Source organism: Paramisgurnus dabryanus, chromosome 7 (assembly GCF_030506205.2).
Source record: "Paramisgurnus dabryanus chromosome 7, PD_genome_1.1, whole genome shotgun sequence".
Classification (NCBI taxonomy): domain Eukaryota; kingdom Metazoa; phylum Chordata; class Actinopteri; order Cypriniformes; family Cobitidae; genus Paramisgurnus; species Paramisgurnus dabryanus.
In genome coordinates, this window is record NC_133343.1 from 13284902 (window position 1) to 13429080 (window position 144179).

Sequence of the window (144179 nt, forward strand, 5' to 3'; positions counted from 1 at the left end):
TTGGGGCACTTTTGGGCACCTCTTACACCCCAGGGGTACAACTTACACCCCATTGTGATCCATGTTCTTACAGAGCCTACCACCCTCTTCAAATGTTGTAACCCACATGTTTCTACAAAATCCTCGAGCGGAGCTATGACTCGTCAAAGTTGGGCGCAATGTAAAGTCAATGGGACGTTTTCGGGAGGTTTTTCGCGCCCCTTTCGGAAATCATGCACCCGATCGCTTATAAAAGTCATAGCACACCTCTCCTCAATAATCCGGTCGATTTGAGCCCTAATTTATGGGTCTACGACAAAGCGTGCGGGACGAGTTACGCGCCGAAAAAGTGTCCAGAAAAAGAATAGTAATAACTAGATAGGTACATTTCCTGAAGAAAATGTGAGTGGTGCTTGCCGTGGCAAAATTCTGGGGAACATATATGATTATACTCCAAGCCAAAAGTAAAACGATCCAACTCCTGTGTCTCTACCATGTTCTGATGCGAAGATATTAGGCTTTGTTTACTCTGTTGCTAGGGTACTGTATTTGGTTGCTAGGGAAAAAATTGGCATCCCATACTGATTACACTCCGAGTCACGAGTCAAACGGTCCAACCCCCGTGTCTCTACGATGTTCTGATGCTGAGATATAAGGCTTTGTTTACTCTGTTGCTAGGGTACTGTATTTGGTTGCTAGGGAAAAAATTGGCATCCCATAATGATTACACTCCGAGTCACGAGTCACACGGTCCAACCCCCGTGTCTCTACGATGTTCTGATGCCGAGATATAAGGCTTTGTTTACTCTGTTGCTAAGGTACTGTATTTGGTTGCTAGGGAAAAAATTGGCATCCCATAATGATTACACTCTGAGTCATGAGTCAAACGGTCCAACCCCCGTGTCTCTACGATGTTCTGTTGCCGAGATATAAGGCTTTGTTTACTCTGTTGCTAGGGTGCTCAAAAGTGGTTTCTAGGGGCGTGGCTTAATACCTATGTAAGGATCCTGAGAGACTGATTGGGTGCCTGAGTAAAATGAGCCCACCCCCATGTCTCTGTGACAGTGTGATGCAAAGATATCCATCTGGGCATTTTATAATGGCAGTCTATGGGAGATGTTGCTAGGGTGCCCAAAATTGTTGCTAGGGGCGTGGCTTAATAGCTCTGGGATGATCCTGAGAGACTGATTGGATGCCCGAGTGAAATGAGCCCACCCACTTATCTCTATGACACTGTAAAGCAAAGATATCCCATCTGGAACTGTTTTATTCCCTTATATGGGCATGTTTCCTGCCCCATTATAAGTCAATGGGAATTGTTGGGTGCCTCTTACACCCCAGGGGTACAACTTACACCCCATTGTGATCCATGTTCTTACAGAGCCTACCACCCTCTTCAAATGTTGTAACCCACATGTTTCTATAAAATCCTCTAGCGGAGCTATGACCTGTCAAAGTTGGGCGCAATGTTAAGTCAATGGGATTTTTCGGGTGGTTTTTTGCCCCCCTTTCAGAAATCCTGCACCCGATCCCTTATAAAAGTCATAGCACACCTCTCCTCAATAATCCGGTTGATTTGAGCCCTCTTTCATGGGACTACGTTAAACCGTGCGGGACGAGTTACGCGCCGAAAAAGTGTCCAGAAAAAGAAGAATAATAATTATAAACTAGATAGAAAAGTTTGAAGACAAACTTTATGTTGGCTTGACAAAACCTAGCCTGAACGTTTAAAACAGATTGAGAGAAATTTAAAACAAGTTTAGTTTAGGATTATAACTTTCCGTAAACATGATACCAAAAGTTACCATGTTAGCATGTTTAGCACTAAGTTAGCATGATGCTAACATGAATTGGCATGAAGCTAGCATGATGCAAACATGAATTAGCATGAAGCTAGCATGATGCTAACATGAATTAGCATGAAGCTAACATGATGCTAACATGAATTAGCATGAAGCTAGCATGATGCTAACATGAATTAGCATGAAGCTAGCATGAAGCTAACATAAATTAGCATGAAGCTAGCATGATGCTAACATGAATTAGCATGAAGCTAGCATGATGCTAACATGAATTAGCATGAAGCTAGCATGATGCTAACATGAATTAGCATGAAGCTAGCATGATGCTAACATGAATTAGCATGAAGCTAGCATGATGCTAACATGAATTAGCATGAAGCTAGCATGATGCTAACAAGAATTAGCATTAAGCTAGCATTGTGCTAACATGAATTAGCATGAAGCTAGCATGATGCTAACATGAAGCTAGCATGATGCTAGCATGATGCTAACATGAATTAGCATGAAGCTAGCATGATGCTAACATGAATTAGCATGAAGTTAGCATGATGCTAACATGAATTAGCATGAAGCTAGCATGATGCTAACATGAATTAGCATGAAGCTAGCATGATGCTAACATGAATTAGCATGAAGCTAGCATGATGCTAACATGAATAAGCATTGTGCTAACATGAATTAACATGAAGCTAGCATGATGCTAACATGAATTAGCATGATGGTAACATGAATTAGCATGAAGCTAGCATGATGGTAACATGAATTAGCATGAAGCTAGCATGATGTTAACATGAATTAGCATGAAGCTAATATGATGCTAACATGAATTAGCATGAAGCTAGCATGATGCTAACATGAATTAGCATGAAGCTAGCATGATGCTAATATGAATTAGCATGAAGCTAGCACGACGCTAACATGAATTAGCATGAAGCTAGCACGACGTTAACATGAATTAATATGAAGCTAGCACGACGCTAACATGAATTAGCATGAAGCTAGCACGACGCTAACATGAATTAGCATGAAGCTAGCACGACGCTAACATGAATTAGCATGAAGCTAGCACGATGCTAACATGAATTAGCATGAAGCTAGCACGATGCTAACATAAATTAGCATGAAGCTAGCACGATGCTAACATGAATTAGCATGAAGCTAGCACGATGCTAACATGAATTAGCATGAAGCTAGCACGATGCTAACATGAATTAGCATGAAGCTAGCACGATGCTAACATGAATTAGCATGAAGCTAGCACGATGCTAACATGAATTAGCATGAAGCTAGCACGATGCTAACATGAATTAGCATGAAGCTAGCACGATGCTAACATGAATTAGCATGAAGCTAGCACGATGCTAACATGAATTAGCATGAAGCTAGCACGATGCTAACATTAATTAGCATGAAGCTAACATGATGCTAACATTAATTAGCATGAAGCTAGCATGATGTTAACATTAATTAGCATGAAGCTAGCATGATGCTAACATGATTTACCATGAAGTTAGCAAGATTTATTATGAAATTAGCATAAAGCTAGCATGAAACTAGCATGAAGCTAGTATGACTTAGCATGAAGCTAGCATGAAGCTAACATGACCAAACGACCCAACCCCCATGTCTCTATGATGTTCGGATCCAGAGATATAAGGCTTTGTTTATTATGTTGCTAGGGTGCTCATATTTGGTTGCTAGGGGCGTGGCTTAATAGCTCAATAAGAATCCTAAGAGACTGATTGGATGCCTGAGTAAAATAAGCCCACCCCCATGTCTCTATGACAGTGTGATGCAAAGATATCCATCTGGGCATTTTATAATGGCAGTCTATGGGATATGTTGCTAGGGTGCCCAAAAATGGTTGCTAGGGGCGTGGCTAATTAGCTTTGGGATGATCCTGAGAGTCTGATTGGATGCCCGAGTAAAATGAGCCTACCCCCATGTCTCTATGACACTGTAAAGCGAAGATATTCCATCTGGAATGTTTTTATTCCCTTATATGGGCATGTTTCCTGTCCCGTTATAAGTCAATGGGGAATTTTGGGTGCCTCTTGCGCCCCAAGGGTGAAACTTACACCCCAATGTAATGTATGTTCTTACAGAGCCTGCCAGCCTCTTCAAATGTGGTAACCCACAAGTTTCTACAAAATTCTCGCTCGCAGCTAGAAGCCGTCAAAGTTTGTCCAATGTTAAGTCAATGGGACTTTCGGAATTTTAATGTCCCGTTTTAGGAATTCTGTAAGTCGGATCCCTTCAAAAAGATATAGCACACTTCTTCAGACCAGTCAGAAAGTCCGTGGAAAATTTGGTGAATGTAGCTTGAAAGCTGTCAGACGAGTTAGCTGCGGAAATTTTAGTCTCAGAAGAAGAAAAAGAAGAATAATAATAATAACTAGATTAGATATAAGGCTGTGTTTATCCGGTTGCTAGGGTACTGTATTTGGTTGCTAGGGAAAAATTTGGCATCCCATAATAATTACACTCTGAGTCACGAGTCATACGGTCCAACCCCCAAGTCTCAACGATGTTCTGGTGCAGAGATATAAGGCTTTGTTTATTCGGTTGCTAGGGTACTGTATTTGGTTGCTAGGGAAAATTTTGACATCCCATAATGATTACACTCTGAGTCACGAGTCAAACGGTCCTAACCCCGTGTCTCTACGATGTTCTTATGCGGAGATATAAGGCTTTGTTTACTCTGTTGCTAGGGTACTGTATTTGGTTGCTATGGAAAAAATGGCATCCACTAGTGATTACCCTCCGAGTCACGAGTCAAACGGTCCAACCCCCGTGTCTCTACGATGTTCTGATGCGGAGATATAAGGCTTTGTTTACTCTGTTGCTAGGGTACTGTATTTGGTTGCTAGGGAAAAAAATTGCATCCACTAGTGATTACCCTCCGAGTCATGAGTCAAACAGTCCAACCCCCGTGTCTCTACGATGTTCTGATGCGGAGATATAAGGCTTTGTTTACTCTGTTGCTAGGGTACTGTATTTGGTTGCTAGGGGCGTGGCTTGGGAGTGGCCAATGATGTGCCCAGTGATTACACTCCGAGTCACAAGTAAAACGGTCCAACCCCCGTGTCTCTACGATGTTCTGATGCGGAGATATAAGGCTTTGTTTACTCTGTTGCTAGGGTACTGTATTTGGTTGCTAGGGAAAAAAATTGCATCCACTAGTGATTACCCTCCGAGTCATGAGTCAAACGGTCCAACCCCCGTGTCTCTACGATGTTCTGATGCGGAGATATAAGGCTTTGTTTACTCTGTTGCTAGGGTACTGTATTTGGTTGCTAGGGGCGTGGCTTGGGAGTGGCCAATGATGTGCCCAGTGATTACACTCCGAGTCACAAGTAAAACGGTCCAACCCCCGTGTCTCTACGATGTTCTGATGCGGAGATATAAGGCTTTGTTTACTCTGTTGCTAGGGTACTGTATTTGGTTGCTAGGGGCGTGGCTTGGGAGTGGCCAATTATGTGCCCAGTGATTACACTCCGAGTCACAAGTAAAACGGTCCAACCCCCGTGTCTCTACGATGTTCTGATGCGGAGATATAAGGCTTTGTTTACTCTGTTGCTAGGGTACTGTATTTGGTTGCTAGGGGCGTGGCTTGGGAGTGGCCAATGATGTGCCCAGTGATTACACTCCGAGTCACAAGTAAAACGGTCCAACCCCCGTGTCTCTACGATGTTCTGATGCCGAGATATAATTGTTTGTATTTTATGTTGCTAGGGTGCTCAAAAGTGGTTGCTAGGGGCGTGGCTTAGTAAGTCTGTAAGGATCCTGAGAGACTGATTAGATGCCTGAGTAAAATGAGCCCACCCCCATGTCTCTATGACACTGTGGTGCAAAGATATCCATCCGGGCATTTTATAATGGCAGTCTATGGTATAGGTTGCTAGGGTGCCCAAAATGGTTGCTATGGTAACCTTACACCCCATTGTGGGGGACGTCCTGACAGAGTCTAGCACCCTCTTCAAATTTAGTAACCCACATGTTTCTATGAAATCCTGGCTCGGACCTATGACCCGTCAAAATTTTTGCAATGGTAAGTCTATGGGATTTTGCCCCATTGACTTTTCATTGGGGCACTTTTGGGCACCTCTTACACCCCAGGGGTACAACTTACACCCCATTGTGATCCATGTTCTTACAGAGCCTACCACCCTCTTCAAATGTTGTAACCCACATGTTTCTACAAAATCCTCGAGCGGAGCTATGACTCGTCAAAGTTGGGCGCAATGTTAAGTCAATGGGATTTTTTGGGTGGTTTTTCGCCCCCCTTTCGGAAATCCTGCACCCGATCGCTTATAAAAGTCATAGCACACCTCTCCTCAATAAGCCGGTCGATTTGAGCCCTAATTTATGGGTCTACGACAAAGCGTGCGGGACGAGTTACGCGCCGAAAAAGTGTCCAGAAAAAGAATAATAATAATAATAACTAGATAGGTACATTTCCTGAAGAAAATGTGAAGTGGTGCTTGCCGTGGCAAATTTCGGGGGACAATATATGATTATACTCCAAGCCAAAAGTAAAACAATTCAACCCACATGTCTCTACGATATTCTGATGCGAAGATATAAGGCTTTGTTTATTCGGTTGCTAGGGTACTGTATTTGGTTGCTAGGGAGAAAATTGGCATCCACTAGTGATTACACTCCGAGTCACGAGTCAAACGGTCAAACCCCCGTGTCTCTACGATGTTCTGATGCGGAGATATGAGGCTTTGTTTACTCTGTTGCTAGGGTACTGTATTTGGTTGCTAGGGAAAAAATTGGCATCCACTAGTGATTACACTCCGAGATACGAATCAAACGGTCCAACCCCCGTGTCTCTGCGATGTTCTGATGTGGAGATAAAAGGCTTTGTTTACTCTGTTGCTAGGGTAATGTATTTGGTTGCTAGGGAGAAAATTGGCATCCACTAGTGATTACACTCCGAGTCACGAGTCAAACGGTCCAAACCCCGTGTCTCTACGATGTTCTGATGCGGAGATATAAGGGTTTGTTTACTCTGTTGCTAGGGTACTGTATTTGGTTGCTAAGGAAAAAAATGGCATCCACTAGTGATTACCCTCCGAGTCACGAGTCAAACGATCCAACCCCCGTGTCTCTATGATGTTCTGATGCGGAGATATAAGGCTTTGTTTACTCTGTTGCTAGGGTACTGTATTTGGTTGCTAGGGAAAAAAATGGCATCCACTAGTGATTACCCTCCGAGTCATGAGTCAAACGGTCCAACCCCCATGTCTCTACGATGTTCTGATGTGGAGATATAAGGCTTTGTTTACTCTGTTGCTAGGGTACTGTATTTGGTTGCTAGGGGCGTGGCTTGGGAGTGGCCAATGATGTGCCCAGTGATTACACTCCGAGTCACAAGTAAAACGGTCCAACCCCCGTGTCTCTACGATGTTCTGATGCGGAGATATAAGGCTTTGTTTACTCTGTTGCTAGGGTACTGTATTTGGTTGCTAGGGGCGTGGCTTGGGAGTGGCCAATGATGTGCCCAGTGATTACACTCCGAGTCACAAGTAAAACGGTCCAAACCCCGTGTCTCTACGATGTTCTGATGCGGAGATATAAGGCTTTGTTTATTCGGTTGCTAGGGTGCTCAAATTTGGTTGCTAGGGGCGTGGCTTGGGAGTGGCCAATGATGTTTCCAATTGTTACACCCCTAGTCACAAGTAAAACGGTCCAACCCCCGTGTCTCTACGATGTTCTGATGCCGAGATATAACTGTTTGTATTTTATGTTGCTAGGGTGCTCAAAAGTGGTTGCTAGGGGCGTGGCTTAGTAAGTCTGTAAGGATCCTGAGAGACTGATTGGATGCCTGAGTAAAATGAGCCCACCCCCATGTCTCTATGACACTGTGGTGCAAAGATATCCATCTGGGCATTTTATAATGGCAGTCTATGGGAGATGTTGCTAGGGTGCCCAAAATTGTTGCTAGGGGCGTGGCTTAATAGCTCTGGGATGATCCTGAGAGACTGATTGGATGCCCGAGTAAAATGAGCCCACCCACTTATCTCTACGACACTGTAAAGCAAAGATATCCCATCAGGAACGATTTTATTCCCTTATATGGGCGTGTTCCCTGCCCCATTATAAGTCAATGGGGAATTTCGGGTGCCTCTTACACCCCAGGGGTACAACTTACACCCCAATGTGATGTATGTTCTTACAGAGTCTACCACCCTCTTCAAATGTTGTAACCTACATGTTTTTACAAAATCCTCGAACGGAGCTATGACCCGTCAAAGTTGGGCGCAATGTTAAGTCAATGGGATTTTTCGGGTGGTTTTTCGCCCCCCTTTCGAAAATCTTGCACCCGATCCCTTATAAAAGTCATAGCACACCTCTCCTCAATAAACCGGTCAATTTGAGCCCTCTTTCATGGGACTACGGCAAACCGTGCGGGACAAGTTAGGTGCCGAAAAAGTGTCCAGATATAAGAAGAAGAATAATAATAACCGAAAGCAATAATAATAGTGATGCTTTGCATAAATGCAAGCACCACTAATAACTAGATAGGTACATTTCCTGAAGAAAATGTGAAGTGGTGCTTGCCGTGGCAAAATTCTCGGGACAATATATGATTATACTCCAACCCAAAAGTAAAACGTTCCAACCCCCGTGTCTCTATGAGGTTTTGATGCAGAGATATAAGGCTTTGTTTATGCGGTTGCTAGGGTACTGTATTTGGTTGCTATGGAAAAATTTGGCATCCACTAGTGATTACACTCAGAGTCACTAGTTAAACGGTCCAACCCCCGTGTCTCTACGATGTTCTGATGTGGAGATATAAGGCTTTGTTTACTCTGTTGCTAGGGTACTGTATTTGGTTGCTAGGGAAAAAATTGGCATCCCATAATGATTACACTCTGAGTCACTAGTCAAACGGTCCAACCCCGTGTCTCTACGATGTTCTGGTGCGGAGATATAAGGCTTTGTTTACTCTGTTGCTAGGGTACTGTATTTGGTTGCTAGGGAAAAAATTGGCACCCCATAATGATTACACTCCGAGTCACGAGTCAAACGGTCCAACCCCCGTGTCTCTACGATGTTCTGATGCGGAGATATAAGGATTTGTTTACACTGTTGCTAGGGTACTGTATTTGGTTGCTAGGGAAAAAATTGGCATCCACTAGTGATTACATGCCGAGTCACGGGTAAAACGGTCCAACCCCCATGTCTCTACGATGTTCTGATGCGGAGATATAAGGCTTTGTTTACACTGTTGCTAGGGTACTGTATTTGGTTGCTAGGGAAAAAAATGGCATCCACTAGTGATTACACTCTGATTCACGAGTCAAACGGTCCAACCCCCGTGTCTCTACGATGTTCTGATGCGGAGATATAAGGCTTTGTTTACTCTGTTGCTAGGGTACTGTATTTGGTTGCTAGGGAAAAAATTGGCATCCCATAATGATTACACTCTGAGTCACTAGTCAAACGGTCCAACCCCCGTGTCTCTACGATGTTCTGGTGCGGAGATATAAGGCTTTGTTTACTCTGTTGCTAGGGTACTGTATTTGGTTGCTAGGGAAAAAATTGGCATCCCATAATGATTACACTCCGAGTCACGAGTCAAACGGTCCAACCCCCGTGTCTCTACGATGTTCTGATGCGGAGATATAAGGCTTTGTTTACACTGTTGCTAGGGTACTGTATTTGGTTGCTAGGGAAAAAATTGGCATCCACTAGTGATTACATGCCGAGTCACGGGTAAAACGGTCCAACCCCCGTGTCTCTACGATGTTCTGATGCGGAGATATAAGGCTTTGTTTACTCTGTTGCTAGGGTACTGTATTTGGTTGCTAGGGAAAAAAATGGCATCCCATAATGATTACACTCTGAGTCACGAGTCAAACGGTCCAACCCCCATGTCTCTACGATGTTCTGATGCGGAGATATAAGGCTTTGTTTACTCTGTTGCTAGGGTACTGTATTTGGTTGCTAAGGAAAAAATTGGCATCCCATAATGATTACACTCTTGAGTCACTAGTCAAACGGTCCAAGCCCAGTGTCTCTACGATGTTCTGGTGCGGAGATATAAGGCTTTGTTTACTCTGTTGCTAGGGTACTGTATTTGGTTGCTAGGGAAAAAATTGGCATCCCATAATGATTACACTCTGAGTCAGGAGTCAAACGGTCCAACCCCCGTGTCTCTACGATGTTCTGATGCGGAGATATAACTGTTTGAATTTTATGTTGCTAGGGTGCTCAAAAGTGGTTGCTAGGGGCGTGGCTTAAAAGCTTTGGGAATATCCTGATAGACTGATTGGATGTCTGAGTAAAATGAGCCCACCCCCTTGTCTTTACGACATTGTAAAGCAAAGATATCCCATCTGGAACTTTTTTATTCCCTTATATGGGCATGTTTCCTGCCCCATTATAAGTCAATGGGAAAATTCGGGTGCCTTCTACACCCCAGGGGTACAACTTACACCCCATTGTGATCCATGTTCTTACAGAGTCTACCACCGTCTTCAAATAATGTAACCCACATGTTTTTACAAAATCCTCGCTCGTACCTATGACCCGTCAAAGTTTTTGCAATGTTAAGTCTATGGGATTTTCCCCCATTGACTTTTCATTGGGGCACTTTTGGGCGCCTCTTACACCCCAGGGGTACAACTTACACCCCAATGTGATGTATGATCTTACAGAGTCTACCACCCTCTTCAAATGTTGTAACCCACATGTTTCTACAAAATCCTCGAGCGGAGCTATGACTCGTCAAAGTTGGGCGCAATGTTAAGTCAATGGGATTTTTCGGGTGGTTTTTCGCCCCCCTTTCGGAAATCCTGCACCCGATCGCTTATAAAAGTCATAGCACACCTCTCCTCAATAAGCCGGTCGATTTGAGCCCTCTTTCATGGGTCTACGACAAACCGTGCGGGACGAGTTAGGTGCCGAAAAAACGTGCAGATGTAAGAATAAAATATAATAATATCCCTGAGGAATAGTAATAGTGATGCCTTGCATAAATGCAAGCACCACTAATAATAATAAGTATGCAAGATAGTAATAGTGATGCTTTGCATAAATGCAAGCACCACTAATAATAATATCTTTGAGGAATAGTAATAGTGATGCTTTGCATAAATGCAAGCACCACTAATAAGTATGAGCAATAATAATAGTGATGCCTTGCATAAATGCAAGCACCACTAATAATAATAATAAGTATGCAAGATAGTAATAGTGATGCTTTGCATAAATGCAAGCACCACTAATAATATCCCTGAGCAATAGTAATAGTGATGCTTTGCATAAATGCAAGCACCACTAATAATATCCCTGAGCAATAGTAATAGTGATGCTTTGCATAAATGCAAGCACCACTAATAAGTTTAATAGCAATAACAATATATTGGCTTTTTCAAAGCCAACATAATAATATCCCTGAGGAATAGTAATAGTGATGCCTTGCATAAATGCAAGCACCACTAATAATAAGCTTAGATCGAAGAACAGTATGTTGGCTTTGTCAAGCCAACATAATAATAATAAGATTAAGATGAAGAACAGTATGTTGGCTTTTTCAAGCCAACATAATAAGATTAAGATGAAGAACAGTATGTTGGCTTTTTCAAGCCAACATAATAATAATAAGCTTAGATCGAAGAACAGTATGTTGGCTTTGTCAAGCCAACATAATAAGCTGGCTCTTTCTCAATTTTCTGGTAATATTCTATTCACAAAATACAACCAATAGTACCGCGATGTTAAAAAGTACTTGTGAAAATAATCCTCCGGGCTCTATTTGCGATCGTCCGCCGATTAGAACAGGAAAATGCTCCACAGTGCTCTGACATCTTATCTGCTGCCATGCAACGAAACTAGGAGAACGACCGGTTTAAGATGGCCGCCGTATTTCTCAGTCCCCAGCGGCCAATAGGGCATCTAGTCTTCTATATGATATCTATGTGCCAAACCGCCATAAAACACCAGAAGAAGAAGAAGAAGAAGAAGAAGAAGAAGAAGAAGAAGAAGAAGAAGAAGAAGAAGAAGAAGAAGAAGAAGAAGAAGTGACGTAATTGACTGAAGCAGATGGGGATTGTGGGTAGAATGTTTCAGTGGATTAAAGCATTTTTATCAGATAGGAGATTTAGGGTTAAAATTGAGAATGAGGTTAGTACTAGCTATATAGCAGAGAATGGAACCCCTCAGGGAAGCATTGTCAGGCCCTTGTTGTTTGATATAATGATAGATTAGATTTTTAAAAATGTACAGGGAGCTGATGGAGTAGCCCTGTTTGCAGATGATGGAGCCATTTGGAAAAAGGGAAGAAATGTGGGTTTTATTGTATCTAAAATGCAGATTGCAGTGAATAAGGTCCAGAAATGGGCAGTACAGTGGGGATTTAGGATTTCAGTAGAGAAAACAAAGGTAATGTTTTTCTCTAGAGGGAACATTTGACTATGGAAGTGTAGTTTATGGATCTGCATCTAAAACGGTAGTAAAAAATTGGATGTTATGCATAACCAAGCCCTAAGGATTTGTAGTGGGGCAGTGAAAACTTCTCCAATAGTAGCCTTACAGGTGGAGATGGGAGAGATGCCTTTGTACCTAGGAGGGGCCAGCTTGCCCTAGTATACTGGGCTAATATTAAGGGACATATTGCCCAGCCAGTCATTAGGAATTGTCAAAAGCGTCTGCATGAGGGAGGGAGAAGCTTTGGATGGATAATAAACCATAAGGTAGTGAACATGAGATTAAGTTCACTGAATATTAGTCCTACAGTGGTGCTACCTGTAGTCCCCCCTGGACATTTTAAGAACTTAAAGTGGATTTAGAACTGCTTGAGGAAAACCAGGAAGAGGAAATAGACAAATGGAGAGTTAACAGTTATTGCAGAAAAGTATAGCCAGAGTATGATTATATATACAGATGCATCCAAAAGAACTGATAGTAGGGTGGGGGTGGCTCACGTAGCACCAGATTTGGATGTAGCTAAAAGGCTAACAGACGGTTTGGCAGTTTACACAAGAGAACTAATGCTGCCTTCACGTGCTATCGTAATTATGGTAAATACCAAAATCCCACTTGGAAAATGCACATGAACACCCCTCATGTGGTATTTTCCACTGGGCAACTCGTAAAATATTTTGATGCACGAGTTGCTGAGATGAGATTACCTTTGACCTTTTCAAAATGGCGGAGAGCAGCAGCAACGTCGTGAATGGTTGAATGACAACAAAAGCAATGGTAAATACCAGTTCACAAATGGAAAATGCACTTGAACGCAGCAAACTGGTAAATTCTAGTTCACAAATGGAAAATGCACTTGAACACAACACGCTGGTAAATACCAGTTCACAAATGGAAAATATCATCTTTCCCATAGCACGTGAAGGCAGCATAATAGCTATATGGTTGGCCTTGCTATGGGTAGAAAGCTGTGGGTGCAACAGACAGTCAGTTATAGCATCTTAGCTCTGCTCTTTTAAGTTTACAGTATTCCTATTCAGCATCCAGAAAAGATATTTTATTAGAAATTTTACAATTGGCTAGTGGAATGAAAAAGGCAGGTTTTAAGTTTTCTTTCTTGTGGGTTCCAGCGCACAAGTGAGTGGAGGGGAATGAGTTGGCTGACAAATATGCCAAGAAACCTGCAGGAAATGACAATGTGGAGGTGGAGATCAAACTAAGCAAAGCAGAGGTTAAAAGTATAATTAAAGCAAGATCTTATGAGAAATGGCAATATATTTGGGAGAATGAAACTGCTGGGAGATATCTGTATTACCTTCAACCTAGTGTGAGGAAAAATTTAAGTAGGCCTATAAGCTCTAACAGATCCAGACATGAAGAAGTGGTGTTGACTAGGCTTAGGCTTGGTGGCCACACTAAATTAAATAATACCCTGTTTCTTATGAAAAAACATGCAGATGGTAATTGTGAGCAGTGCATAGGGCGTAGTCTGGAAACAGTGGAACATGTACTGTTTCATTGTCCAAAGTACCAAGTAGAGAGGCAAATATTTAAAACTCAGGTAGAGGCTAATGAGGTGGTCTTTGAATTGAGAAACATTTTACAAAGAAATACAGAAAAGAGTTTTCTTTTTTGTTTTCTTTTTTAAGGGATATGGGGCTTTTAAAAAGAATCTAGTGTGTAGCTAAATGCAATTCCTGTTCCATACTCCAGTCCAGCGGTGGCGGTAATACACCCAGTAGTGTCAACCGCCAATAAAAATTAGAAGAAGAAGAAGAAGAAGAAGTGACGTAATTTGCACATGCGCGGTACAAATCGTGTTTCCTGCACGGTTCGATTAGTGGTGACACCGTTTAATCTCGTGGTAGTACAATCACGCCAAGCGTGCTAAAACATGGCGGCGTTGTATGAGGGCTACACGTTGTGTATTAACGCAACGCAGAACAACACTTCGAATGTAGGAATTCAGGGAGTTGAATTGAATGCAGATGTCGATCATGTTCTCGTCACAGATTCGTCCAGAACTGTAACCGTTTACAAGGTAAACTGAGTAAGATTTTTGTAATAAGAATTAATGGCGATCGCTGCTACTTACAATCAGGAGTACAAGATTCATTTGACGATGTTCACACGCGATTATAAATTACTGTAAGCAGTGCTGAATTAGACTATAATCTGCGTGGTAAATGTTTTTCAAAGAAAATGAATTGTTTTAACAGGTGTCTGATCAGAAGCCACTTGGCAGTTGGACAGTGAAGCAAGGACAGACCATCACCTGCCCTGCTGTGTTTAACACACAGACTCAGGAATATGTGGCCATTACCGATTACAAGGTAAAAATGGGCTGTTTTCGAGGGTATTTCACTTTCACGTGCTAATTTATATTAAGGTGACCAGATTTTTAAAATGAAAACCGGGGACATTTCCTAGTTAAATGGTCAAAATATCATTAAAATCTCATTTGTTGTTATCTATGAATTAAAAAACGGGGACAAAATGTTTTTGGAAAGTTTTCTTCTTTTTATTGTTGTGGGTTCACTGAAAAACATGACTTCTTACTTAATTGTATTTTTGTCTTATTTTCAGTACAAATATCTAAAAAAAATCTTTAAAAAATGCATTTTCTTCATAAGCAAAATCCCCTAAGAAAAATCTAGCTTTAAGACAATTTTTTTTTTTTTAAGTGAATTTGTGCTTAAAACATGCAAAAAAAACAATATATATTTTTCTTGAATTAAGTAGTGGTAGATTTTTTTGCTTGTTTTAAGCACATCAAGAAAATGCATCTTGACTTAAGAATTTTTTTATATTTGTACTGAAAACAAGAGAAAATACTAATAAGAAAGTCATTTTTTGCAGTGTTTCTAATTCAATTAATTGAAAAATTTCTGTATCCTAAAAATCTATTTTTTCCCGTTTTTTACAAAAGAGACATACCCCATCAAAATGACTTTTAAGGTACTACTTCATCTGATTTCATAACATTGTGAACGTGACGAACAGAAGGAATAGTGTTAAATGTAAACATATTTAGCCTACACAAAACAAATGCTCCGTAACATACTGTGATCAGTTCGCGTCTTTGGTTTATTATTTTAATTTAACATGAGTAGTTAGTACCTTAAGCCCCCATAACTGTTTTCCTATGTTATGATAACTTGATTGATGATAATGTGTCTCGTAGTAAATTCTTCATCGCTAAATCAATGGGGTGCACAAGTAATGGGTAGCTCGCGGCCCCCTCTGCTGGTGAAAATAATCATTACATGATTGCTCCGGTCTGGTACTACAAACGCTATGTTGACTGGGGTTTTCAGTGTATTTGAGGTTGTTTTGGACATGCCGTAAAACGGGGACATTTCCAGGGACAGCTTCAGTCGGGGACAGAACACAAAAAAACAGGGACTGTCCCCGGAAAACGGGGACGTCTGGTCACCTTAATTTATATGTGACCTCTAAAGCGGGCTTATTTGTGTTTAGGTTGTCAGAGTTTGGAAAGATGGTGATGTCAACATAGATCAAGCTTTCAAAGCAACTGTAAGTTTTTTTTTTTTTCTTTCTAAAGCTTTATCTCTAATACAAACAGTAGGAGCACCATAGGCATACGTAGAGACCTCCCTGATAGCACACATACATCTCGGAGACGTCTATTTTTGTTTAGATTGTTTGCTCACCTGCAATACGTCTCTGAGAAGTTTCCTAAAAGATATCATATTGAAGACGTCTGCAAGACGTTTTTGATATAGAATGTATGTGATGTAGCTCTTTCTAAGACCTTTATAAGATGTTTTTACACACCAAATGTATTCCAGATCTCCAGATCTTTACCAGACATCTTTTAAGTACTATTCGGACGGGATTAGTTTTACATAGGGAGGTGGGGTAAAGCAATTTTTATCAGAGCTTCTTAGTGATTTTAGTCCTGTCCGAATGCTTCATGTCAGTAATCATCACAGACAACGTCAGTAAAGATTACAGCGACTTTTACCTTCTGTAAAGTACTATTCGGACGGGATTAGTTTTACATAGGGAGGTGGGGTAAAGCAAGTTTTTATCAGAGCTTCTCAGTGATTTTAGTCCAGTCCCAATGCTCTATGTCAGTAATCATTACGGACAATGTCAGTAAAGATTACGGCGTCTTTTACCTTCTGTAAAAAGGTCCGTAGAAATTACCTCAGGTAATACTAATCCAGTGCGAATAGACCAGCTGTAAATATCCACGTAAATCGCGTCATTTCCTTTCAATTTGCGGGTTTCTTTTAAATATAGAAGCGCTTAAAGAAGCATTTACTTGCGTTCTAGACGGGAAACAAGTCAGTGACAGGTCAGTTTCTGAATAAAACACGACACAAAGTTTAAAAAAAAAAAGTCAAATTCACTTCTCAGATTCGCGGAACTGTGTACGAAACTGACGTTCTCCCCAAACTGAAATTAATCACAGTGTTTCGCGTTTTCCTTGTCTGTTTCATGTTGTTTGCACATCTGATATCAAGAGGCAAGGTAACGTGCACGTGAAGACGAGAGGTGACAAGCTGCGCAAACGAGTTACCCCTCCCACTTCTGAATGTTTTACTGAGAATTCTAATCCCGTCCGAATTGACCATTAATATTACCGACGTCCTGTGGTAAAATTACATTACGCCATCTACCCCCAGACCTGCCAACCTGTACGCATTTTGCGTAGCAGGTACTCATTTTGACCTCAAAGTACGGTGGTACGATTTGTCACTCTAAACTACGCAAAAACCTGATGACGCCCTTTGCCGCGCGAAGTACTCAAAAGAAGCAACAGAAAAAAGAAAAATATGTCCAATCATAGCACTGGGCTCATCCACCACATAGAAAGTGGGGATGATTGACAAGTGGTATGGCCAATCAGTAACAAGAGTCTGCTATCGATGGAATGACAAAATCCAGCGTGATCTCCTTCCTCCACCCGCAGTTTCTGACCATCTTTTTCAACGGAGAGTCAAGACGTCTGACCCGCTAAGGTAAACTGGTCAGGGTGGATGTGCAAATAATGAAATAATGCATTAGCTTAATCCTTTGATGTCGACGGTCGCGCGGGCTCCGTTTCATAACGTGCACTTGACCGCAAGATGCGCTAACATTACTTTTGATTTGTAAATGAGCATCATTTACGTTATAGTTGAGCGCTTACGAAAAAGTACAATGATTTTATCATGGGGAGAGCATCCAGTTTTAGTCAAATAAAAACGGAAAGTTCCCTCTCAGTGAAGGGAATCCACCTGACATCCGAGTGAAGCGGATTAAATGCGTTCTGAAATAACGCGCTCTTGATAATTGTCAATAAAATAAAACGTCATATACAAACCACATCAAATAAAGTTTTATAAATGGAAAATATCTTGTGTCTCGAGCGCCCACGTGATAGGTGCCTATGCCGTACTGTACTGCACTGTAAACAAAGCTACAATAAATTACAGACAGACAGACATACAGTTAACAGCACTACTGTCACAGTTATGGTTGAATTTAAAGCAGTGTTAACTCTAAAATACTGACTTAAAGGTATAGTTAACTTAAAACATGTAATTCAGTCATAGTTTACATAACAGAACAGACCATCCAAACATTTATGAGTTTCTTTATTGTGTGATACCCAAGTTATTTTAAAGAGTGTTGATAACCACAGTGTCTGGTCCCCACTTCATTGTATTTTTTGCTAGTCAGGGAAAAACAAAAATTCTAAAAAAAAATTTGTGTGTGTTTCACTCAAGAAAGAAATCATGAAGGTTAGACACAATATGAGGTTGAGTAAATGATAACAATGTCATTTGTGGGTTAACCATCTCCCACTATTTAACAGTAATATCACTTTTAACAGTGTTTGTGCAGACTTGCTAAACTTTGGAGAATACAGTATTTAACATTAATAATGTTATGAATCACCATATAAGGCAAATTTAGTAAAACATGATTTTATTCACATTTATAATTATTTTTAAAGCAGATTATGGCAGGATGGGGAAAAAAGTGCAATGTTACCTTGAATTTTACCTTGAAAGTTACCAAGAGGTGTGTGTGCGTGCATGTGCGCGTGCATGTGTTAAATTATATGTTAAAAACCCGTGTTCTGTCCTTTCGGCCGATGCTTCTGTACTCAAAAAATTTTTCCAAGGTTGGCAGGTCTGTACCCCTGTAAAACTAATCCCGTCCGAATAGGGCTTAAGAAGGTCCAGAGAAATTACCTCAGGTAATGCTAATCCAATGTGAATAGACCAGCTGTATCATTTCCTTTTAATTTGCGGGTTTCTTTTAAATATAAAAGTGCTTAAAAAGCATTTAATTGCGTTCTAGGCGGAAAAACAAGTCAGTGGCAAGTCACTTCCTGAATAACAAGACACAAACTTTTTTTTAAAAAAAGTCAAATTTACTTCTCAGAGGCACGGAACAGTTTCTGAACCTGTGTCTCCCCAAACTGAAATTAAACACTGGGTTTCGCCTTTTCCTCGTATGTGTCATGTTGTTTGCACATCTGATATCAGGAAGCAAGGAAATGTGCAAGTGACGACGAGAGGTGACGCACTGCGCAATCGAGTTACCCCTCCCACTTTTGAATGTTTTACTGAGATTTCTAATCCGTCCGAATTGACCATTAATATTACAGATGTCCTGTGGTAAAATTACATTACGCCATCTACCCCTTTAAAACTAATCCCGTCCGAATAAGGCTATCATTGTGCTTTGACCCGTTGCTGCAATGGGTCATGGCTGTTTACACCCACTCGGCGGCTGGTGCTAAAAATATTTGGGGGTGCACAAACAAACAAATTCAAAATAAAAGTTTAATCAAAATTTATCAGGTAATGAATATCATTACTGCTTAGCTAAAATGCTGAAAATGTTACAGTTGAAGTCAAAAGCACAATTGTACTATGAATCTGTAACGAACTCATCAAGGTAATCATTCACACACACACACACACACACACCGCCAGAGGTTGCAATTAGACTTTTTCGATCTTTGTCATTTTTTTGATGAACAGGGTTGTAAAGAGTCCATCACACTCAGTTATTATTATCCATTAGGGCTGTGCAAAAAATCGCCTGTGATTCTCACGCGTGTTTCATCAGTAAAGCCGGTTCGGTGATAAGTATTAAATCGCCATCAGCTGCTTTCAGATGGAGCGGCATTTATTACACAGAGTTCACAGAGAAGCTAGGCAAAATCGCGTAGTCGATTTTCCATGATTTTGAACCCAATTTTGCCATACTTCTCTGTGAACTAAGGCTCTGTATAGTAAATGCCACTCCATCTGAAAGCAGCTGATGGCGATTTACTTCTAATCACGGAACCGGCTTTAGTGATGAAACACGAATGAGAATCGCAGACTATTTTTTACACAGCCCCATTTAGGGCTGGGCGGTATGACGGTATTCCGTTACCGCGGAATAAAATGTCAGACGTAACAGATTTTTCTATTCAGTCTATTCCGCGGAATGCAAATAAGTGGGCGTGGCTAACTCTGCCCTCCAGCATGTTAGACTGAGTGTGACGGAGAAACATGTAAAATAGTTCACTTATAAAAAAATGAACGAGTTATTTGTGTAATTTTTATAATAAGTGCCTGTGAATACACCGCGGGTCACGCAGCGAGACTCTTGTCTTGCTCGCTCTCGCGCGCTCTCTCTCGCACTCTCTCCCCTCTCCTCATGCAGCAGCCGGCCGGTCTCTCGCGTGCAGAGGTCTCTCTAGGCAAGCGCAAGGAGCTGCGGCGACGCCAAATAAAGAGTTCTTCTCGCACATAATGCTAATAGATATAGACACTATGCAGTTATTTTACCTTAATATAACCGCTTCAAAGTCATTTCGATGGTTAACGAAGTCATAGTATGGCGAATCATCCTCCTGTTGAAGCTCGGGGAGGACGCCGCTAGCAAAACCACCAATGCAAGCTTGAGAGAACCGCCCCTGACAAATCTCGCGAGAATCACAACTTGCTTTACGGCAACGACGTCACGCGCGTTAGGCTTGTTCGACTTCGTGCAGTGCTGCAAGAACCGGCAGTCGGATGACGTAAAAGTACCGCGAGAATGATCCGAGACTGCACTTTGACGTCATCCGGCTGTCGGTTCCTGCAGCGCTGCATGAAGTCAAACAAGCCTATAACAACAACTGCACGCGCGCATTTGAGACGTGATGCTCGATGAGGGAAACAGCTAAGAAAACCCGTTCGGAAGATAGTAGAAAGCGAAAAAGAGAATCTGACCGAGTTAGGAACCGGACAAGAGTCCCACTCGGTCAGGTTTTTACTCGTTGGCGTGAGCTAATAGACAGATGCAAAAGGGATGCTGATCTGGCAATCTTGTTGATGGACAAGTAAGTAAATCTCTTATTTGTAAATTTGTTTGCGGTTTATGTTGTATGTGGTTGCGCTTGCTTGTAGTGTGTATTTTTTTACTATGCTGTTCATTCATCCAGTGTTGATAATTAGACCAGTAAAATTACTTCAACATGGGACTAGCTAGCTTACGATCATAAGAGCATTGAGCAGACTTGCTAACAAACACTTGTTTCTCTTACATGTTTTTTTTTTGCCATCTAAACTCAAGTGTTGTGTTGTGATGTGTACGTAGTCATTTGTCTAAATTCGATTTCTTATGGCCAACGAATAACGGCCAATGTTATGAAATAATGCAACGTATACAATTAACGTTGTCAATGCATTTTGTAATGTTTATACATGTAATGTATGCATAAATACAAAATACAATGAAGCCATACTATTGCTTCAATAGTCTATAAAATTAATAACTCAATTAAAAAAAAAATTAAATATAGCTGCAAGCAGCAATTGCCGGGTTTCGAGCTTTAAGGCAACGTCAAAAACCTCACACGTCGTTTATCAGGCTGAGCAGTTACACCCGAACACAGCCACAATGAATGATAGACCACCTCGCTCCAGAAAAACGAAAGAGATGGTCAAAAAAGGATCATACAGACTATGTATGCGTACACACAGGTGCACCTATAAGACAAACATGTAATATCCTTAATGTGACGTTATGAGGATAATTTGTTAACGAGAATTAGTTTTTCAGATTTATAACGTAACATACAATTCAGAAATGGACGTGTTTAGTTGAACTACAAGGCCATTGAGTCGTGGTATGGTGCAATGGTGCAAACAGACTGCACACGTGTACATAAGACACAAACACAGCAGCGCAGTAGACCGCAAGGACCTACAGTGAACAGCAAACACAGCTGGAAAGATGATGCTTGACTTATTTAATGTCCTTCTGAATTGTGTTATGATAACCCCAGGACTAAGCATAAGGCAAAACCGGGCATGTTTGGTATCGTTGGACTTTGCAACAATTCAGGACTCCTGTGAAAAAAGTCCCATGAAAATACGGTGAATGCAGCCAAAGTTGTAGGCGTGTAAACTATGCGTCCGAAACTGCAGGCTCCCTCAGGTCCTGACTGCCATCAGAATCACCAAGTACCATGTCATTACGCATACGTTTGGAGAAGATACAACCTTAAATACATTAGTTATCAGCAAAAAAGACGGCTCTCATTCAGTGAAATCTCTCCGCTCTCTACTCACTTTTAAGTGAAAATAACAAATAACCACAGGGTGGCGCTACGACAAAATTGTGCATGCAACGTCAGGTCATGACTTTGTTACATCTAGCTAGTATCATGGCTAAACACTTTAGTTTAGTGAAAAAACTGTTGTAAGACCATTGGGCTCGCTCAATGTCAAAGGTTTTGTTCAATTATGAGGCCAACTAGAGGTGCAGGCATATTATTTTTTGGGTATTGCCTCAGACTCTGCTCAGACATCAGTGTATCAAATCTGGTGAAAAAAACAGTAGAGTTTTTTGTTCAGAAGGTAATGCAATGTTCTTCCTATGGCATTTTCGAGTCGAAAGGAATAACCCTCGCGGAGTTATTTGCGCATGTTTTGTAAGCGTTATTTTTGCTGTGCAGAACTAACCATAAGGCGAAATCTGGCATGCTTGGTATCGTAGGAGTCGGAAACAATTCAGGATGCTAAAAAAACAACTCCCATGAAAATCTCTTGACCTCAGATAAAGTTATACGCATGAAAGTTCTAACCATTGCATAATCACAGTATTTAGTGCCATTTTCCTAGTTATAGCACCATCTAGTGTCCGATCGGCGAGCTTTTTATATCACAACCTAAGACCGATGGCCTACACATATGATTCAAGCCCCATGATGATATCTCAAACCCCTCTCGAGTTATGGCCATTTAAATGTTCTAAGCTCCTCCCATTTATGTTTTTGGCCACTCCTTTCGTGTATGAATACAAATTTCAACTTTTTGATAATTATTTATAGTCACACTCCACAGAATCAATCAGCCTTGGTTAGGTTCCGATCGGGCGAAAAACCTAGGACTAGTTCGCAAAAGTAGGTTTTGAAGGTTATCACCAATAACTCACGAACCGTTTGATTGACAGCAACGCTTAAAGAGGCAAAGTTGTTCACAATGGGCAATTCTATCATATGATGTCATGTTTGTGTGTGTATGTCAAACGTCACGTGATACAGGCACCGAAATATGGTATTACGCCCCCTAGTGGCCAAACGACACCGTAAATCTTACAGACCTTCAGGAGCAGTACACGAAGAAGCACAGTGCGTTTAGTTCCAATCGACCTTCGTTAATCCTGTCAAATCAGTCCTCAACCTTCATTGGCCGATGACGGCCATGTTTTTGGAGATACGCCAGTGTCCTTCCAGACCCTCATGGTACATTGCACAAAGACACACCATACCAAATATTAAGTATATCGGGCTAACTGTTGTGTAGTACTAGCCATTCCCGAGCTCAAGCCTGTTATAGCGCCACCTAGTGGGCAAAATCCGCATCTTTTGTACTGTGACCCCGGAGTGAGCTGGTACACATGTGTACCAAACCTCGTTAAGATATCTCAAACCGTTCATGAGTTATAGCCATTTCATTGATGATAGGCTACTGTCTGTATGGAGTTTTGGCGCCCCTTAGTGACCCTGAAGCGAAATTTCAAATTCTGTACGATAATTATTTACCTATTCACTCCACAGATTTCTCCTGCGTTGGAACGATTCCGATCGGGCGAAAAACCTAGGACAAGTTCATTTTGGCTTGAAAATGCATATTATGCATATTAGCAAAAAAATTTGCATACCGGAAATGAAATCGGAGATATACATTTTTTAAGTTTGGAGCCAGGGATTACAATGATACCAAACACTTGAGTGTAGGATGTTCGGTTTAGGAGTTATGAGCCCCAACGCGTCGGCATCGCTATAGCGCCACCTATGGGCCGATTTGGCTGGTTCACAGTATCTGAGTAGCCTGCTAATATACAACCAGTTGACCAAGTGGCAAGTTTCTACGACTTACGGTTTGGGCTGGGCGACGCGTTTTAAGGCGGAAAAATAATAAATAATAATAATAATAAAACAGACACATACAATAGGTTTTCAGCAGTATGTAGTAAAATACAATTTTGTTTTTCTCCTAATAAATATTGAAGTTGTGCATTGTTGTTTAATTTTGTGAAGTCAGTGCACATTGTTTCAAATTTTGTGTAGAATTTCTGTACAGATGATGAGGAAGTGTTGTTCTGTCTCTATATCTCCTCGGTTACAGTATGGGCAAATGCGGCTCTCTTTGGGTAACCAGTTTTGTCGATGTCTTCCTTTCTCTATAGTCAAAGTGTGATTGCTCAGTCTGTATCTTGTCATTGTTCTTCTTAATTTAGAGTCTTTCACTGTGCTTAGATATTCTGCTGTTGTATACCCAGCAAACACAAAAACGTTATAAAAAACTTTTTTTCACGTTGTGAAAAAGTTTTGATAACGTTATTTTTCGACGTACTTAATACGACCAAATGTCGGGTTTTTTGAACGTTATAAATACGTATTTTCACAACGTGAAAAAAACGTTTTGATAACGTAATCTAAACGTTTTTGCAACGTTGTAAAAATACGTATTTATAACGTTCAAAAAACCCGACATTTGGTCGTATTAAATACGTCGGAAAATAACGTTATCCCAACCTTTTCACAACGTGAAAAAACGTTATTAATACATCTCATGTTGCACGTGCCGAAACGCGTTGGGCGTTTACAGAAAGAACGCGTTAATCATCAAACCTGTGAGCTCTCAATCCTTCTGGAGGTAGACTTGAACTGTAGGTTCCGCAAAATATGTAGTAGATTTCCAGTAGGCTTTGAACTCATGTTTAACACAATTCTTCTAAGGACCGGTTAGCTACACTGACAAATCACTGGAGAAAATATCTTATGCTAAGACCAACAAGGATTTAATTTAATGCAACCTAATATGACAAAACGTCTAACTGACAAACATATAATTATAAATATTATGAACAATGAAATAATGTTAAAAAAAAAAACGTTTAATAGCTTGTCAAAGACGTCATAACAGATATATCAAGTTAAAATAATTGTATACAAACACTGGAAACGTTTACTAAAAACAAAACAAAACTAAACAAAATGCCAAAGAAATGTAACACTTTGCATGGTAATTAAAATCATTGTAAGGTGTTAAACCAAATATTTAATAATACCACTTATCTCAGTTCTCAATAATGATATATTAATTTGTCAAACAAGTATGAGGATTTTAATAATTATTAAATTCATACAATAGTCCAGCAAACTGTAATTTAACACATTTGGTTTATTTTCTGGCCTAATCTGCTTGGTATGTTTTACCAATAAAGTTTAAACCGAATTTAATCTTTTAATTCAACTTACATATCTTAATGCATTAAGAAAATGTATAAAGGCCTGGTTTCACAGACATGGCTTAGCTAAAGCTACTAGACTATGCCTTAGTTAAATTAAGATGTTTAAGCATCTTTAATAAACATGCCTTAGAAAAAAATTGTTACTGGTGTCTATCTTAAGAAAAATCACTGGCACTGGTTTATTTTAAAATCTCGCATTGAAAGTTCTTTTCAATTGAGACCGCTCAAACATGTGTCTTAGTCCAGGACTATAGGCTTAAGCCTTGTCTGTGAAACTAGGGATACGCATTAATCTCATTAAGTAACGAAGTAATGTTAATACAGTAATCATATAGCTCTAAGATAATACAAGGCATGTGTTTCAAGTCATGCTCAGTTAAACAGACAATTATGATTATAAAGGAAGTTTACAGATTTCCAACCCACTTTGTATTGTTCCAATGTCTGTAATATATGTAATCTGTCATCTGGCAGAGTATTGTCAAGAACTAATTGGGAATTTAAGTTTAACTCAAGAAAAAAAGCGTTAACATTGTCCATTCAAATACCCCAATTTATTGTAAAAATATAATGTGGGTTGAAAATCTGCAAACTTATGCTTTGAGGCAGTGAGTGCTATATATATATATATATATATAAAATGTTTGGCAGTTTTGTATGTCCATTTAGTTGCCATCATCTGAAGTCTCTGAGAGTGTAGGCATCATCTGAAGTCTTTACAAGTGAGGCTGGATCCATACTGGAGCTTCTGTAACTTGTATGGGCATCCTGATAGATAAAAACAGGAAAGCAAAAGGATTACCATAGCTGCTGTTCATATTATTTCAAGCAAAATATGATCATGTGCACTTGTTTAATACTTTTCATTACTTAAGAACAATGTTATAAAATGTGTTATGTGAATGCTTGGCTAAAAAGGTAGGACTTTTTCTAGATTTACACTGGAAGAGTTTGGGAGTAAAATGTGAAAAAGCTCTGCCTCCTTTTGTGGACTTTGACATCCTGGGTACTACTACCAATAATTTTGTGACCTTATTAAGCAATTATCTGGTTCAAATCACAATCTGATTTTTTCTGGATTCCTTAGTAAATTTTTCCTCATTATTTGTGGAACCGAGACAGTCTCTATGGAACAAACTACATATGCAATAGTATCAATAAGTTGGAGGAACAAGCCATCATAACTATACTTTACAATGCCATTCAAAGGTTTAGGTTCAGATTTTTTTAAATGTATTTATTATATATATATGAACATATTGTAAGTTGTCATTTATTCCTGTGATTAATGTAGAATTTTCAGCATCATTACTCCAGTCTTTAGTGTCACATAATCTATCAGAGTTCATTCTAATACGCTGATTTGATGCTCAAGAAACATTTCAATTATTATCAAAGTTGTTTGTTGTGTTAACAAATATTTTAGAGTTCCCCTAAAATGGTAAGTTGCACTTCTGTTTGTTAGAAGTGAGAGTAAATATTTTATTTTGCATCACAGAAATTACACTTAACTGCATATTTACAAAGAAAACAGATAATCTACATTGTGATAATTTCACAACATTTCTGTTTTCACTGTATTTTTGTCAAATAAATAAATCACAGCCTTTTGAACAGTAGTGTTTAAGTTTGAGGTCTTACTAGCCATATGGTTCATACATAGCCCCTTAGAGATGTTTTCTGACAGGTTTGCTTGAACTCTGCTGCATGGCCATCAGCATGGACAAATCTACAAACATAACATGCAACTTGTCACAGAGCAAACAATATTTAGGATGCAGTACAAAAGGAAACAAGCAAGAGTAGAGTTGAAACGTTAAAAAGGATGGTATACAAAAAAATAGAATACACAAAAAATAGCTGAATTTTATGTTTGTAGGTTTACTTATTCATTATATATTGCACAGCGTCACTCACGTTTGTCAAAACCTTCTTTAAATAACTGTAATACATTTTTTAAAGGAAAATAACAAGATGCAAGATTACGTTGAGAAGTGCATATGAAGTGATTGAATGAGCTTTTTTAAACTCACCTGAGTTTTCAACATCTCTTTCAGCAGCTCCATTCGAAAATGCAGAAATCTTGAGCTTATTTTCTATTATAGAGGGGTTATTTTGTCACTCCTGAAATCAGAGAACAACTTTTTATCTATATTGATTTACGATAAAACCTTGTAATACTTTCAGCTAATTTTGACGCCCCATGTTAAGTTGCTACTGCATAACGTAACAGTACATGCATAGACTGTGAGTACATTGCATATTTTAGGATAAACAAATTCATACTTCCCATTATGCATTGACATCCTTTACAACGCTTTTAAAACCTCCCAATGACACATTTAGATGTTCTCAATCGCCCAAACTTTCATAAACAAGCGCTAAAACTATAGCGCTAGCACCATGCTAACGGAAATGCTAACGGACTTTTCTCGAAGACACAAGCCATTTCAGTGAGGTAAATATTGAACAAAAGCGTATCAAGTAGGTGTCAACCACAGTTGTGTGTATTATTTTTGTAATTTGAGGGACAAAACTTACCTGAAAAAGTGAAGAAAACCATAAGAGACACGGAGCATCACCGCTTTCTGTTGTTCCTTGTAGCCTCGTTTCCATGGTAACTGACGTCACTTCAACGGATTTAAAGGGGCAGCACCCGCAGAACACACACACAGCATTTACATAAATAAACATCTTAGAAAACTACATAAACAATTTAAATCGCATTAAATTATTATTAAATTGTGAATTTAAAACTTTTGGTTGTTCTTTGTCATATAGGATAATTTAATCTTTTTATTTAATCTTTTTATTTAACTTTTTTTTAGCTATTACGCTAGTATTTTATTCTAATCCTAAGATTATAAACCTGTATAAATGTATTTGCTCCAATGAACATGAATTTGAGGATGTTCGTAATTTAACCGTTCGGGAGCCACATTTACTTATATAGTATACTTTTGTCCTACTATGGAAGTGAATGGGGCTTATTAACAGTTAAATTACAAACATCCCTCAAAATATCTTACATTGTGTTCATCAGAACAAATACATTTATACCGGGTTGTAGCAACATGAGAGTGAGTAAATGATGACAGAATTTTCATTTTTGGGTGAACTATTCCTTTGCTCAACGTGTTATGGAGCCATATGCCCATGTTGTTTTTCCATTTCTGAGTTGGGTGTGTAAGTCACCAAATCCAATTTTATATTATCGTTTTATCTAAAATATAGCACATTTTTGTTCTATTAAAAAATCCTACAACTACCCAACTTGAAAACTTTTCTTTAAAAAGAAAAGTTAAAGTAACACAGTGTTACAACTAATCCATACGTTTACAAGATAATGAAAGAAAACAATGTAAATTTCATTAATTAAAATGAACTGTAAATACATTATCACATAATTGACAATTATAAAAAAAAATTGTGTGTGCCCTTTCAAAAATACTTAAGCTATTTAAATGCAGTGATCCAAGGATGCTTATGAGGGAGACATCAGTATGTGGATCGCTACAGTATGTGGATATCTGTTATAAACAAAAACATCATTCACATCTAGCAGGTAGATAGAATAGTATTTCATTATTTTTAAATAGAATTTTCCAGCAAGTGTTACAACCCTTTTAATTAAACCCCACCCATGGGGTTATCTGTAATGTTTGCACTTCTGTCAGTTTAGCTAAATAAAAATATATCTGGACTTTATCTATACTAAGTATAAGCAAGCACACGCAAAATCTGAGCTGAGCCAGTTCAGAGTTGTATACCGTAGCTGCTCATCGAGATTTGTGTGAGAGTGAAGGAAATCCCACTGCACCCTGCTGAAAAAATCAGCATAGACCCGCATCATTTCCATGCTGGTTTGGTGCTGGTTTAGCTGGTGGTCACCAGCATATCAGCATCAAAACACAACATATGCTGGTCTTGCTGTATTTTTAGCAGGGTATGCCATGCACGCTCGCGTATTAAAGTTGCTTTATCACATCAATAATGCGCCCACGGCATTAAAATAACACAAATGAACTCTAAAGAAGAGAAGTATATGTTATGTTATATCTAAAAACTGCGAGTGGGAACTGTGCAGCTTTTTAGCACCATCTTTGCACTTTGGTCTGCCCATTTTGAGAGAGAGGGATGGATAGAGAGGGTAAAGCGATATTTTAAGCGGAGCAGCTATGCGTCTGTGGCGCGTTTAGTGATCAACAGAAGGCAAGCCGCTGGCCCTGCATGATGGAGCAGTCTTTGGCAAAAATCAATGCCGTTATCGGCCCCCAAAATGCGTCGGCCCACCAGCAAAATGCCTACCAACCCAGTCATGCCTAAAACAAAATGTTGCAAAAACAAAAATACATTGCATTTTGATTTGGTTTTGTTTGCGTAGTAAACAGACGTTATGTTTACGTTTTATTCCAACGTTTTGATAACGTTATTTTAACACCTAAATAAAACGTCTCACAAATGGTTTATTTTGGTCTGGTTTTATTTTCGTTGTAAACGGACGTGATATTTACGTTTTATTCCAACGTTATGATTACGTTATTTTAACACCTTAATAAAACGTCCTACAAATTGTTTTTTTTGGTCTGGTTTTATTTTCGTAGTAAACGGACGTGATATTTACGTTTTATTCCAACGTTATGATTACGTTATTTTAACACCTTAATAAAACGTCCTACAAATGTTTTTTTTTGGTCTGGTTTTATTTTCGTAGTAAACGGACGTGATATTTACGTTTTATTCCAACGTTATGATTACGTTATTTTAACATCTATATAAAACGTCTTAAATGGTTTATTTTGGTCTGGTTTTATTTTCGTAGTAAACGGACGTGATATTTACGTTTTATTCCAACGTTATAATTACGTTATTTTAACACCTAAATAAAACGTCTCAAAAATGGTTCATTTTGGTCTGGTTTTGTTCTCGTAGTAAACAGACGTGATATTTACGTTTTTTTACTACCTAAAAAAAACTTACTAATTAGGTGTCTTTACAACGTATTAAAAACGTATTTTTTTGGTTACATTGTTTTTTAAAATTTAGGGTGACGTTTTTAAAACGTTTTTAAAACGTTGTGCTGCAACATATTACCTAATTACAACCAAAATACAACGTTATGAAACGTTGTAAAAACGTTTTGTGTTTGCTGGGTAATTTCTATTTAGGGTCAAATAACATTCAAGTTTACTTTGTTTTCTTGTTGATTCAGTCCAGTAAGTCAGGTAATTCTCCTTTTGTACTTTTATAATTTGGTTGGGCCGAATTTTGTTGATGTGTGTGTCAGTGGTGTTAGTGTGTTTTTGTAGATTTAGGATCATCTGAAGTAGTGGACTTTTGTCAATGTTCATTTCATGGTTTTTAAGGGCTTTAAAATGATAAGAGTTGGGGTCACTCATTTTAAGATGTTTCCAAAATTTGATGGTTCGTTTCTGGATGCGCATTAGCAGAGGATATTGGCCCAATTCTGCTCTGCATGCGTTATTTGGTGTGTTTCTCTGTACTCTGAGGATACTCTTATAGAACTCAGCATGTAAGGCTTCAATCGGGCTTTTGTCCCATTTGTTAAATTCATGGTTCAGGAGAGGACCCCACACTTCACTGCCATAAAGTGCAATAGGTTCTATGACTGATTGGAATATTTTGAGCCAGATTCTAATTGGTATTTCAATTTGGATTGATTTTTTGATGGTGTAAAAGGCCCTTCTTGCTTTCTCTTTCAATTCATTCATGGCCAATTTTAGGTTTCCAGTTGCACTTATTTTCAACCCAAGGTATGTGTAGCTTGTAACGTGATCAATTTTGGTGGCACCAAGGGTGAAATTTCTTTGTCTTCCTCTGACTTCCTGGTCTTTTCTGGAATGTTAAAGTTTTAGTTTTCTTAGTGTTAATATTTAGGGCCCAGGTGTGACAGAATTTATGCAAAATGTCTAGGCTTTGCTGTAGACCCTCCTGAGTTGGAGATAGCAAGACCAGATCATCAGCAAATAGCAGAAACTTGATGGTTGAATCATGTAGTGTGAGACCAGGTGCTGAGCTTTGTTCTAGGAGTTTTGCCAATTCATTAATGTAAATATTGAAGAGGGTGGGTGATAGTGGACATCCCTGTCTTACCCCCCTTCCTTGAGTAAAAAATTCTGTTTGTTTATTTCCAATTTTAATTGCACATTGATTGTTTGAGTACATTGTTTTAATAATGTTGTATACATTACCCCCGATGCCTGATTCTAGAAGTTTAGATAGTAAGCCTTCATGCCAAATTGAATCAAAGGCTTTTTGGAAGTCTACAAAGCAAGCAAATATTTTGGTTTTATTTTGGTTAATGTATTTATCAATCAGGGTATGTAGGGTGAAGATATGATCTGATGTTCTATGATTTGGCAAAAAACCAATTTGGCTTTTGCTTAGCACATTGTGTTCTGTAAGGAAATGTATGAGTCTTGTATTGATGATACTACAGAACAATTTCCCCAGATTGCTACTCACACATATACCTCTGTAATTATTTGGGTCTGATTTGTCACCACTTTTGAATATGGGAGATATAAGTCCCTTATTCTAGAGATGCACCGATACCGATACTGGTATCGGATATCGGCCTCGATACCACATTTTCTAAAGTACTTGTACTCGTTAAAAGTCCCCCGATACCAGGGATCGATACCACGGTCTGAGAAATGTCTATGTTTGAGCGGCGTGTAAGGGGTTAATGCCTCTTGTGTTGTCCAAAGAGGCAGAGTTTACAACAAACTGGAAAACTAGTCCTTTGTTTTTTTGTTAAATTATATGACTAAAGCTGTTACCTGTAAATTTAAATCATGTTTTTTATTAAGTACTCCGTATCGGTATCGGCAAGTACTAAAATGCAAGTACTCGTACTCGTACTCCAAAAAAGTGGTATCGGCGCATCCCTACCTTATTCCATACGTCAGGAAAATATCCAACACTTAAAATCAAGTTAAATAGTTTTAGTATGGCCAGTTTGAATTTGTGATTTATATTTTTAAGCATTTCATTTAGGATGCCATCTAGTCCACTAGCCTTTTTTGTTGTCAGATTCTGTATTTTATCATTTAGCTCTTTTTCAGTGATTGGGTAGTCTAGTGGATTTTGATATTTGCCAATTACTTTTTCCAAATGGTTTAATTTTTCATATATCTGTGTTTGTTCTGTATTCATGTTTATTTTGCTATAAAGTTGTTCAAAGTGATTTTTCCAGGTGTCTCCATTTTGTATAGTTATTTGTTCATGGTTCTTTTTATTTAGGAGATTCCAGTTGTCCCAGAAACTGTTTGAATGAATTGATTCTTCAATAGTTTCAAGCTGATTTTGGGTGTAACGTTCTTTCTTTTTTCTGAGTGTATTTTTATATTTTTTAAGTTCCTCACAATATTGGAGACGCAAATCTGCACTGTCTGGTTGTCTGTGCTTTTGATTTGCAAGTTGTCTTAAATTTTTTCTTATTCTTTTACAGTCTGAATCAAACCAGTCATCTCGTTTTTGCTCACTAATTTTATTTTTAGTGATTTTAAGGTTGGATATTGTTGCTAAACAATCAAATATGTAATTTATGTTTTCTACAGCTAAATTTACATCATCAGCATTAGGAGAATAATTGTTTTCTATAAAGTTATCTAAAAGTAATTGCACTTGGGGGTGGTCATTAGCAATAAGGTATTTTTCAGTGCTGTTTCGAGACCATCTGTAATTCTTTCCAATGTTATACAGCTTACTGGGTTGTGGATGTATGTTTGTGTTTTCTTCCCTTTTTAGATATAGAGTCAGTTGGCTGTGATCTGAGATGGGTGTTAGTGGTTTGACTATGAATGCTTTGAAAGAGAACAAATCTAAATCTGTGATCATGTAGTCAACTGTTGAACAACCATGAAATGAACTGTATGTGTATCTTCCTAGAGAATCTCCTCTTACTCTGCCATTGATAATGGATATGCCGAGACTTCGGCAGAGCTTGAGTAGAAGTTTTCCATTTTTGTTGACTTGTGTATCAAAGTTATTTCTTAAAAAATTGACATAGTTTTCTTGAAAGCTCTGTCCAAATATGTAATTATTACCATTGTCTGTGGTGTAATCGGGTAGGGATCCTGTTCTTGCATTAAGATCCCCACACACCAACACACTTCCTAGGGCCTGGAAATGATTAATTTGATTATGGAGGGTTTCAAAGATGTTTTCATTATAGTAAGGAGATTCAGAGGGAGGAATATAAACAGCACATAAAAATATATCTTTTGTAGTTTGACTGATTTTATTATAAATTTTGAGCCAGACATGAGATTCTTCTTTGACTAGTTGGATGTATTTGTCAATTTCAAGCTTGTGCCAAATAATTGTGCCACCTGAATCTCTCCCACATGTGATTTTTTTCATGCTTTTGAGATGATATTGATATTTCACGATAGGGCTGGGCGATATGGGGTGAAAATTATATCTCGATATATTTTGACATATCTCGATAGGCTTTACGTGAAAAATACCCTCCCCAAAAAACTACTGCAAAACAAATGTCAAAATCCACAAGGTCTTTTATTTTTTGAAGTGCAAAGAGGTAGTTCACATAGGAACAAAGTGCTTCTGCAACATTTAAATGGATAGTTTACCCCAAAATGAAAATTCAGGCATCATTTACTCACCCTCATGTTGTTACAAACCTGTATAAATTTCTTTGTTCTTATGAACACAAAGGAAGATATTATATTATAACCAAACCATTCGTGTACCCCATTTACTTCTATAGCATTCGTTTTTTCTACTATGGAAGTGAATGGGGTCCACTAACGGTTTGGTTACAAACATTCTTCAAATTATCTTCCTCTGTGTTCATCAGAACAAAGAAATGTAAGCGGGTTTTTAACAACATAAGGGTGAGTAAATAATGACAGAATTTTCATTTTTGGGTGAACTACCCCTTTAAAAAAATATATACAAAAATTATACTTTATAAAATAAAAAAATACATATTGTCTTCTTTTTATTCAAAAATAAAACAACTCAACTTAAGATATTAAGTTTTTTCTGAAAACCCTCAGGAGATAAGGGTATTTATCCTGGAATAACATAGGTTTTAGGCGTTTTAGGAGTAAATCGGTTAAATATGAGAGAAAACACTGTTGTTGTTACACAGAAAACTACAGAACACGTGCGCTTGCACACCGCATCATAGGGAGAGAGAAAGCTCTCACATGAAGAAAACGTGTGTGTGTCTGTGTGTGTGTGTGTGAAGCACTACTGCTAACCTTAGTTTAGTCGTGATAAACAAAATAAGTCGTCTTCTCTGTCAGTAACATCCGTGACTGACGACATTTACGCAAAGAAGAAAGTTAACGGAGAAATGGACATTAAAGCACTGCCACCTTTTCACTGTAACGAGAGAGAGACACGCGCGAAGCGCTTCACACAACTCGAGAGAGAGAGCTGGGGCGCGTTGAGCGCTCGCAACAATGAATTTAAGCCGTTTTATACAGTAAAATATACATATGTAAATGGGAATCATGGAAGATCTATTTGTGGTGGGCGCCGCCATGTTAAATGAGACACACGCGAGGGGAGGGGGTACAAAAGCAATGAGGCGGGGGCGAGCACAGCACACAGAGAAGGCAAAGTGGCGAAATCAGAATTTAATATAAACATTATATCGATATATACGAAATGCCAAAATCCATTTCGAGTTTTAAAAATATATCGATATAGTTTGAAAATCGAGATATCGCCCACCCCTATTTCACGATAACCTGGGGGACAAAGAGTGACCTTATCAGTTCTGCGCCATGTTTCTTGTAATATTATTATGTCTGTATCTAAAACACTTTTCTTAAAGTCCAGGGTTTTGGTTTTGTCTCCAAAACTGGATGAGTGTATTCCCTGAATGTTCCACAGTGTTATTGTCAGTGGGTTCATTTGCTTAACAAACAATCTTAACATTCCTCTAATAAACCAACCCGACTTAAGCCAGTTAAATATAAATTAACATTATGTAAACATACTGTATGTAGCCTACTTTTACATATTGTTATAACTATATTACTTTATCATAGTGAAGATCATTTTGTTGTCTTTTACTCACTATTTGTCCATCAGCCGTGTGCAGATTAAGTTTAGCATGTCCTTAATTTCTGTTAGACTGGTGCTTTGGGTGTCGTTTTGGCCTTTAAGGGCCGCAGCGTAGTTCAGTTGCTCTGGCCGTTCTGATCGGTTTGGATTTTGTTGTGGAGAGGGCATCTGTTCCATCATCGGGGCATTTCTCTGTACTGGATGTTTTTTCCGCTGCTGGTATGGTGGCACGAAGTCTTGGTGTTGCTGTCGGTGATGCGGTACATGGTGTTCACGTATAGGTTGTGGGTGCATAGGTTGAAAACGTGGTTGTTGAGACATAGGGTGTTGTTGACGAAGTCTCCAGGGTTCTGTAGTATAGCGTTCATCAGGATTTTGGGAGAAGACGCTATGTGGTGATATTGGGTGGAAGTGTCTCTTTAGTTGAGGGTTGATAGATTCTTTGTTACTCCTTGAGGGACTGTCAGGGGTTCTGCCAAGTGCAACATCTTTTAGATTTTTAGCCAACACATTCACGCTGTCTTTACGTAGATGAATGTGGTCATGAAGATGGTGAATGTTCGGTGTAGAATGATGTGCCAGGTGAACGTTTGGCATTCCTGCACATCCACGTGAGATGTCTGTGTTGACTCTCTGTATTGTGCGCAGGTGGAAATCAGTTCTGGGTAGTATGGTGGAGATGACTATTTTAGATGTTGGGAAGGTCTGTGTTGCTTTAACGGCTACGTGCATAACTGACTGTGCCACTCGTTCCTGTTGTGTCCTCAGGTCATTTGATCCCACATGTATGATGATGTGGCTGGGATCACCCAGTTTTTCTTTTTCAAGTTGCCGAAGGGCACTTTCTGTGTTCGGGCACCAAAGTTTTATTGTTCTGTGGTTGGGAAAAAGCTGTTTTTCATTGATGAACTTGCCATTTGAGTCTATTAAAATGACTATTTCAGCATGTCTAGATGTGTTTTTCTGATCCTGCGGTTGTTCAGGAGGCGCATCAGTCTGTGTTGTTTTTGGTGTGTTTGTCTCGGGAGGTGTCAGAAGTGGATGTGCTGGTGGCTCTGTGATATTTGAGCTGGATTGTATGCAGGATTCTGTCTGCTTTTTCAGGCTTTGTATTTCTCTTTCTTTAAAAGTCAGCTCCTCTCTGACACTTTTTAGCTCTCTGTTCAGGGTCTCTCTTTCCTGTTTAAGTTCTTTAATTTCTCCTCTCAACTCTTCAACACTAGTTTGAAGTTCTTTCTTGAGTTGATAAAGTTGATTTTCTAATTGTTGTATATTTTGATTGGATGTTGTGTATGAGAGCATCAGTTCTCTGAGTTCCACCAGTTCAACTTCGTGTAGGGATAGACTGTTTCGTATCTGAGTGACTGACTCCTCCAGCTGTGTGACACAGTCCAGGATAAGCTCCTCCTCCTCTTCCTCTAGCTCCGCCCCTGAACTCTTGGTCTCAATATGGCCGTCTGCTCTCTTTGCCTGTTTCTCGTTTTCTACAATGGCTTTCAGACTGTGAAAATTTGCTTGGACGGAGTTGAGACATGCTTCATTCCCTTGAAACATTATGGTCCCATTGTGATAAATATTTACAGTCAGAAATGCTTTGCTGGTGTCTCCTTCTTCTTCTTCTTCTTCTTCATGAATTTGAATTTGTCTCCCATTACAGATGCCATGCTTTTTAATATTCTTGTAGTATTTGCAGATGACCGTGTGCCATGCAGTGCTGTTTTCTGTGTAGAGCAGTAGATTTGTGATTGTGGATTTGTCTCCTTTTTGAAAGTAGTCAGCCATTAAAGTCTCTGGATTTTTCTTAAGTAGCTGATGTTTATATGTAGAGCTGCAAATTTCGACTATTTTTTCAACCGATTAGTCTATCGATTATTTTTTCGATTAATCGAATAGTCTAAATAAAGATTTTTTTACAAATAATAAATGTAACATCTGCTATTAATGCCAACATTTTATTGAAGCATTTTCTCAATTAAACAAATACACAAACAGTGCCAGTGCCAAGGAAAATATAACAAATCACATAAAAACAAGTCCAACATTAATTCAGCCTAACATAAACAGTGCAAAAGGGGCATTATTCACCTTAAACAAATAAAATATATTAATATTAAAGAAGTAAAATAAAAATAAATCTAACTGAATAATAACTCCTTATTAATATAAAAACTTGTCCTGCTCTTTATTGTTCCAGCCCTAGTGCTAATCATAAACTAATGAAGAGTCATCATTAACTACAAAATGACTCACATGAAATCATTGTTTATTAATACATTAACTAAAAAACATGTCATGTTGTACTTAATGATGACTCTTCACTTCGTTTATGATTAGTACATGCATTTACTCAGCATTAGTTCAGACTGAAGTAAAAATAAGTTCATTGTGATTCATGAACCCTTATTATAAAATGTAACCATTATATTATTACTGTTAATATTATTACTATCAGTAGTAACGTTACTGCATTCTCATTTAACATCAACTTTAACATTTAACTTTTCTTAAGTCTCGGGTAAATACAAATTTAGTTAGCATGATCTTCTAATATTTTATAAACGGCGTTTACGCTGCTGTTACTTTAAATAAACGCATGTCAGGAATACCTAACGAGACGAGCTTTTATAATATCTGCGCACATAGCAAAAAAATAAGCTATGGGAACTCCGCGCTGCCAGCTGGCTTTCAGTGCACGCGGGCACATGCCTATCTCAGTGTAACACAGTAACTTATTATTTCATAACTTCTTAATATAAAAAGTTAAACTTGTCCCGCTCTTTATTTACTGTTTCAACATACTGCCCAGACGCGATGCAATGTCGTGTCTGTCAGGCGTCTCGCAGCTCGTATTAAACTAAGATGTAAACACAGCTGTATTAAGCACCATATATGCCTGCATTGATTCTATTGTTGTATAAAAACTTACTGTAAAAATTCAAATACTTACGCTGCCGTCGCGTCATTCTGAGGTCGGAGAGCTCCAGGTTGTTTTCTTTTAAGATGATCATGCACAGATGTTGCGCTGCTGTGGTATGCCATTTCAGTTTTACACAGTATGTGTTTTATTTGGTCTCTGCTTAAAGTATTCCCACACTTTTGATCACATTCTGGCTGTTTGGTATAACACTTGTATTATCCGGTCGGAGCTGAAGCCGCCTTCATTTGAAAACGTAAACAATGCGACGCATCGACGCATTTCCGGCAAATCGGCGTAATTACGTAATCGACGTAATCGACTACGTCGACGCGTCGTTCCAGCCCTATTTATATGTTTTCTTGTCTTTTGCACTCTATATTTTCAGTGGATATGTGATTTGATGGGGGAGGGGCGCTCCTCCTGCTGCTGTCTCTGCCTCTGATGTTCCCTCCATTTTCACTCACTAATATGTTGCTAATTTAGCTTTAGCCAGTTGTATATTTCTCTTAAGTTTTTTGTTGTAATTTTTAAAGCAATGAAGATAAAGGTAACTTTGTCTTGCCTGTTTGTTGATTGAAGTTTGTTTCCGGATGATTTCAGCTCTCATCATTTCTCTCTCTCTCTCTCGCTCTCGCTCTCTCTCTCGCTCTCGCTCTCGCTCTCGCTCTCGCTCTCGCTCTCGCTCTCGCTCTCGCTCTCGCTCTCGCTCTCTCTCTCTCTCTCTCTCTCTCTCTCTCTCTCTCTCTCTCTCTCTCTCTCTCTCAACCTCTCTCTCTCTCTCTCTCTCTCTCTCAAACCTCTCTCTCTCTCTCTCTCTCAACCTCTCTCTCTCTCTCTCTCTCTCTCTCAACCTCTCTCTCTCTCTCTCTCTCTCTCTCTCTCAACCTCTCTCTCTCTCTCTCTCTCAACCTCTCTCTCTCTCTCTCTCTCAACCTCTCTCTCTCTCTCTCTCTCTCAACCTCTCTCTCTCTCTCTCTCTCAACCTCTCTCTCTCTCAACCTCTCTCTCTCTCTCTCTCTCAACCTCTCTCTCTCTCAACCTCTCTCTCTCTCAACCTCTCTCTCTCTCAACCTCTCTCTCTCTCAACCTCTCTCTCTCTCAACCTCTCTCTCTCTCAACCTCTCTCTCTCTCAACCTCTCTCTCTCTCAACCTCTCTCTCTCTCAACCTCTCTCTCTCTCAACCTCTCTCTCTCTCAACCTCTCTCTCTCTCAACCTCTCTCTCTCTCAACCTCTCTCTCTCTCAACCTCTCTCTCTCTCAACCTCTCTCTCTCTCAACCTCTCTCTCTCTCTCTCTCTCAACAAAACACGGGTCATCCAGTCGAGTTCAGTAAATACGGAAATTCGTAAAGTGATTTTTTTTTCCTGGGCGGGTCGCAATTTACCTGGGCGCACCGCCCAAGTACAGCCTATGTATGGGAAACACTGCATATGTATTTTTAAAAGTCTGATAGGTCTCAGCTGTTGTGTCCCACTGTCAAACATAGTGGGAGGGGAACAGCAAGTGTCGCAACTCCCCCCATAGGCTAGACCAGGGGTGTCCAAAGTCGGTCCTGGAGGGCCGGCATCCTGCAGAGTTTAGCTAAAACTTCCCTCACCACACCTGCCTCAAAGTATCTAGTCCGCCTAGTAAGACCTTGATTAGCTGGATCAGGTGTGTTTGATTAGGGTTGGAATAAAACTCTGCAGAGACACCGGCCCTCCAGGAGCAGGATTGGACATCCCTGGGCTAGACCATCTCATTTCAGTTCATTTCGTTGCCTTCAAAGTCCCCGGCTTTAAAAGGATCCAGACTCTGAATTGGGATGCACCTGCTATGAGGGATACATATATGGATCCTTGGTTTTAGGGGGAAAAGGCCATTTGGAGGCTTGTATGTGAAGGAGCCTTCGAATTCGGACAGCCTTCATCGCGGCCCGGTAATGTCATTTGCCTTCAAATACGACCTTTGAAGGCTGCCATCCCTAAATTGGTTATGATTTTCTTGAATCTCAGCCCAATTTGCATGTGCACCATAGCATAACTTAAACTCTTGAAAGATGAAATTATTTTGCGATTAGTGGCATCTATCTTACAGATGTGAATTAGCTGAAGGTGATCAAATGTTTCGTGTTAAATGACTATTTGTCAGCAATTCACTTTGCTTTATTGCGCTGGGTTTAGTGTGAACAAACCTTAAGTTCTGATAAAAATTAGCTGCTGATCCACTGACGTGTAGTATCAAACTTCATCCCAATTATAGGTCTGCAATTTTATTATCAGTGTTACTTGTCTTTGGTTTTCAAGATCTGAGAGCTCATATTTTTGACTTTGCAGGTTTCAGCTGATGTGTTCAGAGTGTTGTCAGCTCCTGATTGTGAACCTGTGGTGCTGTTTCGTCATGGGGCTGCCAGGTTTATGAACTCACTGCTTGCTGCTCCACAGCAACCCATAGAGGAAATTTTGTCAGAGGGGGAGGTCATCAGGTTAGATCACAGGCTTGTTGCAGTGGCTATTGTTTAGTAGTATTTTTAAGTTTAATAATTTTTTATCTACTCAGGTGGAGTACAATCGTTAAAGCAGATCAGCAGCTTGTTGTTTTGTTCGTCACAGAACAGGTTCTGTTTGAACTTTTTCATCTTTACAAATCTGTTATAAAAATATTGTATCAGTCCATTCTTTAGTAAATGTTTCAATTTTTATCACTGCATAAAGTTAGCGTATAGAGCAGCTCTGATGAGACTGTATTTTTTTATTTTTTAGAGAGGAGAGCACTGTCTGTGTTTTAAGAGATTTAACCCCAACACTTTGGTGAAACACAGATTTGAGACTGAGCCAGGTCTCTCTGCACCTCATAGCTTTTCTGCCATATGTAGGGGCAGCAACATACACTTGTTCTACTTGTGTAAGTTTCTTTTTATTTATTCCACAATTCATGGCCAAATGTGCATTGAAAGTAATCCAATTTCTTTGCTCTCTTTCAGACTCTAATGGCAGTGTCTATGAGAGTGTACTGCCAATCAGAACTTCAGAGACAGAAGTTCATGTTATTCAGGCTCTGCCTCGCTCCCTTCTTCTTAGTCTACCTGTTAGGGAGGGGCAACAAACTTTGGGTGCTGCTGTGGTTCTTGATGAGACTCATGTAGCTGTAGTTGGATTCCCCCACCCTTCTGCTGGTGCTAACAAAGGTTCCTACACATCACATTCCATTGTCCTTGTGATCCTTTGAACTGCATTTAGTACTTCTTGTTCATTAGTCTCTGTTTAAACATTACTTTCAGATTACCTATGTATCTGGAATACTCACTTCCACATTCCTCAGGCTAGTAAGGAGATGTCAGGAATGATTTATACACAGGTGTGATTAACCTCTTTTTAACCTGTGAAGATGATCATATTTCTCCTTTACCCATAAGTCAGAATAACAGCGTTTCACCCCTCCACAGTTGTGGCAATGTGGTGGAAGGCTATATGTCCCTCATGGGAAGACACTGTCAGTAATTCCTTTCGAGTGCCAAAAGTCATCTCTCGCAGCTGCCATGGGAAAACTAAAGCAGTCTGGTCAAAGTGGTAAATATTTACTATTCAGATATGAATGGATGCCGTTTATTTTATAGCATATGATCCAAATATATGCTTTCATCTTTTCAGAGTCCAAGTCATGTGCTCTTATGACCACCCAGCTTCGTAGTGATATCACAAGGGCACCAGGAAACAACAGAAGACTGTCAGCTAGACAAACTGTAAGACACGGTCGCACAAACACTTTTAAAGGTTAAAGTAGGCCTTTAAGTTAACAATTTTATTAGGGTTAGGTTTTCACTTATTTGTTATTATTATTATTATTATTATTATTATTATTATTATTATTATTATTATTATTATTATTAATAATATTATTATTAATATTATAACTATTATTATTATTATTATTATTATTATTATTATTATAACTATTATTATTATTATTATTATTATTATTATTATAACTATTATTACTATTGTTGTTGATGTTGCCAAAGCCAACCTACTGTTTATTTAAACTTGTGTTGGCTTGACGACATGGAGCTATCAAGCCACCCCCCTAGCAACCAAAGAGTACCCTAGCAACCTTTTAGGAAGCACTGTATTTCTGCATCGGAACATTGTAGAGCCATGGGGGTTGGTTTAACCCTTGTGCATTGTTCAAATTTACTACTCTTTTGTGTTGTTCGTGGATGAAAAAATCCACTAAACTGCTTTAGAAATGTATCATTCAGTCTTTTTTGCATAAATCTGTTAATCAACCTCAGTACTGATTGAAACTACTAAATGTTTACAAAAATTCCATAATTTTAACTCTTTAATTGTCAAGTTCATAAGTGATGTCACTGATTTGGGAAAAAACTCACACAAAATGACAATATTCAATATATAAGACAATTTTCAATATAAAAAGTGATTGTGGACTGAATTTAAACTAAAAAACTTACAGTCTTGGGCACGTCAAAGATTAGTAAAAACATTGGCTTTGATGCATTTTTAGTTTTCGTGCAGCATCAGATTTTATGTTTTCTCCTCTTTTCTTATTGCAAAGCCATGACATCATAATCATGCAGTCTTGATTGTTGTTGTTTTTTATTTTGCAAAGAGGTAAAATTTGTCATTTAGTAGGCCTGTGCAAAAACAAAGCTTAATTTCTGGTTTGTACATTGAGTTATATGGAGTATAACAGCATATTTGTGTGTGTGTGTGTAGGCTTAGGGTTAGTATTGAGAAGAGAGCGCCTCCCTTGCGCACCAGTTGCTACTGCACTGGTGAGAGAGATTCAGTCACCTGCAGCTGTCGCTCCAGACACAAATCCACAGACACCAGCAGGCACCAACAGAGGTAAACATGCCAGTGGTGCACAGTAGGGTTAGTCGATGTCCCATAAATTGGTTAATTTAATTGTTAAGTTCTCCATCCACCCTCAACTCTTGCTTCATTGTTCAGTTTATTTGAAGTTGTTTTTGCATTTTGGTTCATAATAAATGATGTTCATAAATCTGACACACACACACACACACACACACACACACACACACACACACACACACACACACACACACACACATACTCTAATATGCCGTTATACTCCATATAACTCTGTGTACAAGCAAGAAATTAAGCTTTGTTTTTGCACAGTCCTACTAAAGAGTTAATGGTGGCACAACAGTAAAAAGACAAATTTTACCTTTTTTGCAAAAGGAAAAACCACTAACAATCAAAAATGCATGATTATATAATGTCATGGCTTGGCAATCGAAAATTCTCATTATAAAAGAAGTCAATGTGGAAAAAACGGCCACGAAAAAAGGTTTAATACTGTCTTATGTGAATTTTTTTTTTTTTAAGAATGCTTCTAACGTAATGACCAACTCGTCTACACTGACAGTCAATCAGCTTACAAAACACGTAGAGGTATCAGTCTGCTACTCTCAATAGTAATTTCTTATTCTGTGAATATTTTTTCTAATCAGTTTAGTAATGTGTGCTTTTGCCAGAAGGGGATGGTAGAAGACATCCAGTTAGCAGTGGGTGAGTTTGTTTATCAAACTCCTCAGACTGACCTTCAGTTTGCAGCAGGAAGGATGGCATTAGATCTAGTGTCAAGATCTCAGACAGATGGCAACTTCTACCCTCACAGTGCATTTCTACAGCTGTTGAAAACAGAGTATCTCTGCTACAGGTTTTTGCACAATACTGAACATCTGACAAAATCATCTCCAATCTGCTAAAGTTTTTTGTGTATTAACTGTATGCTGATGGTGTGTTTCTGAGCAGTGTTTGTCCTGAACTGCTGCTTTTGGCTGTGGAGAAGAAGGACTTTAGTCTCTGTCAGATTGCCTTCCATCTCTTCCCTGACATTCCTGAAGCTATCACCTGTGCCTATCTCAAAGCTGTCCTCGGGTAAGTCCTGGTCAGTAGATAGTTAAACTTTTTTATAACTGATATACACAGTAGATTTTCCTCACAATTCTAGTCCTTGATACTGGTCTGTAGGGTAAATGCTTAGAGATATTTTGTTACTTATTTGTGTCTCTTTCTGTAGTACTCCTGACTCGGAGATGGACACTTTGAATCTTGACACAGACAGCATGATGTTTATGAAAGTTCTTACCCAGACTGGGTGCCCATCAGAGAACGATAGCCAGCAGAATGGCGTCTGTCTGCCAGCACTATTAGACAGTGGTTTTGAGACACCCAGCAGCAGGCCACAAAGAGATCCCCTAGCCCTGGATATAAACTGCCCTGTGAGCTTACACAAAAGTGCCCTACTGTATCCTTCACTCATGTTGGTTTACAACAAAAACAAATTTCCATGTATTTAATTGTTTCTGGGTCAGTGTAGTTCTGTTTTCTTTAGCCTGCCTTTTAGAAACGAAGTTCTGCAGACATCTTACAGTGACATACTCCTGCTGCCACATCTAAAAGATCTCACAGTTCCACAAGTCACAGTGAGTATCAGTAATTAACACTTCTAAACTAAATAACTGAAGTGCTCAGCTAATTTTTTTACAGCCTCAGTTTTACAGTAACCTATCAGAATGCCTATTTCAGGTAACTTTCAAAGTGACAGCCTGTCATTTGAGTCCTTTAATGCAGTGTTTATCAATCAGGGCTCGCAAAATCACTAGCCCGCCGTCCCGGGGCTATTGTGAATTCCTGTCGGGCTACGAAAATGTATCTCCGCCCTGCCTGTCGGGCTTTTACCTCATAGAGGAAATAATATTTTAATGTTTTTGTTTTTGTTTTGTCTCAGATTTAGTTAGGTAATTATATTGTATGTATTTCGGTGTCCTCTTGTCAGTCATTATACGCACGTAACAGGTGAAACTGTCAGGAAATGAAGTGAAAGCATAAATAAACCCATCCTTTAATGTGCCAGACCTGCCAACCTGTACGCATTTTGCGTAGCAGGTACTCATTTTGACCTCAAAGTACGGTGGTACGATTTGTCACTCTAAACTACGCAAAAACCTGATGACGCCCTTTGCCGTGCGAAGTACTCAAAAGAAGCAACAGAAAAAAGAAAAATATGTCCAATCATAGCACTGGGCTCATCCACCACATAGAAAGTGCGTATGATTGACAAGTCGTATGGCCAATCAGTAACAAGAGTCTGCTATCGATGGAATCACAAAATCCAGCGTGATCTCCTCCCTCCACCCGCAGTTTCTGACCATCTTTTTCAACGGAGAGTCAAGACGTCTGACCCGCTAAGGTAAACTGGTCAGGGTGGATGTGCAAATAATGAAATAATGCATTAGCTTAATCCTTTGAAGTCGCGCGGGCTCCGTTTCATAACGTGCACTTGACCGCAAGATGCGCTAACATTACTTCTGATTTGTAAATGGGCATCATTTATAATTAAGCGCTTACGAAAAAGTACAATGATTTTACCATGGGGAGAGCATCCAGTTTTAGTCAAATAAAAACGGAAAGTTCACTCTCAGTGAAGGGAATCCACCTGACATCCGAGTGAAGCGGATTAAATGCGTTCTGAAATAACGCGCTCTTGATAATTGTCAATAAAATAAAACGTCATATACAAACCAACCACATCAAATAAAGTTTTATAAATGGAGAATATCTCGTGTCTCGAGCGCCCACGTGATAGGTGCCTATGCCGTACTGTACTGCACTGTAAACAAAGCTACAATAAATTACAGACAGACATACAGTTAACAGCACTACTGTCACAGTTATGGTTGAATTTAAAGCAGTGTTAACTCTAAAATACTGTCTTAAAGGGATAGTTAACTTAAAACATGTAATTCAGTCATAGTTTACATAACAGAACACACCATCCAAACATTTATGAGTTTCTTTATTGTGTGATACACAAGTTATTTTAAAGAGTGTTGATAACCACAGTGTCTGGTCCCCACTCCATTGTATTTTTTGCTAGTCAGGGAAAAAAAAATCTCACTTTTTTTGTGTGTGTTTCACTCAAGAAAGAAATCATGAAGGTTAGACACAATATAAGGTTGAGTAAATGATAACAGAATGTCATTTGTGGGTTAACCATCTCCCACTATTTAACAGTAATATCACTTTTAACAGTGTTTGTGCAGACATGCTAAACTTTGGAGAATACAGTATTTAACATTAATAATGTTATTAATCACCATGTATGGCAAATTTAGTTAAACATGATTTTATTCACATTTATAATTATTTTTAAAGCAGATTATGGCAGGATGGGGAAAAAAGTGAGTGCAATGTGCAGCATGTTACCTTGAAAGTTACCAAGAGGTGTGTGTGCGTGCATGTGCGCGTGCATGTGTTAAATTATATGTTAAAAACCCGTGTTCTGTCCTTTCGGCCGATGCTTCTGTACTCAAAAATTTTTTCCAAGGTTGGCAGGTCTGATGTGCACGTCTGATATGCGTGCGACCCTCTGCACGCGCTTCTCCCGGCTTCGCTCTTCACGAGCACCTGCTTGCTTTGTGCTCAGCAAGAAAGCGCGAACTCAAGTCATTTAATAAAATAACGGCATTTCATTTTTACCTCATAGACTAACATTGTTTTTAACGTTTATTTTTTCTTTCTTCAGTAAGTAACTTAAATATGTGAGAAGGAAAATATGTTTGAGTGATTTCCAATCGATTTGACACGTCTAGGCTATTGAGAGTATGATGATGTTACAAGCTGATAGGTGACTAAACAGCAGTGGTAAGATATGTTTACCTAAAGCGAATAGAATGTGTGTTTTTCATTTCGTTTTACCTCAGAGTCTAACATAATTCTAGCAAAATAAACTGCTATGGTAAGATCTGTTAACCTAAAGGGAATTAAATGTTTATTCCTTTTTAATAAATATCTGCTTTAAGTCTTCTATATTGTGTTAAAGTCACTGATTGTTTAATTATTTGATAAAATACCATGTTATCTAAATACAATGTGTGATGTGTCGAGGTATTTTTATTAAAAATAACCTGTGTTATAATACATTCATATAATAATTCAGTAATATAACAATTCAATTATTCTAACGTTAGGGGAACGTTAAAATAACCTAAAAATAACATTAGTGGAATACATTGAATAGGAGAAAACATTCCTGGCTCACCAAAAACCTTGGAAAATAGGGGAACGTTTTGGGAACCAAATTGTTAGCTGGGGATGGGCAGGAATAGTTGGCTTACATGGAAATCCAGGATTTATCAATATTCTACATTAAACAGTGTATTTTTTATTCGGGGCTAGTTATTTTCATTTCGGGCTACCAAAAATTAAAGAGTGTCTGCCCGAAGGGCTACCAGGGATTTAAAAATTTTGCGAGCCCTGGTGGTTGGGCCGCAGGACCATTTTGCAGAGAGTGCTGTCAAAGAAACAACAAAAACTTAATTTAACCGTTTTCTGATGTGGAACTTCTATTTTGAAAGGCGTGTGTGAAAGCCACTCCTGACTTATCGTCGCAAAGCGATCTGATAATGAGTCACTGTCTGTGCCACTCTTGCGATCAAAATCATCCTGCCATTCCGCACAACCTATCTATGTGGAAGTGGCTTTTCTTCTTTAGTGCAGGACATTGAGCACGATCTTAGGGTAGCTCTTACTGCTAACACCCTGACTTAGAATCTCTTTTCAAGAGTAAAGCACATCCTCGGTTAGTTAATTAGATTCCCGAATAACTGTTAAGTAAATGACATTTCTCCTTTATCCTTTAAGTCCAATCTAATGTGTTAAAACATCTTAAAGCTCACATAACACACACTGTTTCTGCTTAACTCATGTCATCTTTAGTACCTATAGAGTAGTATTGTTTCCTTGATATCTCTTGAGTCTTTAGTTTTATCAGATTTATAAAAGACAGATCAGCTCTACCGATAGTTTCTAGAGATCCTGGAAGTGTATACCGCAGGAGCAGCGAGTCACGTGCAAGCAACACACACAAAACATTGTCCCACTATTTCTGGATAACTTATGATTCACTACATGTTCGATTGTGGTTACATTATATGCATATTTTACTTACAGCCTGCGACGAAATCCAGTGGTAAACAAACACACATGCAAAACGCCGCTGCTACCGCCCCGGTTAACAAACTATATCCATTGCTTCCATAATGCTGGTAACTTTGGGAAGCTGAACAAGACTAGAACACACTTCTTTGGTAATGTTGATTTCATGTCAGTGCCTGATTGGTGTGCATGGCTATTCCGGGTAAAGTGCCCATGTAAGGACTCCCACGGTACACAGGCTTTGTTTCGCTACAGATTCTTAAGTAAAAAAAACTTTCCGAAAAGTGTAGGAAAGAGGTGGTGTGTGTTTGGCTCAGAAATTCTCCATCACACATCCAACTACCTTTTTGAACCTTTGCCAATGTTTAGCATTAGAAATTTAACTCTTTAACTGTGTTAAGTCAGAATACATTAAATATTGTCAAGTAGGGATGAGCATTTTTAGTAATATTTGAATATTTAAGTTCATAAAAAACAAATATATTAGAATATTTGTTTATTTAAATTACATTATTTAGAACATATTCTTTTGTATTTTTCATTTTGTCACAATTTCACAAAGGCTTATAATTCTATCCACAACAAGCTAAGCTTATATTCTGTATGTAAATATGAATAAATATGTACAGTTAAGTCCATAAATATTGGAACAGAGGCACATTTTGTGTTATTTTAGCTGTTTACCAAAATGTATTCCAGTTACAGTCACATTATGAATATTGGCTTACAGTGCACACTCACAGCTTTATTTTGAGGGTATTCGCATCCAAATTGGCTGAAGGATTTCGGAATTACTGCCGTTTAATATGTAAAGGGGTCAAAAGTAATGGGACAGTTGACTTAAAAGCTTGACTTGTCTTATGGATGGGTATTGTCTATTTGTTAAATAATCTCCTCATGAATGACAGATGTTAAAGGTCTGTGCCCGGTTGCATGAAAGTCCTTAAGCTAAGAAATCCCTTAAATATAAGGTTAAGGGTACCCTTAATAAAAAATGGGTTGCAAGAAAAACCCTTAAGTGAACCTTAAGGCTGTCAATAAGTATTTACCCTTGAATGCTAAAGTATTACCTTAAGTTCTGCTATGCGTTGCTACAAAGTCCTTAAGTCCCATTTTCCCTTAAAAACTTAAGGGACTAAAACAGGTCCCGTAACGTCACACGCGATGGCTGATTTTATGTTTTTTTTAAGAAAATGAAGCACAAACGCGCATTTCTGACAATCGAAATAATCCCTAGAGAAAAGTGATGCGCATTTATCAGAAGAATGGCGGTTTGATCGTCCGTCAAAATAAAGTGTTTCCAGTTTGAATTACTTTGAGTATTCATGCATGCGGCACTTTACAGTCTGTTATTTGCGATGTTTCATTGTACACAAATTCGCCGTCTGTTGAGCTGCGTGCGTTTTGTTTACGCTGTGAGATTTTGTAACCGTAGCAACTGCTTCTCCGCTGCCGTGTTTTGGCAGAGACTATCGTAAAATACTTAGTATCAACACTTAGGTAAGGGTGACAGTTAAGACCTTTGTTGCAACGCTCTTAAATAAATCCCTTACCTCAGGGATTTTTTCTCCCTCACCTCAGGGATTTTTTCTCCCTCAGGGAAACCCTCACTTAAGGAGTTTCATGCAACCGGGCACTGGAGTTCATTTTAAGTGGTATTTGCATTTGGAAGCTGTGGCTGTGAACCCATATCATGTGGTTCAGGGAGATCTCCATGCAAGTGATACAGACCATCATAAATCCATCAGAGAGATAGCAGGAACATTAAGAGTGGCCAGATCAACAATTTGGTACATCCTGACTAAAAAAATAACACACTGGTGAGCTCAGCAACATAAAAATCTTGTACGTCTATATAGGATAACACTGGTGGATGATCGCATTATCCTCTCCATGATAAAGAAAAACCCCTTCACAACGTCCAGAGAAGTGGAAAATGAATCTGAATGCTTCGGTCTTCTGTTACATCAGCAAAACACCAACGATCCAGTGCCTTATGCTGAGTTTACGCCAACCGCATTTCAGGCGTCAGAATCGTATCTACCGCACCTTTTTTGCCGCTTGAACAATTTAAATGCATTCGCGCGTGTAGAGCGGAGTAGACGCGTGGAACAGCAAGCATTTGATGTGCAGCAGAGGCAAAATCCGCTTCTTGTGGGAGGGGCAAGTGCTATGCGGTTGTCTGTTTGCAAGATGACTGATGTTGATTGTGCATTTATCGAGAGAGTTACTGGTTTGTATTTGGTAACCCTACAATAGGGGGAAAATAAACAGCGTGGGTCGATATGTGTATTGTGTATTACAACTTACCAGGTTGCCCAATGTCCTCATTGACACTCTTCCAAGCGAGGTCCTCCTTTTTCCTGTCTCCTCTATAGCAGGGGTTTTCAATCTTTTTTAGGAGCGATCTTAATAAAAAAAAAAAAAAATGGTTATGCGACCCACACTCTACCCCCCACACTCTCTCAGCAGCATGAAGCAGGGCGGGGCCAAAAGACATCAAAGTGGAGTGAGGCCAGTTAAACGTGCTCGCGCCTCTGTACGTATGTATAACTTGCCTAATGAGCAGACCCGGCGCCAGACACAAATTCGCGGACGGGCATTTCATTTTTTCAGGGGGGGGGCAAAAATGAGATGCAATGCATAATATAATTAATTATGATAATGGACAAAAAACGAGGAAAAACTGACATACGCAATACAGCAGAGGAGTCGTAAAGATTGGACCTTGCCTACTGAGGCAGTCTAAAAACACGTCGCAGGGCTCGATATCAACACTTGTCCGCTTATCAGGGACAAGTAACATTAGATTAAAACGTCAATAACAATCACCAAAACACGATAATGATTCTGCATCCTTTAGTCTTAATAGAGACCGAAAGTGCATAATGTAATAATGCTAAGTTAAACAAATAAGCGCAGCAAACACAAAGTGAGTTAACACTGGGTTAACACAGCGGGTTAAACATACTGCGGTAAAAATTTGGAGTTTTTAAAAACATGATACAGTTAAGCAGCATCACATCACCGTTGAAAATTTACAGATTTCCTATGTCAGTTCACTTAACAAGTAATTAATATTTAGTAACTTACATTTTAGATGCAATGTTGACACTTTTTGTTGTTTCAGCAGCGAAAATAGTTCAAAAATAACAGCAGAACCATAACGTGGGTCTCACTGCAACACTCAACCTTGTCTCTCACTATCGACAAACCAATCAAATACATTTAAAATATATATATTTTTAAAATCAGACTTGCATCATTTCAAGGGGAAAAAATAGGTGTGACCCCGCGCGCAATTTAATACAGTAAGCTGCGCAAGCACATGGGCAGGGTCCGAAATTAACTTTTTGGCTCACCTGCCACGGGGACTGGTAGATGAAAAAATCCACAGCCAAGCATATTTTTTACCGGCCAGAATAATAAACAGCCTTTTTTTGTCACATGTACATTAATTTCATTTGCTGTATTCATGGCAGGGCTCGCAAAATTTCAAAATCCCTGGTAGCCCCTGGGCAGGCACTCTTCACTTTTTAGTAGTGTTGTAAACCTTTTTAGCGAAGACCAGGAGACTTGGATTTCCTCGAGCAGTCTTTATTGCAGAAAGCGATCTTCAACTCAGAGCATAGAGCTCGGGGCGCTGCAGTAATCAAGTCTGGCTTACAGTAGCCCTACATTGCATTTATATACATTTTAGGGGGCAGTCCCCTAAATGGAATACAAAGCACTCAACTTTAAACAAAGCATGTAAATTCAGTCAAGGAATCAGCCCGATACCATTAATTGCTTCAGCCCTGATCTCATCAGCATAAGTGTCATTCAAATGCATAGGTGCTAATCCAATCATCCTAACAGTATTGCCCATACCTTCAAATGCATAGAGACAAAGGCACAGTTGTGCCTTGAGCTTAGCAATCACCTTTAACTTGGCACTCTTCCCAATGGTCAGGAAGAGCATAAAGACAAAATGGTTAATGTCTTAGTCCCCTGGGCTGCCTGACTTGATTGTAGATTGTCATAATCTTTACCTCAAGATGTAAAACACAATATACATCACTTTTTCAGTTTATATACTATTACATTGGAACCTAGATATAACATTTTATAAATTTGTAATCCTACAGTTACCCCTTTGAGAGTTCTAATAACTCTCACAAAATACAATACAGTGGGTCTCGTTGTCTTTAGAGGTTGTGTCTTCATACGCAGTTAAGGAGGTTGGGGTGTATGAGTCTTGGAACAGCCATCAAGGGGTATCTGCACAAAGAAAGAAAGAACACAAAAGACAAAAGAGCAGTATTTGTTGTAAAAAGAAACTATAACATTTGTATACAAATGTTGTGTCCTTTGTTCAATCTGAGTGTATTGTTGTTCCTTCTGTCCCTCTTTCTTAATTCCTGCGACACCTAAAGGACAGTGAGGTAATGATGGACTAGTGGAATGGGTAAGGCCTATAAGGGAGTCTTCACCGCAGGGTTGGCACCCGAAGCCTATTGCATTCGGATCTTCCCTGGGCTCCTCACTGGTCCGTGTGTCCTAGTCTGTCCCTGTCAACATGGGAGCTATCAACATTTTAGATTGTAAATGAGCTCATCCCCCTTTTAAACTGTAAAAAACTCCCTAAAAACCTAAGAAAAATCAGTCATAGTAGACGTCATAAGACAGGATAAATTACTGACCTGTAGCTAAAGATCATTTAAGGCTGTGAGAGTAAACTATTCTTTTTAAGAGGTGGTGGTAAGTGATTTTCAGTTTAAATCACGATTGCAGTCCCAGCAACACTTGTACATAAAAGGAAAAATGGCAACCTTTTTGTTGCATGAATCTTAACATAAGAGTCTTTTATCCTTGTAAATTTCAATACAGCAAAAAGCTCTCACAGCCTTAATGTTTAGACTCTTAGCAAGTTGCCCCACAGATTGGGTGTAGAGGAGAGGGGCTGCTTCAGTATTGTCAGGAGGCTCTGTAAGAGCTGAGAAACACTGTTTATTTCTCCAAGTATCTTTTTCCCTCTCCTACACTTTTAAATAATGCCCTTGCTTCCCGCAGTAGTAACATTTGATGTCCCTCCTAAGACCTTTATTTTCTTGATTTCTTGTGCTAAATCTTACTTTTGCCTTAACATCAGCATCTCTTTCCCATGTAGCTAAACTGTCTAGGTTACTTCTGAGAGTTTTATTAGACCAAGTTAGATCTAAGAATGGTAGGGCTTTTCTGTACTCCGCTACAAGGCCGTCTGACCAGATGCGGACTAGAGGTCCCTTGTCCTCTAGCACATTTTCAGGATCATCAACTATTCCACTGTAAGGCACAGCTGCCTGACAAAACCTTTCAGTGTATTCACTCACAGATTCTTCTTTCCTTTGTACACAGTTAGTGATTCTGGACCAGTCGATTTTGGGTCCTATGATATTCTTTAGAATCTTCAAAACACCTTCTCTCAAATCACCTTTACTGGCATGTTGTAGTTCAGAAGTAACAGCAGACTCATAACTGTGGAATTCAGATTCAGTTAGAATTTGTGACATTAGCTGTGTGACCTCTGCTAACGACATGTCATAGAGACGCATTTTGTTGATCAATGCTCTTCTAAATTCACAAAAATTTGTGCGCGCTGAGGGTAAGTTCTGAGATAATCTCTCTATATCTTTAGGTCCTAGTGCTTTGGTAACAGTTTGTACTTAGACAACAGAAGAGTTGTGAGGAACACTTTTAACTCCCTCAATTCCCTGATATCTTCTTCTAGCGCCACATACCTTCATTGAATTTCCAGGCACATAATTTACTGATTGGATGGCTACATTGGTTTCAAAGAAAGCTTGTAAGTCAGGATAATTTATATCAGGCTGACTAACTTCTTCCGCATCAGTTTTTGCTGTAGCTTTGTTGCGGTTCAATTTCTTAGTCAAAGAGGATACTCTAGCACGAAGCTCTTTGTTTTGTTCCTCTAGCTCTGAGTTACGCTGAAGCTGTTGTGTAGCTAGCGTTAAACCAAATTCTCTGTGGCAGCAGATAATGCCTTTCACATTGTTCTTGCGAATATATGCTCCTAGTACCTTTTTACACTCCTCTACAGACCAAGTCTTGTCTGGATGGATTTCATACTTCTGAGTTAGCTCTTGTCTAACTTTCATAGTAACTATAAGGTCCATTTACACTCCTAACAGTGATTTGAATTCACTATCTGACCACAAAGGAGTTGCAAGACCACCTTCTTCAGTTGTGGGAGTCAGTCTAGGATGCCTTTTAACCATTTTCCCTTATGCTGATTCAGATAATCACTGTTGTTAACCTTCCTTACAAAGTTGAGGATAGCACCAATTCTTCTCTGGCAAAGCAGAGGATTACCTATTTTCTCATATGCATGTGTTCTTATGCATCCGTGATAAACAGGTTAAACCAAACTTCTCTGCCTAAACAGAGGATAAACAAACTTCTTCTCTGGCTGAACAGAGGAACAACTTCTCTGGCTGAACAGAGGATAACCAAAGTTCTTCTCTGCCTAAACAGAGGATAACACGAATATTAGCACGTTATGCTAATCTTTCCTGCCTAAACAGAGGGTAAACCAACATTTGTTAACAGAAACCTGCAGCTGTTTGTTAACACTTAACCACATGTACTGGTCTGTAGAGGTTCTTTTGATAGAGTGACACTCACTAAATCAAAGTTGAGCTGATAAAATCAGTCTGGAGTGATGTTTGTAGATGTTTTGGTGAAATGAGAAGCTCTATCCGGGTCACGGCACCATCTGTTGTAAACCTTTTTAGCGAAGACCAGGAGACTTGGATTTCCTCGAGCATAAGTCTTTATTGCAGAAAGCGATCTGCAACTCAGAGCATAGAGCTTGGGGCGCTGCAGTAACCAAGTCGTGCTTACAGTAGCCCTACATTGCATTTATACACATTTTAGGGGGCAGTCCCCTAAATGGAATACAAAGCACTCAACTTTAAACAAAGCATGTAAATTCAGTCAAGGAATCAGCCCGATACCAGAAATTGCTTCAGCCCTGATCTCATCAGCATAACAGTGTCATTCAAATGCATAGGTACTAATCCAATCATCCTAACAGTATTGCCCATACCTTCAAATGCATAGAGACAAAGGCACAGTTGTGCCTTGAGCTTAGCAATCACCTTTAACTTTGCACTCTTCCCAATGGTCAGGAAGAGCATAAAGACAAAATGGTTAATGTCTTAGCCACCTGTGCTGCCTGACTTGATTGTAGATTGTCATAATCTTTACCTCAAGATGTAAAACACAATGTACATCACTTTTTCAGTTTATATACTATTACATTGGAACCTAGATATAACATTTTATAAATTTGTAATCCTACAGTAGCCCGAAATGAATGCAAGTAGCCCGAATAAAAAATACATTACTTTTAATGTAGAATATTAAGTTAAAACATCTATCAAAACACAAATAACATATATAAATTTTCAGTACATATCAATCATCAGTACAAATTTTTCTTCTAACCGAAGTGAAATATCTATACATCAGATTCTGAATTCACAGATAAGAAAATGCCACTTGTCGGAGCCGATGGTGTAGTGGGCAAGTGCTCCGACATATGGTGCAGTCGCACTTTCGGCGACCCGAGTTCGAATCCCGGCTTGAGGTCCTTTGCCGATCCCGTACCCCTCTCTTTCCACCCTATACTTTCCTGTCCTCTCCTACACTACTATCTATCTAATAAAGGCATAAAATGGCCCAAAAAAAAAAAAAAAAAAAAAATGAAAATGCCACTTGATTTTGTGGGCGTAGCACAGGCTTATTCAATTAGTTTTACCACAGGCCAAATTTTGCCAATACAAAGCCAATAGGGCCTCTAACCACAATGTTAAATCTGCTATTCTTGTTGTTGTTTTGATGCTGTTGTTTTTTTAACAAACAAAAAGACTGGATTTCCATGTAAACCAACTTTTCCTGCTTATCCCCACACCAGATATACTCACCATTTAAAAGTGGTTTAGTGGGTCACAAAACTCACAGTTTGGATCATCCAGTTACAGATTGGATATTTTTTCGATCAGAAAAACAGGGGCTACTGTCGCTTTAAGAGCAATTCTGCACAGAGTCACTCTCTTCACTGCCCGTACACGCTATACTTTAAAGCTTGCTGCGAGAGACTTAATTTTTCTTACGTGAGGATAGTAATGACTGACAGGACAAAGTTGGAGGATTTGCCCAACAAATCCATGACAAATCATTACAGATTGCTTCCTGTACTGCTTCTTTTCGCGAAATCGCGAAAGTGAAAGTAAAACTCGAGCGCGCGCTCAAACGTAATTTAAATACCCAATGCCTGAATTTCATACACCATTATTACCCGTCCAAATCTGTGAAAGAATGCATAAGCATTTAAATATATTTTTTCCTTCCTATAAGTCAAGATAGCCCGACGACAGGGCGGGGATGCATTTTGACTAAGGCCGGGACTCGATTAAAAAAATTAATCTAATTAATTAGAGGCTTTGTTATTAATTAATCGAAATTAATCACATTTTAATCACATATAAATATTTGACCTGAGAACATTAAGTTATTTTTTCACATGGCTTTTTAGTATACCATGAATAATGACTGAATACATAAGCTTAAGCAACAAAATATTGTTTATTTTTGTTCAACCAAGTCGTTGTACTCGGAGTCGGGCTAATGTCCACGCTAGCTGCTATATGTTTTGCATTGAGATGATACTTGAGGCTCGATGTGCTGCGGTGATATGTGAATTCCTTGTTGCATAGCTTACACACAACCATGCTCTTATCAACGCTTCCATCTGTTCGTTTTTTATAAAAGAATCTCCCATCCACGGGGCCAACCAAAGCGATCTCATCAGCTTCTTGGTTCATGTTCACTGTGGTTTGTTGTTGTCTGAAGTCATGAACGCTAGTTGGTGCTCCAGTATAATCGGTCCGCCGAAACTCATCCAATGAGAAATGTTCCGCGGTGCAAAAATAAGTGCGATTAAAATGCGTTAATGTTTAACGCGTTATTTTTTGTGTAATTAATTAATCTTAATTAATGCGTTAAAGTCCCGGCCCCAATTTTGATAGCTAATATGCAGCAGATAGCTGCAGACCGCCAGTTACCTGCAGTACTAGCTAGCAACAGACCGTCTCTAGTGCGAGACTTGGAGCGTAGAGACGTTCTGTGGCTAGCTCACCTCGTTCCCAGATTAGTTACTGGCAAACACGTTATATTGCATTAATATTTTGGTATGAAAATCACCCGCCAGTGTGGCGGGTAGCCTTTTAAATTTAGTCGCCAAATGGAAAATCTACCCGCATTTGGCGCTTGGCGGGTGTTAATTTCGGACCCTGCACATGGGTCATGTGACACAGTGGTGGAATAGTTTTTATTTGTCTATTTAAAAGATATCTTTTACTGTGCTTTTATTCAAGTTTGTTGTTATTATTATTGTTTCTATAATAAAATTAAATTAATTATTTTAGTAACATTTTTCTGAAATCTTTCTGGCGACCCAGTTTTTATTTTCCGGGTCGCGACCCAGGGTTTGAAAACCACTGCTCTATAGAAATAAGAACTTGTGTCGTATAGCTCCGGGTGACTGCTTACGGACAATATCAAGCGTTGGTTGAATGAGCGACTCCTGGCGGGGCTGCCAACCACAGCAGCAAGCAGGCTCCTGATTGGTTAACGCGGTGCGAAATTTCGCCAAATTTCTCAACTCGGAACCACAAAAAGCACCATTCGCACGTACCGCACACAACACTCAATTCGCGTCTTCCGCGCCAAACGCCTCTTCCGCGCTGCGGGACCTCCAGACGCCCGTCAACCAAGGTTATAATCGTTAAGGAAAACGAACGGAAAAACGAAAACTAGGTGGGAAAAAACATTGTCGTTAACTGAAATAAAAATAAAAACGAGGCATTACAAAAAACGATAACTAAAACTGTAATGTGTGTCTGGCAAAACGAACTAAAATAAAATAAAAATATAGATTAAATGTCCTTAAATTTTGTCTTTGTCTTTTATAGAGCAAATAACGTTCAGCTTCAAATTCCTTTCCATGCTTCTCTCACTCACGCGGTGTCACACACACATTCGCAAATTAATGACTCTTTTAAGTTGATTCCTTACGAGGTGTTGCACATAAATGAGTCTTGAGTCGATTCTTTACAAAGCAAACGGGCCATTGGTTGGTGAATTGGTTCACGAATCAGTTTAAATGAATTGTTTAGATCGTTGCAAAAACTGAATCGTCTGAAGTGGTTTTGCTTGTGTCTAGAAACACGCAGAACATAAAGAGTGTTGTATTACGTGAATATGATTTTACTAATCTTTTAACTAAAAGCTTAACTTCACACGTGTACCCCCCATTATATACGCGCGACCTCTTCGTCGTCAGAAACATTTAAACGCGCGCAACCTCCAGAAGCACTGTGAACGCGTGACTGAATGAAGAAAGTCCATCTATGATTGACATTTGATTCGATTCGCTGTATACTGGACTGTATGATGTAAGTGCTTCTCACAACACACACACGTGACATGAGATTCACAACATAAGAAAACATGAGTTCTTTTCTAAAGTCAGTTTGTATTTCATGTAAGTCTAAACTGTCGATGACCATCTTAGGAGATTCTCGGAGTTAACTTTAATATGCATAACTGAATGCAAAACTCTTGTCTGTTTACTTTTCTGATATTTCAGCTATAAGCTGTATAAATCAACATTAAGTTTTCAGACAATACAGGCAAAAATCCTCAGTTTGCTGTGGAGTCAAGAAATGTCTAAACAATAAAAGATAAATAGACACAAGTACAGAAATGTCACCTGTTTTAACATGCACACTATTCCAACTCAATAATACAACACGTTTGTATTTTAATACTATCTAATGAGGCCACGTTGAGACCATTGACTCAGAAGTGTTCAAGTGAACTGTGTCCTAATGCATTAATTGTTCACACGTGTGTAGTATCAGTTTGATCCCTTTCTTTTGAGTTTTGCATTTGGGTACAACATACAAGTCAGCATTATAGGCTGTTTTTCTTTGTTGTTAAAGCATGTATGTGTTGAAACATAATTAAAGGTTGATCAAATGTGACTTCTGTACTTCTGACACACTGATATTCATCTTGCCAATTTCTGGTCTCCAAACTTTTGTGTCTACTGTCCTGATACTTATGGTGTGCTCTGTATATCAACTCGCTACTTGAGTATTTATTTCTTTAGTTACTTCTTTTTACCTCTGGTTATTTCTCATGGTCTTTTCTCAGACTGAGCTCTCTGACAATCTGACAGAAATGTCTTGTTGTGGCTCAAAAATGGGTTGAATACATGCGGTTCATGTATGTCTTCTTTAGTCTGTTGGCTCTTTAAGTTTTTTACTGACACACGTCACATTTTGCACTTCCTGCGGATTGTTGAGACTGTTTACATATTTGTGCCCATATGTACATTTTATGTACTGGTTTTATTTTTGAATGAGTAATTATTCTCTAAAATTGTATGATGTTTTTGTTGAGTTATTATTACACAATTCTTTTTCTGAACTTTTTGAATCTTGCCCCTGACAAATAACCCACATTATGAAAAAGACTAAAACTAACACTAAAACTAATAAAAACTAAACTAAAACTAAGCATTTTCAAAAAATAAAAACTAAACTAAACTAGCAAACCTATGAAGATATATTTGGTGCAAAACAACTGCACACCTGTGACGGTGGAATTTGTATTTGTAGAGATTATCCACACATGTGTATCAGTAAATTTGAAGTCACAGATGAAGAGTTGCAAACTTGTAGTTTTTTTTTTCTTTCCCTCAAATACAACACAACAGTTACACATTCACAAATCCTTCAGTGCAGCTGCACAAATCCCATTTTACAAATCACAGATTAAGAAACTCACAAGCTCACGTTTTTTGCTACAATTGCTGCAGTAAATATGGTGCAAAACCTACTTGAACACCTGCATCAAAGTATGTGAAGTCACACACAAATTTTGTACATTCGCAAAATCAGTTTGTGCATCTGTGCGATGAGAGTTGCATGTGTGTAAAAATTTTTTTTTCACAAATTTTTTTTTTTTTTAAATATTTTCTAGCACAAACACAAGTACATAAATACAACTGCTTGAATCTGCTGCTATGAGTTTCAAACACTCTTTTTCGTGTGCTCTCTGTTTTGCACCAAATATCTCGAGATAAATGGTGCGAAAGTAATTTGCATACCTGTAGGCTGTGCTCAGCACTGCCCACCAGGTGGCGCCTGACACTCACTGAAGCAGAGTTTATTAATTACCAGCAATGTTTCAGCAAGGTAAATCGCCTTTATCAAGGTATTATTTTCACCAAGTGGAGAACAATATAAATGGGAGTGCTAATTATACACAGATGAAGGTAATTACATACAATATTACAATGATTCATTAGTAAACAAAATATAAGTTCCATAAATCTCAAACCATCAATATAAGTAGATTAAAAAATACAAGCAGCAAATACACACATAGGCCTACATTTAACTAAGATACATGCTTTTTCTTCTAATATACTAATTTGGATGATTATTTCTGTCTTTTTGAATCGGGTAACTGAACAACTAAATTGTTTTTATTATTATCTAAACAGTTGTTCTGATTTCTTAACATTTACCCTGGATGCTAACCCAAATCAAATCAGCTTTTTAGACTTGTGGGTAGCTTGTAATTTTTTACATGGGGATCAGATTAAAAAACCTACAGCTCGTCATACACTATTGAGAGTGGATTCTTATTGTCATGAGCAGGGCCGTACAGAGGACTTTATAAATACCAAGGTCCATATGTATTTTTCTAGGGCATGCACCCCAGAAAAAAATGTCTTACTTCTCTGCTCTACATATATGACTTCTAACACATCAGAAAAAAAACAATCAAATAACTATAGATGTCAAACCATGTCAGTATGCACAAGACTTGTGTTGTTTATTAGTAATACATTGAAATAATTATTTTACCATCCTGGGCACATTGTTGTGTCAGTAAAGTAAACATAGGCTAACTGAATATAGGTGAATGTAATCTAGGAGATAAATTAGTTAGATCGGACCTCTCTTCTCCATCTATACCAACAGAAACCACTTTAACACTGTCATTGTTGAAAATCATATGTAGGAAAACAAATAGAGAGTATAAAACACGCATCGTGAAACATCAGAGTGCAATAATATGCAGAAATATGAACCTTCCATTAGCACTGCATTTTGTTGAACTTAATCATCCTATAACTTCATTATTGTATATAGGAATTGAGAGGGTATTTTCATCTAGAAGGTGAGGTGAGTTGGACCAATTTTTACTTAGACAGGAGGCCTTTTAGGTGTATTAAAGCCTATTAGGTATATGTAGGCCTATGTGTGTATTTGCTGCTTGTATTTTTTAATCTACTTATATTGATGGTTTGAGATTTATGGAACTTATATTTTGTTTACTCATGAATCATTGGAATATTGTATGTAATTACCTTCATCTGTGTATAATTAGCACTCCCATTTATATTGTTCTGCACTTGGTGAAAATAATACCTTGATAAAGGCGATTTACCTTGCTGAAACAATGCTGGTAATTAATAAACTCTGCTTCAGTGAGTGTCGGGCGCCACCTGGTGCTGAACATAGCCTACAGGTATACAAATCACTTTCGCACCATTTATCTCGAGATATTTGGTGCAAAACAGAGCACACGAAAAAGAGTGTTTGAAACTCGTAGCAGCAGATTCAAGCAGTTGTATTTATGTACTTGTGTTTGTGCTAGAAATATTTCAAAAATAAAAAAATATTTGTGAATTTTTTTTTACACACATGCAACTCTCATCGCAAATTTACTGATACACGTGTGGATAATCTCTACAAATACAAATTCCACTGTCACAGGTGTGCAGTTGTTTTGCACCAAATATACCTTCATACAAACCCACTTCAAAAATTAATTAAAACTAAACTGAATTTGAAAACAAAAAGTCAAAATGAAATAAAAATAAAAACTAATGAAAAATGCAAAACTATAATAACCTTGCCGTCAACGAGTCTTCACATTGACTTAACATTGAAATCACTCACGCTTCACGCCTCTTCCGCGGTTAGTGTAAACGCTGCATTAGGAAACCATGCATGGAAATGCAATCACACTGCCTGAACACTATTTTACTGAAGATGTTGTCTGCTGATATCATAAGATGTTCTTGACCTTCTCCATTTTTATTCGCATTAGTCTTATACATGTTGATATTAGTTTAATCTCTCCAAATAAAGCTTTTTGAGAGCTTGTTCGACTTTGAAGATAAAGCTGAGAGTGTGCCCTGTAAGCCAATATTCATTATATGACTTACTGGAATATATTTTGGAAAACAGCTAAAATAACAAAAAATGTGCCTCTGTCCCAATATTTATGGACCTAAGTAAGTGTGTGTGTGTGTGTGTGTGTGTGTGTGTGTGTGTGTGTGTGTGTGTAAGTTGAAAACATTGTGAAAAATGTTTTTAAAATTCTTTTTTTAAATGGCCTACAGAAAAATGGTGTTAAACTCCCCGTGTCTATTGTTAGTATGAATTCGGTAATGTTTGATCTTACAGAAATTATATTATACCCTAACCCCAAAGTTTAAAGTTTAAGGACTTGACAAAGTACGCTATCATCATGTAAACACACTCAAAACACCAATGGTTCTTTTCCATTGCATAGTACCCCACGGTTTAGTTTAGTTTGGCGTGGTTAGCTTTTTCATCGAGTTAAGTATCACTTCGCATTGTGAGGGAATATAGGCATGTCGTTATTTTTGCACTGCCTACTGCTGGGACATCATACAAGTGAGAGCGTAGTACATTCTCATAGACTTATTTATTTCTCAGTCCGCCACAAAATTAAAATTGGCCACCACAAATAGATGTTTGCACATCGCGTTTATTACTACCTCTGTCTTACACAACAGTTTCCGTTCAAACACCCTTGGCGTCAGTCGACGGCCCTCCGCTGAGCCTCATTGAAGTTGCATTTAAGCATATAATGCTGACGTGCTTGTCGCGAATGTTCCGCCACAAACTGCAATTCTGGAAAAAACTGTTATGGTGTCCCTGATTCTCAACCTGTGAATGTTTTGATCGCTTAAACGGAGTTTGGGAATGTATAGCAGAGCACAGATGACAACATGTTTGCTCTAGACAGCGCAACCTAGCACTAAGGTAAAGCTAATCTTTTACATTATAGCGTTTTACATAACCAATCGGTGATCACTTCATGTTTGGTATCATCTCGGGTCATTTGGAACCCCAACCGAGGTGGTACGATAAAAAGTATTGGGTACTACATACTGCACCCAGTGGAAAAGCTCCCAAAAGTAAACTGACCCGTCCCAAACTAAACCAAGCCGTGGGGTACTATGCAATGGAGAAGGGCAACAAGTAAGACCCCGGAGCGAAAAAACACAGGCTACATAACAGACTGCACAGTCGGCATATGAATATCTTCTTTATGTAGTTTGACATGTTTTTGTGAAGAAAGACAACCATATTTAGCCTACCTGCTAAGTCTGCACGATTAATCACATGCGATTGTCATGCGGATCTCGTCAGTAAAGCCGGTTCCTTAATTGGTAATAAATCCCCATCAACTGCTTTCAGTTGGAGCGGCATTTACCACAGAGCTGTAGTTCACTGACGAAGGGAAATATCGCATTCATAATTGCAGGCGATTCATCCGCAATTCTGTTGCAATATTTCCTCTCTTGTCAATAAACCATGGCTCTGTGGAGTTAATGCCGCTCCCTCTGTGATGATAAACACCCCATAAACGCCCCTGCCATCATACTTGTTAGCTCTTGCAACCTCTTCCTTATCCCAGTCAGTCGCCCTAGTTCTAATACTACGCTGAGGCTTCCTTTCATCCACTTCTCCCCAACATGATGTCATCGCCAAATTGCGTAAAAAATTGAGACATTTTTAAAATGATATACATATCTTAAGTGATTTATGTACCTAATAATCGACCATGGAGGTTAACCTGCAACATGCCCTTTAAGCTTCAGATTATGATGGGCTATTTGAAACAGCAATACAAAGAAAGGTTACTTGCTAAAATATGGTGCAAACACAAAATTTTTGTTAAACTTTTTTTGTCGTCATTTTCTAAGTGCCCCAAAGTAAACCATCAGACTAAACAAAATCAGTCACTTTGTGTATTTAAAGGTAAATACATCAATGTGGTGCATTTTAAGAGTAAAAATAAGTGACTACAATCTATGAGGAATATGTTCTTGTAAACAATTTTGTGCTTTAGTAAAATCTTTGGTTACCTATATGTATGGTAATAATAGGGTACACAAGCCACATACACAACATGAGATTCACCATTGGTCAAAACAGGTTTAATGTTTATAGAATAATTAGTGGGGGCATTTTGTACAGATTTATTAGTGATTACTGAACAGCAAGCAACCGTTGCACCCTGAAATGTTTTTTTGTGAAATGTTTTGTAATTTTTAAACATTACAAAACAAAAGTTGAATCAAACTAGGAAGAACAAGAGAAACAAACAAAAAAGGTAAATCAATCAAGTAAAATTTAGGGCTGGGTACCGAACGTCGATACTTTTATGGTATCGAATGAAAAACTTCGATACTTTGAGTATCGAAAAATGATTGATCTTTCGATGCCATTTTCGATTCCAAAAGCGGCTGTGTCTGTGAGCCTGTACTTGCGTGTAAGGACCTAAAGCACCATCGATTGGCTGTCCACCACCACGTGACGTGGAGGATTTCTGAAAATACTCACAGTCCACCTCGCAGTCACCCAACACAAGTGTAGAAAGGTATGAGAAGAAAGTCTTTGTGACTGTCTTACCAATAGAGTTAGCTCAAGCATGTCCGTGTTGTCTCCGTGAGAGGCACGTCAACCAAAACGGCGCTTCTCCGGCTTTCTATTTAAAGCACGCGCACAGCCTGTGTCTCTGCTTGATTTACTTGCGCCTGGTTCCGCATGGCAAGGCTTTGCGCGCGCGTCTCCCACAACAGTCTCGACAAGGTGTTTAAACTTGACCCACGCGCGCAGCTTGTGTCTCTCAATGCTTATGAAATACTCGCGCCTGTCTCTCCGCATCGCAAAGCCTTCATGCCCTCGTCTAGCAAAATGGACGATGCGTTTATTTTTTACAGTCTATGGTTTAAACTTGACGCACATGCGCAGCCCAAAGCCTGGCTCGTTATTTAAAACAAACTAAAATTACATTTAACTGGTTTGCTAATTTCACTTGAATGAAATGACATTGAACGCATTTTCTACTCATTTTAAAAATCCCAAATGTATTTAATATTTTGATAATTATGAAGTTGAGTATTGTTTACAAAAAACAAACATTCATACAAATCTTCCCAGTAAAACTCAGTCACCCATTTAAATATTTTAACTTTTTGTCAAAGTTGCAGCTATAATGAACCCACAAATACTGTTAGTGCAAGCTTAATACCATTTTACATTTCATAAAATAAAGCAGTGTTAATTATATTCTTAATTTCTTTATTTTTGTTTCCTTATTTTCATAAAAAAAACTGATAAGTGTGTCTGCTGGCGCACCCCTATCCAAAAAGCACAACCAGTTTTATTAATGAGTGAGAAGTGTTACCAGAATTTGTTTTAATTAAGGTGAAAAAAAAAGTTGTGTGTTTAATGTATTTTTGTTAATGTTTCAATAAATCAATTTAAAGGCAGGGTCCATGATCTCTGAAAGCCAATGTTGATATTTAAATTCACCTAAACAAACACACCCCTACCCCAATAGAATCTGGACCTTCTATTGATAGACCCGCCCCACACATACGCAACCCAGGCAACGATGTTGGTTAGTAGACACGCACCTTACTGCTGATTGGTTACACGTGTGTTTTGGTAGTCAGCCCGACTCTTTTTTCCAAAGCGTTTTTCAGATATTGTGCACTCTGCCTTTAAGCAATAAATGAAATAGAGAATGGCATAATCACACAATATGTCTTGCATATTTTGCTCTAATGTCACACATATTTAAATCCCATTAAACAAATCCTCTAATTAGAATAGAGGATATATCTAAGCCCATATATTTCAGAAATGGGTCCCACCTTCTATAAAATAGGACATCTTTATAAATGTACAAGTTAGATAATCTGAGACATTTTCCAATATAACCCTGTGCCAAAGTGAGCTAGAAGGAAGAGAAAAAAAAGTTCAAAAGAATACATTTTCTTGCACAGAATGTTAGAAATGCTGTCCTTGGTGGTTAACCCTCTAAGGTCCGACCATTTTGGGACACTGGTAGAGGTTGTGACATGCTCTTACATTTGGTCTTTTTTCAGTTAGTTTAAAACATCATAATGGCAAGTGTCTCATAACACTGCATTCAGCACAATCTGGGCCACAATATTATGTGAGCTTTATGTATGTACATGTTTGTAGTTTTGAGAGTAAAATGTTTATCCGTGGTTTTTAAAAAAGCAAAATTTTTAAGTCACTGATATAAGTCACTGATATAAGTCAACAAATCCCTTTTCTAAACAGATTCTAGTAGGGCTGTAGTCAACCAAAGAAATGCTTATTCGACCAAAGTCCTGTCCTGCGCATCGATTAGTCGACAAAAAAAAAGACGCAATGTTTTGCATTTTGATTGAACATTTATTAAACAATTGTCACAGAGAATTTATAAAACAACGACGAAAAAACATCAATAATACATAAAACTATAATAATAATACAATTCTTTGAATATTAAGTGTTTTTTTTTAACTGCAAAGTGAGGAGTTCTGTCCTAGGTCTATAGTGATGGTCACAATCGCGCACCTGACCACACTCTCACGCTACAAAAAATATAACTGCTAAAACTGCCAAATAATGAAAACTCCTAAAAGCTCTCGTTTATACAGGCTGTATATTCTTCTTTAATTTGAAGCTATGGGTTGACTTTTGTCCAGCCGATCTAGGCGTTTTAAAACAAACACACACAAAAATAGCCTTAAAAACAATCCTAATAATAATAGGCTGTATAGTAGGATGGCCTATAGGTTTATTTTCGTTATGTTACATTATTTAGGCTATATTCAAACGCGTCAACTGTACAAATAAAAACAAAAACATAAGTCCAACAAACGCCGAATCTGAGGACAAATGGCTCCTTAGTTTCGAAATGGTTTGGGTACAAGGTGATTGTGTTGAAAAAAAAATACGTTTGTCTAGCGTTAGCTCCTCATTTGAACATTGCAGCAGCTCATTTATGAAAATGACAGCTCCGAAGAGACTCCGCTTTAGTTTGAGTTAGTGCTACAATAAAGAAAGAAGATGATCATCATCACCGTATCTGTTACCGCTGAAATGTAGATGTAATATATTTCCAAATCTAAGCCCGTTGTATGCGGAATGTTGCCGAATAGACTGCAACACGATAAAACTAATGGATAAAACGGGCACATTAAGAATGCGTAAAAAGAAGCACCGGCCAAGGCGGGTCTAACTCACTGTGTGTGAGAAAGCCCTTGTCATCTTCTAGAACGAATGCAGCAAAGATATTTAATGCTAATGTATGAGGCATATAGGCATACGCTGAGTTTTATTCATTTATAATGAGGTGCGTTCTAGTTAACAATTCAATGCAAGTGAACGCGCCGTGCCGGTGCCTCCATGCGCGGTTATTATATTCTCTGCTATATTTGCTTTTTATTTATTAAATACATGCAGTTGGTTGATGAAACATTTATTAAAATTAAGAAACAATTTATAAAAAACGAAATTCACTTTAAAGAAATGCTTTCTATAAAGCAAAACTTAATTAAGTGGTAAAAATAATGTCTGAGGATTTACAAAAACAAAACTTAATCTGCAATTTACTTGTAGCCTAAAATACGTAAATGTTAATAATTTGGAACATAATCAGGAGAGACTTTCATTTTAATTATTTTATTGCTGTATTTTATTTACTATTCGAATGAAAGAATTTACAAAAAAAATAGACTGCACCATTTACTTTTCGCAAACCTTGTGAGCAGGCGAACTCAAACTCCGTGACCTTTTTTTGTAAAATGCAGCCAGACAAAATATTTAGATTTCTTGGACATTTTGCTGACTAAAGCCAAAACCGGTAGCGTTTGAACAGAATTAATACAGCAGAACTACCTATATTCCTTTCTGAGCGAAGTAGCAGTGCAGCCAGCCACAGGTGCGGTTCCAGAGTGTTCTACGTGGTGCGCTAAACTGTGGAGCTGTTACAGAATAGCCTAAATTAAAGCATTTAAAGTTGGGGATAAAACATGGGCTAATTATATTTAGAATACAGTAATATTTAACTGCTTTTAAAGGAATAAATATCAAGGAGTAAATCAATGAAAAATTCTTTATTGGTGAAAATAAATAAATTATGCAACTGGTTGACCAACAAAAATGTCAGTCGACAAAGCGGCATCGACCGATTAGTCGACTAAACGACTAAAGTTGACAGCCCTAGATTCTAGTAGTCTAGAGTTTTGTTCTTTAAAATGATGTGAAAATCATTCTGCCTACTCATTCACATTAAACAAAAAGTGTCTTACAATTTCTATATCAATATATTGTTTTGAGGGGCCGTATGTGAGAAGGATTGATTGACAGCTAGCAAATAAAGGCTTGCATAATGAGCTGCATAATGGGGCAGGAATGTGAGAAGAAACTACAGTAAAGAATGTGAGGACAAATAAATGTATACATGTTTGTTTGTGGTTTATTAAGAAGTTAACAATATAATCAAAATAGAAATGGAGGTCAGTAGGACATTTTCAGTTTATTTGAAAACAAACCCTATTCAAAAACTTAACTTGTATAAACTAAGAAACTGATAAACAACAGAGCTGCTCATGTGGCTCATGTTACCATATAACTTTGTCCAAAAAGTGTGAATATGTTTTTCCACTTCATAGTTTTGTACTGATGAGAGGGATGCAAACCTGTAAGAGAGTTAGAAACAGCTGTAAGCATAAATTGTCCACAGAAATACCCTTACATAACTGATGGGTAAATATTACTGATAGCACTACATTCAGATAAACTATCATGTACATCAACTAAATTCAGATCATCTCAGATAAACATCTGCAGTGATTAGTTTTATAAAAAGCTGTTTTCAGATGACTGTTTTCAGATGACTGATCGTCTAGCTTCTGTTTATAACGCGTTTTTGTAAGCGTGTATGAACTTTAAAAACACATCACATATGGCGACCATGTGCACGAGTGCTCGTGTCTCCGCCTAAACAATGCGGCGCTCATAAAAAAAAGATTAAAGCGCATTAAAGATAATGAAGTCAGTCAGGAAAAACAGTACTCTCTTTACTTCAATGCAGATTATATAAACAGGCAATATTTGTTTTCGATTATAATTAGCTTGTTTAAAAGTAGACATTTCAGGCTTTCTTTGAATATGTGTATCATGTTTGTGTGACGAGTATAAGCAGAGTTTCAACTGATTTTTGTAACGTGATTTGAGAGACAGCTGGCGGAGACAGAAATGTCTGAATGCGCACCCTGTTTATTTTCTTTATTTGACAAAAACACAACGATCTCTTGTTATTGTCAATGTACAAAGAGGAATCTTCACAGTTTCAAATGTCAAACCCGTAAGTGTATGATTATTAAAGGAATAGTCTACCCTTTTGCCATATTAAACTGTTATTACCTCAACCTAGACAAATTAATACATACCTATCTTTTTTCAATGCGTGCACTGTACAGCGTGTTGTGAATGTGTTAGCATTTAGCCTAGCCCCAATTATTCCTATGGTACCAAAAAAAGTTTTATTTTGTGGCACCATACTTACGGGTATAACTCCTCATGTAACAGTCTTTAAATAGGGAAAACACGGAAGTGTTTGGTGGCTTTCCTGTTTGGTACCATAGGAATTAATGGGGCTAGGCTAAATGCTAACACATTCACAACACGCTGTACAGTGCACGCATTGAAAAAAGATAGGTATGTATTAATTTGTCTAGGTTGAGGTAATGACATAGTTTAATATGGCAAAAGGGTAGACTATTCCTTTAATGATGGAGTATTTTAAGTTGATTCTGCTATGATGAGGAGAAAACACGTCAAAACGCGTCGCTGCGTTTTTGGACCCCTGGGGGTTAATTGTTAAAATGACATTAAAGTGTCCCCCTTGAATATATCATGTAAAATATTGAGATTTTTATGTGCCCAAAACTCGAAAAATTTGGGTCTACAGTCCCCAGCAGGAAGTCATGGGTATCACAAATAGGAGTAAAATCTGAGGTTAGTTGGGGTCGACCCTCCAAACACCTGATAACTTTGCCAAGCCTGAAATACTTAAAGTTTACAGAGTGAGCTTTCAAAAACAAAACACACTGTTCTAGACCCTCTATGCACCAAATCAGAAATATAACGTAAGTAAAGACTTAGCAGATATCTCTGTATATCTTGAAGGTGAAGATATCCCAATGAAGATGGAAGCATTAAAGTTAAAAGTTTTATACATGCTCTTTTTTTAAGCCCATATAAAGGAACTAAACCAACCACTAAATTTCTTAATAGTTTTATGTGTAAAATTTATTGGAATAATTTGAATGGAGTAAAGTAATCTTGAAAGAATGTTCATCTTCAGTAGGGAGATTCGTCCCAACCAAGAAACAGAAAGAACATTCCACCTTTCTTAGTCTAACCGTTTACATTCAAAAAGCAGAAGAAAGTTTACTTTATACATCTGTTCAAATGAAGGGTAACATTAATGCCCAAATATTTTAAACCCTCAGGGGCCCATCTAAATGGGAAGGATGGTAATGTTTGGGGTATTTGTTTTAAGCCACCTATAGGCATTGCGATTTACTTATCATAATTCATTTTATATCCTGAGAAAGTGCTGAATTTGTCAATTGTGTCTAAAAGAGCTTGGGTAGAGGTATCAGGATTCACCATGAATATCAAAATATCATCTCTTATACCGTATTTTCCGGACTATAAGTCACACTTTTTTCATAGTTTTGCTGGTCCTGCGACGACAAGTCAGGTGCGACTTATGTCAAAATTAATTCATATGAACAAAGACAATTCATTACCGTCTACAGTCGCGAGGCTTTCGTGAATCATGCAAATCCAATTTTTGTGTGTGTGTGTGTGTGTGGGTGGGTTTTGCAAGGCACCGTTATGAATGACTATATATTTATTTGTCACAATCGAACTTCATTCAAAGCAGAGCTCACCAAAAAGAGCCTGAAGTCGGATCTCCGGCGTGTGGTGTTGGCTGCGAATAAAAAAAATCATGCTTTCGCCTACAAATAGTATGAGAGGAACACATCTTTCACTCTCATCCAAACTAACAAACTAGCCAATCAAAAGTAGAATAGGTGGGGTCTTTGAGGTATGGCTGAGATCCAGCTGCAGATGCCGTGCAGCAGAGGAGAAGTCATAACAATTTAACTTTGTCAGCAGGATGAAAGTATATGAAGCCTAGGTAAGACGACCTAATTGATAAAGAACTTAAACGCTGGGCATGGATAGAAGGAACAGGCAGAGACAAACAGCATTTTAGTAAGAAATTAAGAGAACCAGCCAGGTGTTTGCTGCTTTGACAAAACTGTCGGTTTCAAATCAGGCCATGGCAGTTATGTAAATATCAGATTTCTCGTCGAGGTGAAATGCGGTCTCACGATATCAATATAAAGTTGCATTTTTGTCAAAAAGTTTGCTTGTATTATATTATTCTGTAATCACTTACGTTAACACGCATATACGCAAATCCGATCCAACGTCATCCTGAGGAACATGCATACGTTTGCTCCTCTTAATGGTTTGTGAATCTGACAGTAACGCTTGCGATTACAGAATAATATAATGACAAACAGAGGTGGGTAGAGTACCCAAAATCTGTACTCAAGTAAAAGTACAAGTACCTATACAAAAAATGTACTCAAGTAAAAGTAAAAGTATCAAATCTAATTATTTACTTGAGTAAGAGTAAAAAAGTATTAGATGAAAAATCTACTCAAGTACTCAGTTACTTCCGATCTGATGGAAAAGAAGCGTAAAAACACTGAATTTCAGACTACTTGGAGGGTTTTTACAAACCTCTCCTTGAAAGTCTCATTGTTCTGCTTATATACTGCTTATAAACCTAGGTTAAAGTAAAGCAGCCTATCTCAGTCCTGCAACATCACATAACGTGTCATTAAAAAAAATTGACAGTTAACTGTGTCTTTTTCACGTTCACAACACAATCTTGGCAGCATCTGCCTTTAAACAAGCTAACAGTAAACAAAAAAGAATGTGTGTGTCTGTTTATTATCATGTTTTTATATGAATAGGTTATTTTCATTGCCATTAAAGTGCAATTACTCAACATAACCAGCTTGACAAAATGCTTATTTTAGAATTTCAAATGGAACTATTGTTTTTGCAAATCAACTCTACATTTATTATAATATATAATACATGTTTCTTTGAAAACATACTTTATTCTTTTATTTTCATGAGTATATAGATTCTTTAGGAAGGAATTAAATAAAATCCAGCTTTGATTCGTATGTATTTTCTACACTTAAGTAAGGTGTCCGGTTATGTGTAGGGGAGAACAGGGGCGAAAGTACAATTTTTCAGAAAAACTTAATTTTAAAAGATAAGGTTTCAGACAGAGATATATTTTGCTGTGGTCAGTAACTCACAGCTGTGGTCTATCAAAACCAGGTGGAATTTTGAACAAATGTAAAATGACTAGTATAATTTCACTTTGAACATAAGTGTGGTGAATTGTTACTTTTTAAACACAACAAAACAAGAGAGATTTTCGTGTTACACTTGTTTTTATTAATTATACATGACTATGACCTCTTTAATATGTAACTGCAAACATATTTTGTAATTTATCTTTGTAAAAAATAATTAAATTACATTTTCATTTTAAATATCAGTTTTATCAAATGTTTCAAAAGCATCCAACAGTACAAACTTAAATTCAACAGTTTAAACACTATGAAAATTAAATTAAAATAAAATAGAATAATATACTGTAAATGGGACAAAAGTAAGTGTTACTTTCGTCCCGACAGGATCTCCTCACATTTAAACCCGATTTACTTTTATTTTGAAAAACTTTAAGTCAAACTTCAGGATGTGTTAGTGCACTAAATAACCTGTAGATTGATGAAACGAGAAACACAACGCGTTATAAGAAAACAATGACCGCTTTTGGAATTTACTTATGGTTGAAAACACTTTACTGGATCTACACGCGGAAAACTGAATAACGCAAATTTGTCAGCTCTGTCAAGGGTTGTAAAGATGCTGTTTGGGATGCAAATGTTATCAGTCCTCTGAGAAAATCGCTTTGTTACTTTCGTCCCGTGTTACTTTTGCCCCGGTTCTTCCATATTATTAACTCTTTCCCCGCCATTGACGAGATATCTCGTCAATTAAGAGAAAACGCTTCCCCGCCAATGACGAGATATCCGTCTTTCTGCAATACCGCTATTATCCACCAGGTGGCGCCCTTCCGCAACTTTTTAAACCCGGAAGTATTGCCCTATGGCAAGCTGCTGCATGTCCGTGTCTGTTTTAAAGATCGCTCTGAATGGGATCTCTATAAAAAGTCCGTCACAAAAATGGAATTATCTCTGCTTTTTGCTCAAAATATGGTGTTTTTGCAAAAACCTACCCATATTCAAAAGCTGATTGCAAAAGAACCACTAAAGGTAGGATGAAACGGTTTTTTTTGTTTGAAAGCAAGAGGGTCTGTTCTTTCATTTGGTATATTGTATGTTTATATATTTAAAGAAGAACATTTTCTGGAAGGCATTAAACTTTGGTGAAAATCATGAAAAAACGCTGGCGCTGGCTGGCAACTTTTTTTAAAAACGCTGGCGGTGAAAGAGTTAATGCAAGACGTAACATTATGCTGTTCAATTTGTTTAGCTTTGTGGGGAAATGATATGGAAATGTGCAGATGTGAGTGTTGTTTGTAAGGTTAGACTAATTTTCATTGCTTGTACAAGAGCGCATATGACAAAAACACTCGGACAGTGTGTGACATAGTATTATAATAACGTAAAAGTGCCCATGGTTACCAAATGGCCAACAGTGACACACACTTACCCGTGTTGTTTCAGGTTGGAGATTGAATTCCTTTACGTTGAGATGTCAGTTCGTTTTGGTGCACAAAGCATGCATCGCATTATGAAACTATTCTTTTTGACCTTTTGTAGTGTAAACATAGACCGAACTTGAGGCCACGCGTAATCTGCCACCAATAGAGTGCACAGGTTATCCTCCGCTTCAGTCATCTCCTTTCATCTACGCGCGCTAAAGGGTGATACGTAGCCACCTCTCGCAACGCACGTAGCCTCTCTAAAGTCTTGGGAGACTTTCGAACAAGCCATATAAACTTAAAAAAATATATATTCATTAATGTAGCGCAGTAACGCCACCGAATGTAGCGAAGTAAAAGTACAGTTTTTTTCACTAGAAATATACTTGAGTAAGAGTAAAAAGTACCCATTTTTAAATTTACTCAAAGTACTAGTTTCCCAAAAAAATTACTCAAGTAAATGTAACGGAGTAAATGTAATTCGTTACTACCCACCTCTGATGACAAACACACACATTTGTGGATCTAGTTTGTGAAACGTGTAGCTTTTTACTGTTAGATGCTTTGCCAAAAGAACTATGCAAAAGACAAATGCACTTGACTGCCTTTCCAGAAAGTCACAACATCATTTGAATTACTTAAATGTTACAGTGTCCACTTTAAATTCAGTGTTCAAATGTTGTAATCAATAATTAATCTGTATTAAATGCCTCCACCAATTATTCTATAAACATTAAACATGTTTTGACCAATGCAATCTCATTTATCAAGTTGTGTATGTGGTTTGTGTGCCTTAATAATAATAATAATAATAATAATAATAATATTATTATTATTATTATTATTATTATTATTATTCAACCAAAGATTTTACTAAAAGGGCACAAATTTGTTTACAAGAACATAAAAATCCTCATAGATGTAGTCACTTATTTTTACTCTCAAAATGCACCACATTGATGTATTTACCTTTAAATGCACAAAATGATTTTGTTCAGTCTTGTAAGGAGTCCAAATATGACCCCATCCATCCGTTTGGCCCAACGGCGGAATCCAAACGAGGATTATAGCGCGTTCTGTTTTTTTTATTATCTGACTCCAAGATAACTTGATATAAATCGGATTGATAATTACTTTTAACAGTTGCAGAATTTGGGTGGATGTTTGGTTATTCTGGTTTGGCCCACTTGTTATTGCATCCGTTCTTTCGGCTACTCATGTCGCTTTGGACTCACGCACCGGCCGTTTATTAATATTTAATAATCATGCGGGCCCACGATCACAACCGAATCAGGCTTGGTCGCTGCTAGAGGTTTGACCATATGTTCAGAAGGCCGCCTTTTATGCGTGCTCATCTCTGAACATACTTTATTTAGTCCCCATAGAGGTGCAACTTAATTATTACAATATTTATTTCTAACCAGAGGCTCACGACCACTATCATAAAACAAACTGACCATCTTCTCCAATGATAGCTTTGTATAGTTGTGCCATAATTTAATATGCAACTTAGATAGATAGATTAATATTGAAATAACCAGAGGCTGAGGCTCATCTGATTTAGAGTGGTCAGACAACATTTACTTGTTACTCTAAACAGGAAATTAGCCTCCACGCCTCTAATTTAACTTAAACTAACGCCAAGTGCTAGTCGGATCTCCAAAATCCTCCGCTGATGTACTACTATGCCATCTAGTCTGGGATTTTGGTCCGGAACTAGCCTGATTTTTCAGACATTGCGGAAACAAGGATACATCGTAATTTACTAATCATGTCAATAACTTTCGTAGCCGCAGAATAAATCCAAACATAACAATTTATTAACCAGGTAGGTAAAACATAATTCAGAAGCCAATTTACATTCCAATTCAAATACAAAACAAACAAACCAATGCATACCTGGTACGGAGATGGAAATCTGGTTACAGATTCCTCAAAGTAAAATGAAATACATGATGCTATATCAAAGATACAGCATCATGGGGGTGCATTTCTAGATATTGAAAGTCCCGCTGAACCATTTTACATCATTCCCTTAAATATCCAGAGAGACAAAGCATATAGGAGTTTGGTATTGATTGGTTGTTGTTAAATTCAGGGGTGTTGCCTAATATACATACAGTGGGTGGTTGGTCAACATCTCTAAGGTAGGAGTTGTCTCCCAACATCAGGTTAAGTTACTTATTTATTGTCACAGATTAACATTGAATCCTGTTGTCATATTAATAAACCCAATGTACCACTTGCATTAAAACACTTCATATAACACCAAACAAAACCGGTTTCAGATTCTTTGTGCATGTAGAATGTATACAGTTTGCTTTCAGAACATGAGGAGAGGGGGGCGAGAAAGTGTGGTAGGGTGTGTGACTCTTCTGTCTCACTACATGAGGTAACTGTCTTGGGGGTAGATGTGAATTCTTTGAGAAAGGTTTCAGATGATAATTCAACAGGAATTAGGAAGCGGTTCCTTGTGGATTTAGCCATTTGCTGCGGGCTTTAGAAATACCTTTTGTCAGGGTTTACAGGTCTTACAGTCTGATGCAGTGGCAAGGCTACATAATGGTCATGGTGGCACTTGCCCACGCAGATAGACGGAGCCCAAATTGTATTTCAACTATTTCATTTTATATGTGCGTGCGTGCGTGTGTGTGTGTGCGCGCGCGTGCGTATGTATGTCGCTACGTCATGGTAGGTGTGCCGTATATTTTCCTGCTTTTTTGTCCTTTGCCAATCACACCTATGTTATTTTTATTTTTTTTTTGAACTTTATTGTGAGTACACACAGAGGGAAGGGGAGAAAAAAAAAAAAAAAAACACAAAAACAAAACATGAACATTGTCCTGAGAATGGGCTTCATACATTATATACAGTCAGAAAACATATTCAATTTAATGCAAAGGCTTATGCCCTATTTCAGAAAGTCCATAATTGGACCCCATCTTCTTTCAAAGGCAGGGGTTTTCAATTGCACATGTGCTGTTAACCGTTCCATTAAATAAACTTTTCTTATCTTTTGTGTCCATTGCGCAATGGTAGGTGGTTCAGGCTTTAACCAACATATTGTTATCATTTTCCTTGCCATCATTAAGAGGAGATGGAGAAGAAACGATTGATCTTGAGAAAGATTGTCTGGGAAGATATCCAGTAAAAACGTTTGGGAGTCAAAAGAAATATTCACTTTTAATAGATCTTCCAAAATACCCTTAACATCCTTCCAAAAGCCATATATGTTGGGACAGTCCCAAAAAATGTGAGTTTGATCACCAATCAGTCCACAGTTCCTCCAACATTTGTCACTCATACTACACTTAGTGAGGAAAGACTTCAACGGAGTCCTGAAAAATCTAATTTTCGTCTTCCAATCGAACTCCCTCCAGACCTGACTGCCCACTCCCTTATGACAGCCAGAGCAAATGTTACTCCAAACATCGTCATCTAAGATAACATTCAACTCCATTTCCCATTGTTGTTTTACATATTGTGTATTATCTGACATGTCAGTCAACATTTTTTTGTACATCAATGACATTTGTTTTTTCATTACACCACCATTTTCAATCAAGTTGATAAAATGCTTCTCTATATTTGTGGGCTCTCTTCTGATTAATTCCCAATCATTATGTTTTGTTACATAACTTCTTATTTGTAAATACTTATATAAATCATTTGAGGGTAACTTGAATTTCACTTTTAGTTGGTCAAAGGTTTTAAATACATTTCCCTCAAACAATTGATTCACTGAGATGAGACCCCTCTCAGCCCAACCCCGAAAACCACTGCTATCTGATAAAGATGGAATGAACTCAATATTCTTATAAATAGTCATAGCTCGAGATAAAGCAGTCTTTCCTTTCAGTTGTTTTTGGACCTTATTCCAAATCTTTAAAGTATGCTTGACCCATAAATTCACAATTTTTATTTTTTTCTGAGACTGCTGATTGAGAAATGGCAGTTGAGAGAGAGGGACTCCCGAGACTGAATATTCTTCCATAGGGACCCAGTGTGACTCCGGATCATGAATGATCCATGCCACCACAGCTTTAATTTGGGCAGCCCAATAGTACAGTTTGAGATCTGGCATATTTAAGCCCCCATTTTCCTTTGGTGACATTAATATTTTGAGGCGCACTCTTGGTCTTTTGTTCTGCCATATAAATTTTGACATTATTTTATCTAGAAATTTGAAAGTAGATTGTGGAATATCAACAGGGAGGTTTTGAAAAAGAAATAATAATCTTGGAAGGAGATTCATTCTTATACATTCTATTCTACCCAAAAGAGAAAGCGGTAGTACATCCCATCTGTTCAAGTCAGATCTGATTTCCTTTAATAATTTATCATAGTTAGATGAAAACAACTGTGTGGTCTTAGGGGTAAGAATTACTCCAAGATATCTAAACCCCTGTTTAGAGTGTCTAAATGAAACAAGATTATTCAATTGCAAAGGCCAAGTCCCGACAAGCATTAACGCTTCAGATTTATTTGTATTAATTTTATAACCCGATATCATGCTATAATAGTTAAGACTGTTAAGCAAAGCTGGTACGGAAGTTAAGGGGTTTTCTAAAAATAATAAAATATCGTCAGCAAAGAGTGACAATTTATGTTGAATATTTGAATCATCTCTTATTCCCTGTATCTGAGGGTTAGATCTAATCAATTCGGCTAGCGGCTCTATACTCAGAGCAAATAATGAGGGTGAAAGAACTTCACCCTGCCTAGTACCGCGTCCCAGTGGGAAAAAGTTTGAGCAGTGTCCATTGACCCTTACTCGTGACTTTGGGTTTTTATAAAAAGTTTGGACCCACTTTATGAACGTCTCATTGAATCCCATGTTTCTCAATGTCTGTTGTAGAAAGCCCCAGTCCACCCGATCGAATGCTTTCTCAGCATCCAGGCTGAGAAGCATTGATGGGGTATTCCTTTTCTGTGCCACTATTTGAAGGTTTAAAGCTCTTCGAACATTATCAGCCCCCTGTCTATTGGTAATAAAGCCCGTCTGATCGGGATTCACAAGTTTTCTCATATACTTTTGTACTCTATTTGCAATGATAGCAGTAAGTATCTTTAAATCAACACAGAGGAGGCTGATGGGACGATAAGACGAGCACAGAGAAGGGTCTTTACCATCTTTATGTATGACACTAATAATCGCTTCAGACCATGACTGAGGAGGATCTCCCTCTGAGAGTGCATAGTTATAGACTTTATCCAAAAGAGGAGTAATCTCTTTTTCGAATATTTTATAGTATTCACCTGGGAGACCATCCACTCCTGGAGATTTATTATTTTTTAGTTTTAAAATGCTGTTTTTTATTTCCTCTCTTGTAATTGGGCATGTCAATAGATTGGCTTCCTCCTCAGTCAATTTATTAAGACATATTGAGTTAAAAAAATTCTCAGTTTTTTCCCCCTTGTCTTGGCAGCTCTCTTCCTTATACAAGTCTTGGTAGTAAGTGCCAAACGCCTTTGCCACTTCCTTGGGTTGAGATAGCATTTCCCCAGAATTTGGACACCTGATTCTATGAACTACTCTGCCTGCTTGTGCTTTTCGCAACTGAAACGCTAGCAATTTACTTGCCCTGTTACCAAATTCATAATACTTTTGATTTGTAAATCGAAGCTGCCCCTCTACTTTATAAGTTAATAATTCATTTAATTTCTGCCTTTTTTCTTTCAACCTAGTTAGTGTTTCTGTATTTTGTACTGTTTGGTATTCTTTCTCTAATTGTTTAATTTTATTTTCCAGTTCTACTTGTTCTGCAAGTCTCTCTCGTTTTAATCCTGATGAAATCGCAATAATGTTTCCTCTCAGAACACATTTAGCTCCCTCCCATAAAACTGATGGACTTACAGTCTCATTGTCATTAAATTGAATATATTCTAATAACACTTTCCTAATTTGTAGATGAATCATTTCGTTATTTAGAATAGATACATTTGCTCTCCAGTACTTAAAATTATTATTTGGACTTAGCTTTAGCATCAGAGAAACTGGAGCGTGATCTGAGATGGTAATAGCTTCAATAGTGCATTGGATCACTCTATAGTAATCTACACCAGTTATCAGGAACATATCTAATCTTGAGTGACTACAGTGTACATTTGAAAAGAAAGTAAAATCTTTATCTTTGGGATGCAGGCGACGCCAAACATCTATCAGGCCCAACTCCTCCATCAGTGCACTAAGAGTTAAAGATTTCCTGGTCCTTGGACCAAAGTCAGCAGGTAGTCTATCAACCGATGCTCTTAGAACGCAGTTAAAATCCCCCCCTATTAAAATTGTCCCTTCAGCTTTATCTGCTATTAATGATGCTATTTGTTTAAAGAAAATGGGACAATCCTCATTTGGAGCATATACATTTACTAATGTCATTTTAGTGCCCCCTACACTCCCAATCACCATCAGAAATCTCCCCTCCTTGTCACTCAAAGTTTTCTCATGACAAAAATACACTGACTTGTTAAAGAGAATAGCAACTCCTCTTTTCCTCCCATTTTGACTAGAGCAGCTGTATTGTTGGTCTACCCACTCTCTCTTCAGCTTCATATGCTCTTTATCTGAGAGATGTGTTTCCTGTAACATTGCTATGGCATAATTCAGTTTTTTCAATTGATTCAGCACTTTTTTTCTTTTAATTGGACTACATAAGCCTTTAACATTATAAGTAACACATATTAACTTATTCATCTGTTAGTATATTGTATATGGGCCATTCTACCGAATTCGTGCAAATTGCTGTCCCGGAACCAAAAAACTAATTTAAAAAGCATTAACGTAGGAAAATTTTTGATAATAAAAAAATATAAGCAAATAGCAATCAAAACCCAAAGTAATATTTGAGGTAGCTGCAGACTTTATATATAAAATATCATCATTTATATAGTGGTTTCAATTGAGAGGTGGTTGTCCCAAACCCCAAGGTCTGAATTTCACCATAGAAAAAAAAATATGAAATAATTTTTTAATAATTTTTTATTTTTTAAAGAAGTATCATTTTGATTACTTTTGTTAATTAAAACCAAAAAAATATTTATTGGATATTTTCAGTAAAAATCATGAATAATCATGTAAAAAAACACTGTCCCGCATTTTCACGTCACTACCGAAACATTGCATAGTTCGGTCAATAATATAATACTGCTTTAAGCCACTCCCCTCAATTTTGAACCAGAAACTTTGTCTGTGCCTCACTCCCTCGTGGTGGCATGGTGATTAGATCAGTCCCATGGTTTTGAAGTAAATGTGATCAAAAGTTTGGAAATCAGTGTGTGACATTTATCAATGTCACTACCGATCACACATTTTTAATGATTAATTGATTTTTTACATTTTTTTCTACTGGTCATTTAGGTTTTACTCATGTTTCAATGTCGAGAACTGTGCTGGCTAACTATGTACTAATTAGCTTCTTAGCAGTAGGATCAAAGTTAGCTTAAATTGTCACTACCGAAACAGTCACAACCGAAACATTTGTTGACTTTTCGGTTGTGACGTGATTGTTTCGGTAGTGACAAAATGACACTTGTTTCTTTATTTTAATAAATAAATAGAAACTTTCAAGTGCACATATATTCTTTTTCAGTACAAATAATTTGTCAGTCATATTTCTGTAATGTTGTATGCGATTTGACTAGGACTACAAACTAGGCCAGATTAATTTAATTAATTCATAGTAGCTTGACTCATTATTGAGATAAATGAAGGCTAAATGATTCTACCTCTGGTCTCATGGAAAACTTTCTGCGCTAATTTAGCGGGACTTTGACTGATTGCATCATATAATTTATATAACAGATAGCACATGGTATCATAGTAAATTGACATGTCATTGTTAAGTGTAGACAGGGCAGGCTCACACTAATAATGTAAATGTAAATATCTTTGGTTAATTTGTAGAGATAGCTACAGAGAGAGAGGAATTGCCAATATGCATAGACGGAAAGATGAAAGTAGAGCGGACAGACTGAGAAAATACAGACAAAGATCGAGGGAGGACCCAGAAAGGTACCAACAGGGCTTCAGACTGCCACCAATTGGTGGTATTTTGCAACCAAAATTTGAGAGTGTGCCACTGAATTTTACATCCATTCGCACATGTTGGACTAGTAAATTTGACTTTTTTTCTGATGTGACAGTGAATTTGAAACAGCACATTGTACTTTCTGCATCTATCATCAAAGTATGTATTAGTAATACAGTGGAATTTTGTAGAAATGTGATTATTTGGTTAGCATGTTGATTTACGGTGTGTGCCCCTAATTTTTTTGGTTGCGCCCCTAAAATTTTCAGTTGGGGGCCACTTTGCTCCTAGTAAAAAAAGTTAGTCTGGAGCCCTGACCAAGAATACTTAAAAAAGCAAAGAGAACGAAATCAAAAACGCAGGGAAGAAAGGATGCTGAAAAGTATCAAACAATTATCTGACAGGGAGCAAAGAAATGTCAGAAAAGAATGGAGGAAAAGACAGGACAAACACAGGAAGATGGTTAAAAGACAGTTCTGTGTGTATAGTTCTTTTTAGAGATTGACCCATATGGATTTTTTTTGTGCCAATGCCGATACCGATTTTTGTTTCATTAGCCTTAGCCGATACAGGCTGCCTATTTTCTTGAGCCGATACTTGGAGCCGATACTGCTTTTGCTCACTCAGTTTACATTATAAATGTCTCAATTTAAAAAAGTAACATTTATTGAACTTAAAAAAAAAACTATATTTAAAAAAGGTGATGGTTCTATGGAACCATGAACTGCACTCTCCACAATGATGAGGAACTATCAGCAAAGGATATTGATTTCTAGCACTTTATTACTACAAATATATATAAATAAAAAAATTATATAGAAATAAAAACCCGCTTTGTCCAGTTATGATCAGCTGTTAGGCCGAGCTTACAATGTTGTCACGGAAAGGTTGTTTGTTTTTAGTCACATGACCTGCAATCGCTTGCGGCTTCCAGCACTCTGTAAATAATGCCAGTGACAATGTCGGTGAACACAGCAGCCACATATTGGCCAGTATACACATAAACACATAAAATATACACAATACACATAAAACTCGCAAAAATCGGCTATCTTGCATCCCTTTAAGGTCTGAACTATCCGTCATCAGCGTAATGTCAGTGCAAAGTGCTTTTATGTGGTGTTGCTTTAGATATTTTTTGTGCTGTATGTTTTGACTGCATAATGCCAATCATTTTTGACTAACTAATTACTTTTTTTTAAACAAAATATGGACAATCCAATATGGATGTCACTACCGAAACATTACTGTCACGACCGAAACAAATAATGTTCTAGAAAAATAAAATAGGTTTTGTTGTCAGAAAAGATTATATAATTTTATTTAGTTAGATAAAAATTTAAACTAATGAATCCTTGAATTTCAAATCTGTATCAGTGCATGTATGGCAATTACAGAGAAATAATGCTTTCAAAATGCATTTCATTTGATAAACCACGCTTATAGTTTTGTTAAAATTATATTTCTAATCGATATAACAATGAAACTGTCTTTAAAAAAATGTAAAAAATATATTTAGAAGGTTAATGTAAAGAAAATCAGAATAGGCTATTAAAAACCTAATTTTTATATCAAATGTTGTTGTGTTTCGGTAGTGACACATTTTGGGAGAGAGAAAACATTTCGAAACTGTATAAAAACACGCTAGGAAACTAAAGTGTCCAATCAGTAGATTAGTGTTCCTTAGATGTTCTACTATGTTTATGACTACAAAGCTTGCAGGAAAAAACACACTTTTTTCAAGAAGTTTTGAAGTGTCAATTTGCACCAATTCGGTAGAATGGCCCATATATAACTACTATAACTCTCTTGAATCTCACATAAATCACCGTAATAAAGATCATTACAAAAAATGACATTATTGCCCATCATAAGTCTCAGGACAGGCAGAACACTTACAAATAAACACATAATTAACAAACTAAACAATGTAGGCTTCCACATACCCGACTGGGACAGATGTGAATCTTTTAACTCAAACCTGAATGGCCCAGTCCCCGATGTGTCTTGGACGGAGGCTGGTGACTGGTCCTCCGTGGGAAAAAAAAAACACGTCGTTTGCAGTATCGCTGTCGCTCCCAGAGCGTTTCGTTTGCGACTTAGGTGTGGATAGGTGGTCCTCCACATAATAGTTCTCGCATTCCGTCCATATTAGAAATTTTCATTTTTTTGTTTTCCTAATATGCTAGCTTGATTAAATAGATGAACTTGGCGAAGGTATGCATTATTTATCGGCACTGAAAAAGGCTTTGATTTCGGCGTTGGTAAGCGTCGCTTGGCCTCCATTGGCTCTCCTTCCCGCTGTACTCCATCCGCCACGGCACAGCTCCTTATCCAGTCGCTCCCTCTCATCTACTCGGGCGTGCACCCCCATCTCCTCGAGCACCGGCACAGCATCCGTCAATGTCGGGTAGATCTTGACACCATCTGCAGTAAACACTCTCAGCTGTGCAGGGTAAATACACGTTGCCCTAATGTTCTTCACCTTTAGCTGCTTTACAGCATCTCGCACCAGCGCTCGTTTTTTCTGCAGCTCGGGAGAAAAATCATGATCAAAGTAGATCTGTTTTCCTGCGTACATAACTTTTTTCTGCTCCCATGCCTGCCGTAGTATGATTTCTTTTACTGAGAAGTCCAAAAACCTAACGATAAGCGAGCGGGGGGCTGCTTCAGGGTTTTTTGGCTTTGCAGTGAGCGCTCTATGCGCTCTTTCAATGACGATGTTAAGTTCAGGGGGAAGTTGAAAAACAGATTTAAACAAATCATGTACAAAAAGCTTAACATCTTTTCCCTCGCTCCCTTCAGCCACGTTGTAAATTCTCAGGTTGTTTCGCCTTAGGCGATTTTGCATATCCTCACATCGTGCATTCAACTCCATTTCTCTATGCAATAAGAAACGAAGAGCCCGCTCATGACGCCTGGTCGTGTCTTCATTAGCACTGATTCGGTCCTCCGCCTCCGCGTTTCTCTTTTGCAATTCACTCATTTCTCCTTTCAGTTCACCGAATGACATTTCCAGACGTGTTAAAGATAGCTGGGTCTGGGTATGTCCCTCTTGGTTGTCTTTCCTCATTTTTTCGAGCTCGCTAAGTATTTTTGACTCGGAGTCACGCATGCAAGAATCCGATTGGGAACTTTGGGTTTGCAAGTTTTCGCCTTTTTCCTTAGCTGCATCCTGTTTAGATTGTCCTTTGCCTCTAGTTGTCGCCATGTCGAATTTATTAAGAGTCGCCCAGTTTTATACTGGTTTTGTTAGGAAATTATTAAAAGTTTGGACGGAGCGTGTCACTCAAGCTGCTGCTGCCAGCATGGCGTCACCGGAAGTCTTTCGTCACACCTATGTTAAAGTGGATACTGTACAATTAAAGTTATAAATTCAAATGATGTTGTGAGTTTAGAATTCCTAAGTGTCTCGAAAGTCAATCAAGTGCATTTGTCTTTTGCATTGTTCTCTTGGCAAAGCATCTTACAGTCGAGAGCTCCACGTTTTACACACATGCAGGCACCCCAGAGCCACAAATGTGTTTGTCATTATATTATTTTGTAATTGCATGTGTTGACGCATGCACACAAACCAGATTCACAAACCAGTAAGAGGAATGAATGCATGCGTGTGTTCCTCAGGATGATGCATATGGTTTGCGTAGATTTGTGTGTTAACGTATGTGATTACAGAAAAACTTAAATGCAACAAACAAACATAAACTTTATACTGATTTCGCGATGCAGCCTTTCACCTCCACAAAAAATCCTGTGACGCATTAATACACTCTTGATATTTACATAACTTGCATAGCCTACTGATTTGAAACCAACAGTTTATCAAAGCAGCAAGCAACTGGTTCTCCTTATTTATTTGACTAAAATGCAGCCGTCCTCTGCCTATTCCTTCTATCCACGGCCAGCACCACTGATTTAAGTCCTTTATCACTTAGGTCGTCTTCCCTAGGCTTCATAAACCTACTCTCCATCCTACTTGCTACATGACATCTCTGGTCTCTGCTCTGCATCTGTAGCTGGATCTCAACCACACATCAAAGACTTGCCTCATTCTACTTTGATTGGCTGGTTTGGTTGAGAGTAAAAGATGTGTTTCTCTAACCATTTGTAGGCGAATGCAATAACTGATAATTTTTTTATTTACAGCCAACACAGTGCCGAAAACTTTAAGCCCTGCATACATGACTGTTATTAATGCCTGTTACATCTTGTGATCCAAGACAATTAGTACCACTTAAAAATATTTAAAAGAAATAGAAAAAACTAATGTCTTTAGACACAAAATCTCCCTGCAATTAAATTTCCATAAACTGCCCATATATGCTGGCATATTGGGTCATACTTTATGCATCCTGTGGCCCCATAGCGATACATCATGGTTAGCATAAGAGGGTAAATTACATTTAACATTTTCATTTCAAATTAACAACTTTGCAGGGTGCAATGTTAAGAGGTATTAAAACAATTAACGCACTTTCTTTTTTCAGATCTTTCTGCAGTATCTGCAGTTTCTATATCTAAAATATTCTCATGAGGCAGGCGTACAAATCCAAGCTCTACGCTCCCCAACTATGGCCCAGGTCAGTCATAAGGTGTAAATACTAATGTAACAGTGGTTTTGTGATTTTAATTGTTCAGTTTATTTGTGTTAAATGTATATATTTTTTATTTTCAAGATCGTGGACTGGGTTGGTTTGTTACTGGATGCTCATTTCACAGTATTGGTTATGGCACCAGAAGCGAAAAGACTGGTTTCTGGTCTTCACAAGTTTGTGAGATCACAGGTAAAGCATTTGTCTTAAAGCAGATAGGAAACCAGTGTCTATAGCTCTGTTTAGCTTCATAATGCCGAAATTAAAATGCTGCAATTGTTCTCAGGTAAAACTTTACGCTGAGTTGGATAAAATTGAGGGAAGTCTTCAAGTGCTCAAGAAAGCCAAGCAACCTGAAGATTTTGCCCTGTATTCCATAAAAGTGATCAAGCTCTTTTAAATGACATGTACAGATTATTTTTTAATAAAAATCTGCAGATGAGTTCTATATTGTCCCAGCTCATAACCATTGTTTTTTTCACTGTTATTTGTATGTATTTCCACAAAAAAATAAAGTATTTTCTTTTTTAAATCTTAAAAAAAAAAAACTCATAATATTTTGCTATCAGACACACAGTTGTTGGCAAGATATCATGTGGGTGTTCCTCTTTAGGTGGCACATAACTTGAATTATACATTACTTTCACAGAATGACACACAGAAGCATTGGAATCATACACTTACAATAAGTTAGGGATATTGTTATTTACATGAGTACTTTTCCTATTTGCTCTGAATTTTACCTTTGTGTGCTGGCGGAATTGGGGGATGATGATGGGTTCTATGATGTCTCTAAGGTAAGAATGTGCATTGACTGAGCCATCTACAATAACCAAATCTTTTTTGCGCTGACTGGTGATGCCTGCCAATACTGTTGCACCTCCTCCACCAAAGCAAACCTTGGGGATCTTGTTGTTTGGTAGTCTTTATTTCTCTGATGATTACTTTTAACATTTTATTAACTTGGCCTATAATGTATCTTAAATTCAAAGTATGGCTTGTCCTCTCTGTGCCATCTGGCAGCTCCACAGGAAAATAAAAAATGCTGGTGGGGAAGGAGTTAATTGATTCACGATTAAAGACTTGAGAAGCATAGGATAACCTGTACCTCTGCCTTATAAGGATAGACCTCGTTATAACTAATGGTTAATTGTTTTCAGTTTTTTCTCCAAAACTGGGTAAAATTTTCTCTGACATCTAGTAGCCTACCTTTTATTGTTTTGATTCCTAATTCCATGATGCTCTCTTTGATGTGAATATCCTGTTTCATGGTGAAACATGACACTTTGCCTGGCCACCACGGACATATCAAGATCTTCGCAATTTATCATTGGAAAGGTTGTCCAAATATAATGATGATCTGATTAAATCTCTACAAGCAGTAAGTCATAGCGTATATCATGTCATTTTCTGCTGCCTCTAGGTGGCCCTATGACTGTAACTGAAATATGGCATTCAGGGTTCCCGCGGGGTCTTAAAAAGTCTTAAAATGTCTTAAATTCAGAATGTTAAATTTAAGGCCTTAAAAAGTCTTAAACACACCCAGATTTTTATCCTAGGTCTTAAATTTAATTTACCTAAGTCTTAAATTTCTTACCTCCGTTTATTCTCGAAAAGCATTGTCCGCAGAAAATTAAATGGTAATTTAAAACGCTGAAGAACTAACTTAATCAGTGGCGGAGGCAGAAAGTGGATGATGGTGGGTCTGTAAAAAGAAACGTTCCGCACTTTGTCGTAATCCACGCAGGTCTTGCCATAAGCTATATTTCAGGTGTTGTGATCTGACTGTATACTGTGGGTTTGCGAGAAACAATCCTTAAATTTAGTTTTGTGTAAGCAAAAATCTTTTTAAATTAGCCCGTGGCTTACCTGAGCATTTGCCAGATTCAGAAACATAGAGGACACAGAAGCGAAAAAAATCAACAGTGCTTTATTGAAAATCCACTTAAAGGGATACTTCACCGATTTAGCATTCAGCTTTGTATCTGTAGAAACCCGGCAGTATTACTGAATGACCATGTTTCCCTCCATCATTTCCCCCTGAGAGGAGAGATATCTGCATTTTGGTTCTGCAAAAAAGTCCTCCGATGATGCAAAAATCGTCATATTACATCATCTGAGGACTTTTTTGCAGAACCAAAATGCAGATATCTCTCCTCTCAGGGGGAAATGAGGGAGGGAAACATGGTCATTCAGTAATACTTCCGGGTTTCTACAGATACAAAGCTGAATGCTAAATCAGTGAAGTATCCCTTTAAACAGTCGGGCCGTCGAGTCACGAGCCACCAACAGTGTGTAAACTTTAGTGTTACACAGTTTTATATTTTAGACTTTAATATTGCTTTCTGCTTCAATGCACTCAAACCTAACGCGCTTCCCCTTCAGCTCTCCACAAACAGCAGCGATTGGCAGGCGGAAAGCAAGAAAGTACCGTAATAAACCATATATTTCTAAAAGCGCAATTGTCTTCTTTTAGAAACAATACAAACTTTTTTGATAGCGCAAATGCTACAGGAGTTACGGTTAAATGAATAGCGGTAGAATCAGAGCATAGGCAGCCTGCTGCATACGTCATCAAGCCTAGTTTATTTACGTTAACTGAGCATTACATTCGCAAGTCCTAAGCGTATTTCAACAATTTACTATGAACTAAGAATAATAATAATAAATATTTTAATGTTAATTATATTCTGAAAATAAGACGTATTCAGGATAGAAATGCGACCCTTCGAATTGAGAAATGCTGCAGCCTTCGGATTGAGAAACGTCTTCGTGGATAACGTTAGCAACACATAACAAACCACGAACAGCCTTTTAATGGTACATTTCATTTTCTTAATACAGATTCATCTGTTATTGTGTAATTAGAGAGGCTATTAAACGTGATGGAGGTATATAGTGCATATTTATGCATAAAACGTATGGATGGAGTGTTTTTGACTCTGATCTCTAAGTGATCTCATATTAGTGGATTTTATTTGTCAAAAAACATTGTTGATAGAATTTTATAAAAATACTACTTACACATATTAGTGTGATTTATATAAATATTGTAAATCAATGCAACTATTAAGAAAAATCACAGCTATTTTCCCTTTAACTCCATGTATTTCAATGGCTCACTATGAGCTTTCATGAACTAACTGAAATCTCTATGAATCACGTGACGGCCGAGCTTTTTGGACTTCGATTGTCAGAAGTCTCTTCCTAAAGGTCTATGGCAGGGGTGGGGAACCCTGGTCCTGGAGGGCCACTGTCCTGCAGAGTTTTGTTCCAACCCTAATTAAACACACCTGAAAAATCAAATTAAAGTCTTCAGGATTACTTGGAAATGAAATTCAGGTGTGTTTGATTAGGGTTGGAACTAAACTATGCAGGACAGTGGCCCTCCAGGACCCAGGGTTCCCCACTCCTGGTCTATGGGTAGAATTGTTGGCGCTAACACTCGTGGTCTAATAGGGTTAAGCATAATGTATTTTCATGTATTTTGATTATCTGTTTTAATACTGTGTTTATTTTATATTTTTCTATAACTGAATCAATAAAAATAGAACGTTTTGAGATTTTCTGAGATCATTTGAATGCTTCTAGTTATGTGTCGTGTTGGTCTTAAATTTTACTAATAATGGTCTTAAAAGGTCTTAAAAAGGTCTTAAATTTAACTTGCTGAAACCTGCAAGAACCCTGGCATTGAAATGCGTTCAGGCCAAGACCCTTATCAAACATGTGAAGCGTGGGTCAGATTGGACATTGTATGCCTGAGTTAGAACAACTTTCTGTTTCTTAGTAAAATGCCAAAATTTGGCAAGCTGCCACAGACACACGCTCCAATGAAAAGTCAAGATCTCCACAATTTAGCATCACAAAGGCCGTTAGATGAGATTGACCAAATAGGATGAGGATCTTATAAAATCTTTAGGAGGAGTTTGTTAAAGTACGAAGCCTGGAAATGCCAAAATTTGCACAGAAATCACACTGAAAAGAAATCACAGTAATATTCAAAATGGCCAACTTCCTGTGGGGTTTAGAGCTTGGCTCCAATATACTTTTTTAAAGGTCTTGGGGTGATAGATGATCCTACCACATTTCTAATCTGTACGTTTTTCGTAGTGGGGGGGCTGTTCTCTTGAAATTTTACAGGTCGCCCTATCTAGCCATTTCTACACGCCCACTTCTGACACCTATACTATACTTTTCATGAGTTTTCAAGCATGTTTAGACCTTCAAAAATGCGATTAATTTCTGAGAAAAATACTAAACTCCTCGGTGCTCGGGCCCTAATAATAATAAACGGAGCAAAAACAATAGGGCTTTGCTCTAGGGTTGCCCCCATGTCTGATAAAAACCTTGGACATTTCGATGACCCGGCCAATTGGTTTGCTCACAAGCCGCTTACCCCCCCCCCAATAGCATAATATTTCTATAGGCCTATGCAATTATTGGCAACACTTTACAATTCTTTTTTTTTTCAATTCTTATTTGTTAACATTAGTTAATGTATTAACTAACATGAACTAACCGTGAGCAGTACATTTGTTACTGTATTTGTTAATCTTTGATAACGTTAGTAAATAAAAATACAGCTGTTCATGGTTTATTCATGTTAGTTCACAGTGCATTAATGTTAACCAGATTAAAAAAATGTATTATTAACATTAACAAAGATGAAAAAAAATTTGCTTTATGCTATAAGTGCAGTTTATTATTAGTTCATGTGTTAACTAATGAACCTTATTGTAAAGTGTTACCCAATTATTTGTTAATTATATTAAAATATGTTAATCACTTTTACAATTTATAAAAGCTGCTTATACTATTTATGTAAACTGTTTTTTATTTATATTCCATTGCAACTTAAAAAGGTCTAAAGAGCAACTAGCCGGCCTGAAAAATATGCACATGAAATTAAACTTGTGGAACTCACCTCAACATTTACAATCATTTAACCCGCCATGGGTAAAGCTTAAGTCACTGTTACAAACTGTACACCATGCAAGATTTGAACTCTTAAGACAGGGATACACTTTCGTGTAGTCTGGTGTAAAATTTGTCTTATATTTTCGCTTTTGGGGCACTCTCCCTCTGCCATGGCGCTGCTGTTTCTAGATACACTGATTAATTTGGTTCGTGAGAAGAGATAAAAGCTCGTCCACACTGACAATTGATTGGTTGATGGCCTGAACAGGCCAATCAGGATGCTTTCTGTCTTACATGCGCTAAATGAGGCAAACACACACACAGACGCAAGGTCTCCCTCACTGCCGTGCGCGCGCTAAATTACATATTCGCATAGCTTTTCAAAAACCGGGACATTCCCGGGACAGGTTATTAAAAAGAAGGACATTCCCGGTAAAACCGGGACAGTTGGCATGCTCCGGGACAGTTGGCCTGCTCCTCGGTGCTCTGGACCTAACGCCGGTTTCACACCAGCGCGTGGCCATTGTGCTTTCAATCAATCAATCAATCATTTATTTATAGAGCACATTTAAGACACAACCGAAGTTGACCAAAGTGCTTTACAAGGGATAAAAAACACAATATAAAAACAAAACAAATATATATATATGTTCCAGACAAAACAAAATAACATTCATTAAAAATAAAACAGAGATACAAAAAGCAGACTACAGAGTATTAAAAGCAAGAGTAAATGAATGAGTTTTCAACCGAGATTTAAAAGAGTAGATAGAGGGAGCATGCCTAACCAATTGCAGACGAGAGATGGAAGCCTGAGGAATGCCATAATACAGTGAATTGCAGTAGTCAAGTCTAGATGTTACAAATGCATGAATAGCGGTTTCAAAATTTCTCCTCTATAAAATGGGTTTCACCTTACGAAGGAGGCGGAGTTGGTAAAAGCAAGACTTGACAACTGCTGAAATCTGTTTGTCAAATAATAAACTGGAATCAAGAATGAAGCCCAAATTCCTGACGCACTTTGTGTTATAAGTGGTAAGGTAAGCCAAGTCGTAATCAAGAGCACAATTTTCCTTGGGGCCAAAAATAATAAACTCTGTTTTGTTTTCATTTAAGTTTTAAAAAATTACTTGAAAGCCATATTTTAAGTTCGTTTAAACAATCTAACAGCGGCTGAAGAGTATACTTATTATTGCGTTGCAAGGGAAGATAAAGTTGTGTATCGTCTGCATATAGATGAAGAGAGACATCATATTTTTTTAAAATAGCAGCCACAGGGAGCAAATATAGGGAAAACAACACAGGCCCAAGAATTGATCCCTGAGGAACACCACAACCAAGAGTTTTTTTTAGTAGATGCGTATTGTCCCAAATGAACAGTAAAATATCTATCGGATAAATAAGAGCGAAACCACCCTAAAACAGAGCCACGAAGTCCTACACAAGACTCCAGGCGTGACAGAAGGATGTTATGATTAACTAAGTCAAAAGCAGCACTTTTTTACCTGAGTCAGTGGTGAGGTATGTCATTTAAAACTTTTAAAAGTGCAGATTCAGGCTATGTAATGCTTTAAAACCTGATTGAAAAACTTCATAAATAGAATTGTTTGACAGAAAAGAATGTAGTTGATCCAATACAGATTTCTCCATGATCTTTGAAATAAATGGAAGTTTTGAGAGAGGTCGAAAATTTTATAGGGATGATGGATCAAGATTAGGTTTTTTAATATTTGGTGTTACCGCAGCATGTTTTAGGCAGACTGGAACAGTGCCCGTATATAAACATTTATTAATGACAAATACTAAACCTGGACCAATTGTATCTATGGTATGTTTTAAAAAGTGCGATGGTACAGTATCATGTGGACATGAAGTAGGCTTAAGGCAATCAACAATCCACAGTGTGTTTTTAAATATTTAATTGATTTCTTTTAAATTTGCTCAAAGTGAATGAATGAATGAAGCTTTATTTGTCATTGTACAAGTACAACGAAATTACAGCCATCAACCTGTCCATACATACAATACATAAAAACAAGGGGGATAGACAGAACAGGTCGACAGAGCATTGAGAAGTACAGCATTACATGAGGGAGGTTAGGTTAAAAAAAACAAACCCCCAGACTATGCTCCAAAAGGAGTACAGTTTGGGAACAGGGAAAAAAACACCTCAGCAACATAAGCACATATTCAGTACATCTTACAACATGAACAACACACGACTTGCAACACGATAGGGGGGAATGGGGGTTTGGAGATAGCCCAGCGCAGGCAAACAGCCATCTGGTCCTGCAGCCATGTTCGGCGCTGGTCTCAGACCCGTCTGTCCGGCTGGGGGGTACAAAGCGGCGAAGGCGAAGTCATGACTGTTTGAAACACACTTGGTGTCACATTTTTGTTTTTTATGTCTTAATTTGGCCACAACTTTTGTTTCAGAAAATTGAATGATTTTTGGTGACAAATCTTATATTTACACATATTTTGAGAAAATGCTTTGAAATTATTAAAAAACTCAACAATATGCCATGGGCAAATTTACTACCCTTTCGGGTTGTTCGTGTACAAAAAAACACTAAATTAAATGGCTATAAAAATGTATCAGATTAATAGTTTTTCAATTTTTTTCATAAATCTATTGATCGCACATATAATCATGCATTCTTGATTGTTGGCGGTTTTTCCTTTTGCTAAGAGGTAAAATTTGTCATTTTTACTGTTGATCTCCATGTGGCACCATTAACCCTTTAGTAGGCCTGTGCAAAAAATAGAGCTTAATTTATGGCTTGTACATTGAGTTTTATGGAGTATAACAGCATGTGTGTGTGTGTGTAGGGTTAGTATTGAGGATCACCTCCCTCGTTCACCAGTTGCTAATGCACTGGTGAGAGAGATTCAGCCTGTAGCTGTCCCTCTAGACACAAATCCACAGACACCAGCAGGCAACAGCAGCTCAGGAGTGAAGAGGGGAACATGCAAGTGGTGTACAGAAAAAAAAGAACAGTCAGCACTTGCATCTGTTGTGGTGGACACACTTGTAGAGAGCACCAAGTAATATGCTGCAAGTCCTGCTGAAAAGACTGAACACACACACACGTGCTGTAAGGTTTTGTCCTGTATTTTCATGTGTTCTGGTTGTGTTTTGTGTTTTGGAACTTTTATTTTGATATCCTGCTCTGTTCTGACTTTTATTTTGAAAAATCATCATGTCCTACTTCACATAGCACTTCCTGTCTGTTTTGTATATAATCCACTTCCTGTTCACCTGTTCCCTGCTGATTATTACTATTTGTATGTTAGCCTGTGATCTGTCTGTATCTGTTTGCCTGTAGCCTGTTTTTGATTCTGTTCCTCTTTTTGACCTGTACCTGTTTCTTGGATTTTGCCTGTTTTGCCGCCTGCCCTGATCATTTGCCTGTATTTGGATTACGTTTGTGGATTTGCCCTTCTGGATTTGTTTGCTGGCCCGTTTGGGATTTTATAATAAACCTTTTGCACATGGATTCGCATCTCCATCGCTTTCATTGAAGCCACCTGTTACAGAATAATCAGCCATAAACCGGAATCCAGCTAAGGTCTGTAATCTCCCACCAGCACCATGAAACCTGTTTTTGCACTGCTTGCACTCCGCCAGAACCACCGCCCCATTGAGGATTACGTGAGTGATTTTTTTGGATTTATGTGATCGGGTACATTTTGATGACATTACACTTAAGAACTTGTTTTTCAATGCCCTGGATGAGAATCTGCGTTTGTGTATGCCCCGGGATATGGATATCTGGTCTCTAGAACACCATATTGACTTTGCCCTGTTGTTGTGTTGCTCACCCTTCACTGTGGGTGTTGGGGATACACCTCCAGTGAACATTCACAACACACCTAGCCATGATATGCCCGTTCTGCCCAAATCTATAAATGTCATGCCTGATCATAAAATGGCCGCCATCCTGCCTGTCCCTAAAATGGCCGCCATCCTGCCTGTTCCCAAAATGGCCGCCATCCTGCCTGTCTCTGCACCTGCGCCTGTTTATGTGAGAGCGACCACCGTTCCTGCATCTGAGTTTCAGAGGGCCATCATCAACACCACACCTGCACTTAAGATGGCCATTGTTCACCCTGCACCTGCCGTCAAGATGGCCGTCATGCCTGAACCGACTACCACAAAGGTATGTCTTATTGACTCTGTACTTCCTGAATTTGCCATGGCCCTGTGGTGCATTTGGTTTGCCTTCTGCTCTTTTGTTCCCTATGTTCCTCAAGACCCTGAATCTCATGACTTACCTGACCACCGGAATCCTCTGGCTCACCTGAGTCGCCTGATTCGCTGGGTTCACCTGAGTCGCCTGATTCGCTGGGTTCACCTGAGTCGCCTGATTCGCTGGGTTCACCTGATTCGCCGGGTTCACCTGAGTCGCCTGAGTCGCCGGGTTCACCTGATTCGCCGGGTTCACCTGAGTCGCCTGATTCGCCGGGTTCACCTGAGTCGCCTGATTCGCCGGGTTCACCTGAGTCGCCTGATTCGCCGGGTTCACCTGAGTCGCCGGGTTCACCTGAGTCGCCGGGTTCACCTGAGTCGCCGGGTTCACCTGAGTCGCCGGGTTCACCTGAGTCGCCGGGTTCACCTGAGTCGCCGGGTTCACCTGAGTCGCCGGGTTCACCTGAGTCGCCGGGTTCACCTGAGTCGCCGGGTTCACCTGAGTCGCCGGGTTCACCTGAGTCGCCGGGTTCACCTGAGTCGCCGGGTTCGCCTGAGTCCCCTGATTCGCCGGGTTCGCCTGAGTCGCCTGATTCGCCTGAGTCGCCGGGTTCGCCTGATTCGCCGGGTTCGCCTGAGTCGCCTGATTCGCCGGGTTCGCCTGAGTCGCCTGATTCGCCGGGTTCGCCTGAGTCGCCTGATTCGCCGGGTTCGCCTGAGTCGCCTGATTCGCCGGGTTCGCCTGATTCGCCGGGTTCGCCTGATTCGCCTGATTCGCCGGGTTCGCCTGAGTCGCCTGATTCGCCGGGTTCGCCTGATTCGCCGGGTTCGCCTGAGTCGCCTGATTCGCCGGGTTCGCCTGATTCGCCGGGTTCGCCTGAGTCGCCTGATTCGCCGGGTTCGCCTGAGTCGCCTGATTCGCCGGGTTCGCCTGAGTCGCCTGATTCGCCGGGTTCGCCTGAGTCGCCTGATTCGCCGGGTTCGCCTGAGTCGCCTGAGTCGCCGGGTTCGCCTGAGTCGCCTGAGTCGCCGGGTTCGCCTGAGTCGCCTGATTCGCCGGGTTCGCCTGAGTCGCCTGATTCGCCGGGTTCGCCTGAGTCGCCTGATTCGCCGGGTTCGCCTGAGTCCCCTGATTCGCCGGGTTCGCCTGAGTCGCCTGATTCGCCGGGTTCGCCTGAGTCGCCTGATTCGCCGGGTTCGCCTGATTCGCCGGGTTCGCCTGATTCGCCGGGTTCGCCTGAGTCGCCTGATTCGCCGGGTTCGCCTGATTCGCCGGGTTCGCCTGAGTCGCCTGAGTCGCCTGATTCGCCGGGTTCGCCTGATTCGCCGGGTTCGCCTGAGTCGCCTGATTCGCCGGGTTCGCCTGAGTCGCCTGAGTCGCCTGATTCGCCGGGTTCGCCTGAGTCGCCTGATTCGCCGGGTTCGCCTGAGTCGCCTGAGTCGCCGGGTTCGCCTGAGTCGCCTGAGTCGCCGGGTTCGCCTGAGTCGCCTGATTCGCCGGGTTCGCCTGAGTCGCCTGATTCGCCGGGTTCGCCTGAGTCGCCTGATTCGCCGGGTTCGCCTGAGTCGCCTGATTCGCCGGGTTCGCCTGAGTCGCCTGATTCGCCGGGTTCGCCTGAGTCGCCTGATTCGCCGGGTTCGCCTGAGTCGCCTGATTCGCCGGGTTCGCCTGAGTCGCCTGATTCGCCGGGTTCGCCTGAGTCGCCTGATTCGCCGGGTTCGCCTGAGTCGCCTGATTCGCCGGGTTCGCCTGAGTCGCCTGATTCGCCGGGTTCGCCTGAGTCGCCTGATTCGCCGGGTTCGCCTGAGTCGCCTGAGTCGCCGGGTTCGCCGGGTTCGCCTGATTCGCCGGGTTCGCCTGAGTCGCCTGATTCGCCGGGTTCGCCTGAGTCGCCTGATTCGCCCGATCCGTCCGAGTCGCCCGATCCGTCCGAGTCGCCCGATCCGTCCGAGTCGCCCGATCCGTCCGAGTCGCCCGATCCGTCCGAGTCGCCCGATCCGTCCGAGTCGCCCGATCCGTCCGAGTCGCCCGATCCGTCCGAGTCGCCCGATCCGTCCGAGTCGCCCGATCCGTCCGAGTCGCCCGATTCGTCTGATCCGCCCGATTCGTCTGATCCGCCTGATTCGTCTGATCTGCCCTGCCCTGCCTGATTCGTCTGATCTGCCTGATTCGTCTGATCTGCCCTGCCCTGCCTGATTCGTCTGATCTGCCCTGCCCTGCCTGATTCGTCTGATCTGCCCTGCCCTGCCTGATTCGTCTGGTTTGTGGTAGCTTTCCAAAGTTTTTTTGGGGGGGTAGTACCCGGACACAGGAAGGAGGCAGAGGATGCCGAGGTGTACTCTGATCCTTCCTCTCCTGGTGATCCAGGTCTATTCCTGCCCCACGACCAAGCTCCATGTCTGCCCCACGACCAAGCTCCATGTCTGCCCCACGACCAAGCTCCATGTCTGCCCCACGACCAAGCTCCATGTCTGCCCCACGACCAAGCTCCATGTCTGCCCCACGACCAAGCTCCATGTCTGCCCCACGACCAAGCTCCATGTCTGCCCCACGACCAAGCTCCATGTCTGCCCCACGACCAAGCTCCATGTCTGCCCCACGACCAAGCTCCATGTCTGCCCCACGACCAAGCTCCATGTCTGCCCCACGACCAAGCTCCATGTCTGCCCCACGACCAAGCTCCATGTCTGCCCCACGACCAAGCTCCATGTCTGCCCCACGACCAGAGATGTTCCGATACCATTTTTCTCTTCCCGATTCCGATACCTGGGCTCAGGGTATCGGCCGATACAGAGTACCGATCCGATACCTGGATATGTATCTGTATAATATACAGTTGTACATACTACTAGCCCTGTATGAATGGATATAACTTTTTATCGTGTGCTTCAGACTTTTCTGTATAAAACGTGAAATACAGTGAGCTTAAGTAGGCTATTTTTATTTTAGGATATTTTACAGTAATATTTATTTTTCCTAAAAGAAAACGAGCCACAAATCTAACACTGAAAGGCTATTTTAGTTTTAGAATAATTGGAAAAATGTGCGGAATTCTGCGGGATGATTTTAAATGTTTTTAAAGAAATTTGAGAATTTAATTGCATCTAAAATAATTACTTTTTAAAGGCTTACAATTAAAATGAATACACCAAACTAATGAGTCCTCTGAATTAAACTGGACCAACATGAACCAGATAATGTGCATGTCAAGAGAGAATTATAGTTTGTAGCCTATATAAAATGACATATATTATTGTTTATATTATAGCAGAATAAAAAGGTTGTGTTAACACGTTCTCATTATGAATTAAGCACGTATGAAGCAGAATAAAAAGCTTGTGTTAACACGTTCTCATTATGAATTAAGCACGTATGAAGATAAATTCATCATTTTTACAGCACAATGTAAACTTTATATTAAACATAACAAGAGCATTTGTCTTGTAAACGGATTTGAAATGATGATGTGCTGAGTGCAGACTGTCGCGTCACATAGACGACAGAGACAAGATCTGCGGTAAAACTCAGTGGTAAGTTTTATTTCATCTCAAATATCAAATGATTCATGCTCTTATCATTAAAAACAATCACGCACGCGCAGGGTTTATGTACAGGGTTTATGTACTTGTCAATGCCGCTCACAAACGCGCAAGGCTTTGTATGTGTGCTTCTGGTCAATGACGGTCGGTCACAAACATGCTCAAGGGCGGGGTATGTGTGCTTGTCAATCACAGGCATTAAATCCGCGGAGTTCTCCGCGAAAATCTCCGGGCGCGGATTCCGTTGAGACATGTCGATGTTTTATTAGTCTGAAATACAAACAAACAGCGGACATACGGCTGCAGGCTTTCATTTCTTCGCCGCACTAAGTAAACAGTGGTTGCGTCATGCGTGGTAACTTCCTTCTGTTTGCATTCAGAGCAGCGAAGAAGAAATGAGTTTTGCTTTGCAGCGTGTGCTTTTGTGTTATCTATAACGGGCATAACTAAGTTCATTAAGAAAATGGTATCGGATCGGTACATGGGTTCAAGTACTCGCCGATTCCGATGCCAGAATTTTTTGTGGTATCGGCCGCATTTCCGATACTGGTATCGGAATCAGAACATCTCTACCCACGACCCAGGTTCAAGCCTGCCCCACGACCCAGGTTCAAGCCTGCCCCACGACCCAGGTTCAAGCCTGCCCCACGACCCAGGTTCAAGCCTGCCCCACGACCCAGGTTCAAGCCTGCCCCACGACCCAGGTTCAAGCCTGCCCCACGACCCAGGACCTCCTCTGATCAAGAGGTCCTGGCCCACCCGCCCGCCCACCCTTCATTGGACTTTGTATTATTTGTGTTGGGTTCCAGGAGTCGCCCTTTAAAGGGGGGGGGGGTTCTGTAAGGTTTTTCCTGTATTTTCATGTGTTCTGGTTGTGTTTTGTGTTTTGGAACTTTTATTTTGATATCCTGCTCTGTTCTGACTTATTTTGAAAAATCATCATGTCATACTTCACATAGCACTTCCTGTCTGTTTTGTGTATATAAGCCACTTCCTGTTCACCTGTTCCCTGCTGATTATTACTATTTGTATGTTAGCCTGTGATCTGTATCTGTTTGCCTGTAGCCTGTTTTTGATTCTGTTCCTGTTTTTGACCTGTACCTGTTTCTTGGATTTTGCCTGTTTTGCCGCCTGCCCTGATCATTTGCCTGTATTTGGATTACGTTTGTGGATTTGTTTGCTGGCCCTTTTGGGATTTTACTTATAATAAACCTTTTGCACATGGATTCGAATCTCCCTCGCTTTCATTAAAGCCACCCGTTACACGTGCACACATATACACCAAGTAATAGTTTGATTTGTTTTGTTCTCCATCCATCTTCTACTCGTGATTCATTGTTCAATTTATTTGAAGTTTTTTTGCATTTTGGTTCATAACTACGGAAGAGGATTAGGGCCACTGGTGAAAAAATATTTGAATTCTGACTTTATTCTCAGAATTCTGACTGTATTTATGAGAATGAAGTCAGAATTCTGACTGTATTTATGAGAATGAAGTCAGAATTCAAAAAAAATTTCACCAGTGGCCCTAATCCTCTTCCGTACATAACAAATGTTCATAAATCTGATGCAGAGAAGATTTTGTTCAAACACACATGGGCGCTCTCTCTCTCTCTCTCTCTCTCTCTTTAAAAATCCTCGCAGACTTTTGTCAAGGAATTTTAAATCCTAATGAGGAGGACATTTTCTATACTTTAATCTTGTCTCCTAAACTGGAGGAATGTGATGGTCCTTTTTTGATGAAAAGAGAGATATGTTTTTGTGATGATGCTCTGAATGTTAAAGAAATGTATAAAAGTTGTGTGAAAGTTTTTAATAAGAAAGTCTTGAATAACAGATGTGATACTCCTTGGCGTAATGTCCTTGGGTTAAGCACAGAGTGTAAACCAGAATGGAGAGCACTATATAAGCCACCGTTACCCAAGAGGGGAGGTGATATTCAATGGAGGATCTTACATGGGGTAATAGCTGTAAATGCTTTTATTTCAGTGTTGAATCCGGAAATAAGTCCTGATTGCCCTTTTTGTGGTCAAAGAGAAACTGTTTTTCACGCATTCATGCATTGTTGTAGATTGAGACCTTTATTCTGTGTTTTAGAACATTTTTTAACATGTTTCGGTGAGGTTTTTTCAATGCAAATGTTTATTTGTGGTTTTAAATACGTAAGAAAAAGGTCTTTTGAATGTCAATTGCTGAATTTTGTTCTGGGTCAGTCAAAAATGGCAATTTATGTGAGCAGACAAAATAAGGTTGAAAACATATCTGGACAAGATGTTCTGATGGTTCTTACTAATTTGATTAAGTCAAGGGTAGTTACAGATTTTAATTATTTTAAGGCCATGAATGACCTGTTGTCCTTTGAAATGAAATGGTGTTGTAATGAGGCGTTGTGTACTGTCTGTGAAGGGATGTTAGTCTTTGCATCTTTTTTGCAGTAAGGTTTTGCTTTGTATTAGGACGAGGTTGTATTGCATGTATGTAAATGTTTAATTTCTTGTGAATATGTTATGTGTATATATGTTATTATGTATGTTTTGTGAAGAGATGTATTAGAAGTAACCTTTTTTGTCATTAAATGGACTTCTAAATTAAAAAAAAATTCTCTCTCTCTCTCTCTCTCTCTCTCTCTCTCTCTCTCTCTCTCTCTCTCTCTCTCTCTCTCTCTCTCTCTCTCTCTCTCTCTCTCTCTCTCTCTCTCTCATGCTGTTATACTCCATATAGACCCTTTTACAGCTCACGTGATCAAATAGCCTGCGCGCGCATTTGGGCAACAGAAGTGGTGTTATTCCCCATTGGTTCTAACGTGGTAGCAACTCAGAAAGTTTATTAAAAAACCGTTTCTCAACATCAAAATGTCCCGTTGTTGCGTTTGGTTGCACTAATATAATATACTTATATATGCATCATGCCCAAGACTGTGAAAAAGGTAAAAAAATCGAGTTCACAATCACTTTTTATATTGAAAATCAGTCAATTTGTGTTTTTTCCCCCAAATCAGTGACACGACTTATGAACTTGGCAATTAAAGAGTTAAAGGGTTAACCACAAGGGTCAAACCATAAACAATGCACTGTCACTTTGAGCATGAGCAGCGCAGCAAAAAAAGAGCTGACGCCGAAACGATCGCAGCACTGCTGCTCCATGCGAGCATGCGCTGCTCTCGCCTGCATGCAACTTGTTAACATGGGCGCAGAAAATAACATGCACCGCTTACACGCTGCTCACGCTTGCGGTGTGAATAAACAGAGCAAAAACAATAGGGCTTTGTACCCATGTTGCAAGTAACGTGCATCATGTAATAATATTACTTTTCTGAAGTAATGAGTAAAGTAACACATAATTTTATAAATGTAAACATTAACATTTAAGTTACTTTTTTTAAGTAATGCAAGTTACTTTTCAGTTTAATTAAATGGCAGGGTATCTGATTTGATCCAGAAACGTTTTTAGTTGTGCTGGTTAAAAGTCTCCTCACATCCTGATATCAGTCACTATGTTAAGTTGTTTAAATGTATTTGTAGAAATTTATTTCATCTGTGAAAGACGTAGGACCAAAAAATGTTCAACCAATCATAGATCTCGGTCCGAACGGATGTTGCCTTTTTTGTCCCTCATCCGTAAGCGTAATTTGAATGCCACCGCGCAGCCTGCTCTTGCAGACACCATACGTCATAGGCGCGTTCACATGTCTGTAAACAGAGGGAGAATTGCAAACTTTCCTGCTGAATTGACAACCTGCACAGGAGCCACAAATCGAAAGACATCTTCTAAAACAACAACAGCAAAACTGCCTCGATTAGCAAAGAGCAAAAACCCAAATTAACATCGATAACTTTACTGCTCTACCACGAGATACAAACAGCTGCGGGAGGCAAATGATCGGAAAGAGTCATTGCTATGTTTATTTTTGTAAGGTAAGTATGTGCTATGATTGTATTTAAATGGATTCAGATATTCTACTTTGATGAAAAATTGTGTTGCTTATGAAATTTGTGTTAGTTTACTGATTAGCGTAACGAAATAGTTACTACGTCTACACAACCAAAAGTGTGCTTTAACTAATTCTGATGTAAACCAGTTGTTTATGTTGGTTATTTTGGTAATGTTATTCAATTTGTACTGCAAAGTTTTCTCACCGATGAAATAGACATGAGATGTGGACGTCTGATCTGTGCATGTTCATGGATTTTGAAAGAGGCGTGACTTTGGATGGCGATTTGAATGGAGGGTGGTTTCGTGATTTCATTTCTAGGCGGCTACCCAGGGGCGTTGCTAGACATAAAGCTCTAATGGGGCACAGGCCCCCCCCCATGTTTTGTTTTGTGTGATTTTTTTCTTGAAAGCCTGCAGTGTGCAAAATACAAATTCCTTTGCTTAACCCACTATTTCAACATTTCAACAAGTACTGGGAAAGACAAACATGTATTTAAAAATATTTAAGTATCATCTTCATATACTTAACATTATTAACATGTTTGGAGGCATAAAATGTTTGGAAATAATGACAGCAGAGAAATTTTTTTTACACATTTGCATTTTACATAACAATGATTAATAACTTATTTTTTATTTTTAAGTATATTTTTCATTTTATGACTGCTACTAAAAAAATCTATCTTAGTTACTGCTTACTCTTTACGTAATGTCCTAGAGCTAGTGAACCAGGGGCGTTGCTAGATATAAAGCTCTACTGGGGCCCAGGCCCCCATTTTTTGTTCACTTTTTTCTTGAAAGCCTGCAGTGTCCATAAGTGTGCAACACTTCAATACAATTTCCTTTGCTTGATCCACTATTCCAACACTGCAACAAGTACTGGGAAAGAAAAAAAATGTATTTAAAAATATTTAAGTATTATAAGGATAAGTATCTTCATATGCTTAACATTATTAACATGTTTGCAGGCATAAAATGTTTGAAAATAATGACAGCAGAGAAAATATTTTGATGCACATTTACATTTTACATAACAATGATTAATAACTTATTTTAACAAAAATATTTATCTTTTTATGACTGCTACCAAAATAACCTATCTTAGTTACTGCTAACTGTTTATGTAATGTCTTAGAGCTAGTGAACTAAATATTAATTTCATATCTCAAAATACAGCACAGTATAGCACATACATTATATTGATTTTCTCAGCAACAATGCAATTCCATAGACTTGGCTGAGGTTTTCCTGAGATTTTTCCTTTAATGTTTAAGACCTGACTGAGTAAATATGTAATTTGTCTTACCTCCTTAAACTCATCATATCTCATTTTTGCTTCCCTTTCCGTGCTTTGCACAAAACATATCTGATGCCCATCACATGAGCCAATAACGATCGGGTCAAAAAAAGATTATTATTTAGAAACTTACTTTAGTCTCGTCATGTTTTTTTTTTAGTCATGTCATGTTTTCATAAGTCAACTCAATCGCGTAGCCTCACCTGGACTTTTGTTTGCGGCTACGCATGTCTGAATAGACGCGCGCGGACATAAATTGGTGTGTACACGCGTCAGTGCGACTGCTGCGTCGCTTTTTCAAACGTGAATTGGGTAACTACATTGCATATAGATCCGTTTTGCCTTGATTATTTTGAAAATGAATGCACAAGTTAACTGCTAAAATGTAAACTTGAGATTTACACTGGGGCACAGAAGATTTACAGTGGGGCACGTGCCCCAGGAAAAGGGGTCTAGCGACGCCCCTGCGGCTACCGTTAGCATTTTTCAAGATTAGATACCCTACCTTTAATTACACTGTAAATGATTTCTGTTGTTTTCACAGTATTATTGCTGTATTATCAGTAAAAGTTTACCGTAGAAACAGTTTACAGTAAGTTGCTGTCAATTTGATAAATTTTGCAGTATTATTGATGTATTTCCAGCTTTGTCTTACTGTAGAAATTATTTACAGGACAGTTGCTGTCAATGTATGCTATTATTTGAAAAAAAAACAGATTGGGAAAATTATTACAGTAACCCTTATATTACTGTTAAATTGATAAAGGAACACTCTAAAAAATGTTGGGTTGTTTTTTCAACCCAACTGCTGGGTTGAGCCAGTTGGGTTATTTTGTTGGGTTGTTTTATCAGTGTTGGGTAGTTTTTGTTGGGTAATTTTGAAGTAGAGCTAACTTATACATATAGCCGTTTCTCAATATTACTTTCTCTGTTTACAAAGTTTATTTTTAAGATAAGTTCAGGCGAGAATATATATGTATAATGTTCAAATTTGCTGTCAATTTGTAAAGATAGCGCCAGTTTATAAATGCAATTAAGTGAAGTCGCAAAAGTTCAAGGCGCAACCACCGGGTGTCAGTGTTCTGCTTCCCCAGAGAGAAATCGTCCCTTCCCCCACACAGACGCGTCAGACTGAGGGGGGCAGGGTTTCATATTTTATTGAAGCAGCCCTGGGCACTGCCATTAGCTAGCGGACCCCCACCTGCTCTTAGCATTCCATTGACTCCCATTCATTTTTGCGTCACTTTGACAGTGAATAACTTTACATCTGAGGCATTTAAAGACTCAATTTGTGCATCAATTATTTCTAAAGAAACACGAAAATGTATAAAAGGCTCCATTACCTTGTATCTTACCTTATGGCCCAGTAGAAGCAGTTTTAGTAAAACTATGCTAACGATTGCGTCATAACCACGACTCTCTGTTGCACAGTAGAGAAATTACCGTATGGACAGGAGGAGAAGCACATGTAGAATATGGCGTACTGGCGTTAAACTTTAAAATAAATAAATACTATGCAAAATGACAAAGTAATTAATCAGAATACTAAATATACTTAATACAAAATGTACTCCTGTTCACGCTCGCCGTTTCAGCAAGATTCGGTGGGTGATTCAGATTTCTCTTGGCACAGCTATTAGAAGACTTACAATTGTCAGACAGGTTGCTCACGTCACCAAGCTCAGTTTGAGTCTGCGCAGTACGCTCCACCCCCCGGAAGTGTGAGCTTCTAATTGGCTTCACTTGTCTCCGTTGAATCCAACGGGGTCGCTGTGTCCATTTCTTTTACTGTCTATGGTCAGACTCCACAGCAACAACAGTTACCTGACGCGGAATTTACTCACCGTGGATATGAACACATGCGTTTCAAGTTTAATCCAACCTTTAGTTCCACTAATAAACATTATAAATTCATGTTTTAAAACAGGTAAAAACACTTTAATATGCTTTAATATGTTATGTTGTGTCGTGTAATAAAATAAAAATGAAAATAACAAACTCTATTGGTATTTTAATAATATAGCCTTGTTTCCCGTTATTTTCGGGTATACAGTATAAGCAGCAATTAAAATATTCGATATAAAATGTTTCTGGTTGCAACTTTTTATTAAAAGGTTTGTTTTATCAAATTCAGCATCTAATTCACTTCATTTGCGATTAAAAACAAGGAAACACGGCGCACACGTCACTGCGGCAAGCAGCAGGAGTCCGGCTTGACGGCTCCGTCTTCAGTTCCTCCCTCGACTGCAAGCGGCAAACTTCGCCGATCGGTCTGCGCAGCGCCGGATGATCTCGAACACACCTTTCATTACGTCGACAACTGTTTCGAAACGTTTCGAAAATCCGATGGTTCACCACTAGGGGGAGTTGATCACATGACCAGTGTCTAATATGTTTAGGTGAACTAGGGTCAGTTTTATTATGAAAGTTCATAAAACATTTATCCTTCTGACTAATAACACTGCCATGTTGTCTACTTTTTGTTTATAAACAGATTTAATGACAAAAATGTGCATAATTAAAAGGGTAGTTAGTTTTATTCATTTGTTTGCCCTAAATAAAACTAAAACACATAATACGCTTTTAACTATGTCTTAATTAAATTAAATAATTTTTTAACATATTTTAATTAAAATTTTGCTATTATTTTTTTAAAAAAGTGTAAAATGTGTGGACAGATCTGCTTTTACACTGTTTTGACCAGCAGGGGTCGCCAGCGTGTGTGGGTTTCAAACTTCTTCGAAAAACTGAATCAATTTTCGAAGCATTGGTTCAATTGATTCGAAGCTTCGAAAAGCTTCGCTTCTCCCATCAGTACAGTCACTGGAGGCGATCGAGACGTTTCGGCTTCACTTTCCAGGGCTTTGTGCGATAGGGGAGAGTGGGGTAAAGTGAGACATCGGGTAAAGTGAGACACCCCCTGTATCTAGGCAACGGAACACATTTGTGGTCCTATGACCATTATGTTTTTAAGCCCCTCAAATTTCCCCTTGGCCATGAAGGACAGGACCTCATGCTGCTGTGGTTAACATGTTTTTTTCACAAAAATATATTTTTTGCTTGTAAAAGTAAATTTTCTTGCTGTCAACTTAATCAACTGTTGTGCCAAAGCAAATTGATTCAGGTAGAAAAACTTATATCACACATGTTTATGAACTACCAACATATAAAACCTTGTGTTGATGCTAGCTGAAGATTAGCCTGAATTTCCAAGAGAGAGAGTTTTTTTCCAAAATGTGGTGGTGGGGTAAAGTGAGACAAATGATGTGGGGTAAAGTGAGACATGAGGCACAAGTTTAGTTTAGTCTAAAACATATTTTAATGTAATATTACATTACATATGTTTTATTTTTAATGTTATAAACATTGCAGAAAAACCATTATGCCTAGTCAATACACCAGGAAGACAGCCTGGGGAAAAACACCCCTTGAGGAGATGGAGAGTGCAGCTGCTTAGGTCAAGGAAGGAAAGAATTCTCTAATGCTATGTACACACCAAACGCTAGGCATCATGGTACTGTGGGTTCACACCAGACACAAGTTCAACAAGTTGCGCAAGTAGATTACATACAAAGTCAATGCAAAGACGCAATCAGACACGTCCTCGCATGTGGCGATGCGAATGACGTGATATGGGTGGCGCGTTTTCCACGAAAACACGCACTATTCGCCGCAAACATGTCTTCGCCCAATTTGAAAATATTCAACTTGAGCGAAAAATTCCATTACACAATGTTAAATCCTGCGAGTAATCTAGATCAAGTAACGCACTGCCCCGCATTTGGTGTGTACGTAGCATTATTCACTCTAGATTACTCACGGGATTTAACATTGTGTCATGCAAATTTTTCGTTCGAGATAAATATTTTCAACTTGGGCGAAGACATGTTTGAGGTGAGGTGAATAGTGCGTGTTTTCGCGGCAAATGCTCCGCTCATATGGCGTCATTCATATCGCCCCAGGCGAAGATGCGTCTGATCGTGTCTTTGCATTAACTTTGAATGTAATCTACTTGCACAAATCGTTGAACTCACGTCTGGTGTGAACCCACAGTAAGAGCAGCTGTAAGGGATAGAAATATTGACAGATGGTTCTGATTGTCTTTTGCGCTGACCCGCAGACACTAGCTGGCTCTAAGGGTCCTTTGTTCTGACCCCCAGACTGCGTTTTAATCTAACTGGTTCTATATGTCATTTGAATGTTAATTAAAAAAATTTGAATTGTCAGAGCCAATGGTCTACAGTGGGCAGCGCTCCGACATGTGGTGCTTTCACACTTTCTGGGAGTTCGAATCCCGGCTCGTGGTCATTTGCCGATCCAATACCCTTCTCTCCTCCCTGTACTTTCCTGTCCTCTCCAAAACTCACTGTTAAATAAAGGCAAAAACTGGCCAAAAATATAACTTTTGAATTATGTTATGTTGTATTTGATTTTGGTTCAGAGTTACTGTACTTTCAAGTGTTTAGAAAAATAATGTTCTTAATTGATCAATCCCCTTGATTCTGTTACTAGTCCAACATTAGTTCTGGAATGTGTGGTTGTCAAGCTAGCCGTCAGGATTTTATCTGTTACAATATGTGCTGTTATGGTAGTTTCAGAGTGTAAAAAGTAAGTGGATCAGTTTACCCCGAGCTGGTTCACTTTACCCCCTTGATTTTTCTGGTCTGTCTCAGTTTACCCATAAGCTGGGGTAAAGTGAGACACAAGACCACTTTTTTTAAAACAATCATATTTTTACTGCTCTTCGTCCTGAATACATTCTGGTAATTTCCATAGCCAGGAAACATCCTGAATTAATGGGAAATGTGTAAATTTGACTGATATATCATTTTAGCTCGCTTAGAGGGGAGCAAATGTAAAAAATGTCTCACTTTACCCCACTCTCCCCTACGGGTTTTTTTATTTATGAACAAATGTACACTTATACATGGCACTCATACTTGTTACATGGTACAAAAAAGCAAGGCGCACAAATATCAGAAAATAAATTACACAAATAAAAAGAAATAAAAATTAACACAGAAACAAAAAGGGGTCATTGTCTAGAATGTCAACGTCTTTTATCAGTCCAGCAAATTTACAAGCATTTGCTTTTCATATAATATAAAGAAGGAAAGGTAGCTTTCAAGAAATTCTTTTTTAAATACAGAAAACTAGGGGTTGAAGGACATGTTTTCCCCAAAAATATTTGAGTGAAAACAATAAAAAAGATGGTCAGTTGTCTCTATATCACTTTGGCAAAAAGTACAAATATTATGATCAAAATTAAATCTACTCGATACGATTAAGGTAACTACTTTTATTATGCGTAAAGGTCACGTGTTTCCTGCTTGAGAGTGGAGCTCCACTCCTCCACTCCCCCAAGCTCTGCTGTCAGACCTTTCTCTACCTTCGTGTCTTTCCTGCGTTGGCAGCAGTTTTCTGATTGTGGACGACCGTAAAACGTTACTGTTATTCATTCTGGAGTCGGATGTTTATTTAGAGTTTCTAGACAAAAAACGGATAAATTTTTCCTTATAGTTGTAAACAATCGCTGCTTAGCTTTGATTGAATAGAGTACTTGTGTAATTGATTTTGGACTGTACCGTACAGGGGCACTGCGGGAGCATGAGCTCTCTAAAAGCTTTGCAGGAATGGTGCCGCATCCAGTGTGAGAGTTACACTGATGTGGACATTAAAAACATGTCCTCATCCTTCAGAGATGGACTGGCCTTTTGTGCCATCATCCACAGACACAGGCCGGACCTCATGTGAGCATCTTTTAACATTTTCTTCTTTCATTTGTTTCCGCTCCTCTGAAAATAGCAGGCTCTCCAGAAAGAAATGTTTGCATGTTACTAATCTGGGGCAGTTTTTCTCACATGGCGATGATCTATGTTGTGCTATTGTTAGGCGTGACTGTATAAAGGAAGTGACGGGCTGTTTGATAAAATATTTTGACAAAGTGCTGTAAGGACACACATTTGCTGCTCACTTAGTGTTAAAAGTTGTTAATGTAACTTTTGTTTGCCCGTGGTTTAAGGGAATAGCCGTATGATTAATATTCCATACACTTTGCACGGACAAGGAATTTTTTTTTGCTTGTCTTCCTTCCGTCCATTAAAAATGCATCGTCTTTTAACAGCGACAGCTAACAAAAAGTTAACAATACACATTTGTTGCATTTATGTCAAATACACATGGCACACGAATATCTCTTTAATTGGTTTGCTTTGCAGCCATAACATATCCCCCCCCACCAGATCGTCCAGGGGCATGCTTAAGGTTATTACCTTCATGATCACTTATTCTTGCTGTCCCACTTTTAGACAGCATTTCTAATGACAAAGAAAACCTTTTGTGTTCTGCTATTTATACCACAGATTACATTTATCATGCATATGATCATAGGCAAAAATACACAGAATTGTTTTAAAATTCAAATACAAAATACTACCACAAACAAATTAAAACAAATATGTGGGGAAAGTGTGGGCATACTGTGGGCACAATGGACAAAGGCATACTGATGGGAAATTGTGGGACCACTAGGCATTCTATTGGCAAATTGTGAGCACATATCTGGGTCTTTAAAGGGGCGGTGAATTTATCGATTTTATTGTTTTATACTGTTGTCTGATGTCTACTTATGATTTTCGCGTGGTTTTTACATTCAAAAACATCAAAAGCAATAAGTAATAGGCTATTTTGTAACCTGGATTAGTGGCTGTCTGGAGAAATGGTTCGTTTGAAGGGGCGGGCCGCACTGAAGACCTGGACGTAAACACCCACTGCTATGATTGGACAGCTTCATTACCCGTCATTACTAGGGTTGGGTACCGAAACGCGGTGCCATTATGGCACCGGAACCTATATGGGCGGTACCTACCGGACCGAATCAGAACACAGATTTCGGTGCCTCATTTCAGTGCCTCTTTAATGCACGAACAGTTGACTGAAGTATTTTGCTCTCTGTAGCGCAAAAAGCATAATCACACAAGCACAGCACAATCGCTAGTTAAATTATAGTACACTCATATGGTGTAAATAATTTCCTGACTTACTAAATTCACGTGAATGTGAAAGTCGGAAAGCTTTGATATAATACATAGGATTCAAGTTTGATTTCTTCGCTTAACTTAGGTGAGTTTGTTCATATTTTACATTATTGTAGCTTTATATTGATAAAAAAATGTTAACCAATCATGTGTTTTGAAAAATCTAAGGATCTTAGATTTATTTATGTTATAGGGCCGGTGAAATGTTTTCCGTCTATTCGTTTTTGTTAAATGTTTTGTTTAATATAAGCAAGTCATTTTACTAATTTATTGTTGTTCTGTTTTAATAAAAAAAATGAACAAATAAGCATTCGTAGTAATGAAAAATTATGTCAATTAAATTTTACATTTATTTGTGTTTTAACGCAGATACCATCCGTTGAATTTGTTTTAATAATAAACAAGCAATATAAGCAAGTTTGTAATTGGAGCTACTATTTTATTGGAGTTGAGTTTTTCGTCAAGAGTAATAATGAACAAACATTAAAAAAATAGTTTATTAATAAATGTAAATATTAAATAATCTAATGTTAAAGATTAAATGTAGCCAACTCTTGAACTTTGCCAAATAAATTTTCATTTAAAATATGCGCTGTGTTTAATAAGTTTAAAATGTGAAAAAATCCTCATCTGCACATCCCTAATAATACAAAACGAACAAATTTTGTAAAAACATAACGTTATGTCCAGGTTATTTTTATATTCTGACTTTAAAGAACAATTTGGAAAATTAGATCCTCTGAGGAGCGTGTGAATGCCTCAATTGATCTGACGGCAGCTTATTTTGCTAATATGGTAACATTTCTTCATTTCTTCATTTGCTAAAACGTATTATCTCACTAATGTTTTATTAGTACTTCGGCTTATATCGGCCTGAGATGGACCGCGGCAGTCACGGGTGTCAAGTTCATCGGAGACAAGCAGAAAGCGTCAAAACGTGAATGGTTTCACAAGCCGAGAAAATATTTGGGGTGAATGCCAAATGCCGTTTTGCGTCAAGGCACTTCACGAAGAGGATGTCACATGAACAGTCGATCCAAATAAAAAGAAAAAGACGCTGTATTTTATTGCTCTATTTGCCAAGTGTGTTTAATTAGCCACACTATGAGACACAATTGCGCAACTTTCTCTAGAGTTCAAGAGATCTGATCTTCGAAGGGAATAATAATAATAATAAGTTTAATTTATATAGCGCCTTTCCATAGCTCAAGTACGCTTCACAATAACAGTTAGGAGTAAACAGTAAATACATACAGTAGCAGACAATGGACAATAGGGAGGATCACTTTCGATTAGAACTCGCCCTTTATCTTTTTGTGAGCGGCAGCCGCTTTAATCAATCATTGAACAGATTATTAACAACCAATCATAGAACATTTTTCTGAGCTCAAAGTGGAGTGTTGAGCAGATTTATTTAATTCACAAATCAAAAATCTTATAAAGAAGAAATCAAGAATGCAGGTCTTAAAAGATGATGGTGCTTTAGGCAAATCATTAATAAACAAATTATGACAAACAGATTAGAATTTTCATTGTGTTTTATGCTGTACTTTCATCTACCATCTTTTTGTGACTCTTTTTTTCAAAGTATCGCTTTAGGCACCGTTTAGGCACCGGAACCGTTTTAAAAGTATCGATTTGGCACCGGTATCGAAAAAAACCCAAACAATACCCATCCCTAGTCATTACATGTGGGCAAATGTTTTAAAAACATTAATGTGTAAAAATAGCAGCCGAACACATGTTTGAGCCACAAAAGATTCTGGGTGCTAAAGATGATACACATAAATGACAATACGTATAGTAAAGTAGAAACAAAAATTTAAACTCGACGTGACTAAATTACCGTATACAACACAGTAAGCGCGCATCAGAATCTAAACTGCGGCTGATAAATCCTTATCAATAACTTTGTATATTTCTGTTGTTCTTGTGAGGTTGCTCTTAGATACACGTAATGTTACATACCACAGTTATATGATAAAAAAAAGCTTTGTTGAGTGTTGGACCTTTCAAACTCAACTCACCTAAATTACCGTATACAACACAGTAAGCGGTAGGGCTGTCAACTTTAGTCATTTAGTTGACTACTCGGTCGAAGCCATCTTTGTCGACTGACATTTTCATTGGTCGACCAGTTGCATAATTAATTTTTTTTATCAATAAAGAAATTTTCATTGATTTACTCCTTGATATTTATTCCTTTATAAGCAGTTATATGTTAATGTATTCTAAATATAATTAGCCTATATTTATTCCCAACTTTAAACGCTTTAATTTAGGCTATTTTGTAACAGCTCCACAGTTTAGTGCACCATGTAGAACACTCTGGAACCGCACCTGTGGCTGCATGGCTGCACTGCTGTTTCGCGCTCAGTAAGGAATATAGGTAGTTTTGCTGTATTCATTCAGTAAGAATGCTACTTGTTTTTGCTTTAGTCGGCAAAATGTCCAAGAAATCTAAATCTTTTGTCTGGCTGCATTTTACAAACCTTAACGGGTGAAAGCTGTCGGTTGTAGGTTAAAAAAAGTGATCTCTAAATTAGGCTATTATAGACAGTGGACTAAATGCTACTACAGTTATAATAATAATTATTATAATAATTTGTTACATATATATAGCGCTTTTCTGCAGCGCTCAAAGCGCTTTACATATGAAACGGGGATTCTCCTCAACCACCAGTTAGTCATCTCATTCCAAGATCTTTTTGTGTGAAGTGAACAGATCCCGCACACTCAATTTTTTCATAACTTACCTGTTTGTACTTATTAAACAAATAAAAACATTTGGCGCGAGGTCACGGCGTTTCGGTTTGCACGCTCGCAAGGTTTTCAAAAAGTAAACGCTACAGGCTATTTTTTGTAAATTCCTTCATTCGAATAGTAAATAAAATACAGCAATAAAATAATTAAAATGAAAGTCTCTACTGATTGTATTCCAAATTATTAACATTTACGTCTTTAGGCTAACAGTAAAGTGCAGATTAAGTTTTGTTTTTGTAAATCCTCAGAAATGACTTTTACCACTTAATTAAGTTTTGCTTTGTAGACCCTTGTCAAAAAATCCTATAGGATTTTTAATAAGAATCCTGTACAGGAATCCAATTAGAATTTCTATCATATTTTGGAACCGTTCCATTAGAAAAATCCTATAGGATTGAATTAGAAAATCCTATAGGATTCCATTAGAAAAATCTTATGGGATTCCATTAGAAAAATCTTATGGGATTCCATTAGAAAATTCTACAGGATTCCATTAGAAAATCCTATAGGATTCCATTAGAAAAATCTTATAGGATTTCAGTAGAAAAATCCTAAAGGATTCCATTACAAAAAATCTATGGGATTCCATTAGAAAAAATCCTATAGGATTCTATTAGAGGATATTTCTAAAAGATTTTAAGACACGACAAAATATCCTTTAGGATAATTTGTAGAGGATTTTAATGAGATCCAATTAAATTTTTTGTTTCTTAAAATACGCTTTCCTCTTTTTGATTTTGTACATTGTTGTTACACTATTAAACCCGAAAAGTTAACTCAACTTAAACCGTTTGAGGAAACCGATTGCCTTAAACCAAACATTAGTATAAATATAGCTGCAAGCAGCAATGCCGGGGTCAAGCCAAAAAGGGCACAGAAGAAAGTAAAGTTGAATTCGGATGAGCAGTTTAAAGAACCTAGGAAAATCTATTGATTTCAGACTAAATAATATAACAGTTATCAGCAAAAAACTGTGTTTTCATTCAGTGTAATCTCTCCCTCTCTTCTTGAGGAGCATTGACAACTAAAACACTGAAGAAAATGTGAGTGGTGCTTGCAGTGGCAATTCTCAGCTCACAAAATGTTACAGTGGTGTTAATGAGTCAAAAGAGACCACCCCCTTGTCTCTACAATGTTCTGACGCAGAGATCTAGCTCTTGCAAAAACGGTTGATAAGGTATCCTAATTGGTTGCTAAGGAGTTAATTGGCATGCCCCAATGATCTCCAAGCCATGAAAGAAATAATACATGATGACCCAAGATTTTAGATGTACTGTTGGAGTAGTTTTAGGCAAAAATACCATATTTCTATCTCAAAACCACTAGGTGGCGCAATGACAAAGTTGTGCATGCAACCTCAGGTCATAACTGTGTTACATCTAGCTAGTTTTATGACTATACACTTTAGTTTATTGAAGAAACAGTTGTATGACCATAGGGTGGCTTGATTTCAAAGGTTGTGTTCAATTATAAGGCCAACTAGTGGTGCAAGCATACAATTTTTTTTGTGTAGCCTTAGACTGTGGTCGTACATCAGCGTATCAAATCTGGTGAAAAAATCTCTTTGCTTTATGAAGTTATAACCATTTATGTGTAAAAAACACAATATGTAAAGGTAATTTTTCGTTTTTTGCAATTTTCGGCCATTTCTGAAGAAAATTTTAATATAACGTCAATAGAACTTTTTGTTCAGAAGGTAATGCAATGTTCTTCCTATGGTGTTTTCGAGTCGATCAGAATTACGCTCACGGAGATATTCGCGTGTTTTTTAAGTGCTGTTTTGCTGCGCAGGGCTAACCGTAAGGCGAAATCTGGCATGTTTGGTAACGTTGGACTAGGCAACTATTCTGGACTTCAGCGAAACAAGTCCCGTGAAAAAACACAGATCACAGCCAAAGTTATAAGCATGTACAACTTTCGTATGACCACTAGGTGGCGCTGTGACGAAACTCTGCATGCCCCCTCAGATCCTCACTGGCATCACAACAACCAAGTGTGGCATCAATAGACATAAGATTGGCGAAGATACACACTAAAACCTGTTTTTTTGCTCTCTACGTAAAATTTGTTGACGCGCTATACGAAAACGGGATGGTTTATCAAAATTCTTTTAATAACTTTTTGCCCTGAGTGTCTCCAGATGCTACATACCGTTTTTCGTGGAAATTGGGCAAAAGCTCTAGGACAAGTTCGCAAAAGTAGGATTTATTAATAAATCAAAATGGCGGAAAATTTTTCATGACGGAAAATGACGTCATAGGGTCCAATCGAATCGTCTTGAGCCAAGGAATCAGAGGAAGCAAGAATTTTGTTTATAGGACTTATGGATCAGAAGTGATAAGCAAAAACGTAAGTGCAACTTTGGACTGTTGGTGGCGCTAGCGGGTTAGAGATTAAGACTCCAAATTTGTTGTGGAGACTTTTTGGACAATCCTCTATCAGTGTGCAAAATTTCATAACTTTCCTATCTAAGCTGCTATGGGCTGCCATAGACGCAATGGCGGAAGAAAAAGAAAAAGAAAAGGGAAGAATAATAATAAGAAAACTAACGGATACAATAGGGGTCTTCGCCCATTCTGGGCTTGACCCCTAAAAATGATGACAGAAAAGTGTAAAATTATTACAGTTTATTAAACAATCGTTTATTTTACAAACATTGTTTTAAACATGTAAAACAAAGGTTTGCTTTTCTGTCCAAATTCACATTAAAACTAATATTAGATTTACACATTCCTTTATGAAATATATAAAGTATTCCTTTATGAATTTAATAGACTCAGTGTATTGTACACTTTTAATAAATCAGTGTACTGTTCCTTAACTCAAACGACATTTAAACATTTTTAAGATGTTCACATTTCCCATGAAATTTCCAAATTACACAGGGTCACATTTGTCTATGCCAAGCATTGAGAAAACACAAACATTATTGTTTCACTGATAAAAATGTGGTGTACTCACAGCATAATGAGTAACTGAATAGGTCCACTTGTAGCAACATTTCTTTAGTTTTTGTTGTGTTAATGACGGTTGGTAGATGAAAGTCAGTCAACCTCCTCAATGGTAAAGATCCAAAACTGCTCTAGACACGTTCATACTTACCTGTGAGAAAACACAAAAGTATGAATAAATGTTTCACTAACAGAACTGTGGTATACTAGCAACTTAAATAAACGTGGTACCTTTAAAGTTTTTACGTGTGAATGATGGTTGGTTGAGAACAGTCAGCCAGTCTCCTCAATGGTAAAGATCCAAAATTATGCTGGATGCATTCGTGCTAACCTGGGAGAAAACACACAAATATGAATTACTTTTCCACTTACAGAACTAGGGATGTGCATTTATGTCATTTTTTTCATTTCGATTAATCCATAGGTCTGAAGAACGAGTACTCGATTAACTGGGGCAGGGCAATCAAAGGGGCGTACACGTCATGGTGAAAATGAAAATATTTTTATTAAAAACACTGAAATAAAACTTAAGTTTGAAGAAACTATGACAGAACAATGAACACATACTAGATTATTAATGAATTAAATGTTTTTAACAGAAACCTCTAATAGGAATAGCTGCGTGATGAAGTGAATCTAAAGGGTTAATAAGCACAAAACGCTTTCTATATGACGCACTCTAAATATAGTAAGCCTTTATACAACATAAATGTACATTGTGCATCTATCTGCATAAAATGCTAGACTTCAACTAAGTTATGTACAGAAAGTTTAACTCCCGTTGTGGATGTGCACCATAAACAGCGCCCTTTTAAACACGTCAAAGCACAAGCTTCATAACATTAAGCAGCTTTAAGTCTTTTGCTATTATTTTAGCGATTAGCTGTGGCGTGTCATCCCCTTACCTGTTCTCGGTCAAGATGTAATGTTAATGCTCTTATGGCTCTCTGGTATCTTTTTACATTGATGTTTGAATATGAGATGATAACCGTCCCCTTACCTGTTCTCAGTCAAGATGTAATGTTAATGCTCGTATGGCTCTCTGGTATCTTTTAACATTGATGTTTAAATATAAGATGATAACCCATTGAACTTTTGATGGCGCTGTACTTTTGCACCTGACTGACTGTATTTCTGAAAATCAGGGCATATTTTTAAACCATAATGCCTCAGTGATGTGAGGTGTGACTGGCTTCACGGGATCGGCGAGTTGCCGCGCAATGATTGAGGGGTTGCCGCGTGCACGGCGGGTGCGCGGAATTATGTGTTTGTTTTTTAATCATGCATGGTAACGTTACTGATGTCATACGCCGGTCTGCATAGCTCAACACGACGTCAAACACGCATCTCCAGACCCAGCCTTTACTACCGCATGCGCTTGTAATGCTAACCAGACCTCCAATGCCGTCATATCCACAATAAATAAATAAATAAAGCCGCATGATCATCGTTTTCGTGATTGATCATCGATGCCACGTTCGAGTACTCGTGCCCATCCCTATACAGAACTGTAGTATACTCACAACATAATAAATGTGGTTACGTTACCTTAAAAAGGTTTTATGAGTGAATGGCCGTCCGTCAGTCCTTACTGAGAGAAATTCAAACTTGCACGGGACACACTTGTGCTTAACAGTAAGAAATCACACAAATATGAATTAATTTTCAATTGAAAGAACTGTGGTGTACTAAACATAATAAATGAACAAATAAATGGGGCAACGTTACCTTTAAAAGGTCTTGATTGACCGTTTGGTTGAGAACAGACAGACAGACAGTCAGTTAAAGTTAGTCCTTACTGAGAAATAAACACACATAAATATGAATATATTTTTCACTTACAGAACTGTGGTGTACTCAAACCACACTAATCTGCTGATAAAAATGAGTCTGAGGTCAAATTGCTGTGTCAATGTCGTGTTGTTTCATCGTATGTCCAACATTACACAAATTACTGTAACCGGGTGAGTATTACAATGTAGAGTCATGACAAACAACATGTTTTTAAAATTTAAAGATGCTTTAAAAAGGTTGAAAGAGTTTGCAGTGCTTACCTGTTAGCTCTTCATATCTGTGTCCTGGCTGTTGCTTACTTATTTGGTTTAAGTTATGGTTAATCATTTGCAGTTTTTGAGTTCATATCACAGTTTTTATTAAGTGAAATTAACTTTAAAAAAATAATAAGTTTAAAAAACTCATTTCGTTTAGTGACTTACACTGTTAGGTTTTACAGTGTATTGTTGGAAACTTTTTAGCGAAGACCAGGAGACTTGGATTTCCTCGAGCAGTAGTCTTTATTGCAGAAAGCGTTCTTGGAATCGGAGCATAGAGCTCGGGGAGCTGCAGTAACCAAGTCTGACTTTGGGTATACATGCATTAACTTTAAAGCCATTCGAAGGGGGCAGTCCCTTCAGATGGAAACAATGCCTTTAGATTACAATATAAACATGAAAGAGAGGTAACAGTCAGGCAAGAAAGGACAGCTGTAAACGCATTCCTGATCATCCCCCTTTGATCAGATAACCATTACGGCAGGATGGGGTCTGTGTAAACGCATCCCAGATCATCCCCCTTTGAGTAGATAACAAATGGTCAATATGCCCTATGAAAACAAAGGCATGCATTCCAGCTAATAGCTTCCATTACCTTGCTGTTTCTTTCATATTTAGGTGAACAGATACATATGATAATAATTAACAAAACAAAAACAATGACTTCAAATTATATTTCAACAGTATATACATAAAAAATAAAACAAACAAGGCTGAAATAAGAGGTTATGGGCTAAATAACCAAGGAGCACACATACTAATAAAAAGTATATGCTTTGGATAAAGCCGTCCACCTAATGTATACATGTTTTACGGTGGTCAACCTGGGGTTACATCATGTGTATATATAATATTTATGCATTTGGAGACGCTTTTATCCAAAGCAACTTCAAGTGCATTACAAGCTGCTTTTTATTTGTATCAGTATTTGTGTTCCCCGGGGTTCAAACCCACGATGACCTTTTGCATTGCAAACGCAATGCTCTACCACGGAGTTATACATGAACAGCTGCTCTAAGGCTGGTGGAGGAAGCAGAAAGGGTAGTCATGTTGTTTTTTGTGTTAATAAGAAAACAATTAAAACCCAGCAAAACCATATTTTGTAATTATGCTGTGTTTGAACAAAACTATTTCTTACCTATTTTGAATAGAGTATTAGTGACCATTTGTTTACGCACTGATAACAGGTAAAACATAACAGACACAGTGACAAATGCTTATAACTGTAATTATTTTATTACATACTGTAATCATATTATATTTGTTACTTTCAAAAGGTAAAAAAAATCCATATTACATTACCATGAAATATCATTTAATGCTAAGCATTAATTTTCACAAACAATGATGACTGTGGTGCCTTTTTGACATCTTACATTCATCTGCACATTTCTGGGAGATGGTCTTTCACTAAGTTCCATATGGAATTCATTTTTGAGGTAGCCTATAAAACAGTGGCGAACCGTGGGTACTTCAGCTGGGCCTTCAAAATATGCATTGAAGTGCAAATGCCTCTCCATCCATAATACTAGGCTATTCGTATTTCGTTAAATCATACAGTGAACGTGTTAAAATTCTGAGCACGCAAAGTTAAATTACAGAATGGGCATTGTCTGCCTTTAAATGCAGTTTTAAAGTTTAAAATTACTTTAATCTAACTGATAAACACAAATACAGATTCTGCTGCTCTGTAATGACAGGGGCTGTAAATTTGCATTTAACAAGCTTAAATTATGTTCTTTAATTTATTTTTTGGAAATATATTTAGCTGTAGGATACCTTAATCTTTTTCATAAGGGTAAATATAGCACCCTGCGTTCTCAGTGCACCTCCTTGTGGCTTATAACTGTTGTTATAAGATATCCAGGGCTCGCAAAATCTCTAGCCCGAGCCCCGAGGTCCCGGGGCTATTGGGAATTCTTGTCGGGCTACCAAAATGTATCTCCGCCCTGCCCATCGGGTATAGCGAGGTAAAAAATATTTGAATGTTTTCGCATTCTCTCAGATTTAGTTAGGAAATTATATTGTATGTAATTCGGCGTCGTCTGTCAGTCATTACTATACTCACGTAACAAGTGAAACTGTCAGGAAGTAAAAGTATAATTAAACCCATTATTTTTCTCGTGTTCGCGTCATATGCACAGGCTCCTCTGCACGCGCTTCTCCCATCTGTGCTCTTCACGAGTACGCGCTTAAGTAATTTAGTTTTTACGTCAGCCCTATCAAGCTAGCCACAACGTCAATCACGTTTTCCGCCATTTGCCTCAACCACTCTCACCGCAGAAATTCGGGCCATTAGACTGTATTAAACTTAATATTAACGGTCTATGATCTTCGTCTTTGGTGTTTTACGGCAGCTCGCATACAGTTTGTTGCATGCTTAGGACTTCATGAAGGCTTACAATGTTTTGTTTTTTGCCCGCCCACTTGAAATCAAAACGTGATTGGTCGATTTGCCCGTCACTCTCCACACCAAAACACATAGCTTGGCCTTCCCTGGGATTCATGAAGTCCTAACCAATGAATGAGCCAGATAACCGGGCCTTAATAGAGACAGACGATTCTGATTGGATTAGATGTTTTCATGACATGAACCTGACAGTAAGCTTAACGTTAGAACATAGATGAGAGAAAATATATTACATGTATTGTATTAAATTGAATTAAATAGAAATTTAAAAATGTAAAAACATATTTTTATTGAATATTATTTATTTGTATTATTATAATAAAAAATCTTTTTATTAATTTCTTTAGGCCTTCTCTGAAGGCGTAGAAGGCCCTGAAGGTTCCCCACTGCTATAAAATAAAGAAATAGAAAACATATTTTAACAAACCAAAATTAATAAATAATGTCATTAGTTGTAAATTCTGTTCATAGTCTAACTTTAGAGATCTGAGAAAGTAGAATTGTTTTAGAAAAAACAGATCTGTGGACATACATAGTAATATACTTTAAGTAGGTTGGTTGCTACACAATTTGAGACCTTTAATGGCTGATTGTTTGTATTGCATGAAATAACCAAGAAAACTCTCTTACAATGTAGTGAGCAGATCGCATGAAGTGTCAGTGTTGTTAAAATGAAGTGTTAACTGTTATTCTTATCAACTGAAGCTTTAAAGTTACCACATTTACACCATTAGTACCTTATACACTAGATTTACATTAGAGAACAACAAGCTGACGTGCTGAGCCACGCGCTGACTGGTGTTTGTTCATTCAGGTGTTCACATAAAGTATGACTTTTCTTTCCCATGCACGGAGAAAAAACAGTAACATTAGACATAACTGTGGTGTCCATAATAGTTTACCATGGCTCTCTCTTATTATAATAATATAACAATTGTAAAACTTTGTTTGTAGTGACCTCTATTCTGGTTAAAAAGGCGAGTTCAGTTTGAGAAAAGTGACGCAAGCTCTTTGACGTGCAGCAAAGCTGTTATGAACTAACATCAACAAAAAAGGTCGATAACTTATCATTACATTATCATTAAACATTTAATGCCCATCCAGTTTTGTCGTTTTATCACCTGAATTTGCGTATTTTGCACGGATACTCACTCTCTCGCTTCATAACGGTTAAGAATGTTGCTGGGTAACGGGAACAACAAAAGTAGCTTATACTGACAAATTATATTTTACACACGCTTACATTTCTCGACTGTGAAAAAATAGTAAAACCTAGCCACTTACCAGTTGTTTGTGCTCCTCAGAGTTTCCATTCAGACGAACTGAGTTGTGGCTAGAAGGGATACTAGCCGGCTTACAGCTGCGTCCAAAATCCTGTGAGCTCTCGCCGTAAACGAGCGCTGTTTTCAGCTAAACCCAACATCTCGCGAGATTTGGCCGTAGCTGTACTTCATCTAGCCAGAACCCTCAAACTGCTGAAGTTTTTGAACAGGACAAAGGATGCCTATGCCCAATGTTAATGACTACAAAGTGTGATAGGGAAGTGTAGACATTTTATGTATAAATATACAAATTATTTTATTTGTATTTTATTATGTTTACTTGAGAAAGACACAATTTATTGTTGCTGTTGTTGTTGTTATTATTATGTATTACTGGTGCTCTTTGCAGTTAACTACATGTGTGATTTCTTATATAATAGAAATCTAATAAGTCAAATATGATCCTATAGGTCAAAATGAAATTTCGATAGGGTGTATAACAATGTCAAACAGGATTTGTAAAAATCAAATACAATCCTAAAGGATACACTGAAAATCCACTAAAATAAATCTGAATGTCCAATAGGATTGTATAATCCTTTAGAATCATAGAGGACAAATTAAAATCCATTAAAATATATCTGAATGTCCAATAGGATTTTAAGAATCCTTTAGAATCCTACAAGACAAAGTTAAAATCCACTAAAATATATCTGAATGTCCAATAGGATTTTAAGAATCCTTTAGAATCCTACAAGACAAAGTGAAAATCCACTAAAATATATCTGAATGTCCAATAGGATTTTAAGAATCCTTTAGAATCCTACAAGACAAAGTTAAAATCCACTAAAATATATCTGAATGTCCAATAGAATTTTAAGAATCCTTTAGAATCCTACAAGATTCTATGAAATTCTAATAGGATTTTTTGACAAGGGTAAAGCCTTTCTTTAAAGTGAATTTCGTTTTGTATAAATTGTATCTTAATTTTAATAAACGTTTCATCAACCAATTGTATGTATTTAATAAATAAAAAGCAAATATAGCAGAGAATATAATAACCGTGACATGGAGGCGCCGGCGCAGCGCGTTAACTTGCTCTGCATTGTTAACTAGAACACACCTCATCATAATTGATTAAAACTCAGCGTAGGCATATATGCCTCATACATTAGCATTAAATATCTTTTGCTGCATTCGTTCACAGTGAGTTAGATTTGCCGTGGCCGGTGCGTCTTTTATGCATTCTGAAGGTGCCTGTTTTATCCATTGGTTTTATCGTGTTGCAGTCTATTAGGCAACATTCCGCATAAGATGGGCTTAGATTTGGAAATACATTACATCAACATTTCAGTGGTAACAGATAAGGTGATGATGATCATCCTCTTTCTTTATTATTGCTAGCATAAACTAAAGCGAAACTAAATCAAACTAAAGCGGCGTCTCTTCGGAGCTGTCATTTTCTTAAATGAGCCGCGGCAATGTTTCAAATGAGCTTCTAATGCTAGACAAACGCCTTTATTTTCAACGCGATCACCTTTTACCCAAACCATTTCAAAACTAAGGAGCCATTTGTCATCCGATTCGGTGCTGCATTTGCGTGAAATGTTTGCGCTGTAAGGGTTTAAAAAAAGTGTGTGTTATCTTATGTTTTTGTTTTTAATTTGTACACTTGACACGTTTGAAAATAGCCTAAATAATGTAACAAAAAACGAAAATAAACCTATAGGCCTTCCTACTATACAGCCTATTATTAATAGGATTGTTTTTAGGCTATTTGGGATTTTTTTTTGTGTGTGTGTGTTTTAAAACGTCTAGATCGGCTGGACAAAAGTTAACCCATAGCTTCGAAAAAGTAAAGAAGAATATACAGCCTGTATAAAGGAGAGCTTTTGTTAGGATTATTTGGCTATTTAGCAGTTTTTTTTTTTTTTTTGTAGCGTGTGGTGTGGTCAGGTGCGCGATTGTGACTGTCACTATAGACCTAGGACAGAGATCCTCACTTTGCAGTTAAAAAAATCACTTAATTTTCAAAGAAATTGTATTATTATTATAGTTTTATGTATTATTGATGTTTTTCGTTGTCGTTTTATAAATGCTCTATGACAGTTGTTTAATAATTGTTCAATCAAAATATGCAAAACATCACGTCTTTTTTTAGTCGACTAATCGTTGCGCAGGACAGGACTTTGGTCGACCTAAGCTTTTCATTGGTTGACTACAGCCCTAGTAAGCGGGCATCAAAATCTAAACTGCGGCTGATAAATCCTTCTTTACAGCAAACAATACCACAATACAGCAAAGAGCTGAGGCAGATCAGAGGCCCGAGGAGAAGCCGGAGCCTGGGCGTCGGCTGGGTAGGGGAGCCCGGGAAAGACGCAGCAACCATCGGCCTCTGCTGCGTAGAGAAGCTTGCCTGTTCTCTCGCTGTGTGCCCTCTTTATAACATTTCTGCATCAGATAAGGATATGGACGTTCGTTTGGTAAAGGTTTCCAGGCAAGAGAGCAACTTATCGCGCATTTGGATGTTTATTTCACAGACGCGTTTTGGGTTACGAGCAAACGCGCTGCGGAGTATATGAGCTTGGACAGACTCGCGCTGTGTGCTTTCGGTGAAAGATTTATGGATCAGATAAGGATATGAACGTTTGTTTTGTTAATGTTTCTGGTCGCGTGCTTATTTCAAAGACGTGTTTCGGCTTACGAGCACAAGCTCCAAGAGCTAAGGCAGCGCGTCTGTGGAGATATTGTGCAGGGAACGCGTTTGTGTGGAGGATGCTGGGATAAACTGACGTCTAACTAAAGCGAGTGTTTCTATTTTCTTTGTTATGCTAAGGTGCCATTTATATACACAATAGCATATCTGAGCGGTGTTTTATATGTCTATATTGTGAGAGCAGTGAGGCCGATATAACACAGATGTAATTACAGTAAACAAGAGACAAAAAGAAAATTGGTAAAACTAAATAAACATTTAAAATGCATACCCTTTTTTAAATACTTGAAAAGACGTTTGTACTGCGGATCTGAAACCGCACGTTACTGTTTGAATAAGACTTTGCTACACACCAGACCAGAGTGTTATTGTGTGTACCATAATGTAACATCACGTTTAAAAGTAAGTCATGATTGGTGTCTGTCAGACACAGTGGTGGTGGCTATTTTCTTTGTTTTACTAACGTGGCATTTATGTACACAATATCATATCTGAGCCGTGTTCCGATTAATGGGAGTGGCTTGCAGAGCTGTGCATTGTGGTGCATAGTGGGAGTTGTAGTTTTTCATACAAATGTGCTCTAAAGTCATATTTTATCTTTTCTCTGTCAAATAGGCACAAAATTCTACATTTATGTTACATTTTGACTACAAATATGACTCACTTTCCATAAAGATTAATGTTCCTATCGGTGAAATGGCCCTTTAAGTGGTGTATCTTTATTAATCGTTAAATGTTTTTAGTACATTAAAACAGTCAAACATACGTGTTTAGACACTGATGTTACAACAGACATATCAAGCTATCTCTTCTAACAAAGCAATAGTGAAACGCAGTAACTTAAATAAAGTTACTGTGTACTGCTGTGTAGTGCTGGGCGATAATTCGATAACGATAATTTTACCGATATAAGCTTTTTCGATAAAACGATAAGGACAGTTCGATAAGTGATCGATAATGTTTACGCACTGTGCGTAATGTTGCGCGAGCACTTCCGGATGCGGCACGCGCTCTTGGTTTACAATCACAGTGTCAGTTAGACTTGAAGGAGTGGAAGATGAGGCAAGTTATTCATTTATTAGTAGAGACCTATGATTTTCGCCATGCGGATGACGCGGACGGAATCACGGAATCCAAATGCGCGGAAACATTTTCTTGTGTGTAATGTTGGACGCGCAAACAGGGTTCGTCAAACACAGCAGACACAATAGGTGCAGTATACTGTACTTTCATTCAGCGTCCGCCTTGCGCACACACACATCGGCACAGCTTTAAAAGTATATTTACAGGACATTCACAAATTCAGGAAACTGAGGAAAAGCAGCAGATCCACCACTGCAGTGAATATAGTGTTTGGGTATGTGCGCTCCCACAGCAACGTGACACTCTTGACATCCATTTATCAGCGTGTATAGCTCGTATATGTATAACACACGCATGATCACTGAACTAAGTTTTCTTTTTTGTTTAAGTGAACATAAACAGCTGTTACTCAGTATATTGAAACTTAAAGCAGTCTGTTTTTGGGTCTTAAAGTGACAGTAGTCTGCTGCTTTTGTGTCAGAAATGTGTTGATTTCATAACAAATAGATTTACATTTAATACAGATGCATTAAAACAAGATTTTAGTATTTGTATTTGTCATGTTCTGAATAAAAAGTAGTCCAAAACCATTATTAACTGTCTGGTTTTTACAATTTTCATTCAGGAGCAAAAATCTGCCTTTAAATTTGACAGGAGTAAAGATTTGTTATTAATCATGATAATTATCGATATCGACTGATATGGAAAACATTTTCTCGATAATTTTTGGGTCATATCGCCCAGCCCTACTGCTGTGTCATTTTTGTCAGATCCAATATTATTGGTGTTTTTAATCACAGTCCCTCTGCAAATCCAGCATCGACTTCTTTACAAATGAATCCGTGTACACAAAGTAAACACTCCCCACTCGAGCTGGAACTTCTTCAAAAGCAAACTTTATCTACGCATTCATAATGTTGAGACTCCGTTATCCAGCGTCTGTGTTCTTCCCATAGACCGTTCTTCCACAACCGAAAATGCGTTTCCATGGTCAGATCACCGCGTCAAAATAAAAATCTCAGAAAAAATTTATTTAAAAGTCATTTTGGTTACATTTGGCAATCTTTAAATTAGTGCTGGGCGATATTTCGATAACGATAATTTTACCGATATAAACTTTTTCGATAAAACGATAAGGACAGTTCGATAAGTGATCGATAATGTTTACGCACTGTGCGTAATGTTGCGCGAGCACTTCCGGATGCGGCACGCGCTCTTGGTTTACAATCACAGTGACAGTTAGACTTGAAGGAGTGGAAGATGAGGCAAGTTATTAATTTATTAGTAGAGAGCTATGATTTTCGCGATGCGGATAACTCGGACGGAATCACGGAATCCAAATGCATGGAAACATTTTCTTGTGTGTAATGTTGGACGCGCAAACAGGGTTCGTCAAACACAGCAGACACATTAGGTGCAGTATACTGTACTTTCATTCAGCGTCCGCACACGTCCGCACAGCTTTAAAAGTATATTTACAGGACATTCACAAATTCAGGAAACTGAGGAAAAGCAGCAGATCCACCACTGCAGTGAATATAGTGTTTGTGTATGTGCGCTCCCACAGCAACGTGACACTCTTGACATCCATTTATCAGCGTGTATAGCTCGTATATGTATAACACACGTGATCACTGAACTAAGTTTTCTTTCTTGTTTAAGTGAACATAAACAGCTGTTACTCAGTATATTGAAACTTAAAGCAGTCTGTCTCTTGGGTCTTAAAGTGACAGTAGTCTGCTGCTTTTGTGTCAGAAATGTGTTGATTTCATAGCAAATAGAATTACATTTAATACAGATGCATTAAAACAAGATTTTAGTATTTGTATTTGTCAGGTTCTGAATAAAAAGTAGTTTAAAACCATTATTAACTGTCTGGTTTTTATAGTTTTCATTCAGGAGCAAAAATCTGCCTTTAAATTTGACAGGAGTAAAGATTTGTTATTTATCATGATAATTATCGATATCGACTGATATGGAAAGCATTTCCTCGATAATTTTTTGGGTCATATCGCCCAGCCCTACTTTAAATACATGTTTACTTATTGTTGAGACACGTGTGTCACGCGGAGCTATGGGCGGGGCTACAAAAGTGGTCCTTGTATTTGGCTATGGGGAGGTGCTTCAATTCTACTTTGACGTCATACTTTTTCGAATTCCACACTGGCTTGTTTTACTGGCTTGGTGCCAAAAACTGTTATATTTCAGTAGCACGGACGTTTTCAGTTCTGAAACTTGCAGGATGTTCATTTAAGTATGATGACCTCTTATATAACAAATTATCAAGGTAAAATTGAGTATTTGATTCACCGCTCCTTTAAGAAATGGACAACTTTATGGGTCTTTAAGTACAAATTATACCAAAAAAGTACAAAATAAGTTTAGCTGAATAATTAATCTCGTTGAAAGTAGCAGCAACAAAATAAGACTAACTAAACAATGTTTAATATACTTAGTGGGATAAAATTAACTTTATTATTTCTTACATATATCTTAAAATAATTAGTGGTCACGCGAGATGGCTGAGTAACGCGAGACGCTAACGTGACCTGCGGTGCGTGATTCAAGATGGCGGCGACTGGCTGCTAGACGGCTACACTGTAAATACTGTAAATACTGTACAACGTGAGAATTTTCAGATAAACGTCAGGTTTTTTCCCCGTTTTCTATCTTCTTCGTGTGCTTTTTTTGTCTTTACTTTTTTGCGCGTTTCCTGTCTTCAAACTGGTTAAGTTACAACGTCAGAAACCCTGGATCATCTCGAGGACTTTATTGACGCGCACTACAACGAACACTGCTACACCATGAACAAGGATAAACTAAACGACAACAAGAGTAAAGGTAAACCTACTTCAAACAACAAAAGGCCACGTCCCGATTCACTTTCCAGTCCGGGCTCAACTCCATCAGTATCACCCAAAATGTCGTGCTGCACAGAGGTAAGCGACATCCTGCTTTCTATCGAAAATAAACTTTCCGGACTTGACACCAGGATTGCTCTTATTGAAATAATATACAAGGAATTTCAAGAACTCCGTCACAGTTTGGAATTCAGCCAAGAACAAATAGACACTCTCACTAAAGAAAATAACTTTTTAAAGGATTCCGTTCATACACTCACCAACAAATTCTCCTCCATGGCCACAGAAATCAAAGCAATGAAAGAAACTATTCTGGATTTACAAACGCGTAGTATGAGAGACAATTTAGTTTTCACAGGCATCAGGGAACAAACTTCAGAAGACCCCGAAAAATCTGTCAAGGACTTTATGATAAATAAACTAAAACTACCATCAGAAACCGTACAAAACATCACCTTTCACCGCGTGCACCGTATCCGATCACAAAACCATGGCAATAGACCACGACCGATTATCGCAAAATTCGAACACTATAAGCAAAAAGTACTGGTCCAAAGGCAAGGCAAACAACTCAAAGATACAAATTACGGACTCAGCGAGCAATACCCCAAGGTCATTATCGATCGTCGGAAACAGCTCTTTCCAATCCGAAAGCAGATGATGACTGAAGGAAAAAAGGCAGTAATTACAGTGGATAAATTATACATCAATGGACAATTATATCATGACAAGGACATTACTCCCTGGCTATTCTGAATCTGTCAATTCAATCTATGATTTAATATTTGCCAGCATTATAAACATATCACATCTTCCTAGCCAACATCTCTCTTTTACCATTTCTAAATTGCACCCATCTTCAGCCCCCCCCAAAAAACTGTTAAACCATGCTTAATGGCTTTTGTAGTTCTGTTGTTATCCTGTTATGTGTGTTACGTTTAAGTGTATTTTGTGTAATGTTAGTCTGCCAAAAAAAAAAATTACTGTGTTATGCATGCATTTTTGCACACTTTCATTATCACGTTAACTTATTCAATAACGCATATTATATATACATTCATACATAAACATATATGTATATAAATACATTAATATATATTTTGGTTCTTTAACATGTTATCAACACTCACTTTTTTAACCTGGAATGTTCGTGGACTTGGCTCTCAGACAAAGAAGCTCAAAGTTTTAAATCAATTAAATAAATTACAAGCTGACATATGCCTTTTACAAGAAACACATTTATCAGAATCAGATCACAATAAAATTAAATCATCAAAATATAATAATTTGTTCTCAGCTCACTACAACACAAAACAAAGAGGAGTTTGTATCTTAATAAGTAAAAACATTTATTTTGTTCATAATACCACCATTACTGATCCCGAAGGTCGTTTTATTATCATAAACATATCAATAGATAACAATCCAGTCACAATTGGTAATCTTTATGGCCCAAATACAGATGACCCTTCTTTTTTTCAGTCTTTTTTTTCCTTCATTGCAAATTTGTCTAATTGTCCTGTTATAATAGCAGGTGATTTCAATACAGTTATTGATCCAACAATAGACAAATCAAATAGTACAACCAACAAACGCCATTGGCAATCCACAGAAACCATAAAGCAGTTCATGAGGGATTTTGGTCTTGGCGATGGTTGGCGACTACAGCACCCTAACGCTAAAGAATACACTTTCTTCTCACCAGTCCACCACTCATATTCCCGCATTGATTTTTTTTCTTACTAGTAATTCTATTGTATCAAATATTTCAGAATCAAAAATACATCTAATAACAATTAGTGACCATGCACCAGTAACATTAAAATGGAATAGAAGTAAGCCTCATAAACCCAATACCAGATGGCGATTTAATACATCTCTTTTAAAAGATCCTGATTTTGACAGTTATTTTAAAAGAGAATGGGCATTCTTTCTAGAAATGAATGACACCCCGGAATCCTCCCCATCTCTTTTGTGGGAAGCAGGCAAAGCAGTACTAAGAGGGAAAATCATTTCATACTCCGTTTATAAAAAAAAGAAAGATAAGCAACAAGAAGAGGAATTGGAACAAAAAATCAAACAACTTGAAAACATTAACATAAATAACCCAACAGAAGATTATACTCATCAGAAAAAAAAACCAAATCAGAGTGACATAAATTTATTTTTTAAGAATATAAATTTACCTCAACTCAGTGAATACCAAAAAAATAGCCTTGAATCACCCATAACACAACATGAACTCCATAAAGCTCTACAACTTATGCCAAATAATAAAGCACCAGGCCCCAATGGATTCCCTGCAGAGTTTTACAAACAATTTTGGTCCATTTTATCACCACTCTTTATCCGAATGATAAGTGAAGCTAAACAAAAATCTAAATTCCCAGGTAACATGAACGCAGCTACAATCTCACTTCTGCTTAAACCCAGTAAAGATCCAACATTACCATCAAGTTATCGTCCAATCTCACTGATTAATGTAGACATTAAAATTATTGCCAAAGCACTCGCCCGTAGGTTAGACAAAGTTATACCATCCATTATACATCCCGATCAAACCGGTTTCATTAAAGGAAGACAAGCAAGTGCCAATACACGCAGACTCTTCAATTATATATATTATTCTACCATAAAAAAAGTTAATACCATCATAGTTACTTTGGACGCAGAAAAAGCCTTTGATAGGGTCAACTGGAAATTCCTGTTCTCCACATTAGAGAGGTTTGGTTTCGGGGGAGTCATTCATTAACTGGATCCAAATCTTGTATACATCACCTTCAGCCACTGTTATCACTAACGGACTAACATCACGTAGCTTCACATTACACTGAGGAACTAGACAAGGATGCCCTCTCTCTCCCTTACTATTCACCATTTTTATTGAACCATTAGCAGCAGCCATCCGCCAAAACACCCATATTAAAGGAATCCAATCTATGAATGTGCATCACAAAATCAGTCTCTATGCTGATGATTTATTAATATATCTACAAGATCCAAACGTATCATTACAAGAAACAATCAAACTCATTGATTCATTTTCAAACATTTCAGAGTATTCAATCAACTGGTGCAAATCTTCAATTCTACCACTACACCCCAACAGCTTGGATGTGACATCCCAGACACTACCTATCCCTCTATGCACTGGCCACATCACATATTTGGGTATAAAGGTTTCCCCCAGGTTGTCAGAGCTGTTTGGTCTTAATTTTACCCCATTACTCAAAACAATAAATGACGACCTTCAACGTTGGATGAATCTATTATTATCAATTATGGGCAGAATATCATTAATAAAAATGACAATACTCCCTAGATTAAATTATTTATTTTCAATGATTCCAGTACAACCCACCTCTGCCTGGTTTAAATCATTAGACTCACTCATCACCAAATTTTACTGGAAAAACAAGACACCAAGAATCAAATTGACCACCTTACAGGAATTCAAAATACAAGGAGGATTAGAAGCCCCACATTTCTTCCACTATTCTCTGGCCAACCAGCTTCAAAACATATATAAATGGATTCATCCTAACCCATCAGAAAACATATGGCTAGATATTGAACAAACAATCTGTACTGATATCCAAATCTCAAATTTACCGTTCTATAGTCAAGAAATCAAAAAACATCCATGCTTTAGAGCACCAACAATAGCAGCAGCTCTGACAGCCTGGTGGAAATTTCATCAAATCACAAATTCCTGTCTTGCACCATCTAAATACACTCCCATTTGGAATAACCCAGATTTCACTATTAACAAGAAGCCACTTAACTTTCACACATGGGCAGAAAAGGGCATCACACAACTACAGCACATCTTACTAAATAATAACTTTGCCTCGTTTTCCCACTTGGTCCAGAAATATGGCATCAGGAGTAATTGTTTTTTAGAATACTTACAAATCAAGTCATCTATTCAGTCCAAAATTAATATTCAGGACATTACTCCAGATCTCTCTGCATTACCTGCAGAATTAATTAATATATCTGTCCCTAAAAAATTACTCTCCAAAATATACAAAATAATATCAAAATCAGACAATACATTAAACTTACCTAAAACTAGATGGGAATCAGATTTATCCATTACTCCTGATCCTGATTTCTGGACTCAAATATGCAAAAATATTTACCGGATGACAAAAAATGCCAACCTGCAACTCATACAGTATAAAGTACTCCATAGATCTCACCTAACTGGATGGAAATTGTTCAAAATGGGTTTCACCTCAGAAACCTGCACATATTGCACACAAAATACCCCAGACACATATGTTCACGCACTTTGGTATTGCACTCCAATTAATCAGTTCTGGGAAAGTGTCACTAAATCATTATCCGTCATTTTGGGATGTCACATCCCAATGGATCCATCCCTTTGTCTACTCGAGACTTATCAGCAACAAACCTTAACAATACAAATAGTCAGTTACTTTTGGTGGCGCTAACCATTGCAAAGAAAACAATCCTCATGAACTGGAAAACAAGAAAAAAAAATTCATATTGCATCGTGGAAAAACCTGCTAATAGACTACATCTCAATGCATCACCTGTCCAACTCTATTAATAATAACACACTAGAGCCACATCCCTCTTGGACATCTCTTATTACCTTACAACAGTCACAATTCAGCTTATCTTCTATGTCTGAGACCAGCCAAAATAATACTCCCCCACCCACATTTACAGGATGAGAGATTGACATTCTTTTTTTTTTTTAATAATCATTATTTTGAATAAACTCAGAAATATATTTATTTTTCTCCTATTCCCTCTGTCCCCGGCCCCCTTCTGACTGTGTGTGTTTTTCTTTGTTGTTTGTTTTTTTTTTTTTTGCCTATCAGGGGTGATTTTGTGTGGCATTGTGTCTGGGGCTTTTGCTTCCTTGTTGTTCCTCGTAATCTCTCCTCCGGGGTTTCCAGCCTCAGTCTGGTCCCGCTTTTCATGCCTTACACCCTTATTATTATTATTGTTATTATTATCATTATTATCACTATTATTTCAGGCACTACACTTTAAATAATCAGACATAGGCACATTCAAACAAAGTATAAAATAGGGCAAGTGTGGCGTGTATGTTGACAAGGCCTTTGCTTTGGCCTGGCTCTGCACTACACATCACACTTTTTTTAATGCATCAAACACTAGCAGATCCATGACATATTCATACATTATCAACTGATAAATATAAAAATATACCACAGGGTAAGTGTGTCGTGTGTGTTGACCTGACCACTACCCAGGTCTGGTTCTCTACTGCACGTCCACTATTTTAATGCAATACACACTAGATGTTCTTGTTTGACACCATCCAAAAGTAATATATTAGGGTTGGCGTGAGAGCGGTGGTCTGGGGCAGGAATTATCCTGCGGGGTCATGGGGTGCCCCATCTGCCCCCCCCTCCAAAAAAAAAAGAGAGAAAAAAAAAGAAACTCCCTTACAACCTCACAACATGCACATACACAATGAATACAATATAAAACTATTCTCCTACTACAATACAACTACTCATGGTCATCTCTCTCATCCTACACCCCCCCCCCTTTTTTTTCAACCTAATGAATCTGCTTTAATCTTATTATTGAATTGATTTATCCATTGTTAACCTGTATACAACTTTCATGCAAATATACAGCAGCTTTCATGTTTGAATTTGTATGGGCAGCGAATATGTTTGTTTGTTTGTTTGTTTTATTTGTTTTTGTTTTGTTTTTCCCTTTGTTATTCAGCACATGTAAATAGAGTCACTTTCTGTGTTTGCATTATATAATAAAAAAATAAAAATAAATAAAAATAATTAGTGAACTAAAAATGACAAAGACTGGGTATTATTTGATCTATATTATCATTCTACCTCTTGTGGACTGACACTGTGGAATCACTCCTGTGTCTCCTCATGGGCACCAGTTGATATTTTATGGTCTGATTCTTCCTCCATCCTGCTCTCTTGACACTTCAGCGGCCGGATTCACAAAACATTCTTGGGAAGAAAAATCTTCTTAACTGGCATTTTTTTTCATAAATTCAAACTTAAGAAAAATGTTCATGTTAAATATTCATTTTAACATAATATTCATGTTAAAATGAATATTTTGTATTCTCAAAAAAGCTTCTTTAGAAAGTTCTTGTCTTTTTTCCTTATAATGTTCTAAAGAAAAAAACTTAAGAATTCAAATATAAGTACAGTATTGATATAAATAAATTGATATAATACGTATAGAAGTATTTTATATTTCATCCAATAATAGTTAACTTAGATCATCCAATAATAGTTTTCTTTATTTTATTTAATAATCAAAGATAATGAATTTCAAACTGAAGTTACTGAACCAATTATATTTTTATTAATATAAGTACATCTGCATTTAAATGTATATAATATGTATTGAAGTACACAGTGCCGTCCATGATAATACCGGTATTACTTTTTACATGAAAATGCCATTTCACGATATAGATGATATAGTGATGCAATGATGTATGGCAGATTTACATTCCCTAACGCACAGCAACAACACCTGAGAGCAAGAGCAGCATGTCAGCAACATGAGTACAACTGTAACGGCGCATTCACACGGGGCGTCAGCGTTAACGCTTCCCATTCACTTTTAATGGGTGATGTCATGCGTTGCCGAACTGAATTGTGGATCCGTCGGCGCCGCGTCAGTGCCATTGCTCGTGGCAGAAGTTGAACATTTCTCAACTTTCAAGCGGCAACGCGTGCGTCAGCCAATCAGATCGCCTCATGCAAATAAGCTAGGCAGAGCCAGCCAATTACGTTTATGGAAGAACGGTGCATGTGTAGCGGCCACTGTGATTGGCTGTTGGCCACGCTTCAGACAAGCCTTCCGTTAAGCGTTAACGCTTACGCCCCGTGTGAATGCGCCTTAAGGCATTAAGCACCTTCTGTATCGATTCAAATGCCCTTTTGAAGGTAGCTTGAAGAATCGCAGTTGATCCGTGATCTGTATGAAGATGAGTTACAAAAAATTCAGGCTGTAAACATATTATTTTTACTGTAAAGTGGTGCTTTTTTAACATTGTGGTCTATGGGAATTGACTCCCTTTTGGAGCCGGCCTCAAGCGGCCAGTCGATGAATTGCAGTTTAAGTCACTTCCGTATTGGCTTCATCAGAGAGATCGGAAGGCTGCCCCTTGGTTTTATCTTAACTAGATGAACATCTCACATCCCAAATATGCCATGATTAATTTTAATGTTATTTATTTGGTGTTTATGCAAACAAAAGTGCACTTACATGTAAAATCATTTTAAATGGTCAGCTAATGACTTCTTGATTTACTGGGATCTGTTTGGGAAAATCTGTGGTAGGGCTGTGCAAAAATATCGATACAGCTAACTATTGTAATACATTTTTCGACGATAGTGTATCAATATTTCGATCTCTACTATCGATATTTTTAAAACTTTATCAAATCCCTCTGTGTACGTCAAACAACCTCCTCCGCTGCTGCTGTAGTTGTCGCTGTCTAGTTGTCTGTCATATATGGCCATTCGGCCAATGTCTCAGAAGTTAGCGGGAGTGAGAAAACGGCAGAAAATTTAAAAACACCTGCAGCTTTCAAAGCCGAGATGTGGAAGCACTTTGGCTTAAAAAAGTTGTAAAATATCAGCTCTATTTTTTTTACATTTTTGATAAAAAAAGAAAAAGTATTGCAATGTATCGCAACATGCAACGTATGGCATCGTATCATGATACATTGTATCATGACCCATGTATTGTGATATTTATCATACCGTGAGGCCCTTGCCAATACCCAGCCATAGTGATGTAAAATTTTCATACCATTTTATCTCTTTTTTTTGTACTTTGTTTACACTTGACTCATGCTGTTTGATTGTGTCAATACTATTGCACTTTAATGCTGCTTCTGCCACCTTGGATTTACACTTTGAATTAGGTAGTCTGCCATTAATGACAGCTCATTGGATTGAAAATAATATAACATGTCTTCATGTTTCACTTTTAAAAATATGTGGTACTTTTTCACTAGGGATGCACAGAAATGAAAATTCTTGGCCGAAACCGAAAAAGAGGAAACCAAGGCCGAAAACGAGTCACCGATAGAAATTATTATGCCACTTATTAGTACAGTTGCATTTATGGCCATTACTGTGTACTAGCTTTACTAGGGGTGTGACGGATCACAAAACTCACGGTTCGGATCACATTACAGTTTTTGAAGCACGGATCAGATTATTTTTTGGATCAGCAAAAAGGGGGTGGGAAAAATCTAATAACAAATAAAGAAATTGCAAACATTTATAAAAAAAGAACAAAGTTGTACATTTAATAAAGTCTGAAATAGGGCTTGATGATTTGACCTAAAATGAAAACCTCGATTAATTTAACATTTGACATCGGTTACGATTAATGAGTGATTATTATAGTTTTTTTGCCTCATAATTCACTTGCAAGGTTTGTATTGTAAATATACTCAGATATTAACGGTGGAATATATTTATCTATTGAAAGGGCATTTGTTGTTATCTTTGTGATTTTAAAAGAATGTTGCTGCACATGTTATTATGCACAAATTGATGAAACTTTCAAAATAGGAAGTTATAAACCAAAGATTCATACAACACCCATGACTAATTCCAGCCATACTCAGGGTTCCCGCGGGGTCTTAAAAAGCCTTAAAAGCATTGAATTTATGAATTTGGAAATAATACCTTAAAAAGACTTTAAAAAGTCTTATATTTTGATGTCTGGGTCTTAAAAATTGTGCTGTATGTAACTTCTCCATATTGTATTTTTCCTTAAAAGTTTCTTTGTCAACCACATTTTGATTAAATCAGGGATGCAAATACATCGCTTTTCGGCGCCTGCGCCTTTTTATTATTAATGGCATTTTGGTTGCGAGCACATCGTGTCTCTCCCGATGAGTCTGCTGTACGTTCACATGCTCTCTGTTTCTCGATGAATTGGGTGCGACATGAAGCGAGTTCAGCGTCACATGTTTCTGAACTTGAGCAGAGTTGTATGCATAGAGGTTTTCACGGAGGACCGGGTCCGATTAACATTATGTTTAAAACCCGAGTCGATAGGAAAACGGCCGTGATCAGAGTCAGTCAGCGCTAATGTTCACGTGCAGTTTCAAGCTGCGTGCCTCCGTTTCTATTGCGATAACAACTGGCTTGGTTTGAAAGTCACGACCACGCGCTGCACTTTCTTTCTCCGTCCCTTTGTTTAATAATGTTATTATTAATGAACCATCTTTTTATATCTAAAAAGTTTGCTCAAAGATCACAAAGATGTTAGCAAAAAAGCAATGTGAATGTTAATTAAGCCCATTGCACGAGCAAAGCTCAAGCTGACTCTAGATATAAAAAACGCAAAGCTCTAATATAAAGTCACCAGTCACTGGGACAGCAAGTAGACTTTTGAATCTAAAATAATAAGTGGATTAAGCTCTTTTAATCTGCAAGAGAGGAATTAAAAGAGGCACTTTTACTGCTTCTGCTCTATCTAAAAAAGGAAAGAAAACTACATAAACCATAACACACCGATTACATTTATAATCTCTAGACCTGCACTTTCTATCATTAATATACTATACATATTATTGTATTCAAAAGAGTTTGATAAAAGGGGTCATCTACACAAGTATTGCTTCATATGTCAGTGCAAAAACAGTAAAGTGTTTTGTGATGCTTTGACAAACATTGTCAGCTTTGTTCATTTATGATTGGATTTATGAAATATAATGTGAAATTAATATAAATGAATGCAGCCAGATGGAAGGCCCTGGATACGTTGCAGGAGGTGGCCAGGAAGAAAAGGAAGAAGGAGTAAAGCAAGAAGAAGTGCTAGATAGTTCAATAAGAGTTTTGGTTTAACATAAAAAATGAAATTGAATATTCCAAATTAATGTCGGCGTCTTTTGATTTTCGAATTTCATTTTTCTCTATATACCTAGGTTGGTAGGGATGGCAGGGGTCTGTGGCAATGTAGCCTAAGTATCTGGATATTTGCCTGGGTGTGAGGGCTTAGATTACCTTTCTCTTTTTTGAACATACATGTGTTTGCATCTCTATTTGTTTAATAAAGTAGTATAAATAAAGAGTGGCGGATCCAATAATTGAGAACGCAACACAGTCCCGGGTCACAGTACAAAATACTGCGAACATGTGATACCTTCAGTAAATAAAGATCACCACAACCATAGACTGCAACACAACACAGCAACAGGCAAAGGAGAAGCGGGAAAAATCAAAGAAAATCTCAGAAATTCCTTAACAACTTAACATTGTTTGGCAAACTTTCTTGTGGCCTACTGAAAATTTTTTTTCACACTTGCTTGGCTTATCATCTTTTTACCCATTTCACATCGGAAAAATAAATGAACACAAGTTTAAGTATTTTAGTTTTTCTTTGCTGGTAGGGACGTGAAATGGGTATTAATTTTTTATACAAATGGTCTTAAAAAGGTCTTAAAAAGACTTGAATTTAACTTGAAGAAACCTGTAGGAACCCTGCATACTGTAAAATACATAGATATTAGGGGTGTGCCATATCATACCGTTCACGATAATACCGGTATAATTTTTTACATGATAAAAAAGTAATATCATGATATCAATGATATTGCGAACATGATGACGTATGGTAGGGGTGGGCGATAAACCGGTAGACAAAATTAACCGGTAGAAATTTGTCAACCGGTAGAGATTTTGGACTATCGTTTCTATCGAGGTTACGTGCCCATGTCACGCTCCTGTGCGTGTGGTCGCGAAAACGTAACGTTTGTACACGTATTTAAGCACTGCAGTTTTAAAACAAGTTATTTTAAGCCATTGAAACACAGACAACAGATCTGTATGCGTGCGTTCTTTCTGTGTGTCAGGAGCGGACAAGTCGCGCAACCGCTGCTCTTTCTGTCTGTGAGGAGCGCGCAAGTCGCGCGACCTCTGCTTATTAAGCTCGTGAGCATTTTTCCCGCTTTATTGGCCTTAAATACACATATGCGTCAAAATTCCCGTCTTTGCAAGCATCATCATAAACACGACCAGTAAGGTCTTAAGAGAAAGTAAACAGCTAAAAGAGAAAGCGCATGTGTTACAGTGTATTGGATCCGGACTTTGGTCTTAAAGGGGAAGTTACCTAATTTTGCTCCTGTCTGTCACTCGTGTTAATCAAACAGCATTGAGAAAAAAATCTCTCACTGCTCCTGATTAAATCACTTTTCTACCTTAAATAAAAATATATATAGGCCTATACATACATGCATAATTATTTATTATCATTCTTATTGACTGTGTATCTTCAGAGAGCTTGAGTTTTGTTTGTTTTTATCTTCTTTCTATGCTTGTATATGTTTTTTGTGAGAATTATGAACATTTCTATGGTATTAAAGATTTAAACCTTATTAAAACATAAAAAACTCTACCGTGATACATATCGTTATCATGATATAAAATTAATCCTATCGTGATAGAAGATTTTGGTCATATCGCCCACCCCTAACGTATGGTGCATTTACGTTCCCTAACGCACACAGCAACAACAGCCGAGAGCAAGAGCAGCATGTCAGCAACGCGAGTACAACCAAGCTGTTCGTGAGGAGGAGATACTAGCAGCAGCGGGTGATGTGCGGCCAAAAAGTAAACTAATGACTCAACCGAGCATCGCTGTGCAAATAACTTTAGTCACTGTCAGGGCCGGGTCTACGGCCGGGTCTTCCTTCTGCCCCCCAAAAAATGTCCAGCCAACTATAAAATAACAGAGTCTTTTTAAACAAAAAACAACATCTGTTGGCAAACACTAGTGTTTACGGCTCTGCCCATTATTATCTGATTAGCTTATTCAAGCTTTGGAGGTCTTTTCAGCAGTATTTAACTCACAGGAAAAGTACTACTGTTCTCTATGACGCTAACAAAAAAAACGCATCTTTAAAATATATATCAGAAACAATGCAATTTAGTATTACATAAACATAACACAACACATATTAAAATTAAAGTTTTATATATAGTAAAACATGCCCAAAATATCCCATTATCCTTTCTTAGACTCACCTCATTTTTTATTCATTCAAATACAGTGCCAGTGGCAAGTCTCCTGCAGCATTTAATGTGTTTGTTTTAGACGTAGTTCTGTTTATTAAAATTAGAATATGCAGTTTGGTTGTGGCATACTACATATTACATATAAATGATATAAGATGGTTATACAGTAAATATACAGTATTGTAACAGCTGAGCATCGTGTGCAGTTTTCAAATCAAATTTTAGCGGTTTTTTCATCGTCATTCGTCAGCTCATTCAGCTCGCGTTTGAGCAAAACTTCACACGCAAAAATCTACAGACTTTTAAGTTCAGGAGAAGCTGTCAGTCCGCAAGGTCATCGAAAGGTAAAACAGGGCTCTAGAGTGCGACCAATTTGGTCGCACATGCGACCTAATTTCTCAATGGTGCGACTTAAAAAAATATCAGGTCGCACTGGTGCGACCAGGAGTTCGAGGGAAAAAGCCATGGTCCAGATCCAGATTGTGTGTGTACATTTAAAAATGCGTGTGCGCTCCAGTCAGAGAGAGAGAGAGAGAGAGAGAGAGGTGAGTCCGTCATATAAACAGAGTGGATGTAGCCGCGGATGAAAAGAGAAGAGGAAAAGAACGATCTACAACTTTTTCGTTAAGAATGTTAAGTTAATGCCTGATCCGTCCGAAGATCATAACCAATGCTCTGACATCAACCTCCCGTCACATCAGGTCAGAACCCGAACACGGAATTAGGTAATGAGCCTCTTACAATCGAGTCAGAGCCAGAGCATAATTCTTTTGAAGAAAATTATTTGAATGTAACCCCGAACAGCAATGTCGCGTGCCGTGCGCCAAATTTATAGAAAAAAGCCAGGATTCAGGACCGCTGTTTTCTTCTTAATCTTACTTCCAAATCTAATCCTACAAACTTTTCGGTGTTTGCTGTATCGCTATTACCGCCCTGCCAGACTGTCTTAAATGGAGAAATAAGTTAATTCTTTGATTTGCGTTGTTGATTCATTTATAAATAATTCCCCCAAGAGTTTAGTTTATGCGCAAAAAGCATTAAAATGAATAGAACATGATGATTACGTCTTTCTTTGGTGAAAAAATAATACAATAAATAAGCCTACATGAAATGTGTTTAACTTAAATATTAGCAAATTAACAAAAGAATTCAAAAGTAGCCTATAGCCTATATGAGTTTATTTATTGTGTGACGCGCTCCAAATCCGATGCAGAACAAAAAACTTTTTTATGCAATCTCATCACGCGTTTCATGCCATCACCGGCGCGGGTTTACATACCTTAAACTTTAAACATTTAACATTCTACTTGAGTTTTTTGGACATCCCTTTGGAATCACTGCAATCATATCATCAATTTAAAAGGTATAAATATAACCGCAGCGCTTATCAATGTTCAAACACTGCTGACCGCTCAGCTGTCAATCTGCCGACCCTCACAAAGTTTCACATTAAATGTTAATATATTTGTCCAGTCATGGTCCTGTGCTTATTTCTGTCAATGTTTTGCATGAAGATTAGGGATGGGTATTGTTTGGGTTTTTTTCGATACCGGTGCCAAATCGATACTTTTAAAACGGTTCCGGTGCCTAAACGGTGCCTAAAGCGATACTTTGAAAAAAAGAGTCACAAAAAGATGGTAGATGAAAGTACAGCATAAAACACAATGAAAATTCTGATCTGTTTGTCATAATTTGTTTATTAATGATTTGCCTAAAGCACCATCATCTTTTAAGACCTGCATTCTTGATTTCTTCTTTATAAGATTTTTGATTTGTGAATTAAATAAATCTTCTCAACACTCCACTTTGAGCTCAGAAAAATGTTCTATGATTGGTTGTTAATAATCTGTTCAATGATTGGTTAAAGCGGCTGCCGCTCACAAAAAGATAAAGGGCGAGTTCTAATCGAAAGTGATCCTCCCTATTGTCCATTGTCTGCTACTGTATGTATTTACTGTTGACTCCTAACTGTTATTGTGAAGCGTACTTGAGCTATGGAAAGGCGCTATATAAATTAAACTTATTATTATTATTATTATTATTATTCCCTTCGAAGATCAGATCTCTTGAACTCTAGAGAAAGTTGCGCAATTGTGTCTCATAGTGTGGCTAATTGAACACACTTGGCAAATAGAGCAATAAAATACAGCGTCTTTTTCTTTTTATTTGGATCGACTGTTCATGTGACATCCTCTTCGTGAAGTGCCTTGACGCAAAAAACGGCATTTGGCATTCACCCCAAATATTTTCTCGGCTTGTGAAACCATTCACGTTTTGACGCTTTCTGCTTGTATCCGATGAACTTGACACCCGTGACTGCCGCGGTCCATCTCAGGCCGATATAAGCCGAAGTACTAATAAAACATTAGTGAGATAATACGTTTTAGCAAATGAAGAAATGTTACCATATTAGCAAAATAAGCTGCCGTCAGATCAATTGCGGCATTCACGCGCTCCTCAGAG

General features: G+C 38.3%; 2 protein-coding genes and 1 long non-coding RNA gene across 12 annotated transcripts in view; 2 read left to right on the forward strand and 1 right to left on the reverse strand.

Moving 5' to 3' along the window:
* Positions 1-14037: 14037 nt before the first annotated feature.
* On the forward strand, positions 14038-87107 carry nol11 (nucleolar protein 11). 4 transcript variants are annotated; one of them, XM_065253277.2, is made up of 18 exons: positions 14038-14262; positions 14441-14554; positions 15702-15758; positions 40291-40439; positions 40514-40571; positions 40717-40858; positions 40938-41141; positions 41235-41311; positions 41400-41523; positions 41605-41696; positions 43330-43395; positions 43482-43663; positions 43759-43884; positions 44027-44254; positions 44354-44432; positions 86555-86647; positions 86744-86851; positions 86946-87107. In XM_065253277.2, the coding sequence occupies exons 1-18, from the start codon at positions 14116-14118 to the stop codon at positions 87057-87059; spliced, it is 2160 nt and encodes a 719-aa protein (XP_065109349.1). In that variant the 5' UTR covers positions 14038-14115; the 3' UTR covers positions 87060-87107. The 4 variants fall into 4 exon arrangements, with proteins under 4 accessions (XP_065109349.1, XP_065109351.1, XP_065109350.1 ...); XM_065253276.2 differs by having other exon boundaries at positions 14039-14262; positions 43479-43663; XM_065253279.2 differs by lacking the exon at positions 43330-43395 and having other exon boundaries at positions 43479-43663.
* Positions 24612-27809, reverse strand: LOC135718004 (uncharacterized). Its single transcript, XR_010520507.2, has 4 exons — positions 27531-27809; positions 27023-27113; positions 26631-26718; positions 24612-25757 (listed from the first exon to the last, which is right to left on the reverse strand). It is a non-coding gene; the product is annotated as an uncharacterized lncRNA (long non-coding RNA).
* Positions 87108-109865: 22758 nt separating the features above from the next.
* micall1a (MICAL-like 1a) overlaps positions 109866-144179 on the forward strand; it is a 121812-nt gene continuing 87498 nt past the window's right edge. For 3 of the 7 annotated variants that reach the window (XM_065239962.2, XM_073815387.1, XM_065239968.2), the window contains exon 1: positions 109866-110288. In XM_065239962.2, coding sequence (XP_065096034.2) covers positions 110146-110288 — 143 coding nt within the window. In that variant the 5' untranslated portion in view covers positions 109866-110145. The remainder of the gene's footprint in view (positions 110289-144179) is intronic. The other 4 variants (XM_073815385.1, XM_065239963.2, XM_065239964.2 and 1 more) reach the window with 3 other exon arrangements.

Coding starts and splice junctions, on each gene's coding strand:
- nol11 (XM_065253276.2), top strand. CDS start 14,116: ATGGCGGCGTTGTATGAGGGCTACACGTTGTGTATTAACGCAACGCAG. Junction 14,263..14,440: donor GAACTGTAACCGTTTACAAG/GTAAACTGAGTA, acceptor TTGTTTTAACAG/GTGTCTGATCAGAAGCCACT. Junction 14,555..15,701: donor TGGCCATTACCGATTACAAG/GTAAAAATGGGC, acceptor ATTTGTGTTTAG/GTTGTCAGAGTTTGGAAAGA.